The sequence below is a fragment of the Cynocephalus volans genome, chromosome 2 (assembly GCF_027409185.1).
Source record: "Cynocephalus volans isolate mCynVol1 chromosome 2, mCynVol1.pri, whole genome shotgun sequence".
NCBI classification, from domain to species: Eukaryota; Metazoa; Chordata; class Mammalia; order Dermoptera; family Cynocephalidae; genus Cynocephalus; species Cynocephalus volans.
Window position 1 is genome coordinate 160,546,210 of NC_084461.1, and position 144,179 is coordinate 160,690,388.

At 41.9% G+C, this 144,179-nt stretch overlaps 2 protein-coding genes across 11 annotated transcripts; both read right to left on the reverse strand.

Moving 5' to 3' along the window:
- Window positions 1–20,207: 20,207 nt before the first annotated feature.
- MGAT1 (alpha-1,3-mannosyl-glycoprotein 2-beta-N-acetylglucosaminyltransferase) lies at window positions 20,208–39,034 on the reverse strand. 9 transcript variants are annotated; one of them, XM_063087452.1, is made up of 4 exons: window positions 38,953–39,034; window positions 37,641–38,068; window positions 32,120–32,233; window positions 20,208–22,777 (listed from the first exon to the last, which is right to left on the reverse strand). In XM_063087452.1, the coding sequence occupies exon 4, from the start codon at window positions 22,649–22,651 to the stop codon at window positions 21,308–21,310; it is 1,344 nt and encodes a 447-aa protein (XP_062943522.1). In that variant the 5' UTR covers window positions 22,652–22,777; window positions 32,120–32,233; window positions 37,641–38,068; window positions 38,953–39,034; the 3' UTR covers window positions 20,208–21,307. The 9 variants fall into 9 exon arrangements, with proteins under 9 accessions (XP_062943522.1, XP_062943528.1, XP_062943524.1 ...); XM_063087458.1 differs by lacking the exon at window positions 32,120–32,233 and adding an exon at window positions 23,205–23,349 and having other exon boundaries at window positions 37,636–38,068; XM_063087454.1 differs by having other exon boundaries at window positions 38,937–38,999.
- A 16,892-nt stretch (window positions 39,035–55,926) lies between these two features.
- Window positions 55,927–70,040, reverse strand: ZFP62 (ZFP62 zinc finger protein). 2 transcript variants are annotated; one of them, XM_063087393.1, is made up of 3 exons: window positions 69,970–70,040; window positions 60,674–60,697; window positions 55,927–59,847 (listed from the first exon to the last, which is right to left on the reverse strand). In XM_063087393.1, the coding sequence occupies exon 3, from the start codon at window positions 59,735–59,737 to the stop codon at window positions 57,137–57,139; it is 2,601 nt and encodes an 866-aa protein (XP_062943463.1). In that variant the 5' UTR covers window positions 59,738–59,847; window positions 60,674–60,697; window positions 69,970–70,040; the 3' UTR covers window positions 55,927–57,136. The 2 variants fall into 2 exon arrangements, with proteins under 2 accessions (XP_062943463.1, XP_062943462.1); XM_063087392.1 differs by lacking the exon at window positions 60,674–60,697 and having other exon boundaries at window positions 69,970–70,039.
- Between the last annotated feature and the right edge of the window lie 74,139 nt (window positions 70,041–144,179).

Here is a 144,179-nt window from a genome sequence, read left to right on the forward strand (position 1 = left end):
GTTCCCATGAACTTCTAAAAGTACCCTTGTACATTTAAGTCTATAAATTTACCCCTAAGTACTGCTTTGGCTGTATTCCACACTTTTGAAATATAGCAATTTTATCATTTCAGTCTGGTATATTGCAGCTGCCATCACGGTTTCCTATTTTATTTAACTAGTCAGGATAATAGTAGGTTATAGTACAATAACAAGCAACTCCAAATCTCTGTGGCTGAAAAGGCAGAATTATTTTGCAGCTCATGCCATCTGCTGCAGATTCAGGCACCTCTCCAAGGCACAGTCCTCCATGTATGGTTTAGCATTCCTGGCTGTTAAGTGGAAATTGCAGATCAACACATACTGCTGTATCACCACATATAGAAAGAGTGTGCTGGACAGTCTCACGTTGGTAATTAAATGTTTTACACATGGATGTGACACATCATTATATTCCATATTTCATTAGCCAAGTATGTCACATGACTATGCCTAACCTCAAGTTGTCACAGAAGTGCAGCTACCCAGTGTGGTCAGAAAAAAGAAAACCAGATATACACATGACCAATTCTAATATTCATCAGAATCTGCCTGTCTGGTCATGAAATAATCAGTATACTATTCTTCCACATGCAGAATGCACTCAGCCCCTCCTCCTAGGGAGATAATCCAAAAATCTCATTCAGTTGCCTCATGGAACACAAGTCCAGGATCTCTGGGAGACACAAGGATGTCTCTATATTATTGATCTCAAAACCTGAGGTAGTTGGAATAAAGCTAGGTTATGGTGCAGTATCAAACAACCCCCAAAACTTCAGTGGCTTGACAGAAAATTATTTTTAGCTCATGCAAAGTCTGCTGCAGATTCAAGCAACAGTCCAAGGAAGCTGTGCTCTAGGTGTTGGATCAGCATTCCAAGGTGCATATCAACACATGCTTCATAATTGCCACACAAGGCAAGATTGCACTGGAGAGTCTCCCACTGGGAATTAAATATCTCTGCCTAGAAAAGACATCACTTCTGCCCACATGTCATTAGTCAAAGCAATTTAGTGGCCATGTTTAACCTAAGGGGGGCAGAAAAATACAATCTTCCATAGTGCCTGGAATGAGAACTAGAAATATTGATGAGTACCACTGACATCTACCCCATCTCTTAAAATCATGAATACTTAGGAATGCATGTTTAAGTTTTTTAATATATATATATATATTTTTTTTAATTTTATTTTGTCGATATACATTGTGGCTGATTATTGCTCCCCATCACCAAAACCTCCCTCCCTTCTCCTTCCCCCCCTCCCCCCCAACAATGTCCTTTCTGTTTGCTTATCGTATCAACTTCAAATAATTGTAGTTGTTATATCTTCTTATGTTTAACTTCTACTTATAGCCAGAGATCAACCTTAAATTTTTTTGTTTGTTTGTTTTTAGAGGGGTTTTTTTGTTTTGTTTTATTTTTTGTTTCTTTGTTTGGGCAGCTGGCAGTATGGTGATCTGAACATTTGACCTTGATGTTACAACACTGTGCTCTAACAAGCTGAGCTAACCGTCCAGCCCCTATTTTTTAATTAAGGTATTTGTTTTGTAATTATTGAGTTTTGAGTTATTTATATTTTCTGAGTACAGGTCAGATATGGAAGTTGCTAATATTTTCTACCAATATACAGCTTGTTTTTTCATCCTTTTAATAGGGCATTTCAGCAAACAAAAGTTTGTGATTTTGATGAAGTCCAATTTATTAATTTTTCCTTCTATTCATAGTTTATTTGGTGACATGTCTAAGAATATTTTGCCTAACTCTGGGTCACAAAAGTTTAAGTATTTTCTTTGTTTTTTTTCTCAAAGTTTTATAGTTTTACACTTTATATTTAGATCTATAATCTATTTTGAGATTATTTTTGCATAAGGTGTGAGGTATAGAGCAAGATTCATATTTTTGCATATCATGTCCAATTGTTTCAACACCATTTGTTGAAAAGATGATCTTTTCTACATTAAATTGGTTTTTTATGGCTTTGCCAAAAATCAACTGGTCAAATTTGCATGAGTCTATTTCTGGAATCTCTGTTTTGTTCCAGTGACCCACATGTCTATCCCTTAGCCAATACTACATGACAGATTATTTTTGCTTTATAGGAATACTTAAAATAAGGTAGTGAGTCCTTCCACTTCTTTTTTAGAATTATTTTAACTCTTCTGGCAGTCCTTTGCCTTTCCTTTTAAACTTTAGTCAGTGTTTCTATATCTATAAAAAATCTTTCTGGGATTTTGATTACATTGCATTAAATCTTCTCGTAGATTTAGGGAGAACTGACATCTTTACTACCTTGAGTCTCCCAATCCTCGTGTGTACTTCCATTCATTTACATCTTCTTTAATGACTTCCCATGAACAATTTTCAGTTTTAGCAGACAGAACCTGGATATGTTTTCTTAGATTTAGACCTAAACATTTTTTCTGAGCTACTGTAATAGTACTGTTCCTTAAATTTCTGTTTCCAATTTTACATTGCAAGTATATAGAAATATAATTGGTTTTTGTCTGTTGACCTCATACCCTGTGGCACTACTCAACTCACTTACGAGTCCTTTTTGTAGATTCCTTTGGATTTTCTACATAGGAAATTATGTTATCTATGAATAGGGACAGTATTATTTCTTTCTCTTCAATCTATTTGCCTTTTAATACGTTTTCTTGCATTATTGCACTGGATAGGATTTGCTGTGTAATTTTGAATAAAAGTGGTATGAGTGGATATCTTGCCTTTTTCCTGATCTTAGTGGGAAAGCATTCAGTCTCTCACCATTACATACAATGTTATCTGTGGGGTTTTGGGAAGATAACTATCAAACTGAAGAAGTTCCCTTCTATTATTAGTATGCTGAGAGTTTTTATCATAGATAAATTTTGAATTTTGTTATGCTTTTTCTGCATCAATTGACATGATCATGTGATTTATTTCCTCTTTGGGCTCCTAATATGGTGAATTACATTGACTGATTTTTTTCTTTTTTTTTTTTACCTTTTTTTCTAACTCAACTTATATAGGACATGCTCAGTTTCCCTGGGTTCAGGTTTCAGGACATGCCTCTGGATTTCCAGCCACTCCCTGAGGTCTCAGGCTCCCTCCTCTGGGCTCTCCCCAGGAGGAGAGATACAGCTGCCAGTTAGACCATTTTCAGCATCAACACTGGGAAGATGAGATCACAGGGGGCTCGCTTATGCAAATCCAGTGGTTGGGCAAGCTCAATAGAGAGCACAGAATATTTTTGAATATGCCTGCCCATGTGACATGCTCCAGGAAGAGCTGACTGAGCATGAGCAAGACTAAACGTTACATAACTGGGAGCCACCTCCTTAATTGACTATTCATTAGATAGAGAAACTATAAAAGCCAAATCCCAACTGAAGGCAGGGTTGTTGCTCACTTTCCTGGAGGCAACCTGCACTTCGCTGGCTGAGGTATTTACTTTGTACCAAACTTACTTTCAACAAGCGGCTGCTTGTTCTCCTGAGCCAGACTGCACCCTGTACTGAACTTTAAGTATGCTTTTCTTGCTTTTGTGTCAGACTCGACGTCTGTACTGAACTGACTTTTGTGTTAAGCTTGGTGTGAGCCCTGCTTGGTCTCTGGAGCATGCCACACTCTCTCTGTGGAACCCATATTTCTTATCTATTATATCAAACGTGTTCTCACTTTCTACTGTGACTCTGCCCTTGAATTTTTTACTGTGGTGGAGTCAAGAACCTGGTAAGAGGATGGGGTGGGTTGAGGCCAAATATTGGGCACCCCTGACTGACATCACAACAACAATTTTAAAGAATGATTTTTGAATATTAAACCAGCCTTGCATTCCTGGGATAAATCCACCTTAGTTGTGTTGTATTATTATTTTTATACATTTCTGAATATAATTTGCTAATATTTTGTTGAGGATTTTTGTGTCTGTGCTCAAGCAACATATTGGTCTGCATTTTTCTTTTCATGTACTATCTGGTTTTGGTATCAGGGTAATACTGATGTGTCTCATAAAATGAGTTGGAAAATGTTTCTCCTCTTGTATTTTTGGAAAGTGATTATGAAATTCGAAGCTTTTCGTTAAGTGCATACACATTTGGGATTGCTACGTCTTCCTGGTGAATTAACTCTTTTATAATTATGTAACATTCCTGCTTAGCCCAGGTAATTTTCTTTGTTCTAAATTCTATTTTGTCTCATATTAATATAGACATTCCAGCTTCTATTTTATTAGTGTTTACATGGTGTATAATTTTCTATCTATTTATTTTAACCTATCTATTTATTTTAACCTAGCTATATAATTATATTTGAAATGAACTTAATTACAGTTGGGTCTTTTTTTATTGGTTCTGACAATATCTGTCTTTTAATTGATGTGTTTAGACATCGATTGCATTAATTTAATTATTCACATGTTTGGATTTGTAGCTCCCATTTTCTATTTGTTTCATCTGTTTTACATTCCTCTGTTTTCTAATTCCTACCTTCTTTTTGGTTACTTAAACAATTTTAATATTTTATCTATTGTGACTTTAACTGTGTGTATTTGTATAGTTTTTTGGTGGTTGTTATAGGGATTACAATACACATAAGTTTCACAGTCTGCTTGGAATCAATATTCTACCATTTCAAGTGGCATGTAAAAAAAAGACTTACCACCACAGAGGTTCTCTTAACTGTTCCCTGTTTATGTCATAGTTGCCTTATATGTTACATTTATATGAAGTTAATCTCCATTATTCACAGATTCCATATTGTGAATTTGCCTACTCGCTAGAGTTATTTGTAACCCCAAATCAAATCAATACCTGTAGTGCTTTTGCAGTAATTTATAGAACATATGCAGAGTGGCAAAAAAAAAAAAATTTGAGCCACCATATGTTCATGTTCCTAGCTGATGTTGAACAAGGTGATGTTGTGTCTTCTTGTTTGAGCTCTCATACAGAGATGACCAGAGGATGGAGATGGTAAGGGACAGTGAAATGTAGTGCACGAAGCCCCAGGCCTCAGGCCATTGATCAGGGTTTGAATCCCAACTCTGGCATCCATCAGTGGGTCAACCTCAGGCAAGCCACTTAACACTCCTGAACCACCTCTTTTTCTCTTTTGTAAAATAAAGAGATAGAATTTACCAAAATGAGTTGTTTTTAGTATGTAAGACTATAATCTTTGTGATATCCATACATATGCAACACTAATTCAGTGTTCACAGCAATTTAATAGAATGTGACTACCATGAATAATGAAAATCAACTGTACATTGAAAACCTCATCAAACAATGTTTTAATTTTTGCTTTCAACTGTAAAATATATTATAGGTGAAAGGAAAAACCCCATCCCAGGTGCCAAAGAAGACACAGCAGGAGACAGGGACTCAACCAAAGTGTGCTAGGCGGGCAAGATGAACAAGCGGGCTGCCCTCTGGAGAGTGGGAGCAGCAGCAGGGAGAGTCGGGTGGGCCTTTTATATCCAGTTAGGCTGAGCTGGACTGTTCCTATTGGCTAAGAAGGAAGGGGAGGGAAGCGAGCAGGGTTTAAGCTGAGCTGGGACTTTCTCACAGGTGGGCAAAATTGTGCGCACAGGAAGGTGACATGGCAGCTAGGGGATTTTTCTGGGTGGGGGTTTTCCGGGAAACTTTCTCAGGCACCATTTTGTGTATCTCAGTCTTTAACGCCATTTTACTTTTCTGGAGGAGGGTATATTAGTCAACATTCCTCCCTCTTTGGTCTTAGATTGGGAGAAGGGTGTTGAGATCATCTCTGGCTACTTCCTGCTGAGAAGGGGTGAAAAAGGGGTAGGGGGGACTTGGGAGGTGAGGGAGGAAGGTTTGCTTAGTCTAATATGAGAGATAAGAGACCATAAACCCAGGCGCTGAAGATGGTAGTTTCTTCTGTTGAGAAGGTGAGGACTGTCCCTTGGAGCCAAAGGTCACTGCGGCCCTCAAATATGTCCTCTGCTTGTTGGATGTTAGGGAGGAACCAGCTGTCCTCCTGGAGGGCATGGAGGAAAAATAGGAGATGTGTCCTCACCATCTGGTAGGGGCAGGTACTCTCGGAGGCTGTGGTGAGGAGAGCTACCTGGGCTATCGAGGTGATTTGGCATTGCAGGGAGGTCAGAGCCTCTGCTGAAGCCTCGACAGATGCCTGGAGTTTGGGGGATAGATCTCTAATGGAGTCTACAGAATGGATAAGAGCCTCTGTGCCTAGTCCCATGGCCACTAGAGAGGAGGCTAGGGAGACCCTGATGACTAAGGGGAGAAAGACTGCATGCTTTTGGTTTTCTGGGGGGTTAACTAAGGAATTTAGTGAGGATATCTTTGAGGGTTCGGTTAGTGTGTTCAACCTTTCCTGATGATTGGGGGTGATAAGGGATATGAAAATGCCGTGGGATGTTGAGACCTCTTTCAACCCTTTGCATAACCTGGGAAATGAATTCAGGACCATTGTCCGACTGGAAGGATGTGGGGACCACAAATCATGGGATGATATGTGAAAGGAGGAGGGAAGCCACCATGGATGCTCTCTTGTTAGATGTTGGCTATGCTTCTGCCCATACAGAAAATGTATCCACGAAAACAAGGAGATAAGAATGTTTATGTACTCTTGGCATGTGAGTGAAATCAACCTGCCAATCCATTCCAGGGGTGTGCCCTCTAACCTTGTGGGTTGGAAAAGAAGTGGGCCATCCTGGCGAGGGAAATATCGGGGGTCTCTGAGGGAGATTTGAACTGGTTGGCAATGGGCTCAAGAGGGAGTTGAAGTATCCCAAACTTGGGGATTAACTTTTGATAGTGGTGGGGGGAGATTTGGTTCATCTGGAGGTTGGGCGGCTCCGGTGACTAATAAAAGCAATGAAGGGGTGTGGAGGGAAGAGATGTAGGCCTGGAACCTGGCCAATATGTCTCGACCTAACAAGGGGGTTGGGCATTGTGGCATCACAAGAAAATGATGAGCAAAGGAATGGTCCCCAAAGTGGCAAGTTATCCAGGGAGTTTTTAGTGGAAAAATGGTTTTGCCTCCTACTCTGACAATGGACAGTGTGGAAGAGGAGGTAGGTCCCCAGAACTCCATTAATACTGAGAAAGTGGCACTGGTATCAAGGAGGAAAGAAATGGGGCAGCCCTCAACTGCAAAACATAACCTGGGCTCCCTGGTAGTGGTGAGGACTGTCATACGTAAAGGGTCCCTGGGCCCCGTCAGTCATCCGATGCCAGTCCTAGAAAGCTGGGTGTGGGGTTCGAGATAGGTCCAGTCTCCCTATGGAGGCTGGGGCAATCCACTCCCCAGTGACCCGGAGTGTGGCATTTCAGACATGGCCTTGGTGAGAGCCTGGGGTTGGGGCACGATCATGCCCAATGTCCTTCCTTACCACACTTAAAGCAGGGACCCAGGGGTCCCTTTGGTGTGGTTGGGCCCCTTGAAAAGGCAGTCGGTGGTGAGGGCATGGGCCCCTTTAAGGCCCGTGACAGTAGTTGGTACTTTTGGCATTTGGCCTTATCGTCTTGGCCATTATAAACCTTGAATGCGGCAACCAGTACTTCATTTTGAGGAGTGAGGGACCCCCTTTCCAGTTTCTTTAATTTGCCCTTTATGTCAGGGGAACTCTGTTTAAAGAAATAGGTCATGGAAGTCTTCCCTCTGGGGTCTCTGGGTCTATGTTAGTATATTGTAAAACAGCCTTAGTGAGGCGATCTAAGAAAGAAGAAGGATTTTCATTTATATCTTGTATTATTTCTTGGATTTTTTCATAATTAACTGTTTTTTGTGCAGCCCTTTTAAGCCCCACCACTATGCAAGTAAGAAACTGATCACGGAGGGCCAATGGGGGGGGGGGTTATAATCCCAATGAGGGTCGGTTTCTGGGACAGCCAGTGCCCCGATTGGGTGAGCGGGCATGGTTTGGTGGCCTTCATCTCCGTGTGCCCTGGACTCTAGCCAGACTCATCTGCATTCTTCTGGCAATAAAGAGTTTGTGAGGATAGTGTGGGCGTCATGGGAAGTTAAGCTATAGACCTGGCAAAGGTGTTGGAATTCCCTTGTGTAGACAACTGGGTTAGTTGTATAGGAACCCAAGCATTTCTCGATTTGGGAAAGATCAGTTATGGAAAAAGGGACATGGACCCTAATGAAACCCTCCACTCCTGCCACCTCTCAGAGAGGAGCTAAAAGCAGAGATTGGGCCGGAAAGGTGGGCCGGGTTTCATGGGCTTGGGATCGTGTGTGAGGGGGGCTGGAAGGATGTGGTGGCACAGGAGGGGCAGAAGGGGCGGGAAGAGCCATGGCGGTTGGAGTGGGGGAGGAGCACGTCCCCAATATGGGGGCGTTCATCTGCTGGGTCCAAGTCAGGGGAAGGGGAGGAGGGGGCGGGCAGAGAAGGCTTAGACGCTAATAAGGCCTGTTTTGGGGGCACAGGTGGTACATAAAGCAGGGTTAGAACGGAGGTAAGAAAAAGCCTGGACATGGGGAATTTCGGCCCGTTTTCCCGATCGCTCGCAGAAGTTATATAAGTCCTGCAGAATGTCGGGGTTGAGAGACCCAAAGGGAGGCCACCTGTTTTGATTATCTAAATTATAGTTGGGCCATTGTTGGGTGGAAAACCTAACAGGTTTGTTTGGCTTAATATCCGGAGTCAGACGAAAAGTGTGAAGATTAGTCAGGAGACATTTTAGAGGGGAGTCAGCCGGAGAGACGAGGCACCCCCCATGAGGATGGAGGAGGAAGCACCGAACCCGAAGGGGCGTCCCCGCTTTGGTTGGGGTTCTGAGAGGTCTCAAACCACCAGAAGTGGTCGTCACTGGTTTCTGGTGGTTGAGGGACCCTAGAAGGTCATAGAGCTTTGGAGCACCCGGTGCCAGGGCTTGCCAGTGCCGGGACGGCAGAAATGAGAAACCCTGCAGCAAACGAGAGGGCAGGGAAAGGGCGGACCCTGCTTAACCCAGCCGAGTCCTGAAGAGAGAGAGAGGAAGAAAGAGAAATGAAAGCAGTAATCCAAAGACTCACCGATTAGAAGGCTGGTGTTGGATGGGCCAGTGGCAATCAGGAAGAAGGGCCGGGCTCAGTGTCGTCGCTGGTGTGGACTCCAGGCCATGGGCAGAGAAATGGATGGCGTCCCACTAGGGGTGGGGAAACCCATCCAAGTCATGGCACCAATGAAAGGAAAAACCCTGGCTCGAGCACAAAGTAAGACACACCAGGAGACAGGGACTCAACTAAAGTGTATTAGGCAGGCAAAATGAACGAGCGGGCTGCCCTCTCGAGAGTGGGAGCAGCAGCAGGGAGAGTCGGGTGGCCTTTTACATCCAGTTAGGCTGAGCTGGACTGTTCCTATTGGCTAAGAAGGAAGGGGAAGGAAGCCAGCAGGGTTTAAGCTGAGCTGGGACTTTCTCACAGGCAGGCAAAATTGCATGCATGGGAAGGTGACATGGCAGCTAGGGGATTTTTCTGGGTGGGAGTTTTCTGGGAAACTCTCTCAGGTGCCATTTTGTGTATCTCAGTCTTTAACACCATTTTACTTTTCTGGCGGAGGGTATATGAGCCAACAATAGGGACCTCAAGAGGAGAAGATAATCTATTTTGTTTATTTACTATTTCTGGTGCTCTTCCTTCATTCTTGATTTTCTAAGTTTCCTTCTAGTATTATTTCCCTTCTGTTGGGAGAGCTTTCTTTAGCAATTCTTCTACAGTATGTCTGCTAGCTACAAACACTCTTAGTTCTCCTTCACCTGAGAACGTCTTTATTTTACCTTCATTCCTGAAGGATATTTTTACTGGATATAGTATTCTGGGTTGGCAGTTCTTTTCTTTCAGCACTTTACAAGTGTTGTTCCAGTGTCTTCTGGCCTCTATGATTTCTGATGAGAAATCCACAGTCATTCAAATCATTGTTCCCCTACAGATAATGCATCATTTTTCTCTGGCTGCTTTCAAGATTTTTTTCTTTGTCTTTAGTTTTCAAAAGTTTGATTATGAGGTGTCTAGAGCATGGATTTCTGGAGGGTTTATCCTGTTTGGAAATCAGTTTCTTGAATCTGTACATTTACATCTTTTGCTGAACTTAGAGAATTTTGCAGACATTATTCCTTTGAATATTTTTTTCAGCACTGTACTCTTTCTCTCCCTTTTCTGGATCTTTAACAACATAAACAGTATACCTCGCGTTATTATCCCACAGTTCCTTCAGGCTTTATTTTGAAAAGCTATCTTCTTTCTGATGTTCAGATTATATAATTTCTACTGACCTATTTTCAAATTCACTGATTTTTCTCTGTCATCTCCTTGCTGTCATCAGGCCCATCCTGTGAGCCCCCCCACACACCCTTTTTTTTCCATTTGTTATATTTTTTCAGTTCCAGAATTTCCATTTAGCTTGTTATATCTTGTTTCTTTGCGGAGACTTCTACTTTTCCATTCATTACAAAAGTGTTCATGATCGTTCCTGGGAGCCTTTGTATAGCAGCTGCTATAAAGTCTTTGTCACATAATTCTAACATCTCTGTTATCTTGGGATTGACATCTGTTGATTGTCTTTCCCCATGTGAGTTGAGATGTTCCTGGTTCTTCATATCTGAATAATTTTGGATTGTGTTCTGAATATTTTGAATGTCATGTTATGAAATTGTGGATCTTATAAAGAAAGTTAATATTTTTGCCTCAGCAAGCAATTGACTGGGTTGGTTTCAGTCTGCAAATTCCAACTTGCCTTCTGTTGGCTTGTGGTTCCAATGTCAATTTTTCTGCTCTGTTCCATGTTTGCATCACCCAGTGGTTAGTCTGGAACCTGAGCAGTATTCTATCTGTCAGTTGAGTACTCAAAATACTTGCTGTGCTGGTTAGGATCAGATCTATGATGTGTAGCTGAAGGTGATAATTTACTGGGGTCACTTTCCTGAACTTGTCCCTTTCTGTGCATCTTCCTAGTGGTTTCTACATCCCTGGCTTGGAAAGGAAGGTTCCTTTCCCTTAGGGTACCAACTTTACTGGGCTCCCATTGTGGACTTCCTTTGAACCTCTGCTTTCACCAAAGGGCTGGGAGAATAGAGACAAGAAAAAATGAGGGATTTCTATACTCTCCCAGAGTATGAGTTTCCTTCCCCACCCTTGAGCCAGAACTAAGGGATTTCTCCTGGAATGTTCTCTGTTTGTGTGTAGTGCACACTTCTGAGTTGCAGGCTACATTGCATTAAGGTAGGAGGATACCAAAAGGGGAAAAAATGGTAAATTCATTGCTGGTTTGATGTACTTTGAACTTTGGTCTTCTTCCTTAATCTGCCTGTTTACTTTCCAGAGCATGCAAATAACTGCTTTATGCATTCTGTCCAGGATTTATAATTGTTTTCAAAGGGACAGACTGTGGAGTGTGCTCCATCTTACCCAGAACTGAAACCACCCTTGAGTTTTATATGTATATGATTTTTCTAACAAAGTACTTCATTATGACTATCATCCTCCCAGTAGGAGCTTTAGCACATTTTACTTACTCAATAACTCTTTCCCGTTCTTGTTTTTTCTTGTTAGGAGTGTTAACATCATTCATTATTTAAACACAGAACAATTAGGAATTTTAACTTGCATTATTTAATTAAATTTCCCAGTTTATTAATAACTGTGCTTGCCATTTCTCTTTATCCCCCATGCCTTCTCCCTGTAAGAAGATACGTACTTTATATCTTCTTGCTGAAGTACATCCTTCAATAATTCTATTATTGAGGATCAGTAGATGATAAACTCCCTTAGAATTTATACACTCAAAAATGTCTTTATCTTTACTTACAAATAAAAACTGTGCTGAATATAAATTTTAAGAATGATGGTTAATTCTCCCAGCCTGTTGAAGATATTAATCCACTGTCTTCTGGAATCTGTGTCACTGATAAGAGGTCTATGACCAGTTGAACTGTCACATTTGGGGTTTTTTTTCGATAATTCAGGATATTTACAACAGTTTTCTTTTTAAATATTGCCTCTCTGCCATTCCTTCAATTCTCTTTCTTGTGGAATTCCTGTTGAATGAGTGTTAGAAGTTCTCAATCTAATCTGTACATATCTTATCTGCTCTTTTTCATATTTCTTTATTTCTCTGTTCTGCATTCTGGATAGCTCTTATTAATTAACCAAATGATTAATGTACTCTTAGAATTATCCCATCAGTAGTTTCTTCCTGTATTGAATTTTTGTTTCAAAAAAGAATGTATTTCATTTTGAAGATTTTATATTGTTCCTTTATAACAAACTATTCTTGTTTCACTTCTACTTATCTTGTTTAATGTCTTATTCTATTTTGGCTCTATATAAAGGAATGCACTATAGCTTCCTTTGTCTTTTTTTTTTAACTGTGATAAAATACATATAACATAAATTTTACCATCTTAACCATCTTTAAGTGTACAGTTCAGTAATGCCAAGTATATTAACATTGTTGTGATCCTTTATCTTTTAAAAATATCTTTAATATACATTTCAAAGTCTTTTTCTCTGGTTCTGTAGTGAGCTCATGTTATTATTTAATTTGCTGGTTGTCTGTCAGCATTATATTTCTTTTCATGTTTTAGAATATTGATTGGCACACTCACTTTCAGGGGAAATTTTAGATTTTCTGCTTTCTTTTTCTCTTGATCCTTCTTTCCCATCTCTCCCTGGCCCCAAACTCCAATTTGTTTTTGGAATCATACCATTTGCCTATCAGATTTTTGGTTGCCTCCACCCAGCCATCTAGGTTGGCAATCCAGAATCAGCATTTTTGATAAATGGTAGAAATTAATTCTCTGAAGTAATACTGGATATTTGGGGTATTTAATCAGCATTTAGGGCCATTTTACCCTTCAAAAACTAATCTTCTAATGACCAATACACACATGGGGAAAACAAGTGCCAGACACCATCAGCTATGGTCTCACTCATTATTTCGTTTCTTTTCCATTTCTGTTCCAGATATATTTATCTTACACTTTACTAAAGACGTGTCTTTATATTTCTTTTATCGTTTAATACATTGTTGCTATGTGTTTGGAAGAGAAAAGGCTTTCAAAGCATTAATCTACTTGCCATTTTTGTCTAGAAGTGCAACATTATAGATAAATATGGCAGATAAGAATCCAGCCACATCTCACAAATAAAATTCCTAATACACTCCCATCAAACTTCCTATCGTCTCAGTTTTTATTCAACTCAGCACTATCCCACCATCGCCCTAATGAATTCTACTTCATTTTAGTGTGCAGTGATCCTATTGCTAACGTCAGTGGGAATGTCGTGTCATGGTTCTCTGGTTCACTTTACACAGCATGAAGTTCTGGAGTCTCCTGAGAAGGAATTGTCTGAGGAAAGGCAGGGAGACGCATTAAACTTTAGCCCACTCTAAGCTGATGCTTCCACTTTTTGAAATGTTCAAACACCTTACTCCCTCCTTCACTCTGGCTCACCACAGGTTTGCCATGCAGCCAAACCATTTCCTCTTACTTTGTCCCAAGAAAAGGGTTATGACAGTAAACCTTGAAGTTTCTAGATTACAATTACTTTATTCATTTATCAAGTACAAAATCACTTCTGTTCCTCAACACCACCAATGGAGGAAGACAACAAGCTAATTCAACGCAAACTCATTGTGATCGCTATTTGACCTCCTAACGAAGCAGGGGAGAGTGTGGCTTCGAGCCTTGTGTCCTCCTAAACCATGGCTTCCATGAGATGTGCCTGGGATCCTTCTCATTGCCTCTAATTTTGTGAGAGAAAGAAAGAAAAAGAAATTATATTCTTTTTATAAATATTATAGAGGCTTTGTTATACAAATATGGATACTTGAATATGCTAATTTGCAATGAGGCATAAGTTGATAGGTTGAAAAAGAGCAAGAGTGAAATGAAGTACACCAGAGGCCTCAGAAGGGGGGAAGTATAAACAAGACAAGCTTGATTTGAGAAAATGGACAAGACATATGAACTGAAAAGAGAAAAAGAAGAAGAATCTAGGAAAAATCAGGGACATCAGTTCAGTTGTAGGAAGAGAGGTGCTGGAACCACACGTGTATGCATTCTAACGGGGCGGTGAACTACCAGGGCATGGGTTGGAGCTGGGCGTTAAGTCAAACTAGCTGTTTCAGATGAGATCTCACCCAAGATTTTCATAAAACTCCCCGGTATGGCTGGTTGGTTAGCTCAGTTGGTTAGAGTGTAGCCTTGTAACACCAAGGGAGGTTCAGATCCCCATATCGGCCAGCCTCAAAAGAACCCCAAACAAACAAAAAGAAACCCAGGTATGGGGTCATTAGTCTCTCTTTTGCTGTTTTAGAAACTCAGCTTTCTTGATTTATCGGTAAGTAAGGAGTCTGACTATGTGAATAAAATCCCCAGTACCTGACAATTCACCCAGCCATCAATAGAGGGCACCCCTGCCTAATGAAGACCAAATTCAGATGGGAAACTTGCTCAGCAAACCAAGAATCAAAAGAGTTAAATGGGGCAGTGTGGTTATGGGTGAATTTTCTTTTCTTTTCATTTTTCTACATTTTACAATAGTTACGTAATGACACATATTACTTACGTAATTAAGAAAAAAGGTTATTTTAAAAATAAGGTATTTATTTTGCAACTTTCTATCAAATGGTACAGAAAATTATATGTATTTGCCATACGGCAAAATATTAATTTTTGTATCCTCTCAGTGGAAGCAATATGAATCTTTTTGGTACTAGTCTTTCAACTTCCCTATGGGTTTAAAATTTTTTTATACCAAAAACTTGGAGAACACTTTGAATATAAAATTTTTTAAAGTTTTCAGAGGGAAAAAAAAGATACATCCCTAAGTTCAAGGACAACTTCACCTAAATAATAAAACCAGTCTTCTAGATAACAATATCCTTCCCCTGGGCATTGATGAGTAAATGTTTAAAAAGTCTTATTTTCAAAATATTTGCTAAACATTTCATATTAGTTACATAAAATCATTGAAATGACAGAACATAGTATCCAAGAGTTCCAGTTACTATTGTCATTTATCAAAATTACCTCAAAATTTAGAAGGTTAAACATAACCATTTTATTTTGCTATTTGTGGGTCAGAAATTCAGGAATGGCTCAGCTGGGCACTTGTTGCTTGGCGTGTTCCACGCAGTTGCAGTCAGACCTTGGCCAGAGCTGCGGACATCTAAAGGCCCCATGGGACTGGATGTCCAAGGTGGCTCACTAATCTGGCCAGCAGACCATGCTGGATGTTGGCCACTCTTCCTGGCCTCTCCAGAAGGGCAGTCTCAGGGAAGCTGGACTTCTTACACGCAGCTCAGTGCAGCTCCAGCTCCAAGCGCACCTTGGAATCCACACACCCTTGCTTCTGCCACTCGGCTTCATTTAGACCCAGGCAGCAGTTTTCACAGTGGGGTGCTCTTGTTGCCATCCTCAGGGAAAGAATTGAGGGCACTTGGTGAGGCCTGATTACCACTCACCTGCCCGTGATTCTGAGGAGCTTTTCCCTTTTGCTAAATAGAAACTTTAAAAAGTAAGCAAACATTATTATTATTATTTTTTTTAAAGATGATTGGTAAGGGGATCTTAACCCTTGGCTTGGTGTTGTCAGCACCACGCTCTGCCAAGTGAGGCATGGGCCGGCCCTTGCAAACATTATTCTGAAAGAGGTTTTTGACAGGTTTTGCCATATTACCCACACTCAAAGAAGGCTGCCTCTAAGCACCCTCCCCTTCGTATGTACATGGTAAGAGAAGTTTCACATGAACACATGGCTGTCAAACTGAGACTCCATTTCCCACTTTCCCTGTAACTAGGGAAATGAGACTAAGTTCTGGTGAATGGAATGTGAGGGAAGGCAATGTACATTGGTTTCATTCTATAAACAATGAGACTTGCCCTCCCTTTCCCTTTCCTCCATCCTGGTGGCTGGAGCCAGGGCACCATCTTGGACTGTGAGCTGAAAGCCATGTGTTGAAGATGGTACAACAAAATAGAAAACTGACTCCCTGGTCCATTGGCATTTCTGGGACTGTGTGTGGCATGTAAGAATTTCAGTTGTCAAGAGCTGGCCAAGTTAGCTCAGTTGGTTAGACTGTGGTGCTGATAACACCAAGGTGAAGGGTTCAGATCCTCGTTCAAGCCAGCCACAAGAAAAAAAAAATTAGAATTTCAGTTGTCGTGTGACCCTGTGAAAGCCTAACCCCCTTCAGCACAGTAGGACATGTTTCTCACACAACCCACTAGGGCTAAGGGCCTGTGGGAAGTTTAGTTCTCCCCTTTCCTGGTCAGGATTCCTATTGCACTCCTGGAAATCTCTCCATCATCCTGCCCTGTCTGTCCAAATCCTCTCCAAATCCTCCCTGCCACTGTTGCAAGTTCGGTCTTCCAGGCCCAGTGTGTGGCAAAGTTCCCTGTAGTTGCCCACAATCACTCCCTTCTTTCTTAGTAAAAGGAATTTTAATTTGATTCAGGAGAAAAATTACTTTTCCCACCTCGTTTGCTGATAGGTGCATCTCTGTGATCCAGTTTTGGCTACAGAGATGCGATTAGGCACTGTTTGTGGGCTTCCAGGAAAGGGTGGCAGCTGGCCATCCTTGCGTCCTTCTTTCTTCCTCTTTTCTTCCTTCCTAAAATGTGAACATGATGGCTGGAGTTCCTGCAACAAAGAAGTGACACCTAGAATGGAACCTCATGCTAAGGAGAGTGAGGCAGAGACACAGAAGGCATCTGGGATTCTGATGACATCGGGAACCCCCATGCCACCCCTACACACCTACCTCTCATTTCTATAAGGCACTGTGATCCAGGTTTCCTGCTATATGTAGCTAAATCTATGTAATTCTGACACACTGTCATACAGTTTTAGTATAAAGAGCCAAACTTCAGGTAAGCCAAGGGAAGTGGTGGGGGAAAGTGTAACAGCCTCAGTACTGCCTGGCCCCCTTTCTATTCAACCTCCAGGAAAAGGAAAGCAGTGGAGAGAAATTCCCATCAGTCTTTTGTTCACATATTAGGTAATCTTCACAACACCCTGGAAGGAGGTACTGTTGTTCCTGCCTCACAGGAATGGAGACTTCGATTGGACTTCATTCACATATTAGCCAATCTACACAACCACCCCAAAAGGAGGTTACTGTTGTCCCTGCCTCCTGGAAAGAGGCTCTGGCAGGACGAATGGCTGGTGCAGAATCAGACAGGTGGGCAGTGGGCCCAGAGTAGGGTCCAGCTCAGGTCTGTCACACCATATGACCTCAGTCACCAAGCCTGCTCTCTGTGCCTCAGGACAGGAGATGTGACACCAGTCACCTCACCAGCATGGGCCCCTGACCTCTGCTCCCAAGTATAATCTCCCTGTGACTTGCCCTGGCTAGACAGTGGGTGGGTGGGAGAACAGACGGTGGTGCAAGGGCCCCTCTGGTGGCAAATCACTGCCCTCTGCAGAGGTTTGGCAGAAAGCCTGAAATCCCACGTTAAAGATATTTAAGAAAGAGGGTAAATTTATACGTTATATAAATTTATCTAAGTTATATAAACTTACATAAGCTAAATATTACATAACTTCATGGATCTTATTGAAAAATGTTTTATCTACTTATTATATGTGACTAAGTCTGGTAGGATACACAACCAAGGTTTAAACACAGATAAGGGAGAGTGTGGAAATATGGATGCTGCTATATGGTTTTAATTTCCTAAAATGAACATGTAATAAGAAAAAAAGCTAAAGGACACATTCTAAAGGGGGTATTTTACATCTAACACTCAAAATGCCCTCCACCTTCTACCCTCCTGGCCTGTCCTTAGGATTCCTGCTTTGGTTCAGTTCCTGGCAGAGTTCTAATCGGTAGAGGCTCAGGAGGGCTTGGCCAGAGGCCCACCCAACCCATTTGTCTACATTTGGGGTGCCCCACTCCACAAACAAGATCCCACCAGAGGGCTGGCTGGTTAGCTCAGTTGGTTAGAGCACAGTGTTATATTGCCAACATCAAGGATTAGGATTCCCTACTGGCCAGGCACCAAAAAAATAAAAGGGAAACTTTAAAAGATCCCACCAGAGTGACCCTAACCAGAGAGGACTGCAAAGTCCAAGAGACTTCTGGAGGGAAGGCAGAAATGGCTATCCTGAAGCCCTGAGGGCCACGAGTGAGCAGGAACCAAAAGCGAGAAAGGAGGAATGGCAGGAGATGGGAAAAGGAGCACAGGTTACAGGCAGAGGCATAAGGAGAAATATAGCAGCAGAAGCACCAAGGCAGAAGGTAATCTCTTTAAAAAGTGTCTGAAATAAGATTAGCAGAATCATTCCTACAGCATTTAGTGACATGATGCTTTTCCATTTGGCATTTCCTCTTGCCTTGCTATCTACAGGTGCATTGGGGTTCCTAGGAGGCAGCAACCATGCACACAGGAATGATACCTGGGAATACCTCAACAAGGTGAATGTGGCCTCTCTCGGGACATACATCAAAAGGAAGAGAAACAGGATACCAAGAGATTCCTGAAAGTGCTTCTCACTTCAGGAGAAACCTCAGAAAACAGCTTCTGTCTTGTAAGTGTCCTTCTGGCCCGCCTAGGCCCCGAGCCCCATTCTTCCTCCCCTTCTTCCCCCTCTCTCCTGGGCTCCCACCCCACCTGCTGTATGGCCTCACATTCTAGCACCACATGATACATTGGGGCCTAAGAATACTAGGTGAGGCTGGGGTGGGGGTCTTGAGGAAGGCAGTAAAGGCTAGAATGGAACAGTCCAGCATCACAGTGGTTAACAGCATGGATTCCACTGAAATCCTGGCTCTACCCCAACAGGCTGTGTGAACTTGAACAAGTTAACCTCTGTGTGCCTGTTTCCTCACTGGTTAAAACAGCAGCAAAACAGTATTTACCACCCAAGATTCTCTGAGGATTAAATAAATTAGTATTAATGATGGAACACCCAGAACAATGTACTTGGTTCGGAATTGTTAAATTGAGTGGTAAGAACATGCAGTCTGGCAGCCAAACTACTCCCAGCTCAAATGAGTCAGGTGTGATGCCTCTCTGGGTCTGTCTCTGTATCTGCAAATCATAGATAATAACCATCTCCCTTATTTAACCAAAAATAAGGTTAAATAATCCATCTAAGAGCAACACAGGAAGACAAAACTAGCTCCACACAAACCTAAAAGGTTAAAGTGAATGTCTGATGCTGGCTCTCTTACTACAATATGCATTCCTGAGCCCAGAAAGGAGGCTGGAGCTACTCCCCAGTGGCCATGTGGCTGTCCCCTCTAGACAGAGCTCACCCAGAGATCTTTGGCACCATATGATGTAAAACTCTGAAGTGGTTTCTGTCTACAAAGTCACCTAGCCAGGGGTTTTCAAACCTACTAATGAAATCAAGTTGGTAGGTCAAAAGGAACTTTTTTTTTTTTTTTTTAAAGATGACCGGTAAGGGGATCTTAACCCTTGACTTGGTGTTGTCAGCACCACGCTCAGCCAGTGAGCGAACCGGCCATCCGTATATGGGATCCGAACCCGGGGCCTTGGTGTTATCAGCACCGCACTCTCCCGAGTGAGCCACGGGCCGGCCCAGAACTTTTTTTTTTTTTTTTTTTTTTTTTTAATGAATTAGTGGAGAACAGAAACTCTCAGAATGTGCTGCATGTGATTGCGGGTAAATAAAGTTTCATGGCACATTAGGTGTGCATGTATGTGTTCTGGGTGTTAGTATAAAAAGCATTCTCATTGGGGTCACAATCAGGAGTCTAAGTGACACTGTGTAGCCTACTCTGGTATCAGCTGCACATCCTGGGGTTCACTGGCAAGTCCCAGAGGGTGCCCAGTAAATACTGTCTGAGCCAGTAGAGGGCGCCCAGTACAAAGCACCCACTCTGAGAGCTGGACCTAGTTTAGATGACCCAGTTTTCTCCCAGACCAGGCCTGCTTAGCTAGCTGGAAGCAGGAAGCAGGCTCATCAACTGCCCTGCTGAGGGGCCCACAGCTCAGCTCTAGAGAAGATTAACAGTAGGAGTAAGGCCTGTAGCCCTCTCCACCTTCAAGGCTGGCCTTTCTTTCCTGCCTGGTCCCCTCCTCAACTGTCCTGTGGCTTTTTTCCCTCCACCCTTCTCTTCTGGTCATCTGCTTTCCTTCCTTCAACTTATCCACTTTCTCTTGCCTGTCTAGCCCTTTCTTTTAGTCCTCATTCTCCCTTTTCCTTTTTTCCCTCCCCTTCACCCCCTTTTCCAGGAGACACACACACAAATATTTTCCACACAATTCAGCCTTTATTTTTAAAAATAATTCTGTAGTTTCCACTTTCCTCCATTAAACTGAGGTCAGGCAAGAAACAAAAACACACAAATTCCTCTCCAACCTGCCACCTGTATCCACGCCTGTTAGGACATGTGAATGCTTGGGGGGACGGTGGCAGGCTGGGCAGCACCTGGTCCAGGCCCAGAGTCATCCTGGTCACGTCCTTGTCACCATGAGTGTGGCCCTTCTCCTGGGGAGGAGCCTGTGCACCAAACCCTAGGAGGAAAGGGGACACAGGAGCTAATTCTGTCTTTGACCAAGCCAGCAGGGAACCCTCCTAAAGCGACAGGGAGGGGACTGATTTTTAGAAAGGATGGGGGGAGGGGATTGTATTTTTGAGGCAAGACAAGGTAGGAGTTGCCCCAGCACAATGAGGCTGCCCTCCCATCACCTTTCCTCCCAACAGCTGGGCATGAGCTGAGGAGAGGGCTTGCTTTTCCCCTTCCACTTTTCATCTTAGAACCACAAATTGCTAGGCTGCAGGAAAAGAGCTGAGAGAAGGTCAGGGATAAGGAGAAGGGCGGGAGGCAGTAAACCCTGACAACCTAACAGCTCTACCCTGATCCTGATGGTGAAACCCTTTGGTTAGTCTCCTTTTGGCCATAAATATGTCCTCTTCTCCCATAACCCAACCCCCCATTGGGGGAAGGTGAGGAAGGCAATAGGTGCAGGAAGAGGGCTCATGCCCTGGCTAGAAGGGCTAGGTCAGGGACAAGAGGCCCAGTCAAGAGTGCCAACTTCTCTGCAGATGCCTTAGGAGAAAAGTCAAGACATGGACACTTCCGTCTCCAACAAGCCCAAGTCTCCCCCTACCACACAGTGGTACCCAACATACTCCAGAATGGTTGCCCTGATCTGACTCCCTTGAGAACAGGATAATAACCCTCACTTTATCATCTGTGCACTCGAATGCCACTTGAAAAAGAGAGGGAAAAAAAAAAAAAAAAAAAGATAAATTGGACCCGAGAGGGAAACAGACAGGACAATGCAGCCTGGGGACTGTGGTCCCATCCCAGCTCATGATATGGCAAGGAAGGGGCCCAGGAGGGACAGGCAGACACTGCTAATTCCAGCTAGGATCATAGCCATCCCAGGTTTGTGGGGGCGCTAGGTGGATGCGGCGGCCCCGGAACTGGAAGGTGACAATGCCCCGGTAGCCAGCCCTGGGGACACCCGACTTGAGGTCATCCATGACACCCAGGGCCTTGGCAAAGGCCTTGAAGCTGTCCCTGCCTGTGTACTGCACCCGCACCTCCCCCAGCTCCTTCCGATCATTGGTCCTCACTTTCTCCACCTGTAGCTGGGGAGCACCATAGACACGGGCAAGGAAATCCCGGTCGTAGGCTTCCCGCTGCAGGTATGAAAGGTCCAGCTGGGTGAAGTGCACGAACTGCTGGTTCAGCTTGATGAACTTGAGGTGCTGGTCAAAGAACTGCCCATGGCTCACACCCTTGCGGCCAAAGGTCATTGTTCTGGAGATTTCAGGGCGCACACAGGCTCGCCCCTTCCGCTGCTCGGGCCTGCGCATCCAGTCATCCCAAAAGGCCTTGGGCCACTTGGGCTCCAGCTCAGCCCAGAGCTCAGCCAATAGCAGCCAGCCCAGGCCAGGAAAAAAATCTGTGCGGTAGAGTAGCTCAGGCTTGCTCAAGTCCACCATCTGTTCCTTGCCGTTATCATTCCAAGCAGACACACACCAGAGGGAAGGGTCGGCCCTCAGCAGTGGATAGGTAGCCTGGAAGTACTCGAAGAAGTCTGGAGCCACCTCTAGATCATCCTCCACCACCACAGCTGCTGGGAACTTGAAGTTGTGGAAGATCTGGCCCAGTGCCCAATGATAGTGCCGTGCGATCTTGTAGTATCCCTGAAACTTGCGGTGGTCAGGTGGCACAGCAATGTTGCTCAGGTCGGGCTGCCGGATGTGTGTGACTGCACTGCCGTAGGAGGCGATGACCTGGGCTGTCTCCTCGTGCCCACAGTCCTGGCTGACAATGATGGGGAAGTGCTCAGCTGAGGGCCGATAATGCAGCAGCTTGTCCAGGCAGCGCCGGACAGTACTGCGGTCACAGGCAATGACCAGGATGGGGATCACAACTGGTGGTGGGGTCAGAGGCACATGTGGCCGGACAGGAGGGGCTGCAGTGGGCACCCTCCACCGCTGGCTCCATAGAGCATGGTGCTCCCTGATCTGCTGCAACAGCCCCCGCTGACGCTCCAATTCCACCTCAGCATCCTGGGCCAGGCGGATCACCTCACGGGCGAGGCTGGCAGGATCGTCATCAAGAGCATCATCTGAAGGTGGCCTGCCAGGCGTTGGACGTGTCCAGAAGAAGAGGAGCAGCAGGGCGTTCCAGGCCACAAAGAGTATAGCACCCCACAGCACAAGCCCTGCAGACTGCTTCTTCAGCATCCTGGCCCCCACAGGGGAGGGCAGGCAAGGGGAAGGCTCAAGGCTGCCCTTGGCTTGCTGGGCTTACTCACCCACGCTTCTAGGGATGTGTCCTCTGGGCTACAGGATTAGGAAGGAGCCATGCACCTAAAGAGAGTACAGAGAAAACCAACCATCACCACAAAGGCATGTGGCTCCACACCCCCATGGGGTGGAGAATGTGAGGGGCAGCAACAAGTGAAAAAATGAAGGAAGATAAAGGCCAGGAGGTTGACCCTGGAGTTCTTTTAGAAAAGAGCTGCCCTTCCCCTAACCCAGGGAGTCAACTTGCATGGGAGAACAGGATTAGGACACCATGCTTCACCACTCCAAAATGAGTGAGTCCTCAGAAAAGCAATATATGTTTGAGGCAGGATGGTTAACTGAGCTTGTTAGAGTGTAGCCTTGTAATGCTAAGGACACAGGTTCACATCCCTGTACCAGCCAGCCAACAAAACAAAACAATATGTTTGAGGGGGAAATAGAGTGATGTTGGAAAGGAGAGCGCAAAAAAACCCCAATTCTCCTTCCCTACCTGACAGATTTCGTTTCCAATCTTCCATCCGGAGTTTAGGGTTGGGGGGGAGATCATCTACCTCCCATTCCTCAAACCAAACTGCCCTGAGATTACTGATTTTAAAAATCAAATATCACACCTCAGGGCTAAAGTCAGCCAGCACCTTACCTAACAAGGAAGCAACAAGAGGTATTTCCATGAATGTCAGGAGCAAAGCCAAGATACCTATGATCTCCAAGACTATTTAACATTCTGTTGGCAGGTATCAGCCATCCAACTGGACTACAGAAAACAACTAAACGCAGAAAAAGAAAAGAAGCAAAACTGTTTCTATTTGCTGATACTTTGAGAATATACCCGGAAAATGCTAAGGGAATTAATGATGAAAATATACCAAACAAGCAAAGAACTGAGCAAGGTAGCTGGATAAAAAATTAACATACAAAAGTCAATAGCCTTCATATGTACAAATAATAATTCAGAAGAGATAATGGGTGAGAAAATCCTATTTACAAAAACCATGAAAATGATAAAATATTTAGGAATAAACTTAACAAGAAACATTCAAAACCTATATGAACAAAACCTTAATTCCTGAAAGACACAAAAGACTTGAACATCCCTTGTCCTTGGTTAGGGCATCTCAGTATCATCAAAAATCCCAATAAAATTACTTTTTTTATGAAGCTAGACAAACTGACACTAAAGGTCACATGAAAAACTAAACCCACAAGAATACCTAGGAAAATAATAAAAATGAGTTATAAAGAAGGACTAGCTCTACCAGATATTAAAATACTGCATACTACAAAGCTTCTGTAATTAAAACTGAGTAGTACTGGTACATATGTAAACAAACAATCCAATGAAACAGAATTTAAACTCCAGAAATAGACTCACTACAATAGAAATCTAGTGAGTGATAAAGGAGATATTTAAAATTACTGAGGCAAAGATGGTCTTATTAATAGTGTTATAAGAATACACAATCGTGTATATAATAATACAGAAGGATAACTTCCAAGTGGATCAGAGATCAAAATATAAAAAATAAAACTACAGAAATGTGGGAAGAAAATAATGGGTAAATTCCTCTATAATCTGTGTGTAGGGAAAGACTTTCTAAGTATGATACAAAATCCAGATGTAAAAAAGACTGACAGATTTCATTACATAAAACACTTTCATCATAAGCAAGTAAAAGACTAATGACAAAGTGGGAGAGAATTTTTGCAACATACATAACAAATGAAGAGCCAATACCATAACAGAGAAAGAACTTTTAAAAACTGAGGAGAAAAAAGGCCAAAAATTCCACAGAAAATGGGCCCAAACCAAGAGTAATTCACAAGAAAGATAAAACAATGGTCCTTTGACCTATGAAAAAATGTTCAACTTCACTCATAGTAAGAAAAATGGAAATTAAAACTATCTTATCATTTCTCACTCATCAGATTGGCAAAAATTCAAATATTTGTCTTTCTATTCTCCTAATGCCAATTGAAGAAAAGAAGTTCTTAATTCTGATAATGTCCAATCATCCGGTGTTTTTTTCTTTTATAAATCATACTTTTGGCATTTTATCTAAGAAGTCTTTGCCTAACCCCAGATCACAAAGATTTTTTCCCATGTTTTCTTTTATAAGTTTTATAGTTTTAGGTTTATGATTCATTTTGAGTTAATCGTACATGACTTCAGGTATGGATCTCATGTCCTTTTATAGCACCAGTTTGGCAGTTTGTCAAAATGATAAACATAGATTTACCATATGACCAGTCCACTACTATGTATATGCAAAAGAGAAATGAAAATATATGTCCACACAAAATCCTATACAGGAATGTTTATAACAGCTATATTTGTAATCACCCCAAAACTGGAAGTAACCCCCCCTAAGGCCCTCAGAAGAATACGAATAAACAAAGTGTGGTTTACCCATAGAATGGAATAATACTCAGCAATAAAAAAGAATAAAGTACAAGGGCCAGCCCGTGGCTCACTTGGGAGAGTGTGGTGCTGATAACACCAAGTCAAGGGTTAAGATCCCCTTACTGGTCATCTTTGAAAAAAAAAAAAAAAAGAATAAAGTACAACACATGGATGAATCTCAAAATAATTATGCAAGATGTAAAAGTCAAAAAAAAAAAAGCATACACACTATGATTCCATTTATATAAAACTCCGGAAAATACAAACTGGCCTGGAATGCTAGAAAGCAGATCAGTGGTTGCCTGGGGATGGGGGCAGAGTGGGACAATGGGAGAGGTATAACAAAAGGGCACTAGGAAACTTTTGGGAGAGTGGATATGTTTATTATCTTGATTGTGGTTTTACAGTAACTTACCAAAATTACATCTTAAATATGTACAGTTTATATGTTAATTATACCTAAATAAAACTTAAAGAAAAAAACAGTGGATAAAATGACAAAATTGGAATATAGACAGTAAGTGAAAGCATCAGTTTTAACTGATTGATTATTGTGGTTATGTAAGAGAATATCCCAAGTCTTAGGTAATACCCACTGAAGTATTTAGAGGTGGTGGGCCATGCTAGATGCAACTCCTCAAATGGTTCAGAACAAAACATATCGTGTATATGCGGAGAGAGCGAGCACATGGAGCAAGACGTTAACAGTAAGTGAATGTGAGTAAAGAGAACGCGTGTTAAGTGTTCTTATACCATTTTTATTCTTGCAACTTTTTTGAAAGTTTGAAACTGTTTCTAAATGAAGTTTCTTTTTAAAAATTTTTACTTATTTTATTTATTTTTTAATTTATCATTATGCAATGTAGTTGATTTTTGTAAATAAAGTTTCGTAAAGATTCAGATCCCCATACTGGCCAGCACACACACACACAAAAAAACATAAGAATCAAATATGGAAACATGGCCTAGAGCTCTGCATAGCTTCGTCCACTAATGGCTCAGCTGGCACTGAGACAACCTGTTTGCCCTGAATTCCTCAGTCACTTGATGACACGTATCACACACCTGTTTTCTGCCAGGCTCTGGGTAGGGACCAGGACACACAACCAAGAAAAAGGCATGGTCCCACCAACTTACTTACCATTCTGCCAGACCCCATTACTTGAAAGGATCTGAAACGCCCTCCAATTCCCAGATAGCTGCCATTCTAGACCACATGAGTCCCTTGCCTTCCTGGCTCTGGTCTCAACCCTTCATATCCCAAAGCTTTGGGGGCATTAACCTTCTTGTGCCAACTGCTCTGCCAGTTTACCCTCTGCCTCACAGCCCAGTTCTCCAATCGTAACCAAAACCCTGGGTCCCAGATCTAATCTCTGGGGCCCTGGGTTCTAAAGCGGGCAGAATTGATATCAAAGGGCTGATCCCAAGGGTCTCTAAAGGGACCTGGATTCGGTCTCCATCCTGGGGAGACTCCCCCAGTCCATGCCAGCATTCACCACCACCTGTTTTCCTCCTTGAAATCAACTACCCCCACAATTCCAGAAGATCAGTCTTCTCAGAAACCGCAAGTCCATTTCTATTTAACTGTGCAGTTAAATTCTGATTTTATCAGGGCTCCTATACCAATCAGAGTTTCCTGGAAGAAGAGGAAGATGCACAGATTTCCAGTTCTTCACTCTCCCCTCAGGATGTGGTCAATGTTGGAACTTGCCCTCCAATCTCTAGGCCAGGATTCCCTATCTCCCAACTTCCTGCTTCCTAAATGACTGGGCAGGAAAAAGTCTTTAGGTAAAGAGATGGAGGAAAGAGAAGAAAGACTGAACTCCATTAGCTGAAGTTCTGGAAGAGTATCATATCCCTGATCTAACAATGAGCCACCTCAGAACCGCAAACTCTTGACTGATGGTAAAACCCCAAGGGACCATATCCTCTCTACCCTTCTGTACCCTTCACCTAACTTTTCACTCCTCTCTAGACATTGGAATTAGGTGGCGCACACATATTACCAGAGGCCTAGAAAAGCTCCTGTCCCACCCTTCTAAGCCTTGTATATCAAAGCAATCTTCTGATCATGTCCGTCAGCAGACTGCATTCTTAGCAAGTCTGCAAATATATCTCAAGTGGCTGGATCACCTGCAGGAAAAGCTGCCTCAGTCCAATCTGGCTTCTACCTTAACCTCAGGTTCTTGTTCTCCACCCCATGGTCCTTTTCATTAAGTTCTCAAAGAGAACTTGCTCCTCTTGCCATAAGAGAACAAGACCCCATTATTTCCAGATCCTTGCCTGCTTCTTCACATAGACTCAACCAGCATCCCAATGCCATTTTCTTACTGTTTATCCATACATTTTCAAGGGCAGGATTCTCAGCTCTGGAAATTAGTGGTATGTGCACTAATAAACGAACCATTAGCGCAAGCACTCTCCAGCAGCTGGCTGTGCCAAGAGACATGATCAAGCCCAGAACTTAGCCAGTAGAACTGATCCCCTCCTGCAGGAAGCACTGTTCTGAGTCCTGCTCAGGCCACCATCACGAAAGTATGGCTGAAACAAAGGCAAGCCAGACAGCACAGAGGTACTTCTTGGCATCACCCTGCATTGTGTCACATCTCTGAGACACAATTTTCTTACCTCTAAGATTGATACCACAATAGAATACTTCACCGGGTTGCTGTGAAGACTGGATGAGATAATCCACGTCAGGTGTTTAGAACAGTGCCCGGCACATGACAATGTAAATGCTAGCCAGTCAGTCTTTTCTCCACACTACTAGCCTTCCTTCTGGTCCCCCAACACCCAACCCTACTCTCAGGGTCTTTGCATATACCTGTATGCCTGGGCTGCTTTTTTCTGTGTTCATCACCTGGAACACTCTGATTCTTGTCTGTGAAATCATCCATCTTCCTTGATGCTTTTGGACCACAGGAAGTCAACCTCCCTTTCACAACCATTAGCACCAGTACAACCATTTGCTTGACATCTACCAAATCCCCTCAGCTGAAAGCTACAAGAGGATGGGGACCAGCTCCATCAGCACTGCCAAGCTGCTGTGCTAGGACCCTCAACATTAAGGAGATTTGCCTGTGACTTAAAAACAAGCTACTACGTGGATGCCACATACAACCACAATCCCTCAACTGCAATTCCCAAATCCAAAAAGTGCTGAAAAACAGTTTTCTAAACTCATTTGGCAGTGAAACCTCACCCAACCTCATTTGGCAAAATCTGATGTGAGGCTATTCATAATCTTTATTTATCTCTCTTGGTGTGACTATTCATACATTTTTCCTACAGAAATAAACATGGTGGATTATGGTGTGCTGCTTCAGATCTTAAACTGTATAGTAAATGTACCAGATTATCTTTTTAAAATCCAAAAAATTCTAAATTCTGAAATACATCTAGCCCCAAGAACTTCAGAATTATAAAAATAGAAGACAAAATTACTCATTCACTGCCAGTGTCCCATTTCAAGCCCTCAAACCCTTTAACCTGAACTCTTTCTTTATTATGAAATATTGTTTTAAGCCTGAACTCTTTTTTTCATTTAGTTTTTTGTTGTACATGTTTATGGGGTATAGTTTGTTCCTTCAACACATTTATATATTGTATAATGATCCAATCAGAACAGTTGGCATATCTATCACCTAAACATTTATCATTTCTTTGTGGCTGTAACATTCAAGATCCTCTTTTCTGGCTATCTTGAAATATACAATACAATATTATTTTAAGCCTGAACTCTTGATGTAGTTTCCCAGCTGGTCTACCTGTCGCTAGTCTCCCTTCCCTCTAACAAACTTTCCCAATAGCAACAGAGCATCCTCCCTAAGGTACATGCCTACTCACAACGTTAATATGTCTCAAAAACCATCAGACAGGCTGGCCCATGGCTCACTTGGAAGAGTGTGGTGCTGACAACACCAAGTCAAGAGTTAAGATCCCCTTACCGTTTATATTTAAAAAAAAAAGAAAAACCCATCACAGGCTGCCACTGCCCACACAATAAAACTCAAACTTGTTGTTATGATACACAATGGCCTTCACAACACACTGACTCAAGCATCCTTTTTTTTTTTTTTTTTTTTTATGATGACCGGTAAGGGGATCTTAACCCTTGACTTGGTGTTGTCAGCACCACGCTCACCCAGTGAGCTAACCAGCCATCCCTACATGGGATCCGAACCCGTGGCCTTGGTGTTATCAGCACCGCACTCTCCCGAGTGAGCAACGGGCCGGCCCTCGAGCATCCTTTTTGAACCTCACCTCCAGCCACTAACTGCATTGACCCCATACTCTAGCCTCAGCAAGCTACTCATTCCCCCAATAAGTTCACTTGTACACTGCTGTGTCTTTACTCCAGCTGGTTTCTCATCTTGAAATGTTACCCACTGCCCCAATTGCAACCACGCACATATCTTTAAAACCCAGTTTAGGCAACTCCTTTGGTAACATGACAGGCAGAGCCAGGCTTCCTCATGACTACACTCCCCCAGCATTCTCTTCACAATGCAACAGAATCTGTGGCCATACCTTACCTGGCTCTCACCTTATTACTTAGATAAAAAGGCTCTATGACCTTTAGGCCTATCACTGTGCTTGGCATACGTATGCTGTTAAAGCAGCTAAATGGAGGACTGCTTATATTGTTCACTAAATCAGGGAGAAAGAACACCGAACCAGCAGCAAGAGAATGAAGGATTACATTTTCCAAACTTGACTGCCACATATCCTGTCCCATATGCTCTTCTTACAAAGTGACAACAACATTCCTCCCTCCGTAGGTGAGGGTCTATGTTCCCTCCCTTTGATTCTGAGAAGACCTGTAACTCTAGAAGTGACATGATGTAACTTATGAGACTAATTAATAAAACACAATATAGTTTCCACCTGGTATTCTTAAGATGCTTGTTCTTGGAACCCTGCCACAATAACAGGATACGTATGGGTATTCCAGCTGACGATCCCAGCTACGGTTCTAGTTGATAGCCAGTATTAACCACTAGATGTGGGAGGAAGCCTTCCACATGATTGAAGCCCCAGCCACATCTGACTGCAACTGTATAAAAGACTACAAGCAAGGGCCAACCCTGTGGTGCACTCGGAGAGTGCGGCGCTGGGAGCGCAGCGACGCTCCCGCCGCGGGTTCAGATCCTATATAGGAATGGCCGGTGAGCTCACTGGCTGAGCGCAGTGTGAGTGACACCAAGCCAAGGGTTGCGATCCCCTTACCGGTCACGAAAAAAGAAAAAAAAAGAAAAAAAAAAAGACCACAAGCAAGAACTGTGTAGTGGAGCTATTAATAAAATGATTCTGTTATTTTAAGCCACTAAGTTTTGATGTGATTCAATATGAAGCAATAAGTACCTGAAACAATGAGTAAAACAGAATCTAGGTAACCTTAACAAGCATGGCAAGTGCTCCTCCCTGTCCTCTGTGCTCAGGCTCCAAGTCTTAATTCTGCCTCTACTCACATCCCCTTCCTCATCAGGTGTCTACTGCCCAAAACTTAGTGGCTTACAACAACAGAAATCGTTTATTCCCTCACAGTTTCTATGCGTCAAGAGTTTGACAGTGGGGCATGACCCATCTCTGCTCCACAATGTCTGGAACCTCAGTCAGAGGATTCGAAAGCTGAGGGCTGGAGTCCCCTCAAGGCTCATTCCCTCACATGTCTGTAGGCTGATGTTGGCATTGGCTGGAGTTGATGTTAGTGTTAGCTGGAGTGCTGGCTGGAACACCTCCACATGGCCTACGCTTCCTCTGAACATGATAGCTAGGTTACAAATATGAGTGTCCCAAGAAAGAGAGTAAGCCAGATGAAGCCATATCCTTTTCTCGAGCCAGCCTTGAATCTCTTACTGATTCAAGAGAATCACAAGTCTTTTCCCACATTCAAGGGGACAGAACCACAAACTTACCAACGGGTGGGAGGAGGACAATGTCAAATTGTAACAAACAGGTAGAATGGGATATTTATGAGTAAGACTATTTGGGGAAAATACAATCTGCTACATCTTCCTTTTAAAAATAGAACTGTCCTTAATCCTGATCCAAGTCCCCAGTGTTATTTATAAGATTTGCCTGCAAGGCAGACTCAAAACTGACTTTGATTTCTAGTTTTCACAACTCCTTTAGGAAAGAGACACAGCTGGTCCACATCACCAAGTACAAAGACATGTGTACCATGGTGGGAGATAAGACTTTTCAGCATATAAAACCTTCAGTCAAAACCCAGGTGGTTCTGGGCAGGTCCTACCAACCTCTCATTCAGTTTCCTCTATGAAGGATTGCCTAGTAGATAGATTCCTTTTTAACAATCTGATGCCGTGGCATTCTCTAGCCTGTCCCCTCTCTCCGGCAAAAATGTGTCTTAAACAGCAAATGAACACCAGATAGTCAACTTCCAATCATGACCAATAGTGGAGAAGTCATACTTAGCTTTAAGTATAGGAGTAGAAGGAATGTTAAACTTTCCCTTCTCTATGCCTTGCTTAGTAGGTTAAAAAGCACTGCCTAGAAAATCCAGCAAGTATAGGACACAGATAATGGAGATCTAATTGAATTACTTTCTTGTTCATTATTAGACTTCTGTTGGACTCCTGTATCATGCAACAGGCTCCATAATTTCAGAACGATGGAAGAACTGAAAGGGAGTCAGAGAAGATACACTAAATAATTCAAGGGCTTAGAGAGTAAGACCTGGGAGGGAAGGGATGCAGATTATTTGTCCTGGAAAAGAAAAGGCTAAGGGGAAATACAGCACTAGTGCAGCAAAAAGCCTGAAGGCCTGAGATTCAAACAATCCATTACCAGCAAGACAGATAACCTTGGACATGTCCCCTGACCCATTTGTGCCTCAGTTCTCATCTATATAGTGACTAGGTTGATTTGGATCATCTCCAGGGTCCCTGGTGTCTGGATGATGACCGAATACCCCAAACAGGAAATGAGTTTAACCTGTGGCATATGCCACTGAGATTAAACATACTGCAGTGCTTTCTAACCTTGAGAATAAGACACAGAAGCAGGGATCCAGGTGAACTCAATGGTCTCCGGTAACGGGAAGAATCAGGCAGCAGTGACTTACATGGGAGGCAGACCCCCGGGAATGTGAGCATCTGAAAGCAAAGGCAACACGGTCTGAAAAGTAAGCTAAACGACAGAAAATAAAGCTGGACAAATCTCAGCCAATGGTGTTCTAAAACAAAGACTGAACACACTTCAGAAGCAAGGGTTAACCAAAGTGAAGTTTCATCCTTGGGCTCACTCTTCGGTGACAAGACCCGGGGGCCACACACCCTGTGCTCCAGAGTTTATACTATGGGAGGCCCCGGCATGTCTCAGAGTCCCCTGCTCCACAAGTTAGCAAACTGGTAGGAGAAAAGTTTTCTTGCCAATTTACATATTTCAACACTGAGTCAGTATTTCCCTTCTGCTGAGCAGAAATACCCCCTAGTAACTTGTGGAAAGGATGCGAGAGTGCTGTTTGGGGAAAAGGTCACTTCCCATTCCCACTCCCAAACCCTCCGGCGGTCCCACCTCCCTGCCCCGAACCCACGGACGCCCTGCGGCCGAGTTTCACAACAGCCTCCCCACCCCGCGGAGCCCGCCCTCCCTCCAACAGATGGAGGCCCGGGATACCGAAATCTTAACACGGAGTTCTGACTTCTCTGCTCGGGAGGGGACGGACGCGAAGCCGGGACCCAGGTCGGCCCGGGCCGCTCCAGAGGCAAGCCCCTCCCGCTGGGACTCACGGGCACCGGGGCTTTCGAGCGACAGGAAGGGCTCGGACCTGGCGCCCTCTCCGCGCCCGCCCGCGGGGCCTTCCTCAGTCGGACCTCCGCCCCCTCCCGGAAACAAGCTCCAGAACTGAGGGACGCCAGCGTCCCTAGGCCCCGACTCACCAGGACCCCACAACTTCCCTGCCCCGAACTTGGCCTGCCCCAGCGCGTGGGAGCGTCCCAGGCGCTCGAGCCGCTGCTGTCGCCTTTCGCCTCGCGGGCCCTTCCTGCGGCGCGCCGGGGCCTGACGGCCGGGCGGGCAACGTGGCCCTTCCCCGGGGAGGGAAGGGCGGGCCGAGGGGCGGAGCCGGGCCTCCTGGCCCAGCTCCCTGGGCCCGCCTTCTCGACCCCACTTTCCCCAATCACCCCCAGTCGTCTTAACAACCCAAGTTTTCCCGGGCCCCCAACTTCGAGAGGCGGCTGGGAAAGCAGCTGTTACCACACTGGGCCCTTCCCTGATCCCAGTGGCAACTGCAAGGGTTGATACCCGACTCCACCCACACCCTCGGCCCCTCCAGTCCACACATCGCCAGGAGTCTCACTCTTCCCACTTCCTTAGCCCAGAACCTCGTGGAGTGGGGGGTGGGGTGAAGACCCCAGCCCGGGTAGAGCATTCACCATACCCAAGGCCAAGGATCTAGGAGCCAGTACCTCCACGCCCACCCCCAACCCCAGGGAAGCTGCTGAGTTTGAGCTGGGGACAACAGAGGAGTAGGGGTGCAGGGATGCAAGAACAGGAACCAGGGTGCCAAAAGGGAAGTAAGAGAGGAAACACCTGCTGAAAGCTGGCAAAGCCTGCTGTTGTTTCGGGTTTTTTTCCTTTGGAGGTGGGGAATGAGAGCTGTTAGTTCTGAGGAAAAAAAGCTGAGACACATAGACCTGACAGCTGGATAGGACCGCCAGACCTAAGGAGGGAAAGAATCAGTCACAGGCTTTTGTGGTAGCCCTGTGAACTATTACAGGGGAGCACCCTGGAAAAGCCTGGATGTCTGTATCTTTTTGGTATTTCACAGGGGAAGACGGTAAGAAACCTGAAGAGGAGGCAGGGGAAGAGATTCAAGACCCAGGCCGACCAAAGGAGGGAAAGTTCAGTAACAACATTTGTGACCTGAGCCAGGAGCGAAGTCTGAGAGAGGAAGAGGAAAGACACAGACCAGGAGTTGCAGGGCCTAGCTGGGGAATCAGCATCAGCTCTAGAGCAGACAGCAAGTTTCCCTAGGCACCCAGGCCCCAGTCTGGATTCCAAGACAGGCCTCTCTTATGTTAGATGAGCCATTATGGAACTCACAGAGGTGCCCACTCACTTCTCCATCACCAGCCCTGCTCCCTCCCACCAACACCTTCCCTACCTGACTCCACAGACGCCTCAGCTCCCACCACCCATCCCTCTCACCATCTGACCCTAAGAAGTGAATGAGAGTGGGAAGCTGAAAACTACTGGCTGCTCAGTAGATGACTTTCCTGAGAAAACCTGCTGCCATGTGATCAGGACACAGGTTTACATCAGCCCCCCTCCCCCCCATCCATACCCGTGTTCCAGAACACAGAGTAGCCCGGAACTCTGTGGTACGTGGCTACTGGCTGATTCTGCTCACTAACTTATTTGTATATGAAACCAGGAACTGTGCAGAGTTCTAGAGAAACAAAAGGTGGGGCATGCCCTAAAGGCCCTGCATGGAGATGAGGAGCTAAAACAAAATTGCCAAGGGGCCACCAGAAAGAGGCCCCCACCTGCCAGTCCCCTCCCTCGACCACTCCTTTAACCTTGCAGCTCTGCAGAGTGTGCATTATCACACCATTCTACAGATGAGGAGTATGAGACTCAGAGTAAGTTCCAACTTGTTGGAGGTCACAAGACCTAGTGAGGGACATGGCCAGGTTTTAGACCCAGGCAGTCCTGCCTCCAAACCTCCCTCACTGCCTCCCCTCCTGCATCCTTGAGCGCTACTGCTCTCTGAGATGGCTTCATGCCCACCATTACAGGGGTACAGTGGGGCAGCAGGGAAATCTTGGTAGAAGCAAATGGAGCCACATCCTGAAGGAGCAGAGTGAGAGAGGAGCTGACACTTCAGTGAAGCTGGACAGTGTATAGATGTGTGTATGTGTGCTCCCAAGGTCTCTGCTTTAGCTGACTGCATGTACTGTGGCAGGAGACTCCAGCCCATACTTATGTGCTATCAGAGGCCAGTATCTCTGCATCTCTGCCCTCTCTCTATGCTTTCCTTATGAAGGGCATGGGGGCCTGCACACTCACGCTCAGTGTCCAGACATGAAGGAAAACTAAAAAATTTCCTAAAAGTGTAAAAAGTTTAGAAATACTGTTGTAGATCCAAAATATAAGGGCTAAGATCACCTTCCAGGAGAAAGGACAGACATAGTGGGGTGCTGAGAAATAGGGGAAGTCCAAGCAGCCCGTGAGATGTCAGATTCCCACCTCTAATTGTAATACTTCTCCATCTAAGGCAGTTTAATGGGAAACAGGATGGGGAATGTTTTTTCACCATAACTTGTTTCTTATCTTTATAGTTCTCTGTTTAAATTCCAAGGTTCACAGGAAGATGTATGAGTAGAAATTCCCCAACTGCAATAGAACTATCCCAAAAAGAAAGGGGTTGGTTAGAGATGGGATGAATTCTTGAATGAAAGCAAGAGAAAACGTTTGGTCTGAGAGGCAGGAAGTCAGGGTAACGAGTGACAAACTGACCTGGAAATAGAAGCTCTGGGAAGGGGTGAATGGAGGAGAGAAACCAAACCGGGAGCCAAGTGCCTGGATTCTGGGGATGAGCCTTTAATTCTTGTGCCTAAGCAAAGACTAGCACCAGGAATTTGCAGGGTGAAGCCAGGGAAAGTGACACATCCACGCTGAGATCCACACCTTGTAAAGTAGCACCTGGCATCAAAGGGGCTAACCCAGGCATTAGACCAGAGAAATAATAGCTCAGGGCCAGCGACTGCACCCAGGCCTGCCTGCCCAGCCCTGAGGCTACTGGGAATTCAAACTCCTATGGCAAGAAAAGAAGAGAAAAAAGAAAAATTCAGCAAAAAAGTAAGGCATAAGTACCACATTTTCAGTCTGCAAATGAGTCATTATCGCCAGTTCCTAAAGAATGTGAGGCCCAGGTGTTACTCAGCTAGTGAGAAGCAAAGAGATGCTAGCAGCCAAGCTTCCTGCCTCTTGCCAAGGCCACCATACCCTACTGTCTCAAAATTCCCAACACTATGCTTTACCTCTCTTTTGTGCTCTTTGTTGTCACTGGGAAAAGCAGACATCTTGGCAAAGGTAAAGCTGAAGGAAGCAGCAGGCAGGAGGTGAAAAGATAACTATGAACTGGTCTACTTAAGGGGGAACAAAGCCTATGAAAATATAAAAGGCAAAGAAATGTTTGAAAAAAACCTGTCATCTTAAAGAGCAAGAGACAAGACTGGGATATAGCTCAGGGAGGAAAGGCCCAGCACTCTAAGAAATGCAGTTCCATCTCCTAACCACACACATTTGGTCCTTGAGAGTTAAACTCCTCCCACCCCCTTTAATCTTCTACCTCAAAGAGGCTCACTGACAAGCTCATTGAGAGCCATAAGGGCCAATGCAGTATCTGGTAGAATCCCTAAATTTAAGTTCTCCTTGGATCTGTTCACCTTTTCTACAAGTTGACAATCCCAGGTATTGTTTAACAGCAACAGGATGAGACCAACTCAGGGCAGGCTTTTTTTTTTTTTTTTTTAACAGATGGTTGGTAAAGGGATCTTAACCATTGACTTGGTGTTGTCAGCACCACACTCTCCAAGTGAGCAACCGGCCATCCCTATATAGGGATCCGAATCAGTGGCCTTGGTGTTATCAGCACCACACTCTCCCAAGTGAGCCACGGGCCGGCTCAGGACAGGCTTTTAACTAAGGACATCATCTAAGGCTTTTGCCAGCACACTAATTCAACAAGAGAACAGAACTCTTAATTCATAGTTTTTCTGTGTAACAAACAGGCATATCAGGTAATGTCAATGTTAGCTTCATATGTTCACAGCTGTAGGTACAGTCCAAAATCCGTCATTATTTCATTTGCTCCTTGTAACAACTTGTGAGGGACTTGGAAAATCAGTTATCCCCATTTTCTACTTGAAGAGAACACAACAGAGATTAATCAACATATGTAGGGTGGCACGTTAACTAAGAAAGTCAGAGCTAGAAAACATATCTTATTGTGCTGTTGCTCTCCTCTTTTTGCAAGACTTCATGGCCTAACCTCCCTTATGGGGAAGAAGACAGACAATTCAGGTTATCTAGACCATTTCCTACCCCTTACCCAGCCCCTGCAGTCCTATGCACTTAGCTCCCCAAAACAGAGCAGCTTGCCTCTGCCTGGGTAATCCATTCCACAGTCTTAGCCCAAATGACTTGGAATCCTATTATCTTGGTGTTGGAAAGGCCCATAAAGATAATCTAATCCAACCTCCCTTCAGAAGCCTGAATTCATGTTCTCCTTGGTCTAACCTCACAACTGCCATTGCTTACAATCACTTACAAGGTACCTTCCAGCCTGGGTAAGGAGAGATTGGGAAGAAGGCTACACCTGGAGAAAGTGAAGGAGCAGTGAAGCTTCCTGTGCATCCATCAGGATGAAGGTTCTCATCAGGACACAGGAGCTGCCCTGATTGCTGAATGGCAGTGTCCCCAGATTCGTCCCACTCAACACTTTCTGCACAGGCGCTGCAAAACACTAATCAGGAAATGAGACAGGAACCTTACCTTTCTTCTCTTCTCTCAGCTGCTCCCCTGGAGATCATCAAACCCCCATCCAGCACTCCATTTCCAAAACTGTGAGTCCCAAATCAGATCCACCAAAGTTCAGCTTTTCTCCTCTTATCCAGGTCCAAAGTCCATGGCTGAGTGGACTCTGAGGGGGAGGAGTCTGGGGGGGAAGGGGTGTGTCCAGGCCCCTCCCCCCCCACACTGCAAGCTTCAGTGTCCCTCCCAGGGGTCTGTTACATCCCTTCATTCAGCTGACTTATTGAGCTACGGGTCTGGTGATGGACAGATCCAAGGTACTATCCGATCTCTTGTTTAGGCAGGAAAAGTCATCCACTGTGAGAACTGGCGCGTCTGTCTTCTGCGGGGGCTCATAAGAAACACGCTTTAGAAACGGCATGGCCCAGGAGGCTGATTTCTGTATTAACCTGCAGAACATTTAAACATTATGCCACTCTCCAACCTATTACATACCCGAATGGATTCCTAAGACTTTCTAGTTCTCACTCCCTACCTAAATTAGATTCCTGCTCTATCATCAAAAACCCTTCATTAAACACTCCCCAAGGTTTTATATACAAAGCACCTACCTCATTCACATATTGCACTCCAAAACACAGTCACCTCACCAATATGTACACATACCCAGCCTCAGGATAAAACAAGGGTCGTATCTAAGTAAAGAAAAGCAACCAAAAGCACTGATAGTGTGTGGTGATTGTCTTCTAAGAAATGTAGAAAAGAACGTCCTCTTGTCTAAAGCGCCACACTAATCAAATCTCCCAAGCTTCTTAGGGTGTTCAGTGTTTTAATCCACCAGCTCTCTTCAATTTATTTAAATCCTTTCCAGACCAAGATGCTGGCACCTTCCACATGCATTCCTCGCTCCTTCCTTCAACCCTCTCCTCCCTCTCTTCTTCCAAAACTGTCCAGGGATATAATTATTAATCTCCGTCAAACTCCTTCCCGGGGCCACTCCAGAGAGCACACTCATAGAATGTTTGAGGCCCGAGTCCTGCTTGCAGTAACCCTTCAGTGCTCCAGTTCCTCAGTCTGAGAGCTCACCCCTGTGGCCCCCACCCCTCTAAGTTTATTCCTAAACATACATATACCTTTCTTCCTTCCTATAGGGGCGTGGCGTCCACATAACCCCTCTCCCCCGCTATGAATTTAACTCCTCCCACACGTCGCCTCCCAACTCCGCGCTCCCTGTTCTCGACGGAGGGGGGTGACACCGCGACCCTCACTAAACTTCAACCCCCATCCCTCCGCCATGCGGACGACCCTCGCCCTCACCGCGCTGGGTCGTTACCTGGACCCCGCCCGCCCCCACTCGGTTGGGAGCCGCGGCCCGTCCCGTGTCTCAGTCCAGGTTCTAGGCCCGGTCCCCACTGATGACCCAGGCCCCACCCCCAGGTTCCCCGGTGGCTCGGTCCTCCCCTCGCTCTCTTTCCCCCCCACCCGCTCTCCTTCCCCCCCCACCATCCTCCGCAGCCACTTCCGCCCGTCTTCCGGAAGTGGGCCCACGGCACCCACCGCCTCCCCATATCCCCGCCCATCGCCACCCCCCACCACGGGAGCACGGGAGGTGGGTCTGCAGGGCTTGAAGTTCTTCCCCAGTCACTGTTCATTGGACTGAAGACGAGGTATGGGTAGAACCAGGTCTGAGTGAGAACGGAGCTGGGGGCTCAAAGTAGCGACGGGACGAGAAGGGGCGGAGCAGAAACTATAGCTGAGCGTGGGAGCGCGCGTCGCTTCGAGCCGCGCGGGAATAAGAGCGCATGCGTCTCCGCGCCCCAGTATGTCGCGGTCTTTCACGCTCGCCTGCCAGGTCAGACGGGACTTGGTGGGAAGGGAGAGGGGCGGGGCACAGAGCGGCGGAGTGGGAGCGGAGCCTAAGCGTGGCCTCTTCCGGTGTCCAAAGGTCGCCTAGCAACGGCTCGCTTGTAGGAAGGCGGAGCCGCTGGGCTTTCCGGATGCGGGTTCTCCAGGCTAGAAACAATTCGCAAAGCACCAAGGCCCATGTTTACCTGTTCTTTTGTTAGACGAAATTGTTTTATTTTGTTCATCTCTTAACGTTTTCTCGCTGCATATCTCGATGAGGCAGGACGTTTCTCAGGTCTCAAAAGAGAAATAAAAGGATAGGGGTACTCATAAAAAAGGGTCCTCCCCTCATAAGCCCTTCGCTGTACACGCATTGTGCTGAGCGCTTTACAACTATTAACTCAGTACTCACAGGTCGGGACCACGGTTACTGTCGCCTGAGCGACAGATAGGTCTGCCCGAAATTACGTGGCTAAAGAGTGTTAGAGGCTGAACGCGAAGCTTCCAGTTGGGGTCAGAGACCACGTGTGTGACACTACACAGTACTGCCACTATCGCCTGCCAAAAGAAACCTTCCACTCCAAACACTGGACTTCCAAGTTCCAAAATTGTTCCGGTTACTTTTTAAAAATATATTGGTCTGACTTGCTCTTGACTTCAAGCCGAATCCAAGGGGAGCCAGTACTAATTTTTGCAATTCATATGCCATCCTTTTAATGACATGTTCTAGAATCTTGCCAGGACTGTGGATGAATTTGCAGTATGTTATTTCCTCCTTTTTGAAAACCGGAACCTAGGCTCCCATCTTCTGGCATATCTATCTGATTTTTCCAGATCACTAGCCATGAATAGCCAGTCCTAGGAATGCAATGATTGCTGGGTCAGGAGTCTTGAGATAATTTTTTTATTTGGAAAGATGTCATCATAATATTAGAAACAGTCTTAAAAGAAAGCAAAACTTATATTGCTACTGCAGTCAAATATAACAATAGGTCCACAAACAAGTTTGTAATCTTCCTCCATCCCCAAATCTATTCCACCCATCTGTCTTTCCCATTAGAATTAATGGCAATTCCACTTCATTTACTCAGACCAAAACTCTAAGAGCCATCCTCCTACTTCTCTCCCACGCATCCTGTACCCAGTCTGTCTGGAAGTCCTGTTGACTATACCTTCAAACTATGTGTAGGATCCAGCACCTCAGCATCTCCGCAGCCACCTTCATCCCTCACCTGGGCAACCATGTCTCTCTGCTCTTCCTTGATCTACCCAGTAGCCAAGTTTCCACACATAACAGCCACAGGGATCCTGGCATTTCCCATCTCGAAACTGCACAGTGGCTCCCCAATTAACTTGGAATAAAAATCCAAAGTCCTTAGAATAATCTACAGAGACCAACACCAGCAGGCCTGCATGCCTCTCTGACTTGGTCTCCCCTTCACATACTCTATTTCAGCCACACCACCCTCATTGGTGTTCCTTGAGGCTACCTCAAGGCCTTCACACTAGCTATCCTTTCTGCTCTTAAAGCTCTTCCATACATCTCCATCACGCACCCCCTCACCTCTTTCAAATCTTTTCTCAAATGTCACTTCGGTGAGGTCTTCCCTGGCCACCTATTTAAACCTGCCCCTCACCCACAGCACTGCCAGTCTCCCATAGTCAGCCATTTATTTCTTCCAACACTCTTCTCCCCTGACTCCCACACCACCACATTCTCTTCGGTGTCCTCCTTTCTGGCTGCTCCTTCTCAGGCTTCCTATCTGGCTTCTTCCTCTTGTCCTCTGCCCAATATTTAAATGCTGAGGCTCCCAGGTACTCTTTCCTGGGCCCTCCTATCTTCTTATTTTACATTTTCTTTTCAGGTGATCCCACAGAAATCAAATGGCTTCCATTATCAACTTCCTATCAAAGACACCCAAATACTCTTCCCCAAAGCCCTTCTCTGTCCTCTAGGCCCACATATTCAACTGCTTGCTTGACTTTTCAATTTGGTCTCCTCATAGATACCTCTAATTCAAGTGTCCAAAACTAAACTCACAGTATTCTTCCCAGCTGCTGTCCCAGTATTCCCATTCTCAGTAAATAGCTCTATCATCCAACTGGTTAAGTGAAAGAAATCCAGAAGTCTTCCACAAAGTCCCCACACCCAGTTAGTCAACAAACCCCGCAAAGTTCATTTTCCAATTACTTCATGACTCTTCTCACTCATTCTCTCCTTTGGCCTGATTGGTATTCTTTCCAGAAACTCCCTCCTCGTTTACATCTCTCTTCATGTGTGATTTGTTAGTTGTTACATCATATTCTAAAATCCACTCCCCAGAAGGTGAGGGTTGTCTTTTCTGGAACACTGAAGAAAGATTTACCCCATCCCCTTTTTCATATTTCCTGTGGCTTTTTAAAACATTTTACTTATTTTTTTGGTCTAGAGTTTCACTGCAAATATGGGACTGAAGAGCATGTGAGAAGCCCAGATATCGCCATGGCTAAGCTATAAAGCTGAAGACTTTTTATAGACGCCATAAGGAATCCAAGTAAAACCCAGAATATTCGGCAGGAACTTGGAATAGGGGGCGTGGGTGGAGGACACTTGGGAATTTCAGTTCAATCATGGGATGATAGTTATTTAAGTACAATTAAAAATCCCAGCATTTTCTTGCCTCATTTCACAATGAAGGATGTATTTACCATCTTGTGTCTGGTCTTGCCTTATTTAATCCTTGTATTGTTATTTCAATTATTTTTGTTTTGAACATTTCTCCCCAACTAGATTATGATCTTAAGAACAGACACCACCGTTTACCTTAAAATATTCATATATTTCTATATTTGTTCAATTCAGTGAATATTTACCTGTGGGTAGATCCTGGCTCCTCTGATTTCTATGGACTCCAGAGATTTGTTTTTCTCTTCATAAAATGAGGATAATGAAACCTGTCCTTCCTCTCTGGCAAGGTATTCGTGAGGATCAAGTGGAACCATAGCTCTTTTCCCTTTTAAAATGGGAAAGAGCTACATAAATATCTGTGGCATTTAGAAGTTCACAGATAGTAATCGGAAAGTACCAGGGGACTAGTATGTTTGAGCTTTCAGGGGGAAACATTCTCAATAGAAAGCTCTGAATATCCCCTCCCTAAGGAAGTTTCTCCTGTTTCTCACCTGGCCTCCTTTTTCAGGGCTCTTAGAGTGTAATTATGTCATAGAGAAAGCTGGTCTGTTTTAACAATGTTATAAATTCTGACTATCACCAGAGGTTTTTGTTTGTTTTTTTTTTAAGTCTGAATTTACATTTAAATCAGACACATTTATTTGCCCGGGTCAATATTTCCTCAGACCTGCTCCATTAGCAGGGGTGTATCTGATTACATAGTGAGTATTGTAAACCAGGAATTCGGATGCCAGGAGGCTGAGGTCTTCCTGTACTGGACCTTCACTTGTGTGTGGGAGGGGACGGGAGGCAGAGAGCAGGAAGCAGAGGGAGAAGGGTAGGAGAGGGGAATGGTCAAGGGAGCACAGTAAGAAATAGAAGTGTCTTTTTGCCTTCAGGATATTTCAGGTCACTCATTCTCAAGAAATAACAAAGAAACAAGTAAAAAACTGAAGTCAGTTCAGAAGTACTGATGTAAGGAAGTGTTTAGAAGGATGGCAAATTAATCAGGAATATCTCCTTGGAGTAGGTGGGTCACCAACAAGGTCTTGAAAGGAACTAGAGGAGAGAAGAACTGGTTTGATGGTCATAATCTTCTTCAAGTACAACCAAGCTCAAATAGGAAAATTTATTCTCTTTATAATCTAAGCTAGGTCTGCTATCAGGAGCTTGGATTCTGGTCCTGATTCTAATGACCAGCTCATCACAATCTTGACCAAATTCTTTAACTTCTCTCTGTCTCTCTAAAACACTGCCTTGTGTAGGAACAGTTAAAAAGTACATTGCGGAAAACAATGATAACTATTACCCCCAAATTATAACCTTATAATTCCTTTATCTATTTTGAAATGGGTTTTAAACCAGAACAACCATTTCTAGTTGTTAGAAACATTTAAAATAATTGTTAGCAATAATCTTTATTAACCATAAAAAGGGAAACACATCTATTAAGGTTTTGAATTACAGTTCTCTGGTCTTTTGCTGAATGTGTGATTCACTCTTTTCTACCTTCTTTTGGGACAAAGGTGTGGTTCACATGTGGCCCCCACTCAGAACCAACACTGGGCTCCTTCAAAACAATGGAAAATATAAGTCGAAAGCAGTCTAACACTCCCAGGAACACTGACCCTTCTAATAAATCAAACCCATTTGAGGTCATGTCTGTGGGTACGTCAAGTTTACTTGCTTGCATTCTGACACGACTTCTTGTGGGTGAAAAACAATTGGAATTTCAGCCTGAGTATTGGGTGTAATGTATGAAATGGAACAGCGACTCAAGAGTGAGGAGAATATTCCAAGAAAAAGTCTTGATTTACCTTTTTCTAGGCTTTAAAAATATCTGGAACACCACAGGCAGTTTGTTCCAGAGAACAGATCGGGGATGGTTGGCCTCAGGGACATGGAGACTCCATACTCATCTCTTCCTGCTCAGCCTGGGGTGCCACCTCCTCCTTCTCCACCTGCTGAAGTCCTTGGATTTTATTACCAGCTCAAATGCTACTCTGTCCTTGAAATCTCAGTACACTGTCAGCACTGATTTTTCTTTGCCTTGTATTGGAATTCATCATGGTACAGCTGCCCCTGGTCTTATTCCTTCCCATATTTCTCAGTTCCACATCATCCACAGCTGTATATTGAGAGGACGCGAGTGGAAGTGTGAACAGGTGCAGGGATATAGTAGACAGGAGCATCCATGGAAGAAACTCAGGTTTTAGTGAAGCACTATGTGGAAATCCTCCCAGGGAAGCTGTGGAATCAGAATTAAGAAAGAGGAATAGAAGAGAGTTACAAAATGTTGAAGATTTAAACTGATAAGTTTTGAGAAAATAAAAAAAGAAATGTGTTATAGTGGATGAGATAGGACTTTGGGCTATAACCTGAGAGAAATTTATAGACTCTGGTAAACCAAATCCCTAGAGAAGAAATGCAGCCAAGAAAATGTTAAAAACTTGTGTTTCTGTTGCTTATAACAAAAATACCTGGAACTGTGTACTTTGTGAGAAAACAAAATTTATTTCTTACAGTTTTGGAGGCTGGGAAGTCCAAAGTCCAGGGAAAACATCTGGTGAAGGCCTTGGTGGTGGTGACAGTAAATGCAGTGGTCTCACATGGCAGAATGGCAGAGCCTATAAAGATAACTTCTCATGTGCTTTCCTTTTAAAGCCCTCATAACTACACCCATGACTACCATTAAACCATTCACTATGGCAGGGTTCTCACAATCTAATCACCTGTTCGAGGCCCCATCTTTCAATTATCATAATAAGATTTCCCACCCTCAATATTTACAGTGGGGATTAAGCTTCCATGACTTTGGGGGACCATTCAATCTACTGCATTCTGCCCCTGCTCCCAGCTCCCAACTCATCTTTTTCACATGCAAATACATTCATTCCATCCCCAAAGTCTTAACTTGTTTCAGCTCAAAAGTCCAAAGTTCACAGTTCCATCTGTGAAATCAAAACAAGTTATCTACTTCCAAGATACAATGGTGGGACAAACATAGGGTACATATTCCCATTCAGAAAGGGAGAAATAGGCCATATGAATGGGTAACAGGTCCTAAGCAAGTCTGCAGTCATCAAATCTTAAAGCTGAAGATTCCTGTACCTTGACTCCATGTTCAGTGTTCTCTGCATGTTGGTGTGGGGGCTGGATCCCCAAGTCCTTAAGCAGCTCCACTTCTATGGCTTTACTGGTCTCTGGTCACGGTTTAGCCCTCCCATGCTGGCACTGCATGCTGGTGGCTCTATAGTTGTGGGGTCTCCATGGTGGTTTCACTCGCACAGCTCCACTAGGCATGCTTCTGGTGGGGGTTTTCTGTACAACTCTGACCCCACATTTCCACTCAGCATTACTCTAGTGAAGGCACTGTGTGATGACTCTGCCCCTGTGACATCTCTTCCTGGGCCCCCAGCCTTTTCCATTCTTCGTTGAAATTGGGGTGGAGGCTCCCAAGCCTCCATAGCTCTGGCATTCTGTGAGCCTGCAAACATAACACCACATGGATGCCACCAAGGCTTCTGGCTTGTATTTTCTGAACCTGCAGGTCCAGCCACACCTGAGGCCTGTTTAGCCACAGCTGGACCAGCCAAAGCAGCTTCTGGAGGTGGCCCTGAGCAGCAAGCCCACAGAGGGTACCTCAGGCCTGTTCCTGAGACCATTCAGTCTCCCTAGGTCCCTGGACCTGTGATGGAAGGGTTGGCCTCAGAGGCTTCTGCAGGACCTTTTCCTCCTTCTCTTGATAATCCCTTTCTAGGGGCCAACCCGTGGCTCACTTGGGAGAGTGTGGTGCTGATAACACCAAGGCCATGGGTTCGGATCCCTATATAGGGATGGCCAGTTAGCTCACTTGGGTGAGTGTGATGCTGACAACACCAAGTCAAGGGTTAAGATCTCCTTACAGGTCATTAAAAAAAAAAAAAAAAAAAAAGGAGAGTGTGGTGTTGATAATCCCTTTCTTTTGTACTAGTCTCTTTAGTAAATGGCCCCTGGGCTACACCATTGCATTTTTCTTCTGAAAATGCTCTCTGGTTCTCTACCACATGTCCAAGCTGCACATTTTCCAAATGTTTACACTCTGCTTCCATTTTAATTACACATTCTGGCTTTAAGGCATGCCTTTTCTGCCATAACTCAGCATAGGCTGTTGCAAGTAGCCGTGCAGCTTCCTGAATGTTTTGTTGCTCAGAAATTTCTTCTGCCAAATTCCCTGGGTCAGCACCTTGAAGTTCCACGTTCTGTAAAGTCTTTGAGCATGAACAGAATGCAGCCAAGTTCCTTGCCAGTTCATAGCAAGGGATCTTTGCCCTAGTTTCCAATAAACTTCTCAATTACATCTAAAAATCTTAGAATGGCCTTTATTGTCCATATTTCTATTGGCATTTTGGTCACCACCACTTAACCAGTCTCTAAGAAGTTCCAAATTTTCCTTCATTTTTTTGTCTTCTGAGTCCTCCAAACTCCTCCAACCTGTGCCCAACACCCAGTTCCAAAGCTGCTTCCACATTTTCAAGTATTTGTTATAAGCAATCCCCCACTTCTCTGGTACTAATTTTCTGTATTAGTCTGTTTCTGTTGCTTATAATAAAAATAACTGGAACTGGGTAATTTGTGAGAAAGTGAAATTTATTGCTTACAGTTTTGGAGGCTGGGAAGTCCAAAGTCCAGGGAAAACATCTGGTGAAGGCCTTGGTGGTGGTGACAGTAATGCAGGGGTCTCACATGGCAGAATGGCAGAGCAGAGAGATTGATATAACTCCAAATGTACTTTCCTTTTAAAGCCCTCAGAACCATGCCCATGACCACCATTAAACCATTCACTATGGCAGGGTCCTCACAATCTAATCACCTATTCCAGGCCCGATCTTTCAATTATCATAATAAGATTTCCAACACTCAACAGTTACAGTGGGAATTAAGCTTCAGTGACTTTGGGGGACCATTAAGTTCACTGCAAATTGGTAGCAAATTATATGAGTTTGACTTAAGAGGGCCAAGTTTGTGGAGTAATAGAAAATAGAAAAATAGGCATCACAAAATAATACATTGTTTTCCCATTTAAAAAGTAAGGAAGTATAATTTGAAAAGTGAGTATGGGAAAACATGAATTTAGGCCTATGCAGAGAGATGCCATAGCACAGTGGTTAAGAGCGCACTCGAGAGCCTATTGCCTTGGGTTCAGATGCCAGCTGCACCACAAAGCTTTGTGCCCATGTGAAAATTCTTGACCTCTCTGCCTAAGTTTCCCTACCTGCCAAGTGGGAAATTAATAACGGCCACGGCATGGTATTGTGAAAATGGAGGGGTTGCCAGGAATGGTGCCTGGCACATAATACCATATTGTGTTGTTTTATTATATAAAATTTGAAAGATCTAGTTGATCATTTATTTGGAACAAATAAGGGAACTTAAGGGATAATCTGATCAAATCCTCTGTGATTCCGTAGATGAGGAAACAGTGTTCTTATATGACCTTTATTAGTCATTTGAAACTCATTATCTACTAGTCTCCTTGGATAATTCTTAAATAGCTTTCATGTATTTAAACCTTCCACTATGATTCTTATGTGCCCTAATAGTATTAGGAACACATAGCAGAGCTTAATAAATACTTCTTAGATTTTTTAAAATACAAAATTGCAAATTTATCTCATTGGCAACTATTTATACATTAGCAATGATTAGCTTTTTTTTTTTGCTTATTTGTTTTTTGGGTTTTTGTTGTTGTCATTGTTGTTTTTGGGGGGTGGCTGGCTGAGGGGATCCAAACAAGTTTGTTGTTGTTGTTTTTAAATGCTATTTTGGAAGATCCACATGTCCCTGGCAGAAGAGTCTGGACAAGAAAATGTTAACACAGGCAGAGAAAGCTCCAGAAGGGTTTGTGGCCTGGGCTGCAGGTTTTGCTGGGTCTTGGCAGTCAGAGGGAAAAAAGTATGTTTACTAAAAACATTTGAAGAAAGCTAAAGGAAGGGATACCAAGGACCGTGGCCTGTATTTTACAAGTGTTCCTCACTGTCTAGCTGCATCACTCTGCCTCGTGCTGATTCCACAAACATGTGGAGCCTTTGGCCACATGCTGGACACTGGGCAACTGGGATACAAAGGCAACATAAACATAGCTCCTGCCCTCTGATGCTCACAGCCTTTGGAGAAACAGACATGTCAACAGCCTTTCAACACTACCCAGGCCATGGAGGGAGGTCCTGCAAGGCCCCAGAGCTCAGAACCCAGACCTGACAGCCTAGCTGCCCAGGGGACTTGAAGAAGCCTTGACCAGGAGGTGACATTTATCCTTACCTTTAGCAGAGTTTAAGAGAACATCCTTAACAGTAGGAAGGCAGGGTAGTGCGGCACTTTACTAAACTGTCCATTTGTGAGCAGTTTCAGACAACTGATTTTCTGCTGGGGGAGGGGGAATTAGAGTGGGGAAGATGAGAGTAAAAGGAAAAACCAAATCTAATGGTCCAAATTCTGAGGAGATGAACAGACTTGGCCTATATGGGACAGAGAGTGCATCTCCCAATAACTGGTACAGGCAAGAATAATCAGTGGGAAAGTAGCTGGGCAACAGGTTATTCATACAGGTGCAAAGTACACCCCACAAATCATTTAGTAATTTCAAAAGGAAAAATGTTCTTTTTTGTATTGTATCAAAGTTACACCCATCCCTGCACATCCGTTTGGCCCTGCCTGCCTCTCAGGACCCACTTGTCCTGATTCCTGTGTAAGGCAGCCCCCCGTAAGGGTTGTGAAGCTCCAGCTTCCACCTTATTACCTTACTTCCTACAATGATGGGCACCTCTGTATTTGGCAAGGCTGTCATTATACCTGCCAGGGAGGGAACTGCAGCAGCTCCCATGCACAGGTCTAACGCGACAGGACCCATGGCTGCCCTGGTCTTTCCAGTGGCTGCCCAGAGGCACCGATTAACACAATCCAGAGTACAGGTACATTAACACCCCGTGAACTCTGTTCTGTAAAGGACTCCTCCAGGATGAAATGGTGCTACACAGTATCTCCAAAGATGTTTCATATGGCCATGCAACCTGTCACGCTGTTTATGAAGCCATGGCCAGCTCAGCAGTGGACCACCTAGTATTTCTCCTCCTCCTTTTCTGCCTCAATTCTTTTTTTCCACTCTTGCTTTCAAAGGATTGCACCCCTCATTAGCATGTTATCTTTGCCTCAGTTTCTATTTCTAAGAAAAGGTACTTTTCCATGGAGATATGGCTGTTACTTTCTCAACCAAATCATCATCTTGAGCATTACTATTGGTGGGAAAACCCAATATATAACCTTCCTCATGGGATACCTATGTAGTATTCTTGCAAAAATATGTTTAACTCAAATCTAATCAAGCCTTCAGAACTGTCTTCCATTTTAAGGAAAATACAGGCTTAAAAGTAAAAGTTAAAGGACACCATCAGGAAACAATCAGATAAATCAAGGATGTGCAACTTACTATAAGTCAGCTGGCCAGACTCTTCAAATGTCAACATTCCAAATCAAAACTAAACAAATTAAGATGGGGGAGTTTTTCCAGATTAACCTCCAGATGGAATCCACAAAACTTGATTAGATCATGAGTGGGAATTGCATAAATATCTTTAGGGGACAACTGGGAAAATTTAAATTGTGATTGCAGAATGATTGCTAAATTTCTTAGATGTGATAGTGGTAGGTGACTATATTGGAGACTGTGGTTACTCTTAGGAGATTCATATTAAAGCTTTTAAGGATCATGATGTCATACTGACAGCTTATTTTCAAAAATGGTGTGTATCTATGTGTTTGTGGAGAAAGAAGAGAGAAAGCAAATGTGGTAAAACATTAACAACCATTGAATCTAGATGGAAAGCATTTTTGGTTCTATTCTTTTGACATTTTTAAGTGTTTGGAAATTTTCATAATAAAAAGTAGGGAGATAAATACCAAGAAAAACTAGGTAAAATTTAGGATATATTTCTATTTGAAGGAATGTTTTAAATTACATTTTATTTTCCTCAACGAGTTTCAAGTAAGCAGACAGTAATTTATCGGGACTAATTCATCCACCTCAAAATGGATATTCACAACAGAATTGCTGTGCTTTCAAAAGCTCTATACCTCATGCATGTTTCTAGCAATTTCCCCAGCAGAAAAAATTCAATGTCATTTCTGCACACTCAAATTCCTGTTGGCAGAATAACAGCAAGTAGTACAGGGAGCTGCTTCCTTTAAAAAGCTGCATTCAGCACACAAACTGCTAAGAACTGAGGCACTGTGGAGAAATTCTCCTGTAGAAGTAAATTTCTATTGATCTGGGAGAGGCATGAGTTATTTTTTCCATGCATTCCAAATATTGTATAGGATCCACATTGGAGCAGCACCATTCTCTACAGCTGTATTGGCAACAGGTAGACACAGATTAACTAATAAGGTAAAATGCAGTTATTTCAGGCTTCTATTATTAGCACCACCTTGTGACTCACTGGGAAAACTCTTCCCCAATTTGTTTTGTTAATGTAACAGTTTTAGCTTTCCGTTATCTTTATTCCTCCCATCCCAACTTGCCCTCATCCCCAAGATGCCTCCAGGCAGAAGTGTTCCCAGTCTGCTGTCACCAGTCTGGCTGGCCCCAGGTTCCTCGATCCATGACTAGAGTTCCCAGGAAAGCATGCCCTCTAACGTTATATTCACGCTGGCTAAACTGGCTAGGCTGCGCTCTGGATTCTTAAAGGAGTTCCCCACAGGTCGGGTCATCTCAGCTCCACTCAGGGAGGAGGGTCCCCTCTCATACCACAGAATGCTCAGCATCCACAAATTTTCATTCTTCCCTTCTTTAATAGTAGAACTAATTCCTCAGTTAAGACTGGCCTCATGGCAGGCAACCCCGACATCTTAGTGGCTTATCAAAAGCAGCCATTTATTTTTCTTGTGGGTCAGCAGAGGCAGCTCTGCTTCAGGCTATGAACCGATTTGGTCATTTAACAAAATTACATTGAATGTAAATACTGCTATTTTTGGCTTAAAAATCTATCATCTTTTTTTTCTTTGTCCCATACCTGTTTTCTGGGCTTTGATTTTTCAAAAGAGTTCATTTTTTTTCTCTCCTAATAGTGAAATTATACTTTCTATTTTATGATTTCCCTAGATTTTACAATATGCATGAAATTACTAAAAACCTTTACCCCCATAGACTACCTCAATCCTTTTTACTCCTTGTTTCATATTATTGTTGTCTGCTATTTTAAGTCTATCTTAACAACTCTAGATTTTTGTGTGTGTGAAAGTGAAAACAGTTTTAATGTAACAGATAGGAAGTACAGACTCAGACAGTGCGGCCTAGCTCCAGAGACTGAGCAGGGCCCACACCAAGTTTAATACAAAAGTAAGAACTACACATTCACAGAACAACTCTAGATTTTAACTGTCTTGTGTAAAATGTTTATTTACATTTGCCCACACATTTCTCTGTTTTTCATTAATTTTTGCATCTCAGAACCCCATCTGGGATCACTTTCCTTCTGTATTAAAGTGTATTCTTTAGAATTTCCTTTAGTGAAGGAGAGGATGAATGAAACAGTCTGCAGAGGATGAATGAAACAAATTTTTCATTTTTCAAATGTAAATTTTTCAAATTTTTGTTTGCTTTAAAATGTGCGTATTTTGTCCTCATTCTTACAAGATTATTTAATTAGGTATAAGATACTAGGTTGAAGGGCTGGCCCATGGCTCACTTGGGAGAGTGTGGTACTGATAACACCAAGGCCACAGGTTCGGATCCCTTTATAGGGATGGCCGGTTAGCTCACTTGGAGAGTGTGGTGCTGACAACACCGGGTCGTAGGTTAAGATCCCTTTACCGGTCATCTTTAAAAAAAAAAAAAAAAAAAAACATTCTAGGTTGACAGTTATTTTCTATCTTTATATCCAATCTTTTGTTTCCATTGTTGCTGCTGAGGAATCTGTTGTTTTTTTGATAGTAATTTGTCTTTAGCTGTTAAGGCTTATTTTCTCTTTGATTTTCTACAGTTACACTATGATGTCTGTGTGATTTTTATAAACTTATTCTGCTTTGTATTCTTTGGACCTTTACATCTGTAGATTTGTACTTTTCATCAGTTCTGGAAATTTCTCAACTCAATTGTTTGTCCCTTCTGTTCTTTCCTTCTGAGACTACGATCAAATATATGTTAAAACTTCTCGGGCCGGCCCGTGGCTCACTCGGTAGAGTGCGGTGCTGATAACACCAAGGCCACGGGTTCGGATCCTATATAGGGATGGCCGGTTTGCTCACTGGCTGAGCGTGGTGCTGACAACACCAAGCCAAGGGTTGAGATCCCCTTACCGGTCATTTAAAAAAAAAAAAAAAAAAAAACTTCTCAATGATAGGGCCAGCCTGTGGCTCACTCGGGAGAGTGCGGTGCTGATAACACCAAGGCCACGGGTTTGGATCCTATATAGGGATGGCCGGTTTGCTCACTGGCTGAGCGTGGTGCTGACAAAACCAAGCCAAGGGTTGAGATCCCCTTACCGGTCATCTTTAAAAAACAAAAACAAAACAAAAAATAATTTCTCAATGATGCTTCCCTCCTTTAGATATTTTCCCATGTTTTTCTATTTCCACGCTGCACTTACTCTGGATAATTTCATACATATCTTTCAGTTCACCAATTCTCTTTTCTCCTGTATCCCAATCTGTTGCTAAATATATCTTTAATTTTTTAAAATTTCATTTCTTTGATCGTTTTATTCCATCTTTAAATATTTTAAGCAAAGTTATTTTACAAATGTACCTGATAATTCAATATGGGAAGTCTATATGGGGCTGTCCTTTTCTGCTGATTTTCACTCATACTGCCTTTTTTCTATGTACCTGATTATCTTTGACTGCTTGTTAATTATTCCCCCTGAAAATTATTTATAAGGGTTACCTGAGGTGTAGATTAAAGGAGTCCTCTTCCTAAGTTTTGTGTTTGGGATTTCCAGGTCTCAGGCTGTGTTTACCCAGAACTCAGTAAAGGCTGGTCCATAGCCACAGTTTGTCAGGGATGTTTTCTTTTACCTTTCTTTTTCTTCTACTGCTCTGCTCAGTAACAAGGGTACCGTCTGTACAGTCTCCTGAGGTTGAGGGAGGGAGATGGGTTTAGATCTGGTTTATGTTATCCTGACGTTGTAGCACTTTGGGAACCCTGCTTAATTTTGGAAAGGTTTCCTATAAGATTGATCACCTTGGGTGGGCCTGGCCCTGAACTTCTCTCTCACCCATTGTGGCTGGTGAATTGGCAACCCAACTGAGTAGCGTCAGCAGTCTAGAGTATAAGCTGCTTTGGCGTTTACCTGATTACAGGATCCCACTTTAAAACTGCCTTGGGGCTATGTACTCTTTTCAGCCTCAATGCTCTCTTCAGGAAGTGGGAGGGTGCTATGGTCTGAATGTTTGTGTCCCCCCACTCCCAAATCCGTATGTTGAAACCTAATCACCAGTGTGACTTGGGGGGTGATTAAATCATGAATGCAGACCTTTCATGAATGGAATTAGTGCCCTTATAAAAGAGGCCCAAGAGAGACTCCTTTCCCCTTCCATCATGTAAGGATGCAGCCAAAAGGTACCATCTAACAAACTGGAAATTGGACCTTCACCAGATATCAAGTCTGCTGGTGCCTTAATCTTGGACTTCCAAGCCTCCAGAACTGTGAGAAATAAATTTCTGTTGCCTATAAGCTGCTATGTTGTTATAGCAGCCTGAACTAAGAGGTCATACACCTACATTTTAAAAATGCAGTCTTTTTCACTGTTTTCAGTGGAAAATTGATGTAAATAAAGTATTGTCCCACCTTTTCTGTTTTTCTCTTTCCTAGACTTTTATGATGTTTTTCACTGCAGATTTCTAGATTTATATACTTTTTCTATTTTTTGGTTCTTGCCCATGACATTTTCCCATACATATTTAACTTAATAAAATCTAGAGTTAAAAAACACCTTGACCCTCCTCCCAAATAATACAAGCACTGTAGGCTTCTTTAACATAGATCTCCCAGCTTTTGTTTACCTACTATAGTCTAACATTTTTATTTTATTTTCAGCCCTACAAATTATACACTACTTAAAAAAAATTAAGTGTTTTGCTTTTCCTACAAGTTGGCAATTTTATTTTTCCTTCTTGCATATCATTTTCTGGAAGGGGGTGGGGTAGTCTCTAAACCATCTCACATCCTGGACTGGCCTGAGCAAGCTTAGCCACAGCAGCTCGTTGGATCTGTGCTACGATACCCACCTAGGGTGGCTGAAGACTAGGAAACCTCTCCATATCTGGGATTGGCCTGAGCAGCATGTATCTATCTGGCCCTAGGTAGACTTGAGGCATGGGCCATTTCCAGAGCATCCAAATAGACAGGGGCTTCCGTAGGAACGTGTCCCTGTACTCTGTGCAGTGGGGCATTCAGAATTCCCACCCTAGAGGTGGCTGCTGTCTCCTTTGTTACTTAACCTGTGTCTCCCCTGAAAGTAGGTGGTGCATTAGGTCAGGTTGGAGCTCAAGTAGGATAGGTGTATGTGTGTGTGTGGCAGTGGGGGGCCTTAGAGCCACAGGCACACAGACCAACTGCCCTGGCCACAGGGCACATGGGAACTTCACATAACCCAATTATCTAAAACAGTCAGAGCTGGTCTTATCTTCAGCAAATGGAAGACCCATCCATGCCCAATGACTATGAGAATAGCTGCTCCCAGCCTTCCCCTTTCTGCCCACGAGCTGCCCATCCTGCTAGAGCAGCCAGGATGCTTGAGCATTTCCTATGCTGCCTTTGATCAAGCTGTCCTATTTCCCACTTCTCCCTCAAAAAATTCCTAATTCAACATCCCACCCAGATGTCACCTCTACCTTCCCCTTCCTGGCTGGTTGTGGTCACTCTCCTCTGAACACCTGTAGAGGTTAGTTCAGACATCCATTAAGATGGTTTTGCTTGTGGTCTTTCTCCCTTACTTGCCCTTATCTACCAGGATCTACTCCTGCTGCCATCCTCTCTGCCCATTGCCTGGGACAGTGGATGGTGCCTAGCAGATCCTCAACAAGTATTTGCTGAATAAATTAATCCAAGTCTATGGATGGGGTCAGGTTTGCCAGTGACATACGTAGAGGATATAGAGCAAGTGTGGCCAGGACATTCCAAAGTGGAGTTGGAAAAACAACAACAAAATACCCAAAATGGAGTTGAGTGGCAGAAATGCTTTGTCGCTCCCTTTCCTCACCCATTCCACCCCCACCATCAAAACTTACTGATGAGGGTTTGGAGACAAAGTGAAAGAATTATATTCCTAGAGAAAGGTATGGAAACTACCTGGCTAGAGAGATAAGAATCCTAGAGACAGAACACTATCTAGCTAGAGATTGTTCTCTTGTAAAGACAGTGGATTTTAAAGCCAGAGAAAAACCAGACTTAGAATTCAGTCTCTACTAATAGGCCCCACCCAGTGTTCTTGGACAGGTTACTTAATTATCAGAAGAATCTACTTTTGCCCCTTTGACTTACCTAGTTAACAGCTTCATACACAGTTAACAGTATTTCACGTTAAATTCTCTGTTCCTAACAGAATTGTTTCTGTGTGGTGACTGATCACTCATACAAGTTATGATCCATCTTCACTATGATCACATTGCTTACCTGTGGTCCCATCAAAATCCATTCTGTGCTTCTTCCATTGGAAGTACCACCTAACTTGTGGTGAAACCTGAGCTACTAACTCTGTGGATCTGGTATAACTTACCCCATAAAGATCTGACACACAATGGCTCTGTATATCCCTCCATCTAAAGTAAGTCACAGCCTGTTTACACTTGAGGAATTTCTTTATTGGAATTCCACCTTACTTTGCCACAACCATCTGGCCTTCAAGGCAAAGACAGAGTGAGCCCTAGACAAAGTATTCATAACATTTCACAACAGACAATATACATATGTAATGCGTGAAGTCTTTACAATAACACATTCTAAAACAATCAAACATTGAACAGGATTACTAAGAAACATGAATTTCTACCTTTCTCTCAATTACTGGTAGCTATTTAGCTTTTTAGCTCCTGCAATAAAATGCCCTCCTTCCCAACATTGCTATTGACAGGAATCCCTGAATTGAATCTTTCTGTCAGGTAAGGTGCAAATTTATGTTAAAGATGTAATCCATTAGTTACTGAATATGCCAAATCTCCCCCATGGGAGAACCTTTTATTGTAGCATAATGTGTGAATACTGCTTTCCAGGTTTTCACTCATCACACATTCGTTATTCATTGAGGGGGTTCATCTGAAAATTTTAAGACATTTCACCCATTCAACTAGTTTATTACAATACTACATCCTAATCAATTTGCATTTTTTATGAGTAATTCTCTCCTATCTCTTGTTAGATTTATAACAGTCTATGCTTTTTACTTTTCCTACAAGGACATCCAAATTTTGTTTCAGAAGTCATCTCACTGCCACCCCCAAACCATTCAATTACATCAGGTTATACTTCATCATCATGATTATTAAATAAATTTATATTCCCTGAAGCCTATCTCTCCCTGAATTTGCCTACTGGAGGCCCTTCTTGGATTTTTTTTCCACTGACCAATGTATAATTTGTATGCAAAGCTATACTTGAATTTCCTACATTTCTATTCACAGAATTTACCCAAATATAAACTTTCGGATGGCGACTACATGATTTCTAATTAAAGTCCTTTCTCCATTTGTGTTTTCTTTTATGTCCAGAAATGTCTGCTTATATTGAAGATTTTTGTCACATTCCATCACTTTAATAGATTTTATCCCAATAAGGACTATTGTATATTCCATAAGGGCTCAACTACCTTGACACTGGAGCCTTCCTTGCTGGCTATGATTGAAAATTACATAGAAAAGATTACTCATGATCATATAGAACAGTTTCATTTATACTATGTAAATTATAAGCCATGAATAAGAACCTCAGACATTCTTACATTCATAAGGATTTTTTTCCATTTGAGTTTGCTGAGACTGGGTAAGCTCTGCCTGCTACAGAGGCATCCCCATTCTGGTCCCATCCAGGGTATTCCCTCCCTCGTAGGTTCTCTTCTGGGATGTGTCACAACTTCCAATATTCATCACATTTAAAAATTCCTCTCCTGCATGGGTTCTTTTATGCTTAGTGAGATTTGATCTGATATTAAAAGCCTTACCACACTCATTACATCGGTATGGCTTCTTTCCAGTGTGGATCCTTTTGTGTTGGTCGAGGACTGATCTATAATTGAAGGATTTCCCACACTCACAATTATAGGGCTGCTTCCCACGGTGGATGCTTTTATGGTTGATAAGACTTGAGTGTGAGATGTATGCCTTTCCACACTCATCACATTCATAGGGTTTCTCGCCTGTGTGGATCCTTTTATGCACTGTGAGGCCGGAGCTGTTCCTGAAGGCTTTCCCACACCTATCACATACATAGGGTTTCTCCCCCGTGTGAATCCTCTTGTGTTGAGAAAGGAGTGAGCTGTAACTGAAAGATTTCCCACACTCGACACACTTGAAGGGTTTCTCCCCAAGATGGACTCTTTTATGGCTTATAAGAGTTCTGCTTGAGAAAAAAGCTTTTCCACATTCATCACATGTATAAGGTGTCTTGCCAGGGTGGGTACTTTTATGGTTAATAAGGCTTGAGTGTGAGATGTAGGCTTTTCCACACACATCACATTCATAGGGCTTCTCTCCAGTATGGATTCTTTTATGAACTTTAAGGCTTGAGTTGTTTCTGAAGACCTTCTCACACCTGTCACATTCATAGGGTTTCTCTCTAGTATGGACCCTTTTGTGTTGAGAAAGCAGTGAGGTGTAATTAAAAGATTTCTCACACACATCGCATTTGTAGGGCTTCTCTCCAAGATGAATTTTTTTGTGGTTTATAAGGGTTCGGTATGTGATGAAGGCTTTCTCACACTCATCACACTTAAAGGGCTTCTCCCCAGGGTGTACACTTTTATGATTTATAAGGCTTGAGAGTGAGATGTAGGCTTTCCCACATTCTTCACATTTGTAAGGTCTCTCCCCAGTGTGGATTCGTTTATGTACTTTAAGACCAGAATTATTTCTGAAGGCTTTTCCACACTCGTCACACCCAAAGGGTTTCTCCCTGGTATGAATTCTTTTATGCTGTTCAAGGGCAGAACTATAGTTGAAGGATTTCTCACAGTAGCTACATTTATAGGGCTTCTCTCCAAGATGGACTCCTTTGTGATTTTTAAGGCTAGAGCGTGAGATATAGGCTTTCCCACAAACATCACACTTATATGGTTTTTCCCCGGTATGCAGCCTCCTGTGGACTTTGAGGCCTGAATTGTTTCTGAAAGTTTTCCCACACACATCACATACATAAGGTCTCTCTCCAGTGTGGATAGTTTTATGTTGAAGAAGCAGTGAGTTATAGCTAAAGGATTTCCCACACTCCTTACATTCATGGGCTTTCTTCCCAGGATGAATGCTTTTATGGACTGCGAGGCCTGAGCTATAGCTGAACGCTTTGCCACAGACATCACACTTGTAAGGTTTCTCTCCTGTGTGGATCCTTTTATGAACTATGAGGCCTGAGCTGTTCCTGAAAGCCTTCCCACATTCATCACATTCATAAGGTTTCTCTCCAGTGTGGATGACTTTATGCTGAATGAGGAGAGAGCTATAATTAAAAGATTTCTCACACTCATCACATTTATAGGGTTTATCTCCAAAGTGGATGCTTTTATGGTTTAGAAGTGTTCTGCATGTAATGAAAGCCTTCCCACACTCGTCACATTCATAGGGCTTCTCACCCGTGTGGATCCTTTTATGAACCCTGAGGCCAGAGCTGTTACTGAAGGTTTTCCCACAGATGTCGCATTCATAAGGCTTCTCCCCTGTGTGAATCCTTCTGTGGACTCTGAGCCCAGAGCTGTTCCTGAAGGCCTTCCCACACTCGCCACACTCATAGGGCTTCTCCCCTGTGTGGATCCTTTTATGCTGGTCCAGCACAGAGCTATAATTGAAGGATTTTCCACATTCATCACACTTACAGTTCTTCTCCCCAGAGTGGGTGCTTTTGTGGTTTATAAGGCTGGAGTAGGACATGTAGGCTTTCCCACATTCCTCACACTTGTACGGCTTCTCCCCAGTATGAATCCGCTTGTGGACCCGAAGGCTTGAGCTGCTCCGGAAAGTCCCTCCACAGTCATCACACTCATAGCGTTTTTCCCCAGTGTGCATAAGTTTATGTTGAACAAGGCGGGAATTATATTTGAAGGATTTCCCACACTCATCACATTTATGTGATTTCTTAACAACACTGGTTTTCTGCTGTAGACTGGGATGAGTGTTTCCATTAATGTTCTCCATGCATTTGCCTTGTTCACTGCTTTTCTGTTCTACGTGGACAGTTTGGTGTGTAACATGTTTTGAGCTCAGATGTAAGCTTTTCTCAGATGCCTCATCTTCCTGTTCTGTCTTTATATTTGCTGTGTTCTTGGCTTTGTCAATCTTTTTCCTGTTGCCACTTTTGTCTTCCTTCATTCTTTTTCCCTCTGGCTTTTCCAATTGATTTTCTACCTGCCTATCCCAATCACAAGTTTCACCAACCTTAGATTCCTGCATATGATCCTTGTGAAGACCTTCCACTTTGGGCCACTTAGGTTCTGCATTTCCAAAGTTTTCATACTTTTCAGTTGATTCCTCATCCTCAGTGGCCGTCCTCAAATGTGACACTAAACCAAAAAAATGAAAATGATACCTGTTCACTTTGTTCAGAAAAAACTGGAAGAATCACATCAAAATTCATTCATTTGCTTGACAAACATTTATTGACTGCATGCTGTGTGACATGTACTGTTTTTAAATACTGGGGATACAGTGGTGTACATGACAAAATTTCTGTCCCTGTGGAGCTAATGTTGAAATGCTAGAGCACCTTAATTTCAAAGGAACAAAGAGGTTTTCTATTCTTGCATAACAGTTTAGCATCAGGACAAGGTGAAATTATGCATAGAAGCGTGGGCAACACTAATTGTTTTTCAAACAATGTCACCTAGTCATGGAAAAAGAGAGCGTAGAAGAAATCTTTTGTGAATAGAAGATAGAAAAATTAGCAAGAAAGACAAAAGTTAGGCATAATTTTTTTTTTTTATTACGAAAAATTAGACATAATCAGCAGAGGACAGGCAAAACTAATGAAGAGGAGAAATCAGTACCTGGTTAGTGGTGTTGGGGAGGTGGTTATGAAATCAGGAGGACAGTTCCTGCAGAGATGAGAAAGAAAGCAACCTGCAGCTGCCTGGAGTTGGTTTGACCTCCTGGATTTTCCCTCCAAGGAAAACTCTGACCCTGGAAAGTGGGTAGTCAGGGAAGAACTCTACATGGAAGAACATGCTCTGTCCTGCCAGGGAAAGAGGCTTTTATTTTTATTCTTACTATGAACAGGCTAACCATAGTCAGCGCATATCAAAGATTAGAAGCAAAAACACAAACCATCAAGCAAGGCAAGTAATACTGCCTAGGTTCAAATACCTAGCTCTGTAACCTTGAGAAAGTTACCTTTTTGAGCAGTAGTTTCCTCATCTGTAAAATTAAGGCAATAGGGTCACTGTGAATATTAAATAACATATGTAAAGCATTGAGAACAATGCCTGTCACTTGGTGAGTGTTATATATTATTATTTATTATTTATTATAGTATTATAATTAAGAATTTGAGGTCAGGTTATTGGATCAGAGTTGGAACCTGGGAAAAAGCACATGACTCAGGAAAGGTAAACTCCTTCCCAAAGCAGATGTTAGGGCCCAGGTAGGGACTCTTTGTTCCCTTGAAGGCAGTCTACACATGACTGGCACTCTATCAGCATCCATCTACTGACAGACTGACTCCTGAGAAAAGAAAACAGTTATAAGCTAGTTATTCTTAGGCAATCAGACAGTTAGACATTTGTGATTAGACTTAGTTAAAATTTGGATCTCCTCTTCTTATCCTGGGTATCAGACTCTGTTGAGTTGGTATGCTAAAATTCTACCAATCTTACTCAGAACTCTATATTTGAACATGTTAGGAGGAAATAGGGGCAATAAAAAAAAAGTAAGGTATTTAATTGGGAGTGCACATGTATAAAGAATCATACTCATGTTCCAACTTGTGCTTATGGAAATGATGGACTCCAAATTTAAATTTACAGAACAGAAGAAGCTAGGAACTCAGGAGATCACCAGGAAGATAAAATAAAACATCACTCAGCAGACATTAAACCAAAAGGTGGTTCAAGCAGGGACTGAATGACTATTAATAATTAAATTTTAAGTACTAAGTAAGAGATCATCAGAGGTCACTAAGGAATGGTGGCATGGCCTCCATTTCTTCATTACTTTGGGCAGGGTGGTCCACATCACTTCAAATGTGGGAGCTACTGGGTGGGTAGTGGAATTCCTGAACCATCAATAGCAACACACCTTTTATCTGTGTTCTGAATCCTCTTGCCACACACATCAGGGCCACTGTTACATCTCCATTTCCTTTTTGGCCATGATCCCTCTACCTACACTAACCCTCAGCCCTCAGGACAGACAGATGTCCAAGTTCCTATAGGTATAAAACCAAATCCCCTAAAATAAACACAAAAAAATTGCTGGGAAAAAACAGAAAAGAAAGGGCTATGAGGAAGTACTAGCTATACTAGATATTAAAGCATAAAACAGGGCTGGCTGGTTAGCTCAGTTGGTTAGAGTGCAGCCTTATAACACCAAGGGTCACAGGTTTGCATCCCCATACCAGCCAGCTGCCAACAAAATAAATAAATAAATAAATAAATAAATAAATAAATAAATAAATAAATAATAAAGTATACAACAAAGCCTCTGTAATTAAAACAGTGTAGTACTAGTATATAAGTAGATCGATAAATGCAATAGAATAGAAAGTCCAGAGAGCATCCCAAGTATATACAGAAATCAATGATAAAGATGACATCTCAAATTACTGAAGGAAAGATGATCTTTGTAATAGTGTTGTAACAATTACAAAGCTTTTTTTTTTTTTTTAATGGGCAGCTGGCTGGTATGGAGATCTGAACTCTTGACCTTGGTGTTATCAGCACCCGCTCTAACCAAGTAAGCTAAACAGCCAGCCCTATAAACCTATTTCTTAAAAAGATAAAATTATATCCATTCTTTACATAATACACAGGAATAAACTCCAAATGTAACAGAGCTCTAAATATAAAAAGCTATATAAAACTAGAAGAAAACATGGCCAGACCTCTAAGACCTGAGTATAGAGAAAGCTTTCTAACTATGACTCAGATGCAATGAAAGATTGATAAATTTGACTATAAAGAAATAAAATTGTATGACAAAAATACCATAAGCAAAATGGAGAAATAAATGACAAAGTGGAAGAAAATATTTGCAACATACATCATATATCAGTATCCCTAATATAAAGAATTTTTTTAAAATAGAAGAAAATAGACTAAAAATCCTATAGAAAAATAGGCAAAAGACATAAACAGACAACTCACAAAAAGAAATATTAAAACAGCCCTTAAACATGTGAAAAGATATTCAACTTCACTCATAATAAGAGAAATACAAAGAACAACTACAGTAAGATATCATTTAGCACCTGTCAGATTGGCAAATATTCAGAGCTTGACAATATACTCTATTGATGAGGCTGTGGAGGAAACAGGTGCTCTCATACATTGCTGGGAATGCAAACTGGCACAACCCTGTTGAGGGGAGTTTGCCAGTATCTAACAAAACTATGTATGCATTTACCTTCAATACAGAAATCCCACTTCTAGGAATTTATACTGAAGATACAACTCCAACAATACCAAAGTATATATGCACAAAGTTATTCAGTACAGCATTATTTGTAACTGCAAAATCTGGAAAACTACCTAAATGTCCAAGCACAGAAGACTGATTAAATAAACCATGGCCCATATATACAATGGAGTACTAAAAAAGAATGAGGAATATCTCTGAATTGATATTGAGCAATTTCCAGGATATATTGTAAAATCAAAAAGGCAAATAAAAAAGGGTATTGTATGCTACATTTTGTATGAGAAAAAAGAAAAATAAGAAAACAAGCATACATCTTTACAGTAATGATAAATCAGAAAACAATGAAGCTGTCTACAAGAGGTGAAGTAGGGGAATAGAGAAGAAGGGATGGGAGAGAGAAAGAGATACTCTGAATATAGCTTTTTGTATAGTTTTTACTTATGGAAGCATGATAATGTTCTACTTGTTCAAACAATAAAATTAAATCAATAAGGATGGGAAAGGGGGAAAACAGCTCCAACAGAAAGTGAACAGAAACATATAAACCCATTTGTATTTCACATGAATATTATAACCACAAGCAAGGAACAAATAAAAAGAAACAAAGAACTAATCCATGTAACTTAGAAACATAATATTTGACTTTATATTATATATATTCAGTCCTGAGAAGGCTGGAAAGAGGAGATGGGAAAGAATTACAAACAACTGAACTATTGTTAGGTTTGTTTTCTGTAGTGGTATGGGCAAAGCAATTCTGAGACAATTTTAGATGTAATACGGAACTGAATAAATGTGTTGATTTTGTTGGGAACCAGGGCTCTCCTGGAGGAAGAGGGGACATAAAAATATGGACTAGGCAAAGGCAAGGATTATAAATTATATATATGTGCATATATCTACACATGTATATAAATGTATGTATATTCACAATTCATGTATATTTGTGTATATATGTGCATAGATTCCCTAGCTCTGTTTGCTGAAAAGCCAAGAAGCAAAACCACTTCACTGGTAATGAGCACATCTAGTACCCTATTCTTGGTCTCTACTACTATCACCTACTAAAAGGAACTACAGCTTCTCAAGAAATGGCTGATTCTAGGCTGGGAGCAGGATGTGTACAGGATGAGCTGGGGTATCTTGTTTTGCCAGCAAGTAAGGAGGGAATAAAAAAGAAGGTGGGGGCATGTCACAAGATTGCAAGAGCCCAACACCCAGTTTAGACATTATAATAAAGTACAGAAGTGAATTATAAACCATTAAAGATAAGATTTCATGAGTCCATAGAGATATAAACAGGGGAGAAAGGAAGGTCTCTTGCTTACAGGAGAATGTGAGCACCACTTGGTAAATGAGGATGGAATGGTAGAATTGGAAAAATCAGCATTCTGTAACTACCAGAGTAGAGTCTGGATCAGGAGAGAATCATCATCTTGACAGGGAGCAGGATATCTGCAGGGTCTTAAATATTCCCCCTAGACTGTTTATTAGTTACAAAGGAAAAAATAATAATTATACAGTGGAGAAATTAGACAATGCCTTGACCAGGTGTTCCAAATTAACAACTCCAGTGGGGGCAGATGGACATTGTGCTTCTGGCAGTGACACCCTCAGAAGGACATATCACTTATGAGAATACATTACATGAACTGAATCACAAGGAAACATCAGGTAAACCCAAAATCACACTCTGCTAAAAGGGGAATGGGGAAAGGGAGCACTATATTTTTCCAAAAATCATTTTCATATAAAACAAAAAAAGACTGTAGAAATGTTCCAGATTAAAGAAGACTAAAGAGACCACTAAATTTAATACCTGACCTCAACTGGATCTTCGATATTTTTTTTTTTCCTGGCTGGTACAGGGATCGAACCCCGAACCTTGGTGTTATCAGCATCATGGTTGGATCTTTACTGAAGGGAAAAATTGTTATAAAAAACAATTTTCAGTTGACAAATTTGGAATACAGTTGGTACATTAGATAAAAGTAGTATCATCTTTAAATTTACTGAAGCTGACAACTCTACTGTAGTTATGTAAGAGAACATCCCTATTCTTAAGAAATATACACTGAAGTATTTAGGGGCAAAGAGTCATGAGGTATATAAGTTACCCTCAATGGTTAAGAAAAAATTATATACATGAAAGAAAGAGCAAGAGTGAGAAGAAAAATTAAGTAAAATGTTAACTACAGGTGAATCTGAGTAAAGGGTATCTTTTTACTATTCTTCTTCTTGAAATTTTTCTGTATATGTGAAATTACTTCCAAATAGAAAGTTTAGAAAATGTCAAAAAGTAAATTAAAAATTCCCTCAACTATAGCTTCGCCTCCAGGTACTGCTTCCTGTTCACACCCTGCCTCCTGTTCACAGTGTGTCTTGAAAAAGTGGTCATTGTGTTCCATCACACCTCATGCCTCATCTACTCAATCTGATTTCTTCCACTGAGATCACACTGCATTAGCTTCTTCCAGGTCAGGTGCTTGTTCCCCAGGCTGCTGTACCTTGGATGTTCCTGCCCCCTCGTTGACTCTACACACTCCTACATACTCCCCCGGGCAGCTCTGTCTATATGCAGGGCTCCTACAAGCTGTCTCTCAGATCCTTCTCTCTGGCCCCCAGCCCTCTCTTCAATTACAGACCCTCATATCTACCCCTGTCCTCCCCTTTGACTAAATGAGATGTAGGCTCTTCAATTTCCCTCACTCACATCCAAAACAGCCCCTAAGACCAGCTAGAATCAGCCTAAATAGTTCTCAAGCTCCCACTCCTACCCCACACCTCCATTCTTACTGCTATGGCCTTAATTTAAGCCTACCTAAATTCTATTCTAACTACTGCCCTAGTCTTCCAACCTTCATTCTCATCCCTGCCTAATTCTTCCTCCAATGGAGTCAAGAGTTTTGTAAACTTCACACCTGGTCACTCCCCAATGCCAAGTTCTCCCAGGCTACTTACTGTGGCACCTGAAGCCTTCTGCATCCAGCCACCTGGTGCAATTTCCTAGACACCAAATAGGCAATGCTAATTCACCTCTCACTACCACTGCACTCACTGATTCTCAGCCTGTCCCCATCCCCTCAACCCCCTTTTGACAGGCTAATTCTTAGTTCTCTTCCTGTCCTCTGGGATTCCCTGTTTGACTGGCTGCTGACTGGCCTGGTCTGTGTGAAATTTTTCTCTAACCTAGGCAGAGACCAGGAGTCTCCCTGTTCTGGCTCTGTTTAACCTCTTCTGTTTGGGTTGGGGGTGCAGTGTCCCATCCGATGTAGTTCATCCAATCCTTTTATTAAGTGAAATCAAAACAGATCAGTACAAATGTTCATCTTCACTAAAAACAAATGGCTTGAAATTAAAGTCATATTAATCAACAAGACTAAGAAAAGGTCAGTCAAAACACAGGCAGAAGGGCACCAAGAAAACAGTAGAGTATATGATGCTAAAATATAAAGGCAATCAAGAGAATGTAACAAAGTATTAAGTTATCCTTATAAACAATACTGAAGATGCATTCTAGTATCTCAGTTATTTCTGAGGCTGAGTGTTGAACAAGGAACTTATATTATGATCCATATTCTGCTTTTTTTCCAGGCCCTGGGCTAGTCTTGGGGATGAAGAAATGGACAAGACAAGGCCCTGGTGTCCAGGCACCTGCAGACTAGTAAGAGTCTGATGGGAAAATAATACGTGATAAAAATGACAGGCAAACAAGGGGAACAGACAGACTTTGCCTCTAGGATGGGGAAGGGCTTCAGGAAGAGAGAAGTGGCTATTTCCAGCACAGGGAAGTGCAGGTACAAAGAGACTGGTGTTTACTACCCTCCAGACATCTGGAACAGAGGGCAGTGGGTTAAGCTGGACAGGTAGCAAAAATAAGGGCTGCACTAGGGTCTGCCTCATATTAGGGAGTCTAGACTTGAGCCTCAGGAGTTTTAGGCAAAGGAGTAGCAAACTTGGATATGCATTTTAGAAGATCGCTTATTTTATTGAGTCAGGGGTTGTCAAGCATTTTCTGTAAAGGGCCTGAAAGCAAATATTTTAGACTTTGTGGGCCACACACATAACTGTTGCTTATTATTATTATTATTAACGTTCCTTCAAAAATTTAAAAACCACTCTTATCTTGCAGGCAATACAAAAAAAGACTGCAGGCCCAGTAGTTTGTCAACCTCTGTTAGATAATATCAAGGAATCATAGTTAATTTAGGATGGTATGATATGGCATTGTGGCTATATTAACAGTACACGTTTTTTTCCGTTTTAAAAATGCACACTTGGCAGAAAAATAAATAAATAAAAATAAAAATGCACACTGAAGTATGGTAGGGTGAAATGACATGGTGTCTGGAATTTGCTTTAAAATACTTCAACCAAGAAACAAATGTAGCAGAATCTTGATAATTGTTGAATCTGAGTGATGGATGTAAAGGAGCTCATTACAATATTCTACTTTCCTGTATAAATTTTTTCTTATGAAAAAATAATTTAAAAAGAAAGATGACTCATACTAGTTGCAGTGGGAGAATGGACTGAAGGGAGAGAACTGGGTCCTGAAATTCCATGGGAGGTTACTAATTTTCAATAGGGAGCATGGTTATATCAGCCATAGAATGCCATCCACTTCTTCCTAATTACATATGACCCACAACCTCTGGGCACTTCTGTGCTTGTTGTTCACATTCTACCACCAATACCTAGAAAAGTGTGTGCAGACAGTAAGAATCCACCCTTAATTCTTGCTATCTCTGCCCCCAGAGAGTCAGGAGCCACTTCTCAAGACCTAGACAACTCACAAGAGGAATCATAGCTCATTCTGGCTGAAAATTCCTTCCTACTAATAATAGACTGCAATAAGCAACAGGTGCAACATGTCAACAGCTGCTTTAAATTTCGGAGATTAATCATATTCCACAAGGCAACCTACCATCTCAAATATCATGTGCGAATTCTCTACCTTAAATTCCTGGATATTATATTTGACTTGGGGCTGGCCGGTTAGCTCATTTGGTTGGAGAGTGGTGTTATAATACCAAGGTCAAGGATTTGGATCCCCATACCAGCCAGCCATGAGAGAAAAAAAAAAAAAAATTCTATATTTGGCTTGGAAATGGCCAGAGAAAGAAAAAGAGAAAACAAGAGGGAATGTAACCACAAAATGCTTATAAACTCAGAAGAAAGAGTACCTGGGAAGGAGGAGAATGGGCAAATGAAAAATGAGACCAAAGGATGAGTGAGAGAAGTGATAGGCAGATGAGAAGAGAGAGAACATAGTTATTGTTCCATTTAATTTATGAATATCAGAACTGTACACAGTTAACCTGAGTTGGTTCTATTGCTTAAAAGTAGAAATAAAGATTAAAGGTGATTTTTCCTTAAGGTTAAAAAAAAAATGAAATAGAACATTCTTATACTTAGTAATAGAAGAGATTTCTAGTCATCCTAGGGAATAAGGTAAGAAAAGGTTCTGAAAAGGAGGCTGAGAGATTTTCTGAAGCTGAAGGGGCAGGGACTGCTTTGAAAAGTGTCACTGATAGAATTAGTATATTGAATTAGGCTACTGTAAAACTAAACATAATAAAGACTCAGGAGGGAAAGGCTACTTAGTTTTATTTGCTCTTTAAAAATTCTACATGAGTGATTGTAATAATGAATTGGCATATTTAACAATTTGCCAATACCTTAAGTTAATGTAAAAGAAAAAGTTAATAATAATAAGTTAATGTAAAAGAACAATTATTTTATGATTGTTTAGTTTCTTCTTTAAAAACTCTTACCCTCGTACATTGTCACTGAGTATACCATTCTTCAAAGTAACAAAAAACAGGAAACAACCCAAATATCACGGAATAGATCTAAAAAATTATGGAACACCCAAAACATCCAAACCATAGCCAATCCAATACCCAAGCTATGTAGACAAAACAAAATAACTCTGTGTCCTGACTGTAGAGACCTGTAAGATAAAGTGAAAGAAGCAAGGGGCAGAAGGGTTTGTAGAGTACTCTACCACCTACGTGAAAAAAGGGGGAACTAACTACATTTTCATTTGCCAGTATTTGCATAAAGAAATACTGGAAGGATATACATTCAAACGAACAAAAGTGGTTACCTAAGGACGTAGGAGGCCTAGAAAGATAGCAGAGTGGGAGGAAATCTTTTCACTGATAACTTTTTATATTTTTAATATTTGAACAATAAGAATGTATTACGTATTCAAAAAGTCATCTAAAAAAAAGCCTCGTGCTTTAAAAAAAAAAACCCACCCCGGCGGTCCACCTAGTCTAAACGTCTTAGAGCGGCACACCCAACCCTGGTACTGTCCACTCATCTTATACATACCCATACCTAGGTTCCCACAGACTGCCCTTGGGTCTAGGAAACTTCGACCTTTTCTCCCTACCTAGTCACCTCCTTCTCAGTTTTTCAGGGCCCGCCACAGGTCGCCTCTTCTGGGCGCAACCCTATTTGTATACAAGTGAGCTTTCCCAGGTGAGGGCCTGGAAGCGTCTCCCGGGGGTTTATCCACATCCGCGGCAGGACTCTCAACATCACTCCCCCACCAAATAAAGGAGCAGTGTCAAATCCGATCACTCCTACGGGTCCCTCTGGCGCTCGTATTCACTCTCAAGTCCCAGGGTCAAACAACTGCACCAGGAGCACGAAATGGAGGGTATTTTAAAGCGCTAATTTTCGGGGTTCTCCTCCCGCCGGAAACCACAGCGAATAACTGACGGACACCGGTGCGGTGCCTCGGCGCTTCCCTGGAAATCGGGCGGCCCTAATATGACCCTGGCCGGTTCAGACGGCCAAAGTTGGGGCCCAAAGGGAGCCCGATCTATTCCAGGGGCGCGCCCTACACCCCTCAGCCTACCCGAGGTCCCCCTTCCCTCCATTCCCCATGAACGCGTCTCCTGAGATGGGGGGGAGGGGGCACGCTCCCTCTCAGATCCCGCCCGAGACCCGAACGGTAGCCTAGACCCCGCCAAGAAGGGAAGGGCGTGGCAGGCAAGGGCCGGGGGCGGGAGCGCGGCGGCCGCAGACTCACGTACTGGCTGTGGCGGCGCCGCGGGAGCCCGACCGCCGGCGGGACAAAAGCGCGGACGGCCCGGCCGGAAGGACCTGCGCCGGCGCCGAGGCTCTTCCGAGCCCTTTCTGGGACGCTGGAGGACTGACTCGTTGGTCGGGCCGCCTTCAGGCGTGTGCCCTGTGATACGCTCGCAGGGCGTAGCGCGGAGAAAGGGGAGTTCCTTAACTGCTGTTTACTGAGTGCTCACTCCGCGGCGCGCACTCAGGGAACCGCCAAGAAGCCACAGGAGCCGTTTCCTGTTTTCGTGAACTTTACTTTCCGGGAGGAGCTGCGGGGGGAGGCACAGATAATTAAGTAAATAAGAGGCGCAGTAGGATAAATACCCGACGACCTGCCTGTGTGCCTGACAATTAGTGGAGGGCCGGCCTGGGCGAAGTCGAGCAGCGGGCAGAGGAGAGCGCGGGGATGGGGGGTCCGTCCACCTTCTCCGAGAACCGTGTTGCGGGCGGGCGCGGCGGGCCCGGAGGGTAGGGTTGCAGCCCTCGCCTCGGCGCTCAAGCGCCCCTGGTCCGGCGTGGGAGGAGAGTGGAGGGAACCGAGCGCCAGGCGCCCGGGATCAGACTTCGGTCCCTGCTGGGGCGCCTACTTGGCAGTGACCCCCGCCCCATCCCCAACCCACCCAGGCTTCCAGACAGAGGGCCTAAAATGACTTTAAAAAGCTATTCTGTTTTTTAAACAGTAACATCTAAATATTTTTCATCTTTATAAATAAAGGATTTGTTTTGGCATGCTGTTAATATTGTCATTTTAAAAACAAAATTTCTTATTTTTCTTTCAAATGTATTCAGTGGAATCGAAATCCATGACAATTTCATACTATCATCCACTTTCAACAGTCAACAATTTTACATTTTTTCAGGTATTTTCCTTGAAATTATATTTTTATTTTATGGTCTTAGTGGGATTTTTATTCTAATCTTAAATATTTTCATGCTACATGTCTCATTGAATTTTATCCTTTTTGTGAAATAGTTTTATGTTTTATTCATTATATATAATGTAAGAGTTTATTATTTATTATTCACACGTGTAATGAAATTAGAAATTTATAGTCTTTCTCACTAAATGTTAATTTTCTGGATTATTAGCAAAATTATATAAATATTGCAAAAATTTATTATCAGTTCTTACACAAAAAGTGAAATCCTTTGGAAGAACCGCTTTTAATAAGATTGATTTTTAAAAACAATTCAGATTATTTATGTTACTTGTATGAATTTTACTTATTGCTGGAGTGAGCTAGTGTTCAGCATCAACTCTATGCCTGTTTTTCATTTTTGTAGATACAGGCACTGAGACACCTTGTTCACACGGGAAAGTAGAAGGAATATTGTTGCAGCAATGAGCCCTTGAGCACATTTGGGCTCCATACCAGAACTCCACACACCTCGGTGCTGTCTTAGAGCAGATGGGGTGGGGGTGTGGTGAACCCTAACTAGGAATAAATCCCCTCTTCTCAGGCCGCACAGTTTTAGGCAGGAGAATTGGAAGTGGATTCCCTTAGAGCTGCCCCAAACGGTAGCCTCGACACGTGTAGCTGTTGAGCACTTGAAATGTGGCCGGAGCTAGTGAGGCTGAGGCTGTGAATTTTTAATTACATTTAATTTAAGCAGCAACATGTGACTAATGGCCACCTTCTTGTACAATGCAGCCCCAAAAAGAACTTTGGACAGCCCTCACAGGCCTCCAGAAGAATTTACACTCCAGATTGAAGGCTGCTGTGTTAAGTTCGCCTGCCACCTATGGCAGGGGAAGACTGGGTTTTTCCCTCTAGGCATCAAGGCAGGAAAATATTTATGTCCAGGTTGGGATACTTTGCACTATAAAAGGGAGTGTGTGTGTTGGGGGGATAACTGGGAAGCCTTCGTAAATCAATTCAGGTGATCTTTATTTTAGGTGATGGTTTTTTTCCTCCATAAGCCTTGTTAGATCAGGCACCTTTTGTTTAACTGCCTATGCGCACGCGCGCACTTACCTTTTCCAACACCCGTCTGTAGGTCAGAGCATTGTGTAGACCAGGTGTTGGGAAGATGGAGCAATTTGGTCAGGCTCCCCTCGCCTCGGAGCCGGTTCAATGTGGCCGAGACAGCTAGCGTGGTCGCCTAGCTCTATAACTGGCGTCAGGAACAGGATTAAGAGCTAGACAATTGGCGCTGTGAGTAGGATTCAGGACAGCAGCCTTAGCCTCGCAGTAGCCCTTGTCCTAGCGAGACACCGGGGCTGTCCAATGTGGCAGCCACTATTCAAATATGGCTGTTAAGCACATGAAATGTGGCTAGTCTAAATTGAGATGTGCTGTGAATGTAAATTTCACACTAGATTTTTAAATTTAGTAGGAAGAGAATGTAAAATATCTTAATTTTTTATGTTGATTACATGCTGAAATGATGTAGCTACTAACTCCTTAAGTATTCTCCTATTAATTATTGAGGTTATTGTCAATTGTCTTTTAAAAAAATATATATCAGTGCTGTAATAAATAGTACTCTGCAACAGCTTTTTCTGTATTTTCCTGGAATAGTTGACAAGAGGAATTATTGGATCAACAGACAAAACCTCTGTAAGAATATTAACATATGAACAGTAGAAAATTATAAGCACTAATAAGCTTCATGGGGAAAACATTGGGGAAAAATCTTTTCTGGAGTTTTACTCCACTATTACAGTATTTCTTATTGTAGCTGGATAAGAAAAAAGAAAGCAAAATGTAAACATTGGAAAGCAGAGGTATAATTATCCTATTTGCAGATAAGATTTTATTTTGGGGAAGCTCAAGATAATTAACTAAAAAAACCAAAATAGAACAATAAGAGAAACACCAATGTCAAGGGTTTGGATCCCTGTACCAGCTAGCCACAAAAACAAAAAAACGATAAGAATTCTGTAAGGTGTGTGGTTTCAAAATTAACATACAGAAATCAATAGTTTCCTTATGTAGAAACTACAGTTGGACTAATGGAAGGAAAGACTACATTTACAATATAAACAAACAAGCAAAAGACTAAATACCCAGGAATTAACAAGACGTGCAAAACCTATATGAAGAAAATTTACAGTACTCTTGGGGACACAAAAGATGAACTAAACTTATGGAATGATTCTTGGATGTACCATTTACATTTGTACCATTTGTACCATTTGTTGTCACTGGGAAGCATTAGGAAAAATAAAGTTGGATTCAAACCTTAGCCCTTATACCAGGTTAAACTCCAGATGTATCAAACACTTAAATGTAAACTTCATACATACTAGCCATCACTGCTGCTCCTACCACCTCCGTAAAAGTATTAGTAGAAAAAACTACAGGACATTTCTTTGATCATATTGGAACGGGGAAGATTTTTTTCTTTCTTTTTTGCTATAACACAAAATCCAGAAACCATGAAAGTAAAGAGTAATAAATTCAAATACATAAAAACAAAATATTTTTTGTGTAGCAAAACCACCAAAAGAAAAGTAAAAAATCATCAATGCCTGTGAACAGAAAGAAAAAAGGTACAAAAACTCAAATGATTAACTGGGAAAAAATATTTGCATCTTATATCACAAAGGGCAAGTTTCTCTGATACACAAAGAGCTTCTCCAAAACTAAGATGAACAACACAATAGAAAAAATGGGCTCACAGGAAAGTATATACATTTAAAAAGTATATACAAATGACTCATAATAAAAAATGCAAACCCAGGATGGCCGTAGAGTGCAGCCTATAACCCTGAGGTCATGGGTTCAGATACCGGTACTAGCCAGCTGCCAAAAACAAAAAAACAAACAAACAAAAAAACAAAAACCCAAACTACACAGAGGTACTATTTTTCTCTTATGAGAATGGCAAAGATCCCCAAATTCAATACACTGTGGTGCTGACAACACAGGGGGGAGAACACTCCCTGCTGGCAAGAGTGTAGACTGACCCACTTCCAGGCAGGGAAGTTTGGGTCAGTATTCACATATCCTTTGCTGCAACAATTCTTCTCTAGAAATTCACCATGCTGGTATAGTCACATTCTCATTGGCTCTCTGTGGGGAGGCACATGGGTTGTTGGAAGAGATCTGGGAAGGAGAATTTTCAGGGTTTATCCTTGTATGCTCCATGCATTTTTAACCACGAGAATGAACTCTGTTCAAAAATTAAATTTAAATATAATAAAACTAAATTAAATCAAATTATGAGGTCTCCAACCATAAGTAAAGAGCCCTTTACACACTCACCTCCCCAGGATTTGGACTTTAGCAGGTTTGTTTTTCTCTAAATTTGCAGGCAAAAAAATTTTACCTGGTTGTTTAATCGGTTTACCCTTCTATCATGTGTGCTACCCAATTCAGTGATCTCCTCCAGGGACTTCCTCTCTTGTTTTTAGATCAAGTATATATTTAACTTCTTTTGTGGAATTTTTGTAGGAACACATGCCATATTAAAGAAATTCACCTTTTTAATCAGCAATAAATGTTGTTAATTCTCTTTACTTTAATGTTAATGATTTCTTTTCACCCAAGGAAGCTTTAAATGGATGTGTAAAATCTGTGTGCAGGTGGCACTGTTGAGCTGGAAAGGAGAGCAGGATGGACCTAAAGAAACCTCAGTCATCAGCAACTCTTAAGGGATAACTCACAATCCCTAGAAAAAAGTCTAGAAGGAACAAGCAGCCTTCCTACAATTCTCATTTCAGGGTCCTGTGCAAAAAGAGATATATCTTTTTTTCAGAAGTCTTGGTTGAAACTTGAGTCTAAAATGATAGTCAACGATATTGAGCACATTTACATATATTGATATATTGAATCTTCTCAACAACCCTAAAATGAAAGCACTGTACTTATGGTCCCCATTCTATAGATGGGGAAACGGAGTAAGAAAATTGTCCAAGGGTACACAGCTGGGCAATTTTTTGTTTGTTTTTATTTTAACTTACACATTGTACATACTTATGGGGTACAATCTGATGTTTTGATACATAAGATCTATATAATAATCGGGTCAAGGTAATTAATATATCAGTCACCTCATGCATTTATCATTTTTTTGTGGAGAAAACATTTGAAAGCCTCTCCTCTAGCTATTATGTAATAAGCTGGGCAGTTTTGAAGCTGGGATCTTTGACATCTTTGATATGCTCTGTCTTTGGCACCTGATTGTCCAAGCCCAGCTGCTTGTTCTCCACCTGGAGACACTATTCTTCTCTAATTGTCACTCACAGACCATAGGGTACCAAACAAATGGCTGCTGGGATAACACACAGGCCTCTGCCAACATGGCAGGTGGAGTGAATTTTTTTTTTTTTTTTTTTTGGTTATTTCTGTGGCACACAATAATTTTATTTTATTTTTTTATTGAATCATAATTGATTATACATATTTTTGGGATTCAATGTTGACACTTTTTTTTAAAAAAAAAGATGACCGGAAAGGGGATCTTAACCCTTGGCTTGGTGTTGTCAGCACCACGCTCAGACAGTGAGCTAACCAGCCATCCCTATATAGGATCCGAACCCATGACCTTGGTGATATCAGCACCGCACTCTCCCTAGTGAGCCACGGGCTGGCCCCCAATATTGACATATGTTGATCAAATCAATATTACTAGTATATTTATTGTTACAAATTGTACTTATCCTTTATGCCCCTTGTTCAATCTCTATCCTTCTATCCCACCACTGATAACCCTAGATTTCTTCTCTCCTTCTGAAAAAGTAATGGTTACTCTGTTGATCTGTTGAATAAATGATATGTCCAATGCTGAGAGGTGTGTTCAGGTCCCCCAATATTATCATAGAGCAGATACTTCTTCTGTCACTCTGGAATGGGCTTTGTGGAGAAAGACATCCTCTTCTTTTCTTTGGTCTCTGCTGGTAACTCTCCTCGTGTCAATGCACTCTAGTGGCTTGTGGACCATCTGTGTGGTGGTTGTGATGTCTAGCCACTTTCATGGCAGCCATGGTTACTGTGGTGGCTGTGGTGGGCCACCCACATAGAGGTGATGTTTTAGGCATGCTCCTTGGTGCTAGTGGTGTGCCTGGTTCTGGGGGGGGTCTGGTCCCTGGCTCTATGCCTCAGGACTCTGGGCTGGCCCTGAGGCACTGGCAGTGTGCCTGGTTGTGGGTGGGGAGTGGTCCCAATCCATGCTCTGGGCCCCTGGGTGGGGCTCTGAGGCACTAACAGTGTGCCTGGTTGTGGGTGGGAGGTCAAAAGAGAGAATTAGGCTTCCTATTGTACACATGAACTAACTTACAGTTATATAAGACCTTGGGGAAATTTAAAATCAAAAGAACTGTCCATTGTTTCCCTAATTTTGGAAAATGGCACCCTGCTCCAAGGTATTTCTCTTGAATCAGTGTTGGGCTCTGGGTTTCTTATGGGACTCTGTAGCTATGTAACCTTCGGCTGGTACTTAACTTCCCTAGGTCTCAGTTTTTTCATCTGGAAAATAGGTAATAATAGTACTACTTCATAAGGTTGTTGTGAAAATTAAATTAGTATATGTAAAGCACTTAGAACAGGGCCTGCCATATAATAAGGACTATATAAGTATTAATTATTATTGTTACTGTGGTCACACTTCTGTAGATATCGGGTCTGTCTGAGGGGAGTGGATCACCTCTCTCTATCTCCCTAGGAAGAGAAAGATTTTGAGACAGGAACTGAGGACTTGAAAATGCAGCTTTAGGCTAGGTCAAGAGTTCCTTTCCCTGGGTCTGGCACTGTTGGAGCTCAGAGAGGCACTCAGGAAGCAGGTCAGGAGCTACAAGGGTGGTGCCCTTTAGGGACCTCATGAGACTGCCCAGGGTCTGTGGGTATCGAGAGTAGCCAGTAGTAGGTTATGCTCCTAATGGTAAAGTCTTGTAAAACATTATGGCCTGGTCTTGGCTCAGCTAGGGAAAATTACAGGAAAGGCTCAGGTCCATATCTGGCCTGCCAAGTGGACACCAGAGTCCCTAAAAACTCTGGAGGTAATCTGTCCATATAAAGCACTTTAAGCTAGAGGGGATAGCAGTGTAGACACACGCAAAACCTGGACTGGCACTGGATAATACATGGAATACCCCAAAGACCCAGAGATACTAAGAAGGGGCAACAGTAACTCAGGATAGGTTAGACCAGGCAGCAGTAACACATAAACCCTCCGTCCCAGTGGCTGAACACAAGAAAGTTTATTTGTTGTTCATGTAAAGTTGAACACAGGTTAGTCTGCTTTCCTCCATCTTGTAGCCACAACAGCTAAAAGATCCCATGGGATTCTTTAAGGGCTAGACCCAGAAGTACCTTATGTCACTTTTACCCACATCTCTTTGGCCAAAAACAAGTTTCACAGTTCCATTCTAACTGTAAAGAAGGCTGGGACAGAGAGCTCATGAATATTTGGTGAATACTAATAGTCTTGCCATAGTCAAAGAACCTCAGGAAGGGGGAAACAGTCCCTGCGGTCACACTCAACTCCGGTGCCACAAGGTGGCATCCTCCAATGTTGTGGTCAAAGTAGCTTATTTGTTATATGGGCTGGTGAAACCTATATTCAAGGGACACGGGAATCTTTCCTCAAAGTTTAGAGAGTATTTTCACTTCCAAGGTCTACTTCTGTTTTCTTCTAATTTACGTTTTTATATTTCGCTTTTTGATCTTTGAATTACTTATCTATTGCTATATAACAAATTATCTCGTAGTTTATTATCTCACAGTTTCTTTGGATTGGGGATTTGAAAGCATCTTAACTGAATGGTTCTTTCTTAAAATCTCTTATGAGACTGTCGTTGAGATGTTGACTAGATGTTGCAGTCACTTGAAGAAATGCCCCAGTGGGAGGATCTGCTTCCAAGATGACTCAGTCCCATGGCTGTTGGCAGGAGACCTCAGTTCTTTACCATCTGGGCCCCTCTACAGGCCTGTTTGAGTGTCCTCATGGCATGGCAACAAGTGATCTAACAGAGAGGGCAGGACAGAAGCCATGGTGCTTTTCATGCCCTAGTCTCTGAAGCTGTACACCTTCACTTTTGCCATATGCTGTTTGTTAGAAGCAAATCACTAAATCCAGCCCACACTCAGGAGAAGGGAGTTAAACTTCATCTTTTGACAGAAGGAATATAAAAGAATTCGTGGGCATATTTTTAAACCACAATAATCTTCCTAGAATTTATTTTAGGATATAAATTTCCCTTCCCTCCAAAGAACTTATTGCCCCATTTCCATTTACTCATTATTTACTTTCCACCTTGATTTGGAATACTTTAGCACATTAAATCAATTATACATAAAAGTGCTCGTTATGGACCACCTATTTAGTTACATTCATCTGTCTGCTGTTGTCATGTCCAAGTAGCTTTAATTATTGCAGTGATCCCATATTGGCCAAACGCCAAAAAAAAAAAAAAAGGTATACTAAGTGCAAGGATAAAGTGGTAGCATGGGGAGGGGAGAGGTGGACCATAAAAGTTCCAGAAGAGAGGATGTTCACACCACCTATCCTTGAGGGCAGTAGCAACTAGAGTGATAGAGATTCTGCCTCAGGCAAGGCAGATTCTGCCTCAGGCAAGGCAGTGATCACAATGAGGGTGAGGTAAACTAGGTGTGTGTGTGTGTGTGTGTGTGTGTGTGTGTGTGTGTGTGTGTGTGTGTGTGTGTGTGTGTGTGTGTGTGTGTGTGTGTGATAAGTTTTCTGATTACGGCAGGGAGGGGACTTCCTCAGGAGTATAGCAGTTTTCCCCTGGGATTGGGGCAGAGCCATGGAGCTACCAAGGCCTCCCATCTTCCCCTTGAGAAATTTCAATTCAGCCATACATGCTACTGTAGATTGGATGCCCCTCTCCCCAACCTCATTGAAGCTTAAATCCCCACTTGTAACTGTAGAGGGTGGGAAATCCTATTATGGTTATTGCAAAGTAGGACCTTGAGAAGTGATTAGATTGTAGGACCAGGCTGTAATAAATGGATTAATAATGATGGTCAGGGGCGTGGTTCTGAGGACTTTAAAAGGAGAGTGCATGAGGAACTATCTCTCTGCTCTGCTCTACCATTTTCTGCCTTGTGAGACCCCTGGTTCAATGTCACCACCACCAAGGCCTTCACCAAATGTATTCCCTGGTCTTTGGACTTCCCAGCCTCCTAAACTGTAAGCAATAAATTTCATTTTTTTAAAATATAAGTTACCCAGTTCCAGGTATTTTGTTATAAACAACAGAAATGGACTAATACACATGGGGTACACAGCAAGACACCCTCTGCCAATCCCAGAAACCACAGAAACAGGAGGAAGAAAGCTGCCATCTGGGAATTAAAGTATTAAACTTCAGGCATAATAGAGAATTACCGTTTGAGAAGACAAGTGTCTGACTACGACAGGGCTACTGCAAGGTCTTGAATCCTCATGGACCCAATTGTCTAGCTCTTAATCCTGTTCATGATGCCAATCATAAAGCTAGGCCACCATGTTAGTTGTCGTGGCTCTTTTACCTGCTGGTAATCCAGCACTGACTGGGCCGATGGTTGAGCTAGGGCTGGGTCTGGACCTCCCAGACCCCTCAAGCCCACTGACAGACTGGGTCACAAACCCTTCACACATCAGGCTAGGTCACCAGACCCCTCCAGCCAGGCTGGGGCACCAGACCCCTCCACACAGGTCTATATGCTAGGCAACCAGCCACATGGTCCTTGGAAGCTACTGGTCTGGAAAAACATGGCTGCACAGGGCGGGTACCCGAGGCAGTAAGAAACCAGCCAAAGTGGCCACACCTTGCAGGTGCACTTACTCCACCCACACACAATGTTTACAGAACCACCCTGAACCAGCTCTGAGGGAGGGAAGCCTGACCAAATTGTTCCATTTTCCCAACAACAAGCCAAGAAAATATCTCTACAAATGTAACTGTTTATAAACATACCAAACCCCAAAGTAGTCAAGAGTCCAGGGCTGGACTGGGATTCCAGTCTGTGAACTATGGCTGACACTGTTGCTTGCCTCCCCAGTAGGCATTCCCACCTCTCTTCTTGGCTAACAGAGCCCCCAAATTATAAGGGGCAGTGATATGCCCAAACAAATCAGAATTGACGTAAGACCACTGAGCACAATGACTCTCATTCTCCTTTTCCAGATATTCAATTTCCCAACCCCCTGCCAGCCAAAGAAGGCTAGATGACCAGTGTGGGCCATTGAGATATCTGGGGAACTCTGCTCAAAGCTTTGAGAAAGACGTTTTTTGTTAAATTTAAAAAATAAAACCAGCACAGAAAAGATCTGGCCAGTATTGCCTCTTCCCTCTTCTTCCTGCTTAACAGTCTATATGATGCCTGGACCCCCAAGTCTTCTTGTAACCATAAGCAACACAAAGGAGGACCCAAAGGTAACTTGCTGATGAGGGCAGAGTAGGAAGATGGGGTGTGATGGTTAATCTTATGTGTCAACCTGATGAGCCCCAGGGTGCCCAGATATTGGTCAAACATTGTTCCGGATGTTTCTGTGAGGGTTTTTGTTTGAGAACAAAGTTTAATCAATAGACGGGGTAAAGAAGATTGCATTCACTTAGGTGAGTGGGCCTCATCCATTCAGATGAAGGCCTGAATAAAACAAAAAAGCTGACCCTTCCCCATTCTTCCTGCCTGATGGCCTTTGAACTAGGACAATGGCTTTTTTCCCTGACTTCAGACTGAACTAAACCATCAGCCCTCCTGGGCTGATGACTCACCCTGCACATATTGGGACTTGATGGCCTCTATAATTGTGTGAGCCAATTCCTTATAATAAATCTCTTTCTCTATACATATGTGTATCCTTTTGGTTCTATTTCTCTGTAAGATCCTGACTAATACATGTGGTAAGTCTGAGTCTCCACTGATGCACTGGTGTAGAGATAGGGCTAGGGTCTGAAGTTCACAGACCCCTCGAGCCCATTCACAGACTAGGTTACAAACCCTTCATATGCCAGGCTGGGTCACCAGATCCCTTACACGCAGGTCTATGACTAGGTAATGGGCCAAAAGGTTGGAGCCTTGGCTGAAGTAGGAATAGTCTTTTATTCAGCACACACAACACTATGAGCAATGCAGTACAAAGAGAAACTCAGAAACTCCAAAAGTCAACTGCTACCAGCAAAGTCCAAAGAGAAACTGAAACTGAGCAGCTGCCAGCAGAGTAAACATGCTCTATTTTTAGACGCTTAGACACCAGCTCTCCTTCAAACTGGGAACACACAATAGCTACAAAACTAAAAATATACATTGGCGGACATGCTCACTAACTCCACCCACACAACTTGTTTACAAGAAATGTCCAGGGAGCCTGACTAAATTATCCTATTTTCCCCACAACTGGTCTGGTACACCAGCCCTGACTTGCCAGTCTCCATACTGGTGACAAATGATAAAATGAAATGTTTTTATTGTTCAGGCCATTTAGTCAGTTTTTCTGTTACTTGCAGCCAAGAGCGTTCCTAACTGGCCCTGGGCAATGGGCATGAACTCTTTTCCAGTTCTCAACTTCAGTGTACAAAAAAAACCACCCTGGGGAGATCCCCCTTCAAAAATTATTTTAATAGCTCTGGGTGGTACCTAAGAATGCATTTGTTACAAGCTTCCCAAGGAATTCTATTAGCCTCTGAGAACAATGGACTGCAGGAAACGGAGTAGAAGGTAGAAGGTAGCAAATACATAGAAAGAAAGGATGAAAAGCTGACTATACTTTAAACAATGTATTTAAAAAGTCATACATGTGCTGGCTGGATAGCTCATTTGGGAAAGCATGGTGTGCATAACCCAAGGTCAAGTGTTCAGATTCCTGTACCAGCAAGCTGCACCAAAACAAAGACATACAGAAAAACATTCTGAACCTTAGGACAAAAAGGCTAGAAAGAAATTCATTGAAGTGTTAAGCAGTCACTTCCAGGTGGTGTGATTTTGATATTTTTGTTTGTTTGTTTTTCATACCTTTTTATTCCTATCTGCTGTTTTGGGGGGAGAATCTACATGTACTTGAAAGAACACTCTCTTCTTATTCCTTTCTTATCCTCATGACCTTCTAAGATCCCTAGTTAGCAAGGAAAGCAGAAGTGGATTGCCTATCTATGACAATATTTCAGTCACTGATACATAATATTTCCCATTGTAAATGAATAGGTTAGCATTTGTGTTGATCTGTCAGCTGTGAGTCAGGATAACGTGAGTCAAATAAAACTAGGCAAGATTTGAGTTTCTGCTCTCTAGATGCTGGCTTGTGGAAGAGTTTCTTGGCAGGGCTGGAAGGATTCAGGAAAAAAAAAGAAACCAATATCCCCAGTAACTGCAAACAACCTCTAAGCACCTACTGTGTCAAGTATGGGGATTGGTGTCACAACCCATCTCATATAATCCCCAGGACAACCCTGTGAAGTTACTGTTGTTGGCAGAAAAAGCCTGGAGGTGCAGGCAGGGTGGGTCCGGGTGTAACCGTAACTACTAGGAGACCCACTACCAATTTCAAAGATGCAGACAGGGTGAAAAGTAAAGACAAAATGTCCGTGGAAATGTTAAAGCTACAGAAATAAAACATGTGGGAGAATGGAAAGGCTTAGGGGCGGAGGATGAAACCCAAGACTTTGTAAGAACTGGAATGCTCCCTAGCATTCTAAAGGACCAGGGTTAGAATGCTAGCTTAAAAAGGACTTTCACCTCACTTTAGATTGCTATCTCTTCTACAGAGGCATGAAAGGCCAGACAAAGAAGGTGAAACTCAAGAATCTCTTCTACATTTTAGCCCTATTTTAACAATTCTCTAACTTTTCAGCAGGAAAAAAAATCCACACTTAACACATGGAAATTTCACTTCTCTGAAAAGGGCATTGTGGAGTCATGGTACAGGTGTGATTTCTGGGGAGACACAGGCAGAGAGGAGACTAAAGAGTCAGGTTGTCGACCAAGTTCCCACCCCTTCCTGGCCACCCAGACTTGGAGTTAAGCAGCTTCTTGCCACTGACCCAGACACTGATCCGTAACCAGCAGAACCGCAGGAGCCCCTGAGGTGCTGCTGTATCTAGACAAACAGGCGAGTGCCAGTCTTCTTGAAGGTCAGCCCTTCACCTTTCCTCTCCCACTGCAGCCTGAGGGTGGGAAAATCTATTTCCACCTGGCCGGTTCCTCCCTGCACCACCTGGAGATCCCAGAGTCTGCAGCCAGGTGGCCCCTACTCGCTGCTCCAGATAACCGCAACCCTGGCTCCCAGGCTCCCCAGACGTGGAACCAAGGTGGAAGGGCAGCACTGGCACAATGCTCACAAGGCCTTTGGGTCAGTTCCATTTCTGCTCTAGGAGGCTGGTGGACAGAGTCTCCCTGGTTTGGCCACCTTGATGGCCTTTGACCCTCAGATCTGGCAGCTGCTTTGGGTCAGATTATATCAAGTTTAAACCTCAAACCTTACGTGGCTGTGGGCCCATAGAAGCACATTAAAATTAGCGAATAAGGAGCAAAGCACTCTTGGAGCTGTTAGAGTTTTGGAGCAGAACCATAAAGGACTTGTAGATACGAATGACATATAAATTACATTTGCCACACAAGGAAACCAGAGATTCCTGTGTTGAGAAAAATGCCCAAATAATTTTCTCATAAGCCTGTTTTGTCCTTGAAGTAATATTTTGTCTTTGAAACAATATTTGTTTGTTACACTAGTCTGGCCTCTAATCACTACTTGCATTTTGGCTTCTGTAACCAAGCTTGCTTATCTGCCTAGACTACATGAATTCCAAGAGATGAAACTTACTGCTATGCTAGCCTCGTAAATGTGCCACCTTAAAAGCTTTGTAAGACCTGAGCTGAGGGTCCAGATTTCCAAGCATTAGCTTGTCTGGGCCCAATGGCATAACAAAAATACCTGACTCTCTAACCTTCTGAGTGCCAACTGCTTCTTTGTCCAGTCCATTTCCATAACACTTGGAGAATAGCTGATTTGGGGTCTGCCAAAGGAGTGAGCTTGACAATGTGTCAAGCGTAGCAAGGATGCATCATGGACGCCTAGGCCTGGCAAGAGGAATTGGGCTAAACTCAAGAGACTCTGTTACTGAGCAATGGGCTTGCTACCTGATATGTGCAGAAAGCTAAACACCATGACACTGGCTCTTGTGAGAAGAAAGCTTTATTTGTAGCTGACCAGCAAGGAGACAGGAGACTATGCTCAGATCTCTTTCCCTGGTCTGTGGTTAGATCAAACATTTATGCGTTGGGGACAGGTTGGTATGCAGAAACACTGGCAGGTCAGGTTTCAATTGGGTGGGCTTTAAGTTTGGCTATTTATGGTAAGGTGAGTTTCAGCCCCAGAACCACATGGTCAATGGACCCTTCTGTTCCAAAACAAGTGCTTGCTTCAGGTTCGGGGCATGGTGCTCCTTGGTTGGTTCCTTGGAAAGGATTTGGCTCTGTTTGGAGGTCAAAGCTTTTTCTGCTGGACGTGCCCGGACTACATGACTTGCAAAATTTGGGTCTGCTCCATCTATAAGAAAGCTTAAGCCATGGTTAAACAATAGACCTGCAGTTTGAGTTGGTCAAACAGTTACAATTCCAATTGGGCAAAATGATTTGAGCTTCAGTGAGACTTATAACTGCAATAGACTAAAACACATCTAGTATATTTAAATCCACGAATTCAAAATGGCACTAAAAAACACCCAACACCTCTTTGGCCACCTATGGAGAGTGCTAGAGCACCACCTCATTATTTTGAAAACTGGTAAATAAAGGGGGCGGGGGTGGAGTCAAGCATTTACTCTGTACCTGAGTATAACCAAACACTTGATGAGACCTTTTGTTTATAAAAGCTTTCCTTAAAATCAGTGGAGTAAGGATGGGGTCAGGATGTCATTGCCACTTCTAATGATGGATGGATCTAGGCAATACCAAACCGAAAAACCAAGCAACCAAATGAAAAAAACTCAATCTAATCAAACCTCTAGACCCCATTACCAATTTTCAGGAAATGTATGGACAGAGAAACACATTAAAAGAGATTCAGACAACAACATACAGACTGTGGGAAACTACCAGAAAAATGCATTTCTTCAATTAGAAATTGCAAGGAAAAACAAAGGAGAGGGAACCGGCGAGTAAAACACTCTGAAAAGATATATCAGCTAATTATAATGTTGGGAATTTATTTGGATGCTGATTAAACACACAAACTAAGTATATCTATGTATTGTCTGTGTAAGACAATTGGGGAAATGAGAACGATAACTGGATCATTGATGATACACAGTAAGAATTAATTTTTTAAAGAGATGATAACAGTATTGTGTTTTTGTATTTGTTTTTTGAAAGTGTCCTTATTTAGAGATATACACAGAAATATCTATGGGTGAAACAATATAATGTTTGAAATTTGCTTCAAAATTATGTGGAGAGTACCAGCCAGCCGCAAAAAAAAAAAAAAAAAAAGTGATGGATTGGGGAGAAGTAGGTTGGGAATTCAGATAACAGGAGAGAGCCAAGAGTTGCTAATTTTTTAAGCTGATGATGGATACATCAGGGTTCATTATATTTTACTTTCTATATGTTTGAACATTTCCAAATTGAAAGTTATTTTTAAAATTTTTTTATTAATATTAATTTTTTATATTCTATGATGATGTTGCAGAGCAGTTGAGAGGGAAGGGGAGAGGGGATAGGGCAGGGTATGGAATGGAAGGAGGAAGGAGGAGGGGCAGGATTGAGGTCCATGGCACCCCCCTCATTCCTGCAGGGGAGACCAGGGGACTTCCAGCAGTGGCTTGGTCATTGCCGGGCTGGGTGCAGATGTCAGGGGGGTGTGGCAAAAGCCCTCAGCCCCGCACCATCCAAGCTTGGCCCCCACCCTCGGGTCGAGTTGTGGTTGTTGGGGAGCATGGCTGGGGTGTCTGTCCCTCCCCCCTTTCTGGCTTAGTAGCCCAAGGGACTTCCGGTCCTTCTAGGTGTTGTAGGTGTTCTTTGGTGAAATGAGACCTTTACTAGTTAATATCAAACTTTGTCTCTAGTTGTGGGTACTTTGTTTTTTCTTTCAGTTCTGTGTTGGATTATTTGTTGTTCCCACCACTTAAACTCTGTGCTGGAACTAATTTGTTGTCCTTTGCTTACTTCTAAAATGGGAGAACTTCTGGTGGGGACCAGTACTTGAGCTGTGTGGTTGAGCTAAATTGCTGCTTTGTTGCTGATTCCCCAGGGAAGCTGTTTGTGCAGCTCAGGTTTTAACAGTTGACTTTATAGGTACTTCCAGGTCTAGTGAAGATCCGGTGCACCTGGGTTGTGTAGAAACTCTGGTTTGGGCCTGAGTCTTTTCAGCAAACTGCAGCCCATGCAATAATTCTATATTCCTGACCAGTCTCCTCTGAATGGTCATACACTGGTTGGGGGGGTGGAGCAGAACAGCTGTCCTTGCTGTGGCCCAGTGTTCCCCCGGTAGGCCCATGTAGGGAAAGTGAAGATAAATGGTGAGGGTCCCTTGGGGGTTTGGAGTCTTACCAAGTATTTGATATAAATATGCATGTGTGCCCAGGTGTTCCTTGGTTATTATTGTCTGACATAATTGCACATGTGCACCCAGGTGTTCCTGGGTTGTCAGACATAAGTATAAAGGATGAGTGGCTCTGATCCACAAGACCCCCCACACATCTGGTATGCCTCTGGGGGGACCACGGGGAGGCTGCTACTGCTGCTGGAGGCTGTTGCTGCCAGGGACCCCAGAACCCTCTGGGAGGCCACCACCACTGCTGCTGGAGGCTGCTGTGAGCTGCTGCTGCTGCTGAGGAAGCTGAGGATTGAGTTCATGTCATCTGCCAACAGCTCCTGGGGTCTTTCCCAATTACCTAGCTCATGCACCTGCGTGTGAGGGGTCTGGTGACCCAGCCTGGCATATGGGAGGTCTGTGACCGAGTCTGTACAATGGGTTTGAGGGGTCTGTGGGCCCTAAACCCTACAATATAGCCGGTCTCCCCCACCGCCTATGCTACGAACACTTCCCATGGGACAGGCTGTGCTCTGGTCCCTTGCGATGACTCGCCAGCCTCTAAGTGGCTCCTTTTTTTTCAGTTGTTGTGGTTTCTCGCTCCTATGTGGGTCCACAAGAACCCTGTTAGTGGTCTTGCTGGCCTGGGGCCACCAAGGCCCTCTTCTCCCCTGCTGCCTCCGAGCAGCTTCATTCAAAGGGCACAGCTGTGGCTTTTGCCAGCTCCTGCTCTGTGCACTCAGCAGCTCCAGCCTGGAAGCACCTGGGATTCAAAATGGTCGGAGCAGTTTTTTCTCTCATCGTGGCTTCTCTCACCTTCATGCACTCCATAGGTCTCTCCACCTCTTCCCCTGAGCTCTAGTGGCCCAGGTTGGCTGTCGTTGCTTTTTTATAGTTGTAAGTTGGTTGATTTGTGCGAGAGAGTGACACTGGGGACCGTCTATTCTGCCATCTTGACCAGAAGTCCAAATTGTAAGTTAAAAAGAAGCTGAGGGAAGGCAGGGTGTGGGGTAGGAGCACACCCTGGGGCCTATCATAGGAATCACTCCTTAATCAGCTAATGGAGGATACAGTTCAGATCACTCTCATATTGGATAATTATGAGGGCACACAGAGCTTTCCTTTTCGAGGAGCCTCAGAGGGTCTGAGGGGTGCTGCCTCATTACTGCCAGGTGGAGGAAAAAGTCCAGGTTCCCCTCACCACCTCCCTTGACACCCAAGGAGGGGGGTGGGCTTTTCATTTTTCCTGGCTGGGGGCAGGATTCCCAGATCCCTGCTAGGTCTCCACTGATACTACCCTGGCTTCCTTACTGTTCTCATGTGGCCCCACTGAAACCATACGGAGTGGCTTCATTACTTCTGTGAAGTGATAAAAGTGCTGACTCTCCAGAGGCCTCCTCTAACACCACTCCATTAGGGAGGATGAGGGTTGCTTTATTACTACTGGTTGTGGGTGCAAGTCCAGGATCCACTGATGGGGATGTTAAAGGACAGGGGGTCCTTCTCTGACACCCCTCCCTTGGGGTGGTTGGGCACTCCATTACAGCCTGTGAGAATGCAGGCCTGGGAAAGTCCTTGCTCAGCCTTTGCTGGTGGGGGTATGGATGGGGCCACTGCTTTTTCTATAGTGTTTGCCTGGAGGACAGTGGTTATTGCCTAAAGGTCTTCTCTCTTGTTAGACGGCTCCATTCCTGGTGCTTGACTCAAGAGGAGGCTTATGTTGGGGCTTTTTGTGTGTGTGCACCCATTGGTGTTTCTGGATTGCCGACTTCTTCAGCTCCAAGTCTGGGATATGTAAGGCAAAAAGAGAACCCAGGGAACTCGTCACAGTCTGGTTCCTCTGAACTTGAGATCCCTGGCGTGTCCATCTTCTTTTGTCTACCTGAAGATTCTTCTTGTTTGTTTTATATGTAATGTCCAGAGTTTTCAGTTGTATTTAATGGGAAAAACAGAGAAAATATGTCTACTTCATTTTCCTGGAAGTGAAAATTAGCAGTGTTTGTGTTTTGAGGGAAGAAGGTCTGTGACTTAGTATGTCTCCTGGTTTCTGTTAAAACTCAACAGTGGGAAAGCACTAGATATGAAGAGCTAATTTCCTAACAAATTGCCTAGGATGTAAGGGGAACACAATCAGGTCCAGGGTTGGAGAGAAGGATGCTGGCTCACCTGAGCCTGAGCTTCTAGGGACCCTAATTCTGTGCCTAGTCCCTGAAGCCTCTTGGGGAGAAGGGGAAATAATAGCACTGAGGGCAAGGCTGAAACTGAGAAAAGAAAAAAAAAAAATACCAGGATTTTGACCATCTCCTCTGTATCACCTCACCAACAGAAATCTATCTGGAACTCAAATTGGTTCATAAGGGGAGCAGGCTGAGAGTCTTCATTCTGAATTGGAGAGTCTAGTGATGTGGGAGAGAGCAGGAGCTAAGTAAAGGATGAATACACAGACCCTATCTTCTCTTCAATTGAATACTGCTTATTGCTCCTTTCTTTTAAATCCCTCACCTCCTTTCAGTTCTTCAACCATGTGCTCTCCTGGTGTCTGCTGATGTGATCACCTTGTAGGCACCTCCTCTGGCATTTGTCATTGTGCCTGGATCCTAAAGACTGTTGTTCTTTAAGGTTCAATTCTTAGTTCTCAGCTTTTCCAGCTCCAAGCTCTTTCTTCAGGTGGGTTCACCTATTCCCTTTGTTTCAATCACCATGTGTTGGTCAATGACTCCCAAATCCACATTTGCAACTACTTCCTGGAAACTTCTTCCTGTATGTTCAGTGACCACATTATTAGTCTGTTCTCTGTTGATTATATCAGAATACCTGAAATTAGGTAGTTTATAAGGAAATGAAATTTATTTCTTACAGTTTTGAAGGCTGAGAAGTCCAAGGTCCAGGGGGCACATCTGGTAATGGCCTTCTTGGCAGGGAGTCTCTGCCGAGTCCCATGGCGACCAGGTTATCATGTGGTGACAATGGCATGAGCAAGAGAGCTAACCTGATCACTTGCTCTCCTTTTAAAGCCATCAGGTGGGTTGTTCACTCTCTGATAATCCATTAAACAGTTAACCCATTAATAGATTAATCCATTCATGAGGGCAAGGCCCTCATGATCCAATTACCTCCTGAAGGCCCCACTTTTAAAGTACCATAATTGGATTTCCCACCCTCTTAACACTGTTACAATGGGGATCAAGTTTCCAGTACAGGAACTTTGGGGAGACACATTCAACCTGTAGCATACTGTAAGCACAACTAATACAACCTAAAACAGGTTGTATTAGTTTTTTTGCTGTCATAGCAGATTACAACAAATGTAGTGGCTTAAACCACACAAATTTATTATCCTAAAGTTCTGTAGGTCAGAAGTCCAACAAAGGTCTCACTACCTTAACATCAAGTTGGCAGGACTGTGTCCCTCTCTGTAGGCTCTAGAGGAGGATCTGTTTCTTTGCTCATTCAGCTCCTTGTGATTGTAGGGCTAAAATGCATGTTTCCTTGGTTGTCTGCTAAGGGTCATTCCCAGCTTCTAGAGACCACCCACATTTCTTGGCTTGTGGCCTCCCTCCTCCATCTTCAAAGCCTTCAGTGGTGGGTTGAGTCCCTGTCATACTTTGAATCTTTTCTCCACCTTTAGTCTCATTTCTCTAACTGCTTTTAAGGATTCACATGACTATACCACCCAGATAATTCAGGAATTTCTCCATCTCAAGATGAGTACCCATATTCACATCTGTAAAATCCCCTTTTCCATGTAAGGTTACATTTTCACAGGTTCCAGGGATTAGGGTGTGGGTATTTTTAGGAGCCATTATTCTACCTACCACAAGGGTCTATTCTCTTCTGTGGCAGAGGCTGCGGGTTGCTGTCCCCTCTCTCTTGTGGCAAATAGCTGGGACACATTTCCCAGGCTTCCTTGCAGTTAGGTGTGGCCATGTGACTGAGTTCTGCCCAGAGGGATGTGAGTGGTAGTGATGTGTGCAGTGTCCAGGGCAAGCCCATATAATCCTTCCACACAGTCTTTTGTATGCTATTCCCTCCTGTCTGCCTGGGACAGAGAGGATTATTCTTCAAGTAAAAGAGACCAGATCCATAGGATCTGGCCAACACTTGTCAACACTGAACATCTTTTGTCTTTTTGATAATAGCCATTCTAAGAGGTATGAGGTGATATCTCATTGTGGTTGGATTTTTTAAATGTTTTTATAAATTATAACTAAAAAATTTCATTTTTGGATACTAATATATGTAAAGACACGTCTTTAAATATAAATAAATACTCTTTAAAGACACGTATATAATTGTCAAGGATGCTCCAGTGTAGCTCAGGTCCCCAGCTCTCAAAGTAGCCTGTATATCTCTTTCAAAGCATGTATACACTAATATCTATCTGCTCCATTAGTCAATCAGGTCCGTAAGAACGGGAATGACATCTCCAATGACCAGTACAGCATCAGACACAAAACTTCCGGTCAAGATGGCGGAATAGACGGTCCCTAGCGTCACTCTCTCCCACAAATAAACCGATTTAAACTATAAAAACAGAACTTCAAGTGCATATGGAATGGGGAGATGTCCAGTGGGGGAGGCAGAAGCTCTGAGGAGACCACATGACCTGTGGGGCCGCCATCACACAATCCGGCAGAGAGGCTTCACCGCCGCCACCCGGCTCCATTCCCAGCCCAGTCCAGTGTGCACAGAGTGGGGAGACATCCAGCAGGGGAGGCGGAGGCTCTGCAGAAACCACATACTCTGTGGGGCCGCCACTGTGTGATCCAGCAGGTAGGCATCACTGCAGGCACCCGGCTCCATTCCCAGCCTGACCTAGTGCACTCAGAGCAGGGAAACATCCGGCAGGGGAGGCAGGAACTCCACGGGGACCACACTGCTGCTGTGTGATCCAGCAGCCCGGACCAAGTACGGAACACAGAGACATCCGGCAGGGGACATAAAAGCTCCATAGAGTCCACACATCCTGTGGGGGGGCTGCCGCCGCATGATCCAGCAGCAGATAGGCTTCACCACTGCCACCCGGCTCCATTACAAGCCCGGCCTAGTGTGCACAGAGCAGGGAGACATCCTGCAGGGGAAGGGGAAGCTCTGCAGAAACCACACACTCTTCAGTTCCTCGGTGAGTCCCAGCAGCCTGGGCCAGAGCTCACGGAACAGGGAGAAGTCCAGCACGGGAGGTGGAAGCTCAGCAGAGACCACACACACTGCGGTACCGCCCTGTGATCTAGCAGCCCAGCAGAGTCCAAGCTGACCAGAGAGGTGGCTCCCCGGAGAGGCCCAAGACCAAAGGCAACCACACACACAAGGCACTAGAGGCCAGCTGAGCAGTCACTGAGGTAGCCATACCAAATTGGCAACCACAGCAACATCTTAGTCAGTCAATAGTGTGAAACCTGTGGACTGTGAAACCCTCTGCCACAATGAATAAACATCCAAGAAAAGATACCAGAAATATGAAAAATCAAGAAAGTACACCACCAAAGGATAATAACTCTCAAGCTCTAGATCCTATAGAACAAGAAGCCCTTGAAATGACTGACAAGGAATTTCGAGTGATAATTCTAAGGAAACTGAATGAGATACAAGAAAACTCAGCTAGACATCATGATGAAACGAGGAAAAGTATACAGGACCTGAAAGAGGAAATGTACAAGGAAATCAATGCCCTGAAAAAAACTGTAGCAGAACTTGCCAAAGTAAAGAAGTTATTCAGCGAAATAAAAAACACAATGGCAAGTTTAACCAGCAGGCTTGCGGAAGTTGAAGAGAGAACCTCTGAACTTGAAGATGGGCTGTTTGAAATAACACAAGCAGACAAAAAAAAAAAGAATCAAAGGCATTGAAGAAAACCTGAGAGAGATATCAGACAACCTTAAGCGCTCAAATATCCGAGTCATGGGTATTCCAGAAGGGGAGGAAAAAGGAGATTGCATTGAAAACATATTCAACAAAATAGTGGCAGAAAACTTCCCAGGTAGAGGAAAAATCACAGATCTTCAGATCCAGGAAGCTCAACGATCTCCAAACATATTCAACCCAAAGAGGTCTTCTCCAAGACATGTTATAGTCAAATTGGCAAAACTCAAAGACAAAGAGAGAATCTTAAAAGCTGTAAGAGAGAAGCATCAAATCACCTATAAGGGAGCCCCAATCAGGCTAACATCAGACTTTTCATCACAAACCCTAAAAGCTAGAAAGGAATGGGATGATATATTCAAAATACTAAAAGAGAGACATTGTCAGCCAAAAATACTCTACCCTGCAAGGCTATCCTTCTGAAATGTAGGGCAAATAGTATATTTCTCAGACAAATAAAAACTGTGGGAGTTCACCACCATACAACCACCCTTACAAGAAATTCTCAAGAGAGTACTGGGTTTGGTTCCTGAAAAATATCTACCACTGCCATAAAAACCCAAGAAAAATCAAAACCCACTAGTATAATAAAAATGGCATTCATGAAGAGAAAACAAACAAACAAAAAATGCTACCTACAACCTAAGGAACCAACAAACACAGAAACCAAACAGTAAATCAGAAAACAAGGAACAAAAGACACCTAAGAAAACCAAACAGTAATCAATAAAATGCTAGGAATAAATCAACACTTTTCAATAACAACTCTTAATGTAAAAGGCTTAAATTCCCCAATCAAAAGACAAAGACTGGCTGACTGGATTAAAAAGGAGGACCCAACTATATGCTGCCTTCAAGAGACCCACCTAACCCATAAAGACTCACATAGACTAAGAGTGCAAGGATGGAAAAAGATTTACCATGCAAACAGAAAAGAAAAACGAGCTGGAGTAGTAGCTATTCTTAAATCTGACAAAGTAGACTTCAAACTAAAAACCATAAAAAGAGACAATGAGGGACACTTCATAATGATAAAAGGATTGATCCATCAAGAAGACATAACAATCATAAATATGTACGCACCCAATGTTGGAGCAGCCAGATTTATAAAACAAACTCTATTAGAATTAAAGAAGGAAATAGACACTAATAGCATAATAGCAGGGGACCTGAACACCCCACTGTCAATATTGGACAGATCATCTAGACAAAGAATCAGCAGAGAAACACAAGATCTAAACAATACTCTAGACCAATTGGACTTGGCAGATATCTACAGAACATTCCATCCAACAACCTCAGAATATTCATTCTTCTCATCAGCATATGGATCATTCTCCAGGATAGATCACATATTAGGTCACAAATCAAGTCTCAACATTTTCAAAAAAATTGGAATTATCCCATGTATCTTCTCAGACCACAATGGATTAAAACTAAAAATCAATAACAAATGAAATTCTGGAAACTATACAAACACATGGACACTAAACAGCATTCTACTTAATGACATATGGGTCCAAGAAGAAATCAAGCAGGAAATGAAAAAATTTATTGAAAGTAATGAAAATAATGATACATCATACCAAAACCTGTGGGATACTGCAAAAGCAGTATTAAGGGGGAAATTTATTGCATTAAATGCTCACCTCAGAAGAATGGAAAGATGGAAGTGAACAACCTAACACTTCACATTAAAGAACTAGAAAAACAAGAACAATCCAAACCTAAAGTTAGCAGATGGAAAGAAATCAAAACATCAGAGCAGAACTTAATGAAAATGAAACCCAAAAAGCAATACAAAAGATCAATGAATCAAAAAGTTGGTTTTTTGAAAAGATAAATAAAATTGACAAACCATTAGCATGGCTAACAAGAAAAAGAAGAGAGAAGATTCAAATAACAAAAATTAGAACTGAAAAAGGTGATATTACAACTGATTCATCTGAAATACAAGGAATCATTCAAGACTACTATAAACAACTATACACCAACAAATTTGAAAATCTGGAGGAAATGGATAAATTTCTGGACACACACAAGCTCCCAAAACTGAGCCATGAAAACGTAGAAAATCTAAACAGACCGATAACACTAAAGGACATTGAAGCTGTTATCAGAAGGCTCCCAACAAAGAAAAGCCCAGGACCAGATGGATTCACAGCAGAATTTTACCAAACATTCAAAGAGGAATTGACACCGATTCTTTACAAACTATTCCAAAAGATTGAAACGGACGCAAATCTCCCAAACTCATTCTATGAAGCAAACATCATCCTGATACCAAAACCAGGTAAAGATATAACCAGAAAAGAAAACTACAGGCCGATATCCTTGATGAATATAGATGCAAAAATCCTCAATAAAATACTAGCAAACAGAATATAGCAACACATACGTAAAATTATTCACCACGATCAAGTGGGATTCATCCCAGGGATGCAAGGTTGGTTCAACATATGCAAATCAATAAATGTGATACACCATATTAGTAAAATCAAACACAAGGACCATATGATCATCTCTATAGATGCTGAAAAAGCATTTGATAAAATTCAACACTCATTCATGACAAAGACCCTCTATAAGTTAGGTATAGATGGAAAGTATCTCAACATAATTAAAGCCATATATGATAAACCCGCTGTCAATATCATCCTGAATGCGGAAAAGCTGAAAGCTTTTCCTTTAAGAACAGGAACTAGACAAGGATGCCCACTCTCACCACTCCTATTCAACATAGTCTTGGAAGTACTAGCCAGAGCAATCATAGAAGAGAAGGATGTAAAGGGCATCCAGATTGGAAAAGATGAAGTCAAACTGTCACTGTTTGCAGATGTCATGATCCTATATATTGAACAGCCTAAAGCCTCTACAAAAAAACTCTTGGAGCTGATAAATGATTTCAGCACAGTAGCAGGATACAAAATCAACACACAAAAATCAGTAGCATTTCTATTTTCCAATAGTGAGCATGCAGAAAGAGAAATCAAGAAAGCCTGCCCATTTACAATAGCCACCAAAAAAATAAAATACTTAGGAAATGAGTTATCCAAGGATGTGAAAAACCTCTATCATGAGAACTACAAACCACTGCTGAGAGAAATTAGAGAGGATACAAGAAGAGGGAAAGATATCCCATGCTCTTGGATTGGAAGAATCAACATAGTGAAAATGTCCATACTACCCAAAGCGATATACAAATTCAATGCAATCCCCATCAAAATTCCAATGACATTTTTCTCAGAAATGGAAAGAACTATCCAGACATTTATATGGAATAACAAAAGACCATGCATAGCCAAAGCAACGTTGAGCAAAAAACATAAAGCTGGAGGCATAACACTATCTGACTTTAAACTATCCTACAAAGCTATAATAACCAAAACAGTATGGTACTGGCATAAAAACAGACACACTGATCAATGGAATAGAATAGAGAATCCAGAAATCAACCCACACACCTACAGGCATCTTTTCTTTGACAAAGGCACCAAGCCTAAACACTGGGGAAGAGACTGCCTCTTTAGCAAATGGTGCTGGGAGAACTGGATATCAATATGCAGGAGAATGAAACTAGACCCATACCTTTCACCATACACTAAAGTCAACTCAAAATGGATTAAAGAATTAAATATACACCCTGAAACAATAAAACTTCTTAAAGAAAACATAGGAGAAACACTTCAGGAAATAGGACTGGATACAGACTTTCTGAATATGACCCCAAAAGCACGGGCAACCAAAGGAAAAATAAACAATTGGGATTATATCAAACTAAAGAGCTTGTGCACAGCAACAGAAACCATTAACAGAGTGAAAAGACAACCAACAGAGTAGGAGAAAATATTTGCAAAATATACATCTGACAAAGGATTAATATCCAAAATATACAAGGAACTCAAACAACTTTACAAGAAAAAAAGAAGCAATCCAATTTAAAAATGGGCAAAAGAGCTAAGTAGGCATTTCTCTAAGGAAGATATACAAATGGCCAACAGATCTATGAAAAAATGCTCAACATCACTCAGCATCCGGGAAATGCAAATCAAAACCACATTGAGATACCATCTAACCCCAGTTAGGATGGCTAAAATCCAAAAGACTCTGAATGATAAATGCTGGCGAGGCTGCGGAGAAAAAGGAACTCTCATACATTGTTGGTGGGACTGCAAAAAATGGTGCAGCCTCTATGGAAAATGGTATGGAGGTTCCTCAAACAATTGCAGATAGATCTACCATACGACCCAGCTATCCCACTGTTGGGAATATACCCAGAGGAATGGAAATCATCAAGTCGAAGGTATACCTGTTCCCCAATGTTCATCGCAGCACTCTTTACAATAGCCAAGAGTTGGAACCAGCCCAAATGTCCATCATCGGATGAGTGGATACGGAAAATGTGGTACATCTACACAATGGAATACTACTCAGCTATAAAAAGGAATGAAATATTGCGATTTGCAACAACATGGATGGACCTCGAGAGAATTATATTAAGTGAAACAAGTCAGGCACAGAAAGAGAAATACCACATGTTCTCACTTATTGGTGGGAGCTAAAAATAAATAAATAAATTCACACACACACACACACACACACACACACACACACACACACACACAAAAAAAAAAAAAAACCAGGGGGTTGGGAAGAAGACATAACAACTACAATTCCTTGAAGTTGATACGACAAGCAAACAGAAAGGACACTGTTGGGTGGGAGGGGGGAGAGGGAGGAGGGAGGGAGGTTTCGGTAATGGGCCACAATAATCAACCACATCGTATATCGACAAAATAAAATTTAAAAATAAATAAATAAATAAATAAATAAAGACACATGTATAAAATACGAATCTAAGAATGTTACTTTCATAACTGATGTGAACAGTGGTGTTTCAGTGAATAGTGTGTTCGCCACACTGTTATGCAGGTAAAAACATGATGTCCTCATCTCCTTTACTGCAGTCTTATCACCAAATCCTAGGGATTTGGTCTCTGAACCTGGCCTCAGATTGGTTGGCTCTCATCTTCACTGCCAACCCCTCATCTAGGTTACAGTAGCAGCCTCTTAACTCTTTGCCACCAGGCTCTATCTTATTCTCAACTCTCAGGATGCTTCTCTGCTCATAGACACAAAGTCCCAACTCCTTAGCATGACATAAGGCCCCCAATGACCAGATCTCAACCACTGGCTTTACTTCCTGGCTTCTTTCTCTGCCCACACTGGGTTTCTCATGTTCTTCAAATGTCCTTGGCCTATCTCCTAAGCCCCACAGCCAGCAATGCCCACCCCTAGTCTTTGCTTGGAGAGCCCTCATTACCCAAATATCCCCTCCTCTGACTGACAAATTCTGCCAGCACCTCGTATTGTTGTTTCCTTCTCTGTGATTCCATTTTCCTGCTGTAGAACCAGCCCCATGCATCGTAGTTATGTTTACATGTGAACCTTTCCCATTAGAGTGGTGATTATTTGTCTCTGAAGCCCTCTCACATGGTGTAGCAGGCATCCAATAACAATTTGTTGAATTAATAAATGGAGTCTGGAAATCATGAAAAAGCATTAGGGTGCAAACATCAAGGAAAGAGCACATCTTTGCATTAAGACTGGATGCCAAGATGGGTAAGATTCCAACAAGTGAGGTGCTTATGGTGCAAGGTAGAGTCCTGATGCATTTGCCTGCATCCTGTGGCCTCTCCTCCCCACCTTCTGACCCACTATGCCACTCATCACCTCCTCATCATTTCCCATCCCTCTCTAACTTGTGTCTTACTTTCGTTCATCATAAACCATTTGATCAGGGTAATCTGCTCTAAACAGAACCATTTCCTTTTCCCTTCTGAGCCTCATTTAGTTTCATTTCTCCCCAGGAGATCCTCCTTGACCCTACTCCTCCTAGCCACAGCTATTCCCTCTTTCTTGTCCCTCAGAGATACCTCCTATAACCCTTCAACCCATTCCTCCCCACCTCCAATTCGTTTCATGTAAAGTCTTTCCTAACCTCACTCCACTCTTACACTTCTTTGCTGTTTCTCTGGGGATATAAACATCAAACTGCATACCTAAGGTAGGTACGTTTGTGATCCTCTTTTCCTATGTTTGTGGGATCCCCACATTTTTGGAGGGGAAGATGAAAATGCCAATTTCCCAGCCTCTCCTCATCTAGGGCATGGACACATGACCTGGGCCCAGTCCACACTGTCAGCCACAGACAGCAAGAAATCTCTCTGTGAGGGATGGCACAAGAGCAGCGGTGAGAGTTCCAGATGAGATTGGCCATGTGAATATGACGGACCCATGCCCAGCAGTGGTATCTGTGAGGACGTCGCCTGGTGATGTTGGGCTTTGTGTTTGGGGGTGTAGCATCTGAGTTCTCTCGGTAGCTGGTCACTGGAGATGCTGCAAGCTACCCACTCAGCTTTAAGGAATTCCTTTTCTGTTTGCTTCCACTTAAGTCAGTTTCTAACACTTGGAATTATGTCTCAGAATACTCTAGGCTTCCAGGCTAGAGAGGTTCTTTTCTCTTGCGGAGATACAGCTGGTTATTTTGTCAGAATAAAAACAGGGAGAGGTTGGCCAATAGGCACACAATTACAATTAGATAGGAGGAATAAGTTCTGGTTTTCTTTTGCACAGTGGGGTTTTGTTAAGTCTTAATTAAGTTTCGTATATCACCTGATAGCTAGAAAAGAGGTTTTTGAATGATCTCACTACAAAGAAATAAATAATTGAGGTGATGGATATGCTAATTACCCTGACCTGAACATTATACAACATGTATATTTATCAAAACATCAGATTGTACCCCACAAATATGTACACATGTGTCAATTAAAACGAAAAATAAAGAAAAGAAAGAAACCAGAGAAGAACTCAGAAAACCACCAAGATGCACACTCTCTAGGTAGCTGGTTGCCCAAGAACTGCCTAAGGACCTCCTCGACTCTCACTTTTCCTTCCAGGAGCTGCTGTCCTGGACTGAGCCTGGCCTTGACCTTGGCTTCTGACCCTTCCTGGAGCTAACCAATTTGTTCTTAGACAACCCCACTCAGTGCTCCCCCCACCCCCATATCATGCTCTGCCTGTTCCTGGGCTTGTATTTATTACTTCCTGCTGGACATATGGGCACCCTGTCAAATATCTTATTCTCCAGATCTTGAGGTGATACTGGCCAGTCGGACTCCCAACAATCTCCACAGCCCGCTCAGCAACTCCTTGTCACTTCTAGGCCGAGTCCCTAATGTCCCAGGGCCGTGGGGGATCTAACTCTGAATTCAGGGGCAACAATAGCTGCTCTGATCCCCCAGCCTAAGGAGGATGATGACAGAGAGATGGGGTTTCCAGAGCATACAGTATCCCATGGTCTGCAGTCATTGCATGACCCTGGGAAACTCTGACATTTTCCTAGTTATCATGACACATAAGCATCCCCAGGTTTCTCAGATTGAGGCTCTTGCTGTATATCACCCCAACCCTAAGACTGCCCCTCCACGTAAACCCACTATTTCACTTTGTGAGGCCTTGAGTGAACCTGATCTTCATTCTCCTGCCATCCTCAGTTCCTGCCCAACTTCACTGCATTTTCTATCAGCACAGCCCCCTGGCCAGTCACTAATGCTCTCAATTCCCTGGAGCTTTGCTTGTGACCCCTGCCGCGGCTCATCCAGCCCCATCTTCTCTCCTCCTCGACCTGGGATGAGAAGTTTGTCCAGAGGGTGCTGCACCCTGGGGTGGATCAGATATTACAGACTCATCATCAGGAGGCTGAGTGGGCCTTGGTGTTGCTCAGTGGCCCAGTGTTGCTAGTGAGTTCCCCCTTCTACACCCACCCAAGGCTGTGTCTCACTGTCACGCCCTCAGGTGTTGGTACCTGCTTGTTTCTGGGCCTTTCTCCATCCAGAAAACAAGCAGAGTGGATGGATTAGTCTCACATGGAGAGCAGGAGACAGGGAGAGGGGAGAGGCCCACAATTTTAATCTTTCTTGTGCCTTCTGAGATCTGATCAACACTAGAACTGATGAATGCCAACAAAAAATGTTCACTAATCTTTTGCAGAAAGTTTTAGGGGGTTTCTAGGCCTCTTGGAGACCCTGTTGTTCCCATGTAGACCTTACATTATATAACACAGGCAGTGGGATCATTGATGGGAAGAAAAAATGTGAGGAGAGAAATTGCCTCACCCGTCCACCTGCCTGTGCATTCTTCAGTCTAACACAGAACAAAAACCCCTGACAAACAAAGAAACAGACAGACAACTGTAATTGTGGAATTCGGAAAACAGAGAAATGCGTGTAGGAGGCTCTGAACATTATAAGATACTTACTGGGTATTTTGTGGACTTTTCATGAAATAAAAATAGAATATTCAGTATGCAACAACAGGACCATCATCCCTCCTGTGGTGAGACGAGCTGAGTGGGTGCAGTGGACTGTGCCCTGATGACAGAAGGACTTCGAGTTCTTAGAGCTCTTCCTTGTCCCCCGACATCCTGTGCTGAGTGTCCCTATCTGGGTGAAACAAAGAGACTGGAGATGTGGTACAGAAGGGAGAAGGGTAAGTTGAAAGAGGAACTGGATTGTGGAGTACAGAGAAAATGGACCAGGGCTTATTTGCAGGTTCGGCAGGACACCTGAGGAATTTCATATTTGCCTCAGGTTCTCAGGGATTTTGACAAAGCTCAGCTTTGGTGAAAAATGTTTTTCACCAAAAAATTTTTGGGGGGGAGTACTGAAGTAATCATGTAAATGTCTCTTGCTGAGTCTATTATAGAGTTACCACTTTTACTTTTTGTTCTGCTGTTTTGACTTTTGAAGGGGATGTGTTTAATATGCTCCACGGCCTTACCTAAAATTTCAGCCCCCTAGCCAACCGCTTCCCACTTTTCTGCCAAGCCGGCACAGATTTCCCTCAGATATAGGTGTCTGTACCCTTTTATAATGTTCTTTCTTTTTTCTGAAGGTAGGCTAAACGAGTTATTCTTCTTTCTTAATCTGCGCATAGTATTTACTTAAGTGGAACAACTATGAAAATTTAACATTCTTAAAACAAAGAAAAACTCTTTAAAAGCAGCAAGAGAAAAACAAGGATTTTAATGACTGGATTTAGCATTAGAAATGACAGAGATATGAGGTGATATATCATTGTGGTTTGTATTTTTTTCTCTTTTTATAAATTTATAACTTAAGATTTCATCTTTGGATACTGATATAGATATATTGGTATATATTTTATATATGTGTGTGTGTATATATGAGTATATCTTCAGTTATATTGAGGAATGATTGACAAATAGAAATTGTACATGTTTAAGATGGATGATGTGATGTTTTGATACACATTTTTATTGTGATCAGATTACCACTATCAAGCTTTTATTTTTTACCATTTATGATGATCTTAATTCTTACATGATGTTTATTAAGTTGAGGTGAATTCCTTCTATACCTAGTTAAGTTTTTATCATACAAGAATACTAAATTTTGCCAAATGCTCTGTCTGCATCTACTAAGATGATCATGTGATGTTTATCCATCATTTTGTTAATTTGGTGTATCACATTGATGGATTTGGATATGTTGAACCATTGTAGCATCCCAGGGGTAAATCCTGCGTTGTCATGGTGTATGATCCTTTTAACACTCTGTTGAATTTGGTTTGCTGGTATTTTGTTGAGGATTTTTGCCTGTACTTTACGTTTCTTGTAGTGTCTTCAGTCCTTTTAAAGTGCTGTTGAATTTGGTTTGTTAGTATTTTCTTGAAAATGTTTGCTTCTGTCTTCATCAGGAATGTTGGGCTATAGTTTACTTTTCTTGTAGTGTTTTTGCCTGGATTTGGTATCAGGGTAACTGGCCTCATAAAATGCATATGGAAGTATTTCCTCTCCTTCAATTTTTTGGAAGAGTTTGAGAAGAATGGTGTTTATTATTCTTAAAATGTTTTGTAGAATTCACCAGTGAAGACATCTGATCCTTTTATTTGTTGGGAGATTTTCTGTTACTGATTCCATCTCCTTACACATTATTGGTTTGTTCAGATTTTCTATTCATGAGTCAGTCTTTGTTGGTTGTATGTTTCTAGGAATGTATTTGTTTCTTCATAGTATTCAATTTGTTGGCATGTAATTGTCTCTTTTGACGCTTTGTGTTTCTGTGTTATCAGCTATAATTCTCCTCTTTTATTTCTGTTTTTATTCAGTTTGACTCTTCTCCATTTTTTTTCCTTAGTTGGTATAGCCAAAGGATTGTCATTTTATTAATCTTTTCAAAACCCCAATTTTTACATTCTTTGATTTTTTTCTGTTGTTTTTCTATTCTCTTATTTATTTCTACTTTAATCTTTACTATATCCTTCCTTCTGCTAACACTGGGCCTAATTTGTTCTTTTTTAGTTCTTTAAGGTTGATTAGTTGAGATATTTCTTATTTTTTAATGTAGGTATTTATTGGTATAAACTTTTGCTTAATCCCATAAGTTTTGGTATTTGTGTTTTCTTCTTTTTTTTCCTTTTGTCTAAATTTTATTTTATTTTATTTTTAACTGGAAATAATTATATATACATATTTGTGGGGTACAAAGTTGAATATCAATACCTGCGTACAATATTTGGTGATCAATTAAGGATAATTAGTATATTCATCACCACACAATGTAGTCATTTTTGTGGCCCTTTACCAATTTCTCACTGACCCCCCACCACCTCCCCCTTTCCCACCTCTGGTAACCTCAGTTCTGTTCTCTCCTTTAGAAAGTTCAGTGTGGTTTAGATCTCTGTACTGGCCGGCCACCAAAAGAAAGTTAGTTCAATGTATCATTGTAATTATTCTATCTTTCTTTCTTTTTATTATTTTTTTTATTGAATCATAATTGATTATACATATTTTTGGGATTCACTGCTGACATATGTTGATCAAATCAATATTACTAGCATGTATATTGTTACAAATTTTACTTATTCTTTATGCCCATTGTCTAATCACTCCCTATCCCTCCCTCCTCCCACCACAGATAACCCTAGATTTCTTCTCTCCCTCTGAAAGAGTAATGGTTACTCTGTTGATTTGTTGCCTAGATGATCTGTCCAATGCTGAGAGGTGTGTTCAGGTCCCCCAATATTATCATAGAGCAGATGCTTCTTCTGTCTCTCTGGAATGGGCTTTGTGGAGAAAGACATCCTCTTCTTTTCTTTGGTCTCTGCTGATGACTGTCCTTGTGTCAATGCACTTTCGTGGCTGGTGGACCATGTATGTGGTGGTTGTGGTGTCTAGCCATTTTCATGGCAGCCATGGTTACTGTGGTGGCTGTGGTGGGCCACCCACATGGAGGTGATGTTTTCGGCATGCTCCTTGGTGCTGGTGGTGTGCCTGGTTATGGGCAAGAGGTCCAGTCCCTGGCTTGATGCCCCAGGTCCCAGGTGGGGCCCCAAGATGCTGGCAGTGTGCCTGGATGTGGGCAGGAGGTCTGATCTCTGGCTCCATGTCCCTGGGCCGGAACTAATTTTTTGTCTTTTGCTTATTTCTAAAATGGGGGAACTTCCAGTACTTGAGCTGTGTTGTTGAGCTAAATTGCTGCATTGCTGTTGTTTCCCTAGGGAAGACTTTTTATGCAGCTCAGGGTTTAGGTTGACCTTATAGGTACTTCCAGCTCTCCAGAGACCGGGTGCACCTGGGTTGTGTAGAAATTCTGATCTGGGCCTGAGTCTTTTCATCAAACTGCACCCCATGCAATTCTGCATTCCTGACCAATCTCCTCTGAGTGGTCCTGTGCTGACTGGGGTGTGGATTGGCTGTCCTTGCTGTGTCCCAGTGTTCTCCTGGTGGGCCCGTCTCTCTCACCGCCCATGCCCCAAACACTTCTCATGGGACAGGCACTGCACTGGTCCCTTGTGATGACTCACCAGCCTCTGAATGGCTCCCATTTTTCAGCTGTTCTAGTTCCTTGCTCCTGCGTGGGTCCACACGAACCCCATCTGTGGTCTTGCTGTCCTGGGGACCACCAAGGCCCTCCTCTGCCCTGCCGCCTCCAAGCATCTCCATCCAAAGGGCACAGCTGCGGCTTCCACTGGCTCCTGCTCCATGTGCTCAGCAGTTCCAGCCTTAAATTGGCCATAGCCCGAAATGCTCTGAGCAGTTTTTTCTTTCTCTCATCGTGGTTTCTCCCCCTCCATGAACTCTGTAAGTCTCTCCTCTTCCCCTGAGCTCCAGTGGCCCCAGCTTGGCTGTTGTTACATTTTTATAGTTGTAAATAGGTTGACTTGTGGGAGAGAGTGATGCTGGGGACCATCTATTCCACCATCTTGACCAGAACTCCTAGTCCACTTTAGAAGTAAGCAAAGGACAGCAAATGAGTTCCAGCACAGAGTTTAAGTGGTGGGAACAGCAAATACTCCAACACAGAACTGAAAGAAGAAACAGAGCCCCCACAACCAGAGACAAAGTTTGATATTAACTAGTAAAGGTCTCATTTCACCAAAGAACACCTGTAACACCTAGAAGGACCAGAAGTCTGCTGGGCTACCAAGCCAAAAAGGGGGCCTCAGCCATACCCCCGACACCTGCAATCAGCCTCGAGGGTGGGGGCCTCGGGCCGTGGCCACACACCCCTGACACACACAAACCACCTCAGTGACAATGACCAAGCCATGGCAGGAAGCACCCTGGGCTCTCCCAATCTGGTGCGGTGGGGGCCTTGGGCCTTGGCCAACGCCCCCCCGACACTGCAATCAGTCCAATGATGAGCACTGAGCTGCTGCAGGAAGTGCCCTGGGCTCTCCCAAGCTGGAGCAGTGGGGGGCTGAAGGCCCCAGCCACGCCCCCCGACACCTACAACCAGCCCAGTGATGACCACTGAGACACAGCAAGAAGAGCTCTGGGATCCCAAGCTTGGGTGGTGGTGAATGAGGGCTTTTGCCACATTCCCCTGACATCTGCACCCAGCCCAGCATTGACCAAGCTACTGCTGGAAGCCCCCTTATCTCCCCTGTGGGAATGAGGGGGATGCCACAGGCCTCAATCCTGCCCCTCCTTCTTCCATCCCATTTCCTTCCCCTTTCCCCTATCCCCCTCCTTCCCAACTGCTCCACAACAACATCATAGAGTATATAAAAATAATAATTTTAATAATAATAAATAAATAGATAAAAAGATTTCTTGTAGGGCTGGTTGTGTGGTGGTGAACTCCTACATTTTTGTTTGTCTGGGAAATACACAATTTCTCCTTCATTTATGAAGAATAGCCTTGTTGGTTATAGTATTCTTGTTTGGCAGGTTTTTTCTTTTAGTATTTTAAACATAACATCCCATTCTCTTTTGGCCTATAAAATTTCTGTTGAGTAGTCTGCTGTTAGTCTGATTGGGACTCCCTTAGGGGTGACTTGAGGCTTTTCTCTTGCTTCTTTTAAGATTCTCTCTTTGTCTTTGAGCTTTGCCAGTTTGACTATAATGTATCTTAGAGAAAACTTTTTAGGATGGAATCTGTTTGGGATTCTTTGAGCCTACTGAATATGAAAGTCACTATCTCTCCCTGCACCTGAGTTTTCTACTATTATTTCATCAGCTTTTCAGTGACTTTTCCTTCCTCCTCCCCTCCCAAAACACTCATCTTTTGGATGTTTAAGGTTTTCTGTTAGCTTTCTTAGATTTTCTTCATTAAAAAAATAATAATAAAATAAAAAGTTTTTTCTCTTTTTTTTGTCCTCCTGGGTTATTTCAAAAAGACCATCTGCATGATCAGAAATTCTTTCTTCTGCTTGCTCTAACCTGCTGCTTAAGCTCTAGGTTGTGTTTTTTATTTCATTGAATGAATCCTTCTGTTCCAGGAGTTCTTCTACATTCTTTTTTAATGTATTAAAAAATAACTTTGTAAGTTTCATTCTTCATATACTGGGTACTTTTTTTCACCTTGTTGTGTTATCTAATCAAGTCTTCTGTGTCTCACTGAGTTTCTGTAAGATTCTTGCTTGGAATTCCTTTTCAGTCATTTTAAGGATTTCTTGCTCCATGGTATCTGGTGCTTGGGAATTATTGTATTCCCAAGGTGGTGTCATATTTTCTTATTTCTTCGTATTTCTAGTGTCTCTACATTGATGCCTGGTCATCCAGTAGAGCAGCTGCTTCTTCTATTACTCTGAAGTGGGCTTTGAGGAGAGAGGCTTTTTCCTGTAGAGTGTTTTATATTGACCGTTGAGTTGAGTGTTTTAGTATTGGTTTTGGGTAGAGGTAGTAATGTAGTCTCCCTGTGAGTACTTTGGCCATATTCAGTGGAGGTGCATGTGAGTGCCTCCACGGTCTAGGCACTGGAGCACTTAGTGATTCCTTGTTGAGGTTAGTCACACTGTGTTGGTTCATTGAGGACATGGGTGAGCTCTCAGGTTCTTGGGAGAATCGCCTAGGTGCCCTCTCACTGTTTGGCTGGGGTGGGTAACCCTGGGAGGGCTTCTTGCACCCCAGCTAGCCTCTCATGACCCTGATGGGTGCACTGTAATATACTGGAGCTCCTCAATTTGAATGGGTGACCCCAAGCAGTGTTTCTCTCTCCTCTTTTGTACAGGCCAAAGCCCCTCCTGGGTCCTTGCTTCCCCCAGTTGGGGGATGGGTTGGAGGTAATTGGAATTTTCTTCTTTACTCCATTTGGGTATCCTGGGTTTCTACAGTCTTGGGGGATTCCTTGCGTGTCTCTCCCCAAATCCATGCAATCATGTGGGCCAGGTAGATATCTCCCACCCCTACGTGTGCTACTGCATGTGGCAGTGTAATTCCCCTTTGGTTTGGGCCACTGGATCACATGTCTGAACTTCCTCACCTCTGCCCCAGGCTCCACTGGTGACTCTCCTTTTATTAATGCAGTTGAGTGATCAGCCAGCCACCTGCAGGATGGCCGTGTCTGCATCAGCTTCAGTGGCTGCTGCTGTGGCTATGAGTTGCTCTTGCAATGGCAGTGGTAGTGGTGATGACAGTGGCTGTGGCAGACCACCTGCATCGCTGCAGTGTCTGCGGCAGCAACGGAGGCTTCCCTTGACTCCTGAGGTCCCACGTGCTTCTGCCATCCGTTGGATGGGGGCTGCCTATGGCTTCTGAGGTACCCAGGCATACTCCTGTCTGTTGGGCGGGGGCCATCTGCAGCTTCCGAGGTCCTGATGTGTGCTTCTGCCATCTGTTGGGCAGGGGTAATCTGCCGCTCCTGAGGTCCCCAGGCACACTTCTGCTGTCTGTTGAGTGGTGACTACCTGAAGCTGCTGAGATACTCAGGTGTGCTCCTGTAGTCTACTGTGTGCATTCATTTTATCACATGTATAGATTCATATAACCACCACCACATCAAGATATAGAACTATTCTGTCCCACAGAGGTCTTTTTCTGTTACCCCTTCATAGTCATACCCACCCTCCTCCTGACCTCCACCTTCCTCAACCCTTAGCAACCACTAATCTAATTAACTGAGCAGTTCAGTTTCTTTGTATCCCCACCAGCATTTGGTATCAGTATTTTTAAATTTTAGCTGTTCTTACAGGCATGCAGTGGTATTCATGGTGGTCTTAATTTACACTTCCCTAATGGCTGGTAATATTGAACATCTTTTCTGGTGCTTATTTGGTATCCTTATATCCTCTTCAATGAAATATCTCTTCATATTTTTGCCAATATTCTGATTGGATTTTTTTATTAGAATACATTTTCTATTATAGTAAAATATACATAAGATAAAATTTATCATTTTAACCACTTTAAGTATAATTCAGTGGCATTCGTACATTTATTTTTTTGTGCAACCATCACAACCACCCATCTCCAGAACTTTTACATCTCCCCAGCTGAAACTCTGTACCCATAAAACAATAATTCCCCATTCCACGTTTCCTCTACCCCCTGATGAGAACTATTCCAATTTTTGGCTCTATAAATTTGACTCTTCTAGTTACCTCCTATAAGTAGAATCATATAATATTTGTCCTTTTGTGTCTGGCTTCTTTCACTTACCATAATGTTTTCAAGGTTTATCCATGTTGTAGAATATATCAGAATTTCATTCCTTTTTAAGGCTGGATAATATTCTTATATGTATATACCATATTTTGTTTATCCATCCGTCAATGGACATTTTAGGTGTTTTAAACTTTTGGCTATTGTGAATAATGCTACTATTAAGAATCATATACAAGTATCTATTCTGGTCCCTTCTTTCACTTCTTTTGGGTAAATACTAAGAAGTAGAATTGCTGGATCATACGGTAATTGTAGTTTTAATTTTTGGAGGAACCACTATACTGTTTTCCATAGGAACTGTACCATTTTACATTTCTACCAGCAGTGCACAATGGTTCCAATATTTCCACATCCTTGCCAACACTTGTTATTTTCTGGGTTTTGATAATAACCATTCTAATGGGTGTGAAGTGGCATCTCACTGTGGTTTGATGTGCATTTCCCTAATGATTAGTGATGCTATCTTTTCATGTGTTTATAGGCCATTTCTATATCTTCTTTAGAGAAATGTCTATTAAAGTCTATTGCCCATTTAAAATATTTGTTGTTATAGAGTCGTAGTAGTTTATTATATGTTCTACATATAAATTTCTCATTACATGTAAAATTTGCAAATATTTCCTTCCATTCTGTATGTTGTCTTTTAATGTCTTAATATTGTCCTTTGCTGCACAAAAGTTTTTATTTTATTTATTTGTTTATTTTAAAAAGATGACTGGTAAGGGGATCTTAACCCTTCAGTTGGTGTTGTCAGCACCACACTCTCCCAAGTGAGCCATGGGCCAGCCCTAAAAGTTTTTAATTTTGATAAAGACCAATATATCTACTATTTCTTTTGTGTGCTTTGGATAATATCCACAAAATCATTGCCAAATCCAATATCATGAAGTTTCCCCTTTGTGTTTTCTTCTAAGAATTTTATAGTTTTAGCTTTTACTTTTAAGACTTTGATACATTTTGAGTTAATCTTTGTTTTGTAAGGGAAGGGTCCAACTTCATTCCTTTGCATGTGGATATCCAGTTTTCCGGCACCATTTCTTGGAATGACTGGTCTTTCCCTATTGAATGGTCTCGGCACCCTTGTTGAAAATCAATATACCATATACGTGATGGTTTATTTCTGGAATCTCTTTTATTGGTCTGTATATCTGTCCTTATGCCAACACTCTTTTGATTATTATACGTTGTAGCAAGTTTTGAAATCAGAAAGTGTGACTCTTGCAACTTTGTTCTTTTCATGATAGTTTTGGCTATTGGGGTTCCCTTGAGATTCCACATAAATTTTAGGATGAGTTTTTCTATTTCAGCAAATATCATTGCTGGGATTTTGATAGATATTACATTGTATCTGTCAATCACTTTGGGTAGTATTGTTATCCTAACAATATTACTCACTTTGGATAGTATTGTTATCTTAACAGTATTAAGTCTTTCAGTCTATAAGCAAAGTCTCTTTTTTCTTTTCTTTGTGTGTGTGTGTGTGTGTGTCTTTAACTTTTTTCAGCAGTGTTTTTTACTTTTCTATGTAGAAGTCATTTGCCTCCTTGGTTAAGCTAATCCTAGATATTTTATACTTTTTTATGCTATTGCAAATGGAAATGTTTTCTTAATTTCCTCTTCCAGTTGTCCATTGTAATGTTATGTAAAAATGTGACTGATTTTCTTGTGCTGGTGTTTCCTGCAATTTTGCTGAATTAATTTATTCCCTGTATAAATTTTTTTGTGGAATATTTAGGATTTCCTACATATAAGACCAAGTTATCTGCAAACAGAGACTTTTTCCTTCTGATCTGGATATCTTTTATTTCTTTTTCTTACCTAAGTGCTCTGGCTTCTCATACTATGTTGAACAGAAATGTAGAGGAGGGCATCTTGTCTTTTCCAGATCTCAAGGATAAAGCTTTCAGTCTTTCACCATTGAGTATAGTGTTAGGTATAGGTCTTCATATATGGCCTTTATTATGTTAAGAATATTTCGATTGGTTCATGGTTTGTTGAGTGGTTTTTTTTTTTTATGTTTAACTTTGTCAAATGCTTTTTCTGCTTCAATTCACATAATTAGGTGTTTTCCCCCTTCATTCTGTTAATGTGATGTGTAACATTGATTGATTTTTCATACGTTGAACCATCTTTGCATTCCAAGAATAAATTCTAATTGGTCATGATGTACATTGTTTTTAATATGTTGCTGAATTAAGTTTGCTACTATTTTATTTAGAATTCTGGCATCTATAGTCAGAAGGGATATTGGTCTGTAGTTTTCTTGTGGTGTCTTTGGCTTTGGTATCAGGGTAATTCTGGCTTTATGGAATGAGTTAAGAACTGTTCTCCCTTCTTTGGTTCTTTCTTTTTTTTTAAAGAGTTTGAGAAGGAGTGAAGATAATTCTCCTATAAATGTTTAGTAGAATTTCAACATGAAGCCATCTGATCCTGGGCTTTGTTGGGAGGTTTGTGGTTACTGATTCAATCTCCTTGCTAGTTATTAATATGTTCAGATGTTCTGTTTCTTCATAATTCAGACTGGTTAGGTTGTATGTTTCTAGATATTTGTCCTTTTCATCTAAGTTATCCAATTCATTGGTATACAATTGCTCATAATAATCTTTTGTAATCCTTTTTGTTTCTGTAAAATCTGTACCAATGTCTCCTCTTTCCTTTCTGATTTTAGTTATTTGAGTCTTCTTTCTTTTTTCTTGTCAATCTAGCAAAAGTTTTCTCAATTTTGCTATTTTTTTTCCAAAAAACCAGTTCTTGATTTTGTTGATTTTTTAAAATTTTTGTTCTGTTCTCTATTTTATTGATCTCAGGACTAGCCCATATTATTTCTTTTCCTCTGCTAGCTTTTGGTTTTAGTTTGTTCTTCTTTTTCTAGTTCCTTAAGGTGTAAATTTAGGCTGTTCATTTTAGACCTTTCTACTTTCTTAGTATGAGCATTTACATGCATAGATTTTCCTGTTAAGACTTCTTTCCCAGCTGGCTGGTTAGCTCAGTTGGTTAGAGTGTGGTGCTGATAACACTAAGGTCCAGGGTTTAATCTTTATACCAGCCACCCACCCCACCCAACCCCCCCAAATAAAGGGGGAAAAAAGACTTCTTTCACTGCATTTAATAAGTTATTTTATGTTGTGTTTTCATTTTCATTTGTCTCAAGATATTTTCTAACTCACCTTGTGATTTCTCCTTTAACCCATTCATTGTTTAATAGTGGGTTGTTTAATTTCCACATATTTGTCAATTTTCCAGTTTGTGTTATTGATGTCAAAATTTATATCTTTATTTGTTGGGGACACATTAATATACACTTAAAAATTATTTATGCTTGTCTTCTAAATCTTTTGAAAAATAAAAGTGAAGTTACAATTCAAAATTATAGGACTAGCCATTTAGCTCAGTTGCTTAGAGCATCTTGTTATAACACCAAGGTCAAGGGTTTGGATCCCTGTACCAACCAGCCACCAGAAAACAAACAAACGTAACAAAACAAAATTACAATAATATTGTTTTGATACTTGCCCATGTATTTACATTTACTGGAGAACATTATATTTGATTTGGCTTCAAGTTACTGTCAATTGTCCTTTCATTTCAACTAAAAGGACTCTCTGTAGCATTTCTTGTAAGACAGTCTAGTGGTAATGAATTCCCTCAACTTTTGTTTGTATGGAAATGTCTTAATTTTCCCCTCATTTTTAAGAACTGTTTTGCTGGAAATAGAATTTTCAGTTTCTTTTTTTTTTTCTAGAACACAAATATATCACACCACTGCCTTTTTAGCCTGCAAGGTTTCTGCTAGAAATCTACTAATGAATGGTGTCACTGGAGTCCTATTAGTTTCTTCTTTCTGCTTGCTTTTTGTTTATTTTTTAATTTTTCTATTTGTTTCTCGAAGTGGGAAATCAAATAATTGATTTGAAATCTTCTCATTTCTAAGCATTTTGGTGCTATGAATTTCTCTCTCACCATTGCTTTACTTGCATACCACATAATTTGTAATACATTTTCATTTTCACTTACTTTTATGTACTTTTCACTTCTTTTGAGACTTCCTCATTGTCCTATGGATTATTGGTAATTTTTATTTTCAAGTGTTTAACTTCTCTTTATTATGGTCTGTATGATTTCAGTTCTTTTAAAGTTGTCAGTTTTGTTTTATGGCTTAAGATATGGTCTGTCTTGGTTAATGCTCCATTGGTGCTTGAAAAGAATGTGTTCTGCTGTTGTTAAAAGAGTGTACTATAAATGTTACTTAATCTTGGTGGTTGGTTGTGTTGTTAAGATCATCCATATCCTTAATGATTTTATATCTTGTAGTTCCATCAGTTGCTGAGAGCAGGGTGTTGAAGTTTCCAACCACAATTTTGGATTTATCTTCACATTTTTTCGTGCTCTGTTTTTCGGTGCATACATATGTCTTGTTTGTGGACGTAATTTCTTTCTTTGCTTCTTGTAATTTTCTTTTCTCTGTAATCTTCTTTATCTGTTATTAATGTAGCTCTTCCTTGATTTTAAAAATTAACGTTGGCGTGCCATATGTAATAAAGTGCCTTACTCCATTTTTTAAAAAAATTTTATTTTGTCAATATACATTGTGGTTGATTATTGCTCCCCATCACCAAAACCTCCCTCCCTCCTCCCTCCTCCCTCCCCCACAACAATGTCCTTTCTGTTTGCTTGTCGTATCAACTTCAAGTAATTGTGGTTGTTATATCTTCTTCCCCCCCCCGGTTTTGTGTGTGTGTGTGTGTGTGTGTGTGTGTGTGTGTGTGTGTGTGTGTGTGTGTGTGTGAATTTATATATTAATTTTTAGCTCCCACCAATAAGTGAGAACATGTGGTATTTCTCTTTCTGTGCCTGACTCGTTTCACTTAATATAATTCTCTCAAGGTCCATCCATGTTGTTGCAAATGGCAGTATTTCATTCCTTTTTATAGCTGAGTAGTATTCCATTGTGTAGATGTACCACATTTTCCATACCCACTCATCCGATGATGGACATTTGGGCTGGTTCCAGCTCTTGGCTATTGTAAAGAGTGCTGCAATGAACACTGGGGAACAGGTATACCTTGTTTCCAATGTGTTTTCTTTCTTCCTGATATTCTAAGATTCCTCCTTTATTATTTCCTTTCTGTTCAAGAATTTCCTTTAACCATTCTTTAAGGCTAGGTTGACTAACAACAAATTCCTTTTGTTTCCTTCATTTTAAAATATTTGTTTTCCCCTTCATTCCTGAAGAAAAGTTTATTGGATACAAAATTTTCAGTTAGTAGTTCTTTTCTTCCAGCACTTAAAAAATGTGATGCTAGAGGGATAAAGACTGCATGTCCTCACTCATAAGTGGGAGCTAGGAGAGAAAGAAGGAGGGAAAGAAAGACCTCAGTGGTTTGTTGGCTTGCAGAGGGAGAGAGTATACCTAGAGATACAAAGTGGAGTGGGGGGAAGGGGCTGGGGAGGGAGGTCGGGGATAACTGGGTGGGGGACTTGGGGTATAATTGCAATTTGTAGTAATTGGCATGCTGCCAGTATGGATCTGGCCATCACATCTTGGGTATGAGTGGTGTCAATTAGATTTGTATCTCATAAATATTCATAACCAATAAAAATGTACTATGCCCCCCCAAATTGCTGAGCCCCTCAAATTTACTGCATGTTATTAGTTGCTAGAAGAGAGATCAAATGTCTGTATCACAAAGAAATGATTTTTTTGCAATAATGAATATTCTAATTTCCGTAATTTGATCATCACTCTTGGATACAGGTACTGAAATATAACTCTGTACCCCACAAATATATATAATCAATACATTTTAATAAAAAAAAAAGTCTACCTGCTCCCCAGGAAAAAAAAATGCAGTGTTACTTCTTTCTGGCCTTCAAGGTTTCTGACGAGAAATATGCTATCATTTGAATTAATGTTCCTTTATATGTCATACATCATTTCACTAATTGTTGTCAAGATTTTTTCTTTATCTTTTAAAAAAATTTTCTATCATTGAGTTCACTTTTTATTAATCCCCCATCATAGCCACTATAAGATTTAGATCATTTGGGTGTTTCTTTTTTTAAAAAAAAATTCAGTCATTGAGTTCTCAATTATATAATTTCCATTTGGTTATTTTTTATAACTTCTATTTGTGGTGGGACTTTGTGTTTTGTCATTGTTTCAAGATAAATCATAACTTTAAAGCATTTTTTAAAATTTTACACATGAAAAATAATTGATTATACATATTTACGGGACACAGAGTTGACTATCAGTATTTGGTACAATATGTGATGATCGAATCAATATTATTATCATGTTCATCTTTACAGATCGTAATCATTCTTTGTGTCCATTACCCAATTTCTCCTTAACCTCTTCCCCTTCCCCTTTTCACAGGTCTAGCAATCATAGATCTATCCTCTCTTTCTGAAAGTTCAATGTGTTATTGTGGTTCTTTCTTTATTTCTCTTTCTTTCTTTCTTTCTTTCTTTCTTCCCACTTATGAGTGAGGACATGTGCTATTTCTCCTTCTGTGTCTGTCCTGTTTCACTTATAATTTTCTCCATCCTCATCCGTGTTACTGCAAATGGAAGAATTACATTCTTTTTTTATGGCTGAATAGTATTCCATCGAGAGTATATACTACATTTTCCCTATCTAGTTGTCCATCCATGGACATTTAGACAATAATAAGATATTGGTTCCATATCTTGGTTATTGTAAATAGAGCTGTGATGAACACAGGAGTGCAGGTTTCCCTTCAACATGATGATTTCCATTCCTTTTGGTATATACCCAGAAGTGGGATTGCTGGATCATATGGTAGTTCTATCTGTTGTTGCCTGAGAAACCTACATACTGTTTTCCACAATGGGTGTACTAAATTACAGTGCCACCAACACTGCAAAAAGGTTCCTTTTTCTCTTCCTCCTTGCAAGCATTTGTTATACTGTCTTTTTGATAATGGCCAGTCTAAGTGGGGTCAGATGATATCTCAGTGTGGTTTTGATGTGCACTTCCATTATGCTTAGAGACGTTAAGCATGTTTTCTTGTACCTATTGGCTATTCATGTGTCTTCCTTGGAGAAATGTCTATTCAGCTCCTTTGCCTTTATTTAAGTTGGATTATTAATTTAACTCTTAAGTTGTTTGAGTTTCTTATATATTCTGGATATTAATCCTTTATCGGATGTATAGTTTACAAATATTTTCTTCCATTCTGTAGGTAGTCTTTTCACTCTGTTGATTGTTTATTTTGCTCTGCAGAAGCTTTTTAGTTTGATAATAATCCCGTTTATTTTTTCTTTTGTTGTTTGTGCGTTTGGGGGACTTATTTATAAAGTCTTTACCCAGTCCTACATCCTGAAGTGTTTCCCTTACGTTTTCTTCTAGGATTTTTATAGTTTCAGGTCTTATACATAAGTCATTTTTTTAAAAATTTTATTTTGTCGATATACAATGTGGTTGATTATTGTGGCCCATTGCCGAAACCACCCTTCCTCCTCCCTCTCCCTCCTCACACCCATCAATATCCTTTCTGTTTGCTTGTCATGTCAACTTCAAGGAATTGTAGTTGTCATGTCTACATCCCCCCCGCCCTGGTTTTTTTTTTTTTTGTGTGTGTGTCTGAATATATTTAGTTATTTTTAGCTCCCACCAATAAGTGAGAACATGTGGTATTTCTCTTTCTGTGCCTGACTCGTTTCACTTAATATAATTCTCTCAAGGTCCATCCATGTTGTTGCAAATGGCAGTATTTCATTCCTTTTTATAGCTGAGTAGTATTCCATTGTGTAGATATACCACATTTTCCGTATCCACTCATCTGATGATGGACATTTGGGCTGGTTCCAACTCTTGGCTATTGTAAAGAGTGCTGCGATGAACATTGGGGAACAGGTATACCTTTGACTTGATGATTTCCATTCCTCTGGGTATATTCCCAGCAGTGGGATAGCTGGGTCGTATGGTAGATCTATCTGCAATTGTTTGAGGAACCTCCATACCATTTTCCATAGAGGCTGCACCATTTCGCAGTCCCACCAACAATGTATGAGAGTTCCTTTTTCTCCGCAACCTCGCCAGCATTTATCCTTCAGAGTCTTTTGGATTTTAGCCATCCTAACTGGGATGGGATGGTATCTCAGTGTAGTTTTGATTTGCATTTCCCGCATGCTGAGTGATGTTGAGCATTTTTTCATAGATCTGTTGGCCATTTGTATATCTTCCTTAGAGAAATGCCTACTTAGCTCTTTTGCCCATTTTTAAATTGGATTGCTTCTTTTTTTCTTGTAAAGTTGTTTGAGTTCCTTGTATATTTTGGATATTAATCCTTTGTCAGATGTATATTTTGTAAATATTTTCTCCCACTCTGTTGTTTGTCTTTTAACTCTGTTAATGGTTTCTTTTGCTGTGCAGAAGCTCTTTAGTTTGATATAATCCCATTTGTTTATTTTTCCTTTGGTTGCACGTGCTTTTGGGGTCGTATTCATGAAGTCTGTGTCCAGTCCTATTTCCTGAAGTGTTTCTCCTATGTTTTCTTTAAGAAGTTTTATTGTTTCAGCATGTATATTTAATTCTTTAATCCATTTTGAGTTGACTTTAGTGTATGGTGAAAGGTATGGGTCTAGTTTCATTCTCCTGCATATGGATATCCAGTTATCCCAGCACCATTTGCTAAAGAGGCAGTCTCTTCCCCAGTGTATAGGCTTGGTGCCTTTGTCAAAGAAAAGATGGCAGTTAGTGTGTGGGTTGATTTCTGGATTCTCTATTCTATTCCATTGATCAGTGTGTCTGTTTTTATGCCAGTACCATACTGTTTTGGTTATTATAGCTTTGTAGTATCGTTTAAGGTCAGGTAGTGTTATGCCTCCAGCTTTATGTTTTTTGCTCAGCATTGCTTTGGCTATGCATGGTCTTTTGTTATTCCATATAAATGTCTGGATAGTTCTTTCCATTTCTGAGAAAAATGTCATTGGAATTTTGATGGGGATTGCATTGAATTTGTATATCGCTTTGGGTAGTATGGACATTTTCACTATGTTCATTCTTACAATCCAAGAGCATAGGATATCTTTCCCTCTTCTTGTATCCTCTCTAATTTCTCTCAGCAGTGGTTTGTAGTTCTCCTGATAGAGATTTTTCACATCCTTGGTTAACTCAATTCCTAAGTATTTTATTTTTTTGGTGGCTATTGTAAATGGGCAGGCTTTCTTGATTTCTCTTTCTGCATGTTCACTATTGGAGAATAGAAATGCTACTGATTTTTGTGTGTTGATTTTGTATCCTGCTACTGTGCTGAAATCATTTATCAACTCCAAGAGTTTTTTTTGTAGAGGCCTTAGGCTGTTCAATATATAGGATTATGTCATCTGCAAACAGTGACAGTTTGACTTCATCTTTTCCAATCTGGATGCCTTTTATTTCCTTCTCTTCTCTGATTGCTCTGGCTAGTACTTCCAAAACTATGTTGAATAAGAGTGGTGAGAGTGGGCATCCTTGTCTAGTTCCTGTTCTTAAAGGAAAAGCTTTCAGCTTTTCCGCATTCAGGATGATATTGACAGCGGGTTTATCATATATGGCTTTAATTATGTTGAGATACTTTCCATCTATACCTAACCCTCATGACAAAGAGGGTCTTTGTCATGAATGAGTGTTGAATTTTATTAAATGCTTTTTCAGCACTATAGAGATGATCATATGGTCCTTGTGTTTGATTTTATTAATATGGTGTATCACATTTATTGATTTGCATATGTTGAACCAACCTTGCATCCCTGGGATGAATCCCACTTGATCGTGGTGAATAATTTTACATATGTGTTGCTGTATTCTGTTTGCTAGTATTTTATTGAGGATTTTTGCATCTATATTCATCAAGGATATCAGTCTGTAGTTTTCTTTTTTGGTTATATCTTTACCTGGTTTTGGTATCGGGATGATGTTTGCTTCATAGAATGAGTTTAGAAGAATTGCCCCTGTTTCAATCTTTTGGAATAGTTTGTAAAGAATCGGTGTCAATTCCTCTTTGAATTTTTGGTAAAATTCTGCTGTGAATCCATCAGGTCCTGGGCTTTTCTTTGTTGGGCGCCTTCTGACAACAGTTTCAATCTCCTTTATTGTTATTGGTCTGTTCAGATTTTCTACATCTTCATGGTTCAGTTTTGGGAGCTTGTGTGTGTCCAGAAATTTATCCATTTCCTCCACATTTTCAAATTTGTTGGCGTATAGTTGTTTATAGTAGTCTCGAATGATTCCTTGTATTTCAGATGAATCAGTTGTAATATCACCTTTTTCAGTTCTAATTTTTGTTATTTGAATCTTCTCTCTTCTTATTCTTGTTAGCCATGCTAATGGTTTGTCAATTTTATTTATCTTTTCAAAAAACCAACTTTTTGATTCATTGATCTTTTGTATTGCTTTTTGGGTTTCAATTTCATTAAGGTCTGCTCTGATCTTAATGATTTCTTTCTGTCTGCTAACTTTAGGTTTGGATTGTTCTTGTTTTTCTAGTTCTTTAAGGTGAAGTGTGAGGTTGTTCACATGCCTTCCTTCCATTCTTCTGAGGTGAGCATTTAATGCAATAAATTTCCCCCTTAATACTGCTTTTGCAGTATCCCACAGATTTTGGTATGATGTATCATTATTTTCATTAGTTTCAATAAATTTTTTGATTTCCTGCTTGATTTCTTCTTGGACCCATATGTCATTAAGTAGAATGCTGTTTAATTTCCATGTGTTTGTATAGTTTCCAGAATTTCGTTTGTTATTGATTTCTAATTTTAATCCATTGTGGTCTGAGAAAATACATGGGATAATTCCAATTTTTTTGAATTTGTTGAGAATTGATTTGTGACCTAATATGTGATCTATCCTGGAGAATGATCCATGCGCTGATGAGAAGAATGAATATTCTGAGGTTGTTGGATGGAATGTTCTGTAGATATCTGCCAAGTCCAATTGGTCTAGAGTATTGTTTAGATCTTGTGTTTCTCTGCTGATTCTTTGCCTAGATGATATGTCAAATATTGACAGTGGGTTGTTCAGGCCCCCTGCTATAATGGTATTAGTGTCTATTTCCTTCTTTAGGTCTAATAGAGTTTGTTTTATAAACCTGGCTGCTCCAACATTGGGTGCGTAGAGCGTGTGGTCTCTGCAGAGCTTCCCCTTCCCGTGCAGGATGTCTCCCTGCTCTGTGCGCGCTAGGCCAGGCTTGGGATGGAGCCGGGTGGCAGCGGTGAAGCCTACCTGCTGCTGGATCGCATGGCGGCAGCCCCCCCACAGGGTGTGTGGACTCTATGGAGCTTCTATCTCCCTTGAAGAATGTCTGTGCTCCATACCTATTGGTCCGGGCTGCTGGATCACGTGGCAGCGGTGTGGGCCCTGTGGAGTTCCCGCCTCCCCTCCTGGAAGTCTCCCTGCTCCTAGTGCACTAGGCCAGGCTGGGAATGGAGCCGGGTGCCTGCGGTGAAGCCTACCTGCTGGATCATGCAGTGGCGGCCCCACAGGGTGTGTGGTTTCTGTGGAGCCTCCGCCTCCCCTGCCCGACGTCTCCCCACTCTGTGCACACACTGGGCTGGGCTGGGAATGGAGCCGGGTGGTGGCGGTGAAGCCTCTCTGCTGGATCATGCGACAGCAGCCTCGCAGGGCATGTGGTCTCTGTGGAGCTTCTGCCTCCCCGGCTGGACGTCTCCCTGTTCCATATGCACTTGATGTTATGTTTTTATAGTTTAAATTGGTTGATTTGTGGGAGAGAGTGATGTTAGGGACCGTCTATTCCGCCATCTTGACCAGAAGTATACTTAAGTCTTTAATCCTTATTGAGTTGATTTTGGTATATGGTGAGATGTACGGGTCTAGTTTCATTCTTCTACACATGGATGTCCAGTTTTCCAAGCACCATTTACTAACCAGGCTGTCCTTTCCCCAGTGTATATTCTTGGTACCTTTGTCAAAGATCAGTAGGCTGTAAGTACATGGATTGATTTCTGGGTTCTCTAATCTGTTCCATTGGTACATGTGTCTGTTTTTATGCCTGCACCATGCTATTTTGGTTACTATAGCTTTGTAGTACACTTCAAAGTCAGGTAGTATAATGTCTCTGGTTTTACTTATTTTTTGCTCAGGATTTCTTTGGCTATTTGGTGTCTTTTATTGTTCTATTTGAATGTTAGGGTTGTTTTTTCTATTTCTGTGAAGAATATCATTGGTATTTTGATGGAGATTGCATTGATTCTGTAGATCACTTTGGGTAGTATGAACATTTTCACATTATTTCTTCTGATCCATGAACATGGAACATCTTTCCACCTTTTTGTGTCCTCTTGAACTTCTTTCAGAAATGTTTTATAGTTCTCATTGTAGAGATCTTTCACCTTTTTGGTTAAATTTATTCCTAGATATTTTATTCTTTTGGTAGCTATTGTAAATGGGCTTGCTTTCTTGAGTTCTTTTTCTGCTTGCTTATTGTTGTTGTATAAGAATGCTACTGATTCTTGTGGATTGATTTTATATTTTGCAATTTTACTGAATTTGTTTATGAGCCCTAGGAGTTTTTTGGCTGAGGTTATGGTTTTTCTACATACAGGATCATATCATCTGCAAAGAGTGACAATTTGACTTCATCTTTTACAACACAGATGCCCTTTATTTCTTTATCTGTCCTATTTGCTCTGACTAATACTTCCAATACTTTGTTGAATAGGAGTGGTGAGAGTGGGCATCCTTGTCTTATTCCTGTTGTTGAAGGAAAAGCTTTCAACTTTTCCCCATTCAGGATGATGTTGACAGTGGGTTTGTCATGTATGGCTTTTACTGTGTTGAGATATTTTCTTTCTGTATCTAATTTGTTGGGGGTCTTTATCATGAAGCAATGCTGAATTTTGTCAGATGTTTTTTCTTCATCTATTGAGATAATCACATGGTTTTCATCCCTTTCTTGATGTGGTGTATCACATTTATTGATTTATGTATGTTGAACCATCCTTGCATCCCTGGCATAAATCCTACTTGACCTTGGTACATAATCTTTATGATGTGCTGTTGTATTCTGTTTGCTAATATCTTGCTGAGGATTTTTTCATTGATTTTCATCAGGGATTTTGGCCTGTAGCTTTCTTTTTTGTCTTTGTTTGATTTTGGTATCAGGGTGAAGCTGGCCTTATAGAATAAGTTTGGGAGAATGGCTTCTGTTTTAATATTTTGGAATAGTTTGATGATGATTTGGTTAATTCTTCTTTAAAGATTTGGTGGAATTCAACAGTGAAGTCATCTGGTCCTGGGCTTTTCTTTGTTGGAAGACTGCTGATTACCACTTTTATCTTGGTCCTCTTTATTGGTCTGTTGAGGTTTTGCATTTCTTCTTGGTTTACTCTTGGTAGTTTGTATGTGTCCAGAAATTTATCTGTTTTTTTCAGATTTTCAAATTTGTTGGTGTATGGTTGTTCATAATAGTCTCTAATGATTCTTCATATTTCTGTTGTATTGGTTGTAATGCCTCCTTTTTTATTTCTGAATTTTGTTCTTTGGGTCTTTTCTTTTATCAGTTAGTCTGGCTAGTGGCTTATCTATTTTTTTAATCTTCTCAGAAAACAAACTTTTTGTTTTATTTATTTTTGTATCATTTTTGGGTCTCTATTTCATTTAGTTCTGCTCTGATCTTAATTTTTTCTTTCTGTCTACTAGTTTTGGGATTAGATTGTTCTTGCTTTTCTTTTTCTTTGAGATATAATGTTAGGTTTTTATTCGAAGTCTTTATTTTTTGATGTAAGCACTTATTGCAATAAACCTTCCTCTTAGTACTGCTTTTGCAATATACCATAGGATTTGGTTAATTGTTCTTGTATTTTCATTAGTTCAAGGGATGTTTTGATTTCCCGCTTTATTTCTTCTTGACTCATCGGTCTTTCAGGAACTTGTTTTTTAATTTCCATGAATATGTATTTTTCCAAAGGTTTTGCTTTTTGTTAATTTCTAATTTTATTCCACCATGGCCTGAAAACGTACTGATTTCAATGTTTTAAAATTTGTTGAGACTTAATTTGTGGCCTAACATGTAGTCTTTCCCAGACAGTGAACCATGTGCTGATGAGAAGAATGTATATTCTGTCATTGTTGAATGAAATGTTCTATATATGTCTGTCAAGTCCATTTGGTCAAAAGTGCTGTTTAAATCCAATATTTCTCTGCTAATTCTTTGTCTAGAAGATCTGTCCACTGCTGAGAGCAGTGTGTTAAAGTCCCCAACTATTACTGTGTTGGGAGTCTGTCCTCTCCACTTTAGGTTCAACAACAGTTGCCTTATATATCTGGGTGCTCCAATGTTGGCTGCATACATATTTATGATTGTTATATCTTCTTGCTGCATTGATCCTTTTATCCTTATATAGTATCCCTCTTTTGTCTCTTTTTATAGCTCTTGGTTTGAAATTTATTTTATTTGATGTAAGTATGGCAATTCCTTCTCCTTTTTGTTTCCATTTTTGTGGACTGTCTTTTCCATTCCTTCACTATTAGTCTAATTGTGCCTTTATTAGTGAAATGAGTTTCTTGCAGGTAGCACTTAGCTGGATCTAGTTGTTTTTTTTTTTTTTTTTTTTTTTTGTCCTTTTGTGACTGGTAAGGGGATCGCAACCCTTGGTGTGGTTTCACCCGCACCGCGCTCAGCCAGTGAGCACACCGGCCATTCCTATATAGGATCCGAACCCGTGGCGGGAGCGCCGCTGCCCTCCCAAGCACCGTACTCTCCAGAGTGTGCCACGGGGCCGGCCCTGGATCTAGTTTTTTAATCCATTCAGCCAGTCTATATTTTTTAAGTGGGGAACTTATTCCATTTACATTCAGGGTTGTTATGGAAAGCCATTGCCTTATTCATGCCATTTTATTAATTTCTCTGTGGTTATTTTATATTTCTTTTGTTCCTTTCTCCTTTATTGTTTATCTTTGCAGTTGGGTGTTTTTCTGTAGTGATAAAAGACATTTTCTTCCTCTTTCTCTTTTGTTTATCTGTTCTTCTACTGGTTTTTATTCTTTCTCATGTATTTATGGTGATCATATATCTCTCTTTTGATTCCAGATGTAGGACATCTTTGAGGATTTGTTGAAGAGCTGGCCCTGCGGTGGTGAATTTCTGAAGTTTTTTTTTTTTTTTAAAGATGACCGGTAAGGGGATCTAAACCCTAGACTTGGTGTTGTCAGCACCACACTCAGCCAGTGAGTGAACCAGCCACCCCTATATGGGATCTGAACCTGTGGCCATGGTGTTATTAGCACTGCACTCTCCCGAGTGAGCCACAGGCCGGCCCTGAAGTTTTTGCTTATCTGGAAAGATACTATTTCTCATTCATTTCTGAAGGAAAGCTTTGCTGGATATAGTATTCTTGGTTGGCAGGTTTTTTTTTTTTTCTTTTGGCACTTTGAATATCTCATCCTCCTCTCTCCTGGCCTGTAGTGTTTCTCCTGCGCAGTCTGCTGTTAGCTTGATGGGGATTCCTTTGCAGGTGATTTGATGCTTTTCTCCTGCTGTTTTTAGAATTTTTTCTTTGTCTTTACTTTCGATAACTTGACTATAATGTGTCTCAGGGAGGTCCTTTTTGGGTTGAATCTGTTTGGGGATCTTTGAGGTTCTTGGATCTGTAGGACCCTGTCTCTCTCAATATTTGGGAAGTTTTCAGCAATTATTTCATTAAATAGGCTTTCAATGCTTTTTTCTTTCTCTTCCCCTTCCAGTACACCCATAATATGGATGTTTGTAAGCTTAAGGTTATCAGAAAGACTTCATAAGCTTTCTTGATTTCTTAAAATTCTTTTTTTTTTTTTTTTTTGATCCAATGTGTTAATTCAAAACGCCTGTCTTCTAGTTTGGAGATTCTTTGTTCCACTTGTTCTAGCCTGCTGCTTATGCTCTTGGTTGTATTTTTTATTTCTTTTAATGAATTCTCAGTTCCAGGATTTCTGCTTGATTGTTTTTTATTGTTTGTATCTCTTTGTTGAATTTCTCACACATGTCTTTGAATTGCTTTTTGACTTTATTGTGATTTCTATCTATTTTTTCATCCATTATTATTATTATTATTTTTGACTGGTAAGGGGATCACAACCCTCAGCATGGTGTGGTCTGCACCACGCTCAGCAATCCCTATATAGGATCTGAACCCACAGCCTCGGCGATACCAGCGCCTCACTCTCCTGAGTGAGCCACGGGGCCAGCCCTTTTCATCCATTATTTTAAGTTTCCGTAGTATTGCCATTTGGGATTCCTCTTCAGTCTATTCATCATAACATTATTGAAACATTTTTGTAATAGCTATATAAAAGACTTTGTAAGATAATGCCAACATCTGGTTCTTATTGTTGTATGTATTCTCATGCAAGTTGATATTTTCCTGGTTCTTGGTATGAATGATAATTTTTTTATTGAAAGTGGACATTCTGACCTTTATGTTAGGAAATTATGGAACCTTTCAAAGCTTCTGTTTTATTAGGCAGTCACCCTGTTTTTGTTTAACACTCAGGTCATGGTCTACTTTTGCCACTTTGGGTTCCAAAAACAATTTAATTTTCATAGCTTTTGCTGTGGTATTTGATCTGTTTGATTTACTTAGTGATGCTTCTGTGCCCACTGATTCATTGTTAGAAGGTGCTTCCCTAGGTCAGAAACCCTGGTGTCCATAGGTGAGGAAGGGTAATCTCTTGTCCAGAAGGATAAAGAGTGCTTTCCCCTGATCTCTTGTCAGAGGGGCTCCTGCTCAATCCTTTGGCAGGTACCACTGGGTTTACCTGATGTTGTCAGTGATTTGGGTGAGGAGTGAGCCTCCTTGGACCACCTGTTGTTGCTGTGTTTGAGGGTAAATATAAGATGTTTAGTGGCTGTGTTGTTTCTCCAGTTGGATTCCTGGTCATTTAAACTTCCTCTTTCCATCTTTCAGAATACACATGTGGTTGCCTCTTATGTTATTTAGAAGATTTGCGATTTTACTTTGAGGGATGAACAGGGAGAGAGAAATCTACAACATCTTATTCAGACCACCTTTCTTGGTGCTTTCATTATCATTCCTTCACTACTTTTTTCACTCACTAAGCATTTATTGGACTTTATGCACTGGTCTAGACCCTGGGAAATGGCAGACAACAGCACATGAGGGGTAACTTCTGTTTGCGGTCAGATGGCCAATAACAAATGATCATATTGAGTCACTCTCCCCACAACGGTGTGTACTTGCCTCTCTGCCTGTCATAATTCTCCTCTTTCTCCACTCATCTTCCTAAAAACTCCAATTTTTTGACAGCAGGTTGCAAATATCACCTCCAGGAAGCTATGACTTCCCTGGATGTTTCATCATTCTCTTCTTTGTGCTAACTTGACCATGCTCCCATAGTTGCACTTTTCACAATGAAATATATTTTACAGTTGTGTCCCCATTTAGTAAGTGAGTTCTTCATTAGAAGAGTCTCTATCTTATTCATTTAATCATATTTAGTACTTAGGAATAGCCATACTATATAGCAGTTACTAAGTGCATGTTGGATGAACAAAGACCACGGAAGTATGTAGAGAAATGTTATAAGTATATGTATGTGTGTAAGAGAGAATGATAGAGAGACAGAAAGAGGACTACCATGGCTGTGAGCTTGATGACCCTGGCTCAGACAACTGTGGCTTTGGGATATGATCTTTAGTTTCATTCTTTTTCTGTTTTCTCCCCAGAGCTGGCCTCAGTTCTTCTCATTTCTATCCTGGGATGTGTTCATGGAGATATTCAGCTACTTTGTCAATCCTTAGGGTGGTTCCCTTAGCCATACTGAGGTGGAAACATCAACAGGGACCTGAATTACCCTCAGACTCCAAGGTAAATGCAGACAAGCGTGGCCTGTTTGATATGGAGACCTCCCTTACTGTCTAAGAGAATTCAGGGAGTATATCATGCTTCATCCAGCACCCTGACCAGAGCCGCAAGGTGGAATCCAGAGTTTGGATAGGAGATGAGTTCTGATGGGAGAGAGAGGGGCAAGGGAAGGGTGGATGCTTGGGTAGCCCAGTGGGAGAACAGGAGCCTGTATCTCAGGATTGTTATTTAGTATTGACCAGTTTCAATGACTCATTTTGAAAGCCAAAGGTTGTGAGGTATAAAAAATAAAATCATAATCATTTGGTCAGGTGGAAGCAAAACTGCTTACATTTCCAGAGGAGTAGAATTAAATGTTTCATTCACTACTAGGTCACTCCCATGGCATGCTCTTCAAACTCAATCCCTACAAACTTTGAAAAAAAAAACAAAACAAAACCTTAGGACCAAGTAAAAAATTATCGGTTACCCGTTTTATAGAAAATATCATTACTGTATGAAACAGAATAGAATAAAAATACAGGTAATTTCAGGAAGGATTTAAAAATAATAATAGGATAACTAATCTTAACCAAAATAAGCCAGTAAACATAATCAATGTAAAAGGACTTAATTTGCCAGTTAAAAGATTAAAAATGTCAGGCTTGATTACAAAATTTGAAATGTTACAATTCATAAGAGAAAATGTAAAATTATATGAGCTATTTATTGAAAATTTTAAAAAGTGTAAAAAGACACACCAGACAAATAGTAGTCAAAGGAGAACCATAACAGATATATTAGTATCTAGAAAATGGAATAAGAGGTTAAAAAAAAAAAGCATTGCTAGCAATAGAGTTATTTCATAAATTAATTAGACAGGAAAATATTAAACATTTAAATATACATATACCTTGTGATATATCTTTAAAATAATAAAGCAAATGTTGATAGAAACATAAGAAATATTACATACCATGCATTTTAAGACTGATTAAATAAGTAGACAAAATTAGTAAGAATACAGACTATTTGAATTACAAATTAATAAGCCTGATCCAGTAGGCATTTTTAGAACACCACCTCTCCCAAAAGATTATTTTGAAGCATTCGTTGAACATTTACAAACTTTTACCAGGTACAAGCTCATATGATGGTTTTCAAAACCTTTCAACAAATTGACATTATTCAGACAGTGCTTTGTAGTCACCATATAATTAAGCTAAATGACAATAATAAGAGATAATTTAAAATTCTTCTATGTTTGGAAAATATAAAAACAAACAAAAATAACTGAGGGGCTATTAAGAATCATAATGATAATTATAAAATTCTTATAACTGAATGATAATGAAATCACAATATATTGTTATGTGTGAAATGAAGCTAAGGTAACTTTCTGAGTTAAATTTATATCCTGAAATGTTTGCATTAGAAATGATGGCCAGGCCCCCACCTGCACAGGAAGTAGGAAGAGTGCTGATTCTGCCACAGGGAAGTGCCCTGTTCCCAGCCCCAACCAACTCCCATCCATGCAGGAAGCAGGGAAAACACTGCTACTACCACAGGGAGGCCCATGGCAGGGAATTGCTCTGGCTCTGGCCTCGACCCACCACAACTGTGCTTGCACAGGAAGAAAAAAGAGCACCAGTGCTGCCACAGGAAGGCCCAGGGTAGGGAAGTACTCTGGCTCCAACTTGGCCCCACCTCACCCCCACTCGCTCAGGAGGCAGGAAGACTGCCAACACTTCAACAAGGAGGGCTAGGGCAGGGAAGTGCCCCAGCCCTGGCCCCGACCCACCCACCCCCTGCCTGTGCAAGAGGCAGGAAGAGCACCAATGCTGCAACAGGGAGGACCTGAACCACTCCCCATGGAGGTGGTCCACAACAGCAGCTACCACAGCTTCTACCTCCACAAGAACAGCTTGCCACCATAGTAGCAGCCATGACCACTGTGGAGGTGGCCTACCATGTGGTCAACTGCACTGACACAAGGAGAGTTACCAGAGGAACCCAGAAAGAGAAGACAAAGTCTTTCTTTTCAATGTCCGCTCCAGAGTAACAGAAGAAGGAACTAATGTACCAGGTGACTAAAAATCAATGCAGAGATACTAGAAATTTGAAAATATAAGAAAGTATGACAGCCAAAGGAATATAGTAATTCTCAAGTACCAGAGCCTATAGAAGAGGAAACCCTTGAAATGACTGAAGAGGAATTTTGACTAACAATCTTAAGGAAACTCAATGAGATAAGAGAAGACTCAGTTAAAAAACACAATGAAATGAGGGAAAATATCCAGGATATGAAGGAGGAAATTTACAAAGATATTAATATATTAAAAAAGAATGTAGCAGAAATCCTGGAACTGAAGGATTCATTCAATGAAATAAATACCACAACTGAGAGTTTAAGCAGCAGATTAGAGCAAGCAGAAGAAAGAATTTCTGATCCTGAACATAGTCTTTACAAAATAACCCAGGTGGACAATAAAAAGGAAAAAAGAATTAAGAAAAAAATGAAGAAAGTCTAAGAGAGAAAGTACAACCTTAAGCATACAAATATCCAAATCATGGGAGTTCCAGAAGGGGAGGAGAAAGGTGAAGACATTGAAAATCTATTAAATGAAATAATAATGGAAAACTTCCCAAGTATAGTGAGAGACACAGACCTTCAGATCCAGGAACTTCAAACATCCCCAAACAGATTCAATTCAAAAAGATCCTCTCCAAGACACATTATAGTGAAACTGGCAAAAGTCAAAGACAAAGGGAGAATCCTTAAAGCATCAAGAGAAAAGTACCAAATCACTTATAATGGCGCCCCTATCAGACTAACAGCAGACTTTTCAACTGAAACTCTACAGGCAAGGAGAAAATGGGATGATATATTCAAAATATTAAAAAGAAAAAACCTGACATCCAAGAATACTATATCCAGCAAGGTATCCTTCAGAAACAAGGAAGAAATAGTGTATTTCCCAGACAAACAAAAGCTGTGGGAGTTCACCATCACACAACCAACCCTGCAAGAAATTCTCAAGGGAGTCCTGCATCTGGAATATGAAAAACAATAATCACTACTATGAACACACACAAAAAGGACAAAACCAGCTGATAAACAGAAATGCAAAGCAGAAAGAAAAAAGAAACAAAATCTTACTACCTCAAAAAAATATCAAATATTGAGGAAGAATAATAAAAGCAGAAGAAAGGAGAAAAGCTGTTTAAAACATCTAAACAAAAAAACAGAAAATGCCTGGAGAAAGACAGTGCCTCTCAATAACAACCCTAAATGTAAATGGATTAAATTCCCCATTTAAAAGACACTGATTGGATTAAAAAGCTATCCCAACTATATGCTGTCTTCAAGAGACTCACCTCACCTGTAAAGACACACACAGACTAAAAGTGAAAGCATGGAAAAAGATATGCCATCCAAATGGAAACCAAGAACAAGCAGGACTAGCTATGCTTATATCAGATAAAATAGACTTTAAATCAAAAACCATAGAAAGAGACAAGGCCATTATGTAATGATAAAGGAACCTATCCAGCAAGAAGACATAACAATCATAAATATATATGCACCCAGCACTGGAGCACCCAGATATATAAAGCAAACACTATTGGATCTTAAAAAAGAGATAGACTCCAATACAATCATATGTATAACAGCAATCATATATATACCAGCAATCATCAATATACTAGCAATCAGAATACAGCAATACATGAAAAAAATTGTACAGCGTGATCAAGCGGTATTCATCTCAGGGATGCAAGGATGGTTCAGCATATGAAAGTCAATAAAGGTGATGAAACACATTAACAAAATCAAGAACAAAAACCACTGTTTATCTCAATAGATGCAGAAAAAGCATTTGAAAAAATTCAGCATCCCTTTTTGATAAAGACTCTTAGCAAATTAGGTATAGAAGGAAAATATTACAACACAGTAAAAGACATACACAACAAACCAATAGCTAATATCCTGAATGGGGAAAAGCTTTCAGTTTTTCCATAAAGAACAGGAACAAAACAGAGATGCCTACTCTCACCACTCCTGTTTAACATAGTATTGGAGGTACTAGCCAGAGAAGTCAGGCAAGAGAAGAAAATAAAGGCCATCCAGATTGGAAAGGACAAAGTCAAACAGTCCCTGTTTGCAGGTGACATGATCTTATATGTATAAACACCTAAAAACTCCACCAAGAAAATCTGAGAGCTGATTAACAATTTCAGTAATGTTGCCGGATACAAAGTGCATGCAAATTCAGTAGCATTTTTATACTCCAATGACGAACTAGCAGAAAAAGAAATCAAGAAAGCAAGCCCATTTACAATAGCAACCAAAAAATAAAATACCTAGGAATCAATTTAACCGAGGAGGTGAAAGATCTCTACAATGAGAACTGCAAAACACTACTGAAAGAAATTAAGAGACACAAAAAGATGGAAAGATGTTCCATGCACTTGGATTTGAAGAATTAACATTGTGAAAATGTCCATACTCCCCAAGTGATCTGCAGATTCAATGCAGTCTCTATCAAAATACCAATGACATTCTTCGCAGAAAGGGAAAAAAACAATCCTAACATTCCTATGGAACAACAAAAGACCACGAATAGCCAAAGCAATCCTGAGCAAAAATAAATAAATAAATAAAGCTGGAGGCACAACACTACTTGTCTTCAAATTATACTGCAAAGCTATCATAACCAATATGGCATGGCACTGGCATAAAAACAGACACTTGGCCCAATGGAACAGAATAGACAATCCAGAAATTAACCCAACTGACCTCTGACAAAGGCAACAAGAATATACCTTGCAGAAAAGACTGCCTCTTCAATAAATGGCGCTGGGAAAATGGAACATCCATATGCAGAACAAAATGGGACCTGTACCTCTTGCCATTTACCAAAACCAACTCAAAATGGATTAAAGACATAAGTAAAACTCCTGAAAGAAAACAGGGAAAACACTTGAGGAAGTAGGACTGGACAAAGACTTCATGAATAAGACCCCAAAAGCAAAACAACAAAATAAAAAATAAACAAGTGGTATTATATCAAACTAAGAAGCTTCTGCACAGTCAAGGAAACAATCAATGTGCAAATATAGCTTAGATGCTTTAGAAAAGGAAGTATATTCAGAAGTGAGAGTCCCTTTGGATATCAAATTGTTTCTAAAATCATGTGTTACTGATGTGGGAATAGATAAGCAGATCAATGGAATAGAATAGAAGCTCCAGAAACAGACTCAGGTAGGTAAAAGGAGATGTAATAAGTTAATAAAAATGCTACTTCAATTAGAGGGGAAATTTTTTTTCCTCTGACATGTGGTATGACATCTGCTTCCCAATGGAGGAAAAGTAAATCAGATAGATCTCTGCTTTATATTCTCCCCACTCCATATACACACGCACACCTCTGATGAATATAAAAGAAACAAAGCCTATAGAAGTACTAGAAGAAAATACTAGAAAGAGTTGTATTATATGTTTACCATTTTTATTCATATTGATATTCTAAACATGAAACATCCCAGAAGCTATGAAATAAATTATTGGTACACCTATCTATGCTAGAATGTTATCTCTTTCTTAAATGAAAGATACCATAAATAAAGTTAAAACACAAACAGCATGGGCCGGCCCGTGGCTCACTCGGGAGAGTGTGGTGCTGATAATACCAAGGCCACGGGTTCGGATCTCATGTAGGGATGGCCGGTTGGCTCACTGGGTGCGCGTGGTGCTGACAACACCAAGTCAAGGGTTAAGATCCCCTTACCGGTCATCTTTAAAAAAAAAAAAAACACAAACAGCATATAAAATAACTGCCTCAATTATTACAGACAAAGGGCCAATATCCAGAATATCTAAATAGTGCCTACAAATTGATAAGAAAAGACAAACAATCCAATATAAATATGAACATGAGATACAACAGGCAACTCACAGAACATGAAATACAAAAAGACCATAAACATGAAAAAATATGCAACTTCACTAAGCATCATGAAAAGTTAAACTAAAATAAACTTAGCAAAATTCAGAAGTCTTATAACATTCAGTGTTTGTTAAAAGGGTGTATAGATATGGGCACCTTTACACCCTGTTGCTGGAAGTACATGCAGGCACATTTTTAGAGGGCAGTCATCAAAATCTTAAACAGGTGTTTCCTGTTATCCAGCAATCCCCTTCTGTTCTAAGGAAATAATTACATAAACGCACAGTACATATTCACTGCAGCATTTTTTTGTAACAATGAATTTTTCCATATCAGAAGCAAAGATGGACAAGATGGAAACAGTTCACAGAGCATTGGGAATGGTAAGATATGGAGTGTCCTTTTCAGGCTTCAGAGTTGAATCTGAACAGAAATACTACGTCAGTGATTAGTCCTGGACCCTTTCCAGGGTAGGCTCTCAGAACCACACCTGGATGGTAGGTAGTGCGTGCCCCTCCCCAGGCAGCCTGGAATCCTGGAAGCCCTGCCTCTCCTATTAGGCTAGTGGAATCACTCACATTCTGTGGCTTTGGGTTCCAGATTGTACAAGGAGGGGTTTGGGTGAGGTGACCCCTAAGGACTCCTTGTCTCCTAAATTCTGTACAGGTGCTCACCTCTTTTTCTGGGCTCTTCCTTCCCTACTCCATTATTCCTCCTGGAATATGCTTCTGGCAGTGGGTTTATTGCACCAGCTATTGTTGTTGAGGACAGCAGTCCATGTGCAGAGGAAGGGCTCTGGCCAGCCACCCAAATCTGCTGCAGGCTTTTTCACCTCCCAGCCAGCTCCTCCCTTCCCCAGCCTAGCTTTGGTCAAACATTTTAGGAATTGCCAGAGAAGGCCAAATCCAAAGGATATTCCCCTTTTATGTTTCTCTCAGGCAATGACTCAAAACAGCTTGATTCTCAGTCTCAAATTTGGAAGGAGCCACCATGTGCTCTCTTGGGTCCTGTGAAAGGTATGTACCTGCTCAATTTTAGCTAAGAATTTGGATCCTTACCTGGATGCCAGGCCTAATTAAGTGCAGAGTTGGGTGACCAGCTCAGCCTGTGAATCTTCTTTTTAAGAAGTTTTTACAATGATACTAGCAATCTTAATTGGACTTTTACAGACCTAATCCTAAAAGGATAAAGGGTAAAACAGAATGGACTCCTATGAAAGACCTCCAGAGGGAAGACTGCTTAAAGTTCAATTTTTCTGGCAACATTTTCCAGATGATCCTGTTTTATCCTGCCTCCATCAGGGATGGACTGGGGCCCATCAATTCAGTCATGATCACATGGTGCTAGTGAGGCCAGGCCAATGGATCCTGTCAAGTACTGCTCACTTAAGGCCAGGGTCATAGGCCTTTTAAGAAAAGCTGTTTACATGGAGAGGCAGGGCAAGATGGTGGACTAGATGTGGAGGGTAATTAATAAAGCAAATGTATTTCACAGGACCTCGCTTCCAAGGCCATGTAGTTTCAGGTATAGCCTAACTTTTTAGAATTACACATAGAAATGTTAAGCTTGCAAAAGACAGAAAACTTTCTCCAGGGTTAAGTCTCTGTTGTAGATAAAGAATTGCAACAGAGCAAAATTGCTGGCTCTAAGGGCAGATGTCCTTGGTGCAGCTAAACCTAATGATTGTTGCCATGACAATTATCTTACTGTTCTTTTTGTAACCACCTATGTTCCTTTTCTGTAACTTTCTGGCCTGGAGAATAAATACTGAGAGAAAATCCTAGTTCGGGGTTACTTTTCCAAGGACTGCTGCTCTCTTGAGGGTTCCTGGAAATTAACCCTTTTGGGGCCTCTCACTGCTCAGAAGAAATGGGCTTTGAGTAATCCTTTGCATCTCCATCATGCTGGGAGAGGTGACACTGGAGGTGCCAAGTATAATCCTCTCACAGAAAGGGACCAGAACAAGGAAAAGACAGCTAAGTATGGGGGGAGAACATCAGTGGGAGAGCATGGGAGGGCAGCAGGAGCTTGGTGAGGACACTGCAGCATGAAAAACAAGCAGGGTGATGTAGAGGAAAAAGAGGCATGCAGCTTCAGCGGCCACAGTGTCTCCCAAACCAGGATCATCCAGGAGGAATTCTCTCTTTTAGCAGAAAGAATCTGTCTGGCTGTGAACACTTCCCAGTGGCAACCCTCCTCCTGCTCCTGCCTGTCCCTACCAGTGCTATGGTTGCCTGTGACATTACGTAGGCCCAGAGCCATGACCCTTCTGGCATAGGAGTTCATCCTGTGCAGTGCACCCCACTGTGTGACCCATGTTGCCTGCATGGTGCCAGATGCCTGCAGGACTCCAGCCCTCCAGCCACCTGTGCAGTCCCAGCAACCCACATGACCCCAACTGCCTGGCTACCAGCATCCACCTGCCTGGGCCCAGCTGTTAAGTTGCCCATGCGGCCCCACCTGCCCACATGAACCCAACTGCCTTGCCACCCCTGCGGCCCCACCTACATACCTCAGCCCATTCACTCACATGGGCCCAGCCATCCAGCCACCTGCGTGGCCCCAGGTGCCACATCTACACATGTGGCCCAGTCATGTGCACAGCCCCAACCACAGATATATAGCTGCTGGCATCTCCCAGAAATTCTGAGTCTATCCAGAACTACTGAGTCTACCTGGAACCAAAAATAAAACACCCCACACAATAAACAATATATAACAAATCTGCAAGAGGGGGTCTCTCTCCTCAAAAGCCACCCCATAGCAATAGAAGAAGCAACCAACAGGGTTTGGATCCCCATACCAGCCATCCCCCCTCCCACCACACACACATGCACACAGAGGAAGCAACCACCAGATGACTAGGCATCAATGTAAGGATACTAGAAACATGAAAAAAACAAGAAAATATGGCACCACCAAAGAAATACTATAATTCTCAAACACCAGACCCCATACAACAGGAAACTCTTGATACGCCTGAAAGGAAATTCCAAACAACAATCCTAAGGAAACTCAGTGAGATACAAGAAGCTTCAGTTAGACAATACAACAAACTGAGGTAATCAATCCAGAACATGAAGGAGGAAATTTACACAGCAATAAATACCAAAACTCATAGAGCTGGTTCATTCAACAAAATAAAAAATACAATCGAGAGAATAAGCAGCAGGCTAGAGCAAGCAGAAGAAGAATTTTTGATCTTGAAGACAGTCGTTTTGAAATAACCCAAATAGACAAAAAGAGAGAGAGAGAAAGTGAGAGAGAGAGATAAAAGAAAAAAGAATTTTTGCCAGCGCCTAGGGGCCTGCCTGGGTACCCAAGTCCTGGAGCCAGGGACTGGACCCCTCCACCCACAACCAGGCATACTGACAGCTCCTCAGGGCCTTCCCAGGGACCCAAGGCATGGATTGGGGACCAGACCCCCCCACCCACAACCAGGCACACTGCCAGCTCCTTGGGGCTAGACACCACAACCACCACACAGATGGTCTGCAAGCCATTGGAGTACATTGACACAAGGAGAGTCACCAGCAGAGACCAAAGAAAAGAATAGGATGTCTCTCTCCACAAAGCCCATTCCAGAGTGACAGAATAAGCATCTGCTCTGTGATAATATTGGGGGACCTGATCACACCTCTCAGCATTGGACAGATCATCTAGGCAACAAATCAACAGAGTAACCATTACTCTTTCAGAGGGATGGAAGAAATCTAGGGTTATTGGTGGTGGGAGGGGAGACAGGGAAAGATTGGACAAGGGGCATAAAGAATAAGTACAATTTGTAACAATACATATACTAATAATATTGATTTGATCAATATATGTCAACATTCAACCCCCAAATATATATAATCAATTATGATTCAATAAAAACTTAAAAATGGAGAAAGTCTAGGAAAATCTAAGCAGACCACCTTAAGTGCACAAACATCCTTTTTTCTTGTTGTTTATTTATTTATTAATATATATTTTTTTACATTCTAATATGTTGCAGAGCAGTTGGGTGGGAGGAGGAGAAAGGAGGGTGTGTGTGGTTGAGGCCCATGGCTCCCCCCTCATTCCTTCAGGGAGACCAGGGGCCTTCCGGCAGTGGCTTGGTTGTTGCTGGGCTGGCTGCAGATATCAGGGGGTGTGACTGAAGCCCTCAGCCTCCCACTGCCTTGGCTTAGGGAAACTGGGGAGCTTCCAGTGGTTTCTCAGTGGTCATCACTGGGCTGGTTGTAGATGTCAGGGGGTGTGGCTGAAGCCCTTTTGCCCCCACCACCCCAGCTCAGGAGCCTGAGGCACTTCCTGCAGTGGCTCAAAGGCTGTTGCTGGGCTGGTTGCAGATGTCACAAGGCAAGGCTCAGGCCTACGGCCCTCCCCGCTCCCTGGCTTAGAAGCCCAGAGGGCTTCCAGTCCTAGGTGTTGTAGGTGTTCTTTGGTGATGTGAGACCTTTACTAGTTAATATCAAATTTTGTCTCTGGTCTGTGGGTGTGGGGAAAATAGAATAATTTAGGAAGGTTCCCTCACTCAGGTCTGGTCGAGGGGTCTAACAGCACATTTCCTGTAAATAAGTTCTGTGAGGGTAGAGTTAGTGTGCATGTATGTGCACCCATGTGTCTTTCTAGTTAATTGCTTTTGTGTGTTCTGCAGTTTTGTGAAGCAGGCTGGCCAGTAGAGCTCCTGTCTAACAATAGAGCATTTTTACTCTGCTGGCAGCTGCTCAGTTTTAGATTTTCTTTGGACTTTGCTGGTAGCAGTTGGGTTTCTGAGTTTCTCTGTGGACTGCTTAGCTCATAGTGTGTATGTGCCAAATAAAGACTGTTCCTACTTCAGCCAAGTCTCCAAGAACCACTTTTCCTTTAATAATAGGAACAAGACAAGGATGCCCACTCTCACCACTCCTATTTGACATAGTATTGGAAGCACTCACCAGAATAATCAGGCAAGGGAAAGAAATAAAGGGCATCCAGACTGAAAAAGATGAAGTCAAATTGTCCCTATTTGTAGATGACATGCTCCTATACATAGAAAAACCTAAAGATTATACCAAAAAAACATTTAGAGCTGATAAGTGATTTCAGTAAAGTTGCAGGATACACAATCAATGCACAAAAACCTGTAATGTTTTTATGTTCCAATAACAAACTAGCAGAAAAAAATCAAGAAAACAAGCCCATTTACAATTGTCAACCAAAAGCAAAACAAAACAAAACAAAACAACCCAGGAATAAATCTAACCAAGGAGGTGAAAGATCTCTACTATGAGAACTGAAAATCTCTGCTTAAAGTGATTAAAGAAGACATAAAAAGATAGACATTCCATGCTCTTGGATTGGAAGAATCAACATTGTGAAAATGTCCATACTACCCACAGCCATCTGCAGATTCAGTACACAACCCCCCCATCAAAATACCAATGAAATTCCTCACAAAAATTGAAAAAAGGATCCTGACAGTCTTATGGAACAACAAAAGACCCCAAATAGACAAAGCAGTCCTGAGCAAAAAAATAAATAAATTAAGCCAGAAGCATTACACTACCTGACCTCAAATTATATTACAAAGCTACAGTAAACAAAGCAGCATGATATTGGCATAAAACAGACACTTGTACCAATGGAACAAAATAGAGAATGCAGAAATCAACCTGTATACTTACAGCCAACTGATATTTGGCAAAGGCACCAAGGGCACACATTTGGGGAAAGACTGCCTTTTCAACAAATGGTGCTGGTAGAACTGGACATCTATATGTAGAATGAAACTGGACCTGTTCCTCTCACCATATACCAAAATCAATTGTAAATAGAGTAAAGACTTAAATATAAGACCAGAAACTATGAAAAGCCGAAAAGAAAACATAAAGGAAACACTTCAGGAAGTAGAACTGGGCAAAGACTTTATGAATAAGTCCCCCAAAACATAGGCAACAAAAGAAAAAGAAACAAATGACTTGTATCAAACTAGAAAGCTTCTATACAGCAAAAGAAACAAGTAACAGATCAAAAAGACAACCCCCTACAGAATAGGTGAAAATATTTGCAAACTATACATCTGACAAGGGATTAATATCCAGAATATACAAGGAACTCAAAGAACTTAACAGTAAAAAATCAAGTAACCTGATTAAGAAATGGACAAAAGAGCTGAATAGCCATTTCTCAAAGGAAGATATACAAATGGCCAATAGATACATGAAAAAAATGCTCAACATCACTAAGCATCAGGGAAATGCAAATCAAAACCACACTGAGATATCATCTCACCCAAGTTAAACTGGCTATTATCAAAAAGATAGAATAACAAAGCTGATGTGTTGGTTTACCTCCCATGCATTTGTCACCCCTCTTCCCCTGGATGACGGAGCTGCAAAAGATTACTCAAAGTGCATCTCTTCTGAGCAGTGAGAAGCCACAAAATGGTTAATCTCCCAGAATCCTCAAGAGAGAGGTCTTCCTTTCATTTGGGAAATTAACCACGAGTTGGTGTTCTTTTCCTGCATTTATTCTCCAGACCAGGAAGTTACAGGAAGAGAACATAGGTGGGGTTATAGTTTAACAATATAGGCTGGTAACATTCAGTGAAACAAACAAAGTGACGTTCTATAAGGCAATTTAAGTGGTCCACCAACAGAAGCTTGACCTTAGCAAACATTCTTCTCCCTACAGAAGCTTCCCAGTATCTTTACATATCAATCAGTAACTTGTCTGTCTTTGAACCAGCAGCCTTGCTGTGTTACAATTCTCTATCTTGCAATAGAGACTATAGCCTGGGGAAAATTTCCTGCTTTTTGCAAGGTCAACATTTTATATGCACTTTTAAGAAGTTAGACTAAACCTGAAAGTACAAGAAACTAGGCCCTGTGAAATATATTTGCTTTATAGTATACTCCACACTGGTGAGGATGCAGAGAAAAGGGAACCTCCTACACTCTTATTGGGACTGTAAATTAGGGTAGCCATTATGGATAACCATATGGAGTTTCTTCAAACAACTATAGATATGACCCAGCAACCCCAAAAGAATGGAAATCATCATGTTGAAGGGATTCTTGCATTCCCATGTTTATCACAGCTCTATTTACAATAGCCAGGAGTTGGAACCAACCTAAATGTCCATCGTCAGCCAATGGATAAGGAAAACGTGGTATATATTCTCAGTGGAATACTACTCAGCCATAAAAAAGAATGGAATTCACTGCAATGTGGATGAACTTAGAGAAGATTATGTTAAGTGAAATAAGCCAGGCTTTGAAGGTTAGAAGGATGAACTTAGAGAAGATTATGTTAAGTGAAATAAGCCAGGCTTAGAAGGAGAAATACTACATGTCATCACTCATAAGTGAGAGCTTAAAAAAATTTAAAAATAGAATAAAATAAATAAGAAAGGTACAACATCACAATAGTACATTGAACTTTCAAAAGGAGAGAACAGAACTGAGGTTACCAGAGGTGAGAAAGGGGGAGGTGGAGGGGGTTTAGCGAGAAATTGGTAAAGGGCCACAAAAAATGATTACATTTTGTAATGTTGAATGTACTAATTATCCTGTTCTGAGCATCACATACCGTACACAGGTATTGATATTCCATGCAGTACCCCACAGATATGAACAATCAATTATGTTTCAATAAAACAAAAATTAAAAATAAATAAATAAATAAATATAATAAAAATAAACTTCCTTAAACTGCAAAGAAAAAAAAAGAAAGAAAAGAAAAGCTGTTTTGAGGCTAATGACTTAGCAAACTATAATTTTTAGAAAACATAAAACATGACTCATTTAAATATAAAATGAACATGTGTCAAAAATTTTCCTTAGCCCATTAATTTATGAGGGAATCAATAAAATGGTAAAGACTGGTTCAAAGAGCATTTGAAGAACTGGGTATTTAGAGGCAGCTTAATATAGGAATGTTGGGATAAGTTTGCTGACTTATCTACAAAACTGGTTAATATCCTACAGGACAGTAAATCATAAACTTTGGGGCTGTCTTTTTTCCTATGGATAGAAATTATTTGTAACTCTACTGGACAAAAGTCAACAAGTTAAATATGCAAGTTCACTAAGTCTGGGACCTTTATGTAACAGTAAACACTAGTTTACTGTCAAACAAAGTATATCCCAATAAATAATAAATCCTTGGTTGGACCAGTGTCCCTATTCATATCAAAAGGACATAGTGCCCACCTTTTTGCCTTATTTAGAAGTTTTCAATAATTTTTCTTAAAATGTTTTCTACCTAACAGGTCAAATAGTTGCTATTTGCCACTAAAGGTGCCAGAAGAGGGTGTGAATGCCACAGTGGCACCCTCCGCATGCTGGAGAAGGAAGCACAAGTTTGAATCCCCAAGGGTGTAGAGTACCATGTTTACAGAACAGCCTAATCTTTTTTTTTTTTTTTTTTTCATTACAGCCTCTTTATGTAACTTAACCTCTGGTGCACTGTCCAGATTTCCTCTTCCAAATGGACAGGACTCACGAGAGCACTGTTCTCACACCTGTGTTCATCTGGTGGCTCCATTACAACCAATTCTCATTCTACACAATGTAAGATGTGGGGCTGGAATTCTCTATTCCACCCACTTCTGTGTGTTAAGAGAGGGTGCTGCTGCTTCTTTACTGCAAAGGGATTCCCCTGAGGTGGGAATGCCCAATGCAGATGTCTTTGGGCAGCACTCTTCAAGCCACCTCGACTATTGACCTGGAGATATCAGGCTGGGTGTGCAGTAGCAGGGTGTGTGCAGCTCCTACAGCTGCTTATATCCCCCACAACCCAGCTACAGATGAGCACCTGCAGCTCAGAGAGCAATCAGTGGGTTTCTGCCAATTTCTCAATGCATGCGTGTTTCACCATCTGTGACAGAAACACAATGGTGAGCACTGTGTCAGCTGACAGGCACAGAAGCATCAGTGTGAGTTCTCTGGAGAACAACAAAGGAGGATGTGTAATGAGAAAGACTCATGTTTTGGGCTGGTGGGGGGAGATGGATGAGAAATCATTAAATCCATTTTTCTGTCCTCCATGACTGTCTCTTCTTTTGTGTGTCAGCCCATGTGACTGGCTAGCGTCCTTTGTTGGGGAAAATCTGGGCTGGTGCCTGTGAGAATATGCCAAAGGCCAGGGAGACTCAGCCTGAGTTTTCCCAGGTAGACTTATTGGAAGAAGGAGTTTTGAGCAGGATCTTGGGGCAGAGAGTGGGGATTGGCAGAGGGAAAGGCGGGTAAGATGCAGAGTCATGGGGGTGAATGTGATGGCCTCACGTGCTTGGCTGGTGATAGGATTAGTGACCAAGAATAGGGAGAAGCCTGAAAAAGCAAGGATGAGGATTAAAAAGTAGATATAGAGGTGATACGGATTACTAGATGGACTCTGTTTTGTTAACTCAAGAGACAAGGCAAGTTCCCCCTCCTAAACCCTCCTCTGTGCCCACACATTTATCTGAAGCAACTCATATTGCCATTTCTTTTGCCTCCTTTCCGTGGCAGCAGAGAAAGATTAATTCATCTGCTTGTGAGTTTGGCATGACTTTGCACTCCATTTCCTCTGGTACCCCATGTTGTGTGTAGGAACGGCCTTTGCCTTGGGGAAGGTGATTCTGCTGCTCCTCCACCCCTGGAATTCCCACAGAAGGCCTCAAGGTGAGGGCTGGTGTATACCGAGGAGACTGTGTAATGGCGTGGGTTCTCCACCATTCGAGGTGGGGGTCCATTCTTCCCATCCTACTTACAGCTCACCAGGAGTCCAGCACTTACCCTCTTTGGATACGGACATTTGTGTATTTCCCAAAGCCTTGGAATGAGAGGTACCCATTTGCAGCTGGTGGGACAGAATCCTAGCTCCTGCTGGATGGTGCACCCTGAGTGCAGATGGTGGCAGGTGAAGTCTCGCTCCCACATCCCTCCAGGGCTGTGTCTGGGAGTCACAGAAATGGGCCCGGCCTGTTTCTCTCTCTTTGCATTTCCACTTCAACAATCTCACCTCTCCGCCGGCAGCATGGAGGAACCCAAGGGAAAGGCAACAAAAAGCTCAGGATTAGTGTTTCAAAATAGCTCCTCCCTACACTTGCAATTTTTCTTCTCTAGCTTGAATTGCTACAGGTCCTTAAACTTCCAAATGGCTCGTGGATGCCCATATAACAAAATTCAACTTCCCTGTGTAGCATGCAAGGTCCTCTGCAATTTGGTACTATAGATCTAAATAGCAAACAAAGAAAGTGACCCTCAAAAAAAAAAAAAAAAAAAAAAACTTATTCAGGGATGAGCAGGGGATTTGTAAATCAGGGGTACGCATGCTGTGAAGAACCATGGAGGTGATAAGTGTACTTAGGGAGGCAAAAGAAGGAAAGGGTGTTTAAAGGTAAAACGAGGCGGACTACATAAGTTGTTTTAAAATAATAATCCTTGGCTACAAGGATCAATAACAAGGGTGGTGTGAGTCCAAGGTTGATCAGGCAGATGTCCTGGCAGAAGCACGCTTTGCGTAAGGTTGCAGTGGCCTTTGTGCAAGGCTGTGGTTTTGGCAGAGTCTTTTGTGATAGTTCCGTTATCAGCCAAATATGCATGAGAACAACCCCCCTTCCCCCCTTCCACCCTGCCCCGTCACCACCTTCATGACCTCCTGAATCCCTTTTGCCAGGGTCCAAAATAAGTGACTCCATTTTGATTCTGACAGCGTTCACAGTCCCATCTATTTTTGCTCAGCCTTCCCTTACACTGGTGGGTTTCATAAACTCGCCGGGCCAGCCCATAGTCTCTTCCTACCCCACACATGCTAATCACCTCCCTCCACTCAGAATGTTTGCCCCCCTGCCCCCACCTCCTGGCACCCATCGTTTCCCTGATCCTGTTCTTTTTTTTTTTTTTTTTGGGGGGGGGGTACCGGTAAGGGAATCGTAACCCTTGGCTTGGTGTCGCCCACACCACGCTCAGCCAGTGAGTGCACCAGCCATCCCTATATAGGATCCGAACCCACAGCTTCAGTGCTCCCAGTGCCGCTGCACTCCCAGCGCCACACTCTCCTGAGTGAGCCACAGGGTCGGCCCCTGATCCTGCTCTTTATTCAGTGTCTGTCCACTTTAATCGGTCCCTCAGCCCTCCTGTGTCTCCTCAGCCCCAGGGACCTGCACCCACCATTTGAACTCACCATTCAGCCCCTTTTGCTGCCCCAGGTACACCCTTATGCATGAGCAAGTCAAGGTGCCCAGCCTCCCATGCTGTCTGAACTTGCATAGTCACCTACAAGTCCGTACCCGTCGCTCACTGATTCCCACCTCCACCTACTCACCTGCTTACCCTAGCACCTTCCACAGGCCCCTCTCCAGACATCAGGCATTTCTGAGAGTCCCTGGAGTGTCCTCTGTGTGCTTGAGCTACCCAGTGCCACGGCTCTGACCTGTCCCCTACTGAGGATGTCAGTGTGGGGAACACCCAGGTGGTAGAGCCTTGTTCAACTGTGCTTCTCTCCCACTAATAGCAAAGTCACACTGTGGCCCATGGCAAAACGGGGTGGGGAGAGGTAGTAATTGCTGCTGCTTTTTTTTTTTTCGCTCCACTGCATCTGAGAAATTCCAGTACAGCACCCCACTGTACTTCCAAGTTGTGTATGACTATCTTCCTTACTGACCTTGCCATGCAGAGAAGGGTATAGGGGGTTAAGAGTTTGACTCCAGTCTCTTCCCAGCCCTTCGTTAGTGGAGATTGCAGTCTATTCTCTGTCTCTTTTGCTGTGATGAGAGGGACTAGCTAGGGACGGTCCTCTTGCCTTCCCTGGAGTCCCAGCTCTACCCGCCCAGAGATCCTCGCAGCCAGCTGGAGTGTTTTTTCCCCACTGTGAGCCTCTGCAGCTTTCAGTCTCTATGAAACTCCCAGATACCTTTCCCCCCCTTCTAAGACCCTGCAGGGACATTTTCCATGGGAATTCAATTCATGATTTTCCTCACAGAGACAGGATGTGATGGAGACTTCCTCGTTTTGTTCTATCCATCTTGGTTTTTATAGCAAAGGGCAGAGCAGACAGCTTATGTCTTAAGGTGGAAGGTAGGTGAATAATTCTGTCACAAATGAGCTAGCCCCCTGAACTCAGCTGCCAGCCTTTGTCTAGGGGGTCTTAGCATCTAGGACCAAGACATTTTGCAACAGTTGTTACCCTTTGCAGGGGAGGTGAGATCACCAGCACT

What these genes read in the sequence shown, in the direction of transcription:
- MGAT1 (XM_063087456.1), bottom strand. Translation starts at nt 22,651, where the DNA reads ATGCTGAAGAAGCAGTCTGCAGGGCTTGTGCTGTGGGGTGCTATACTC.